Source organism: Saimiri boliviensis, chromosome 4, assembly GCF_048565385.1.
Source record: "Saimiri boliviensis isolate mSaiBol1 chromosome 4, mSaiBol1.pri, whole genome shotgun sequence".
NCBI classification, from domain to species: Eukaryota; Metazoa; Chordata; class Mammalia; order Primates; family Cebidae; genus Saimiri; species Saimiri boliviensis.
In genome coordinates, this window is record NC_133452.1 from 99,669,389 (window position 1) to 99,801,924 (window position 132,536).

At 48.7% G+C, this 132,536-nt stretch overlaps 2 protein-coding genes, 1 non-coding gene and 1 pseudogene across 17 annotated transcripts; 2 read left to right on the plus strand and 2 right to left on the minus strand.

Moving 5' to 3' along the window:
* The first annotated feature begins 373 nt into the window (after positions 1-373).
* PPARD (peroxisome proliferator activated receptor delta) lies at positions 374-85,613 on the plus strand. 6 transcript variants are annotated; one of them, XM_074397952.1, is made up of 10 exons: positions 374-506; positions 4,876-4,959; positions 12,827-12,940; positions 37,614-37,759; positions 69,597-69,827; positions 77,791-77,945; positions 79,203-79,341; positions 81,046-81,248; positions 81,427-81,877; positions 83,277-85,613. In XM_074397952.1, exons 5-10 carry the CDS (start codon positions 69,698-69,700, stop codon positions 83,522-83,524), a joined length of 1,326 nt encoding a protein of 441 aa, XP_074254053.1. In that variant the 5' UTR covers positions 374-506; positions 4,876-4,959; positions 12,827-12,940; positions 37,614-37,759; positions 69,597-69,697; the 3' UTR covers positions 83,525-85,613. The 6 variants fall into 6 exon arrangements, with proteins under 6 accessions (XP_074254053.1, XP_074254054.1, XP_074254052.1 ...); XM_074397953.1 differs by lacking the exon at positions 37,614-37,759 and adding an exon at positions 59,182-59,310; XM_074397951.1 differs by lacking the exon at positions 37,614-37,759.
* Positions 8,442-8,574, minus strand: LOC120363472 (small nucleolar RNA SNORA16B/SNORA16A family). The gene has a single exon (XR_005579017.1). It is a non-coding gene; the product is annotated as a small nucleolar RNA SNORA16B/SNORA16A family (small nucleolar RNA).
* On the minus strand, positions 9,761-10,083 carry LOC120363189 (small ribosomal subunit protein eS27-like; annotated as a pseudogene).
* A 32,734-nt stretch (positions 85,614-118,347) lies between the features above and the next one.
* On the plus strand, positions 118,348-130,980 carry FANCE (FA complementation group E). 10 transcript variants are annotated; one of them, XM_074397955.1, is made up of 10 exons: positions 118,348-118,849; positions 121,990-122,596; positions 123,498-123,542; positions 123,849-123,917; positions 124,234-124,380; positions 125,248-125,371; positions 125,597-125,675; positions 126,455-126,521; positions 126,851-126,987; positions 130,448-130,980. In XM_074397955.1, exons 1-10 carry the CDS (start codon positions 118,602-118,604, stop codon positions 130,485-130,487), a joined length of 1,563 nt encoding a protein of 520 aa, XP_074254056.1. In that variant the 5' UTR covers positions 118,348-118,601; the 3' UTR covers positions 130,488-130,980. The 10 variants fall into 10 exon arrangements, with proteins under 10 accessions (XP_074254056.1, XP_010332365.1, XP_003923233.1 ...); XM_010334063.3 differs by lacking the exon at positions 126,851-126,987 and adding an exon at positions 127,617-127,742; XM_003923184.4 differs by lacking the exon at positions 126,851-126,987 and adding an exon at positions 127,617-127,742 and having other exon boundaries at positions 124,237-124,380.
* Positions 130,981-132,536: the final 1,556 nt, after the last annotated feature.

Below are 132,536 nucleotides of genomic sequence, written 5' to 3' on the forward strand. Positions count from 1 at the left end.
AGCACTGGGTTAAGAGTCCCTCCAGACTTGTCACTGAAAGTCACGTACCGTTTCTAGGACTAAGTTTCTTCAATGAGAGATGAAGGGGTTGCACTAGATGACCTCGAAATTCCCTTCCAGCTTTAAATTCCCTCTTGTGACACTTGCTGGGCTTGTTTTACTGGCCCTGGCGCTCCCCGGCTCCCCCCTTACCTGCTGTGCCCGCACCCCGCACCAGAGGGCGCCGCAGGAGGGCCCGGGACAGCCTGCGGTGGGCGGAGAGGCAGAATCAGGGGAGCCTCCATAAGGCGCGGTGATTGGCCGTCGCCGGGCGGAAGGGGGCGTGGGGAGGGAAGGGCCGAGCTGCGCGGTGACGTCGCGCTGGCGGGGGCGGGGCCGGGCCGCAGAGCGTGTGACGCTGCGGCCGCCGCGAAGCTGGGGATTAATGGGAAAAGTTTTGGCAGGAGCGGGAGGATTCTGCGGAGCCTGCGAGGCGGCGGCAGCGGCGCCGTAGGCAGCCGGGACAGGTCAGTCCGAGTCGGGGGAAGCCGGCAGGCAAGCGGCGGAGGGAAGCGGCGGGCCCCAGCCGAGGCAGCCCTCAGGACTGGGGCGCAAGGCCCGGCGGCGGGGAGCGGGGAGCGGGGTGCGGGGTGCGGGGTGCGGGGTGCGGGGAGCGGCCGGGGTCGGGGAACAGCGTCGCGGCGGCTTCCAGATGCTCCGGCCCGGTCCGGTCAGCGGTCGTGCGTTGCAGTGCGGGCGCCCTGCCGCCCCTGCGCCCCCGCCCTAGGACCCCCATAGCTGCTTGAGTGAGTAGGAAACACTGGCCTCCCGTCCACTCGACTCTGTGCCCCCTCTTGGGCCTCGTGGCCACCGTCTCCTCCTCCTTATGAGAACCCCGTCAGGCCCGGGGGGCCTCTCGCACTTTCCTCCCCTGTCTCTGACCTCTTACTTCACCCCTTTCTGGTGTCCCCTAATCTATTGCCCTATCTAGGGTCTTCTCAGGGATCTTTTCCTCTGTACTCGTGTCTCCTGCCTTCATCCTCCCATCCTTGCTCTCCTTCCGCATCCCTGTCCCCTTCTTATTCTGTGTCCTAATCCCTCCTAGTATTATGGATCCCCATCCTCTTCCCCAGGGTGTTACTAGACTTTTTCCAACTCCGTGCCTGCAGTCCCTGCCCCCCTAAGCCTCTCTTACCTTGGCTCCCTGAGAGGGCCTGTTTTTACTCCTTTTTCCGATTTCTTTCGTATCAGCCCTGTCCCCTGCATTCCTGTCGTCCGCCTTCTTTTCCCTCCCTGTTTCTTTCCCCTGCTTCTGGGAGAAGCGTTAGCTTTCACTTGACTCCGCTTTCACTTGACCGGCGGTTGACATACCCATGGGGTGGGGTGGAGGTGTTCAGACCTTGATCGAATTAAGAGGCTGATTGACTAAAGGAAATAACAGATGTATCTGTGTGGGAGAATTTACTTGGGTGTTGCATCAGAGATGATGTCCAGTTTGTAGGCCATTCTTCTCATCTCAGCTTTAATACTTCCCCTTTATGGGCCTGTGGACTTCCAGGAACCCTTGGGAAGAGACGGCGCTGAGTTGGATGTGTGCCACGGGTAGCTGGAGGCTTTGTCCAGTTCTTCTCCCCTTCCAGGAATCAGGGTTTCGTGTCTTTCCACTCTGGATATATGGAATACATTTATACCATGATACCCCAGCCTCTCTCTGCCCTCACTCCTACCCTCCACCCTGTGCTCCATCCCAAAGGGCTAAGAGAATTCTTCATAGCTGTGCTCTAGAAAAATGTTTGTGGTCCTCAACCTTTTTCCTGTGTGCTGGCTCCAGAACTTTTTTTTTTCCTGTTTGAATTTTGAAATAGATTGCCGGCCTGATAGCCCTGGGGCTGGTGGACATCTGTCCCTTTTATTATTAGTGGCCTGAAACGGCGGCTGATTTTCTCTCATATCTCTTTAACAATCTTTGACCAACTGAATGTGCCTCTGATGTTGGTCACTGAACATGTTCTCTTGGAGTCTCTTCTCCCTCTTTTTTCTTTATTCTTTTCTGAATCTAGGGAATCCAAATTCTCCCTATTTTTTTTCCCCTGGGATGTTAATTTCCTGGGAAGCTTAATTTCCTCTGTATTCAAGAGGAAGGGCAACCCGAAAGTTCTGTTCCCTTTGCCCAGGCATAGTATGAGGTATCAGATTGAGAACTACCTGGGAAAGTTGTAGGACTGCAGTAGTTAGACCTTGTCGGGAACCTGACCAGGCACATCTGCTTCCAGTCACGTAGATCCTCTTCTCTGAGGCTTGAGAGCCCACCACCTTCCTGGTGCGTCTAGACGTTTAAACTTAACCAAGAAGAAAATTCTCTTCATATCCTTCAGTTTGAGCGCCTTTATTTGGCGTTGGTTCGCTAAAGAAATCTTTGAGAAATAATATATCCTTTGTTAAGTCTTCAAGAAATAACATATCCTTTGTTTGACTGGGTAACATACCCAATCTGATCTTGGAAGATTCTGAAAGTGTGACCCACTCTCACGTTTAGAAATGAAGGCTCGTCGTTTCACCTGGCTCCGGGTTTGTAGGACGTCTCTTTTGAGGATTGTGCTGTCTGTCTTTGAGCCCAGGTTGGACACAGGACTTGGCAAACTTCAGGAGCTGTGATGGAGAGCCACAGGAACCAGCCCGATCAGACTTTACCGTTTTGTAATCCTCTTGTACGCTGTTTTTTGTGAAAGCAATAGGATTGTGGATGGCCTGTCGTTGAGCCAGTCCTCTCTCCACTGACCCCAAGACCCCCTTTGCAGCACTTGCAAGGATTTGGGCAGGCTGGACCAGAGGGTTTCTTTGTTCCTGTGACTAGCGTCTCTCCAGGGTTTTAGTGGATCATTCTAAAGAGGTTGAGGTAAAGTGTTGGGGGCAGATTTTTAGTCCAGTCTCTGGCTCCCAAGAAGGACCCCTTCTTACTCTTTTGAGAAGTTCGTTACTCCTGTCTGCACTTACCCCTTAGTAGGGCTCTCTGCTGTGGTGGCAGGTGAGAGGTTTGAGAACAGGTCAAGGCCAGTCCTTGTGGAGCAGCTTGGGCACCAGCAGCCTAGCTGGAAAGCTTCTTGCAGTTTGTTTACTCTGTCCTTTTCTGAGAAGGTAGTCGTGATTGTCAATTACCAAATTCCTTCCCATTCAGTGATTTTTGCAGAGCCTGGGTCTGGATTGTTTTTCTTTATTTTCTGACACAACGTTTTGTTCTGTTGCCCAGGCTGGAGTGCAGTGGCACTATCATAGTGCACTGTAACCTCGAACTCCTGGCCTCAAGGGATCTTTTTACCTCAGCCTCCAGAGTAGCTGGGACTACAGGTGCATACCACCATACTCACTAAATTAAAAAATTTTTTTTTTTTTTTTTTTTGCAAAGACAGGCTCTCACAATGTCTGGAACTCCTAGCCTCCAGCAGTCCACCCCACCTTGGAGTCCCAGAGCACTGAGATGACACTGATTGCCAGTTTGGCTGCCTTTCTTCTTGCCTCTTTGCCACTGCCTTCTTGTATAACATATGCCTCAACACATTCAGGAAGAATTGCTCCTACTCAGTCTTTCAGCCCCACCTGTGGTCCCTTCAGCCGCTTCCCTTAGAGCCTGGTAAGAGGATAGCTAGCGTAGGGCACTGGCCTGGGAAGCCATTAGGCCTCTGCTTTGGGCCTACAGCTGTCCTGACTGTTGTGCTAGCTGTCTTCAGGGCCTGCGGGTTCTGGCACATCCTGGGATAGTGCAGTTTCTTTCTCTCAGGAGTTGGACCTGTCACGTCTAAGGGCTTCAGCTATATCCTGTCCCTGAGGCCCACCTCCCTCAGTGCCCGCTGCAGGCTGGGAAGCTGAACAGTGGCGCCTTCCTCCCGTGCCTCTGGAGGGCCTGGAAATTACAGGACCCAGCTCCACTGTAATTTCCAGCATTGCCCTCGCTGGAAACATCCTCTTCTTCCTCCCTACCCAGATCTCTGTGGACTTTGTCCTTTCTGCCAGGCCCTTGCCTATATGATGTCAGAAGCCCTGTGCCTGATGCCATTGTCTATGCCAGGCGTCCCCAAACTACGGCCCGCGGGCCGCATGCAGCCCTGATGCCATTTATCCGACCCCCCGCCGCACTTCAGGAAGGGGCACCTCTTTCATTGGTGGTCAGTGAGAGGAGCACAGTATGTGACTGCCCTCCAATGGTCTGAGGGACAGTGAACTGGCCCCCTGTGTAAAAAGTTTGGGGACACCTGGTCTATGCCAAGTGGTCCCAGATTACCTAATGGCTGCTTCTTGGAGACAGTTTGACGTCCCTGAGCATTTTTCTCTGCCTTTGGAGCCAGGGGAGGAGCTGCTTGCAACAGCTGAATTCCAGGGTGTCAGAGGAGAGCTTGGAGCTTGCCTTGAGCCTGGCAGGGAGAACATGGCCGCTTGTATCAGGTTTCAGACATGTGGGTCTTCTTCCTTGGCAGATGGCTCCTAGCCTTCATAACTCAGCAGGCTGTTGACTAGGATATGACTCCAGTTCAGTCTCCAGGGGCTTTGGTGAAGGAATCAACCATGACTCAGGACATCTTCGTTTATGAGCTGCTACCCATGGGGGTATTGGGCACCAGCTCCTTTCTTACCTTGCCTGCTCCTTCTGCCCAATCTGACAAAATCAGCAAAGCCAGTGTCTGCTTACTTGGGAGTGAGCAGACTCCTTCCAGGATTGGGGAAATATTTGCTGACTCAGGCTCAGAATCACATCTCAGGGTGGTATGTAAGGAACAGACAAGGAGCCAGATTACCTTGGGAGCACTCTTTGAGTTATGGTGTTTATAACTTATTAAAGTTGCTTTTAGGGCCCCGGCACCTCTCAACTAAAGCTGATTTTTTTTTTTAATTTCTGTCCTGCAGTGTCGTACAGTGTTTTGGGCATGCACATGATGTTCACACAGTGGCTTCTGCTCACCAACAGATGAAGACAGATGCACCAATGAGGTAATCCCATTTTCTTTACTCGGGGTCTCTGACCATTGACTAACATGTGGTCCAGATTTAAGATCCTGACCTTGTAGATGAAATAATTTCACTATGGCTAAGTCCCAGATTGCAGGTTCCTATCACAGCATCTGGTACCAGTTGCTTATGCATAGTCTAGGCGTTTATTAAGTAATTATCAAATGTCTATGGCTTACATAGTTTTTTCAGGAGCATGGAGATTCCCACCTTTGCGCCCATTAAAAGATAAACTCTACAGGGCAGGGATTTATTCTGTGTCTAGGAAAGTGCCTGGCACAGAGGAGATACTGAATAAATATTTGTTGAATGAATAAATGAACGGACTTTTTCTTTGTCTATATGTGTAAATAGGGTACCAGGCCACTAAGATAGTGTCCATCATTCTCTCTTATTTAGGGAACAAATACATATACATACATACATATATATGTGTGTGTAAGGATGGTTTAAATTAGATGTCTTTTTTTTTTTTTTTTGAGATGGAGTTTTGCTCTTGCCCAAGCTGGAGGGCAGTGGCGCAGTCTTGGCTCACTGCAACCTCTGCCTTCCAGTTTAAGTGATTCTCCTGCCTCGGCCTCCCTAGTAGCTGGGATTACAGGCATGCGCCACCACACCCGGCTAATTTTTGTGTTTTTAGTAGAGACGGGATTTCACCGTGTTAGCCAGACTGGTCTCAAACTCCTGATGTCAGGTAATCCATCTGTCTCTGACTCCCAGAGTGCTGGGATTATACTGTGAGCCACTGCGCCCGGCGGGAACAAATATTTTTGAGTGCCAATTATGTGCCAGGCACTTTGGGAAATGATAATAGTCAAAAACAGATCCAGTCTCTGCTCTACCTTATGGGTCTGTGGTTTGCTGGTATATATGAGAGCTGGCCATAGTACACAGAATTGTTTCTTCCATCTCTGCAGGAGTAGAGGGTTCTCACCAAGAGTCTGAACAATGCTCTGAGTTTCCCATTGCTGTTTCCATGTTCTCAGGATGCCTGGCAGATTTATAAACTCTCAGAAGTGGAGCTCCAGGGAATACAATGTTCATTGTCCTGTTTGGAACGCGGGGTTGTTGTGGGTCCCTGCTGAGGGCCAGGGGAAATGTGGGCCTCCTGTCTGATTTGTTTTAATCTCTGAAGTTCAGTGGTTCCAGTAGCTGTCTGTGGGCTTCACTTCCCCTTTTCTGCCTTTAACACCCTGCAGGTTTTCCTGTTGTCAAACAGGGTGGTGAGTCCCTGTGTCTCTCTGTCCATGTGGGTCAGGTTGTTTGTGGATCTTTCAGGAAGGTCCTGGGGTTGCGGGGGCGGGGGGACCCTCCTGCTCTCAAACCCGTACCAAGTGCTTTCCTCTGAAGGGAATGTGAGGGAGGAAGAAGGGAGACATTTCAGAGGCTTCTGAGGTTCCCCAAAAGGGAAGAGGTTGAATTACCCCCTAAGCAGGGAGAGCTACTGAGTTGAACTGATTTGCTTTGTCATTTGATTTAGCGGTAGCTAGGCCCAGTGGCAGCAATTGTATATGCATTTCTGGGGGTCATTTGTCCAGTCCATCCCTGAGCCTTGAGCTCCCAGGTGCAGGTAGGAGCATCTTATCTCCTCTCCCCTCTCTTTCCCTCCCCTTCCCTCTGCTTTTCTCTTTTTTCTGTTCTCTTCTTTTTTTTCTCTGTATTTTCTTTCTTTCTTTCTTTCTTGATGGGGCATTGCTATATTATCTAGGGCCAGGGGTGTGTCCACTCTTGCCATTTCTGGGCCACATTGGAAGGAGAATTATTATCTTGGGCTTCACATAAAATGCATTAACAATAGCTGATGAGCTAAAAATAAAAATCACAAAATAATCTCATGTTTTAAGAAAGTTTGCATATTTGTGTTGGGCTGCATTCAAAGCTGTCCTGGGCTGCATGTGTTCCATGGGTTGCGAGTTGGGTAAGCTTGGCCTAGGCAGTCCTTTCACCACAGTCTCCTAGACAGCTGGGACTACAGGTGAACACCACCATGCCTGGCTATTTTTTGATTTAATGGGTACCTAGTAGTACCCATTATATATTTATGAGGTACATGAGATGGTTTTGTTCTTTGTTGTTTTTGTTTGTTTTTGAGACACAGATTCACTCTGTCACCCAGGCTGGAGTGTAGTGGCATGATCTCAACTCACTGCCACCTCCGCCTCCTGGGTTCAAGCGATTGTCATGCCTTAGCCTCCGGAGTAGCTGGTATTACAGGTGTGTGCCACTATGCCTGGCTAATTTTTGTATTATTTAGAGATGGGGTTTCACCACGTTGCCCAGACTGGTCTCGAACTCCTGACATTAGGTGATCCATCCACCTTGGCCTCCCAAAGTGCTGGGATTACAGGCGTGAGCCACTGTGCCCAGTCGAGGTGTTTTGATATAGGCATGCAGTGTGAAATAAGCACATTCTAAAGAATGGTATCTTCATCCCCTCAAACGTTTATCCATTGAGTTGCAAACAATCCACTTACACTCTTTAAGTTATTTAAAAATATATAGTTGTTATTGACTGTAGTCACCCTGTTGTGCTATCAAATAATAGGTCTTATTCTTTCTGTATATTTTTTGTACCCGTTAACCATCTGCACCTCACCCTGCAGCTCCTCACTACCCTTCCCAGCCTTTGATAACCATCCTTCTACCCTCTATGTCCATGAGTTCTATTGTTTTGATTTTCATGTCCCACAAATAAGTGAGAACATGCAATGTTTGTCTTTCTGTTCCTGCCTTATTTCATTTAGCATAATGACCTTCAATTTCATCCATGTTGTTGCAGATGACTGGATCTCATCCTTTTTTATAGCTGAATAGTACTCCATTGTGTATATGTACTACATATTCATCTGTTGATGACACTTGGGTCATTTCCAAGTCTTAGCTATTGTAAACAGTGCTGCAACAAACATAGGAGTGCAGATATCTCTGCAGTGTACGGATTCCCTTTCTTTTGAGTATATACTCAGCAATGGGATTGCTGAATCATATGGTAGCTCAATTTTTAGTTATTTTGTGGAACCTCCAAACTGTTCTCAATAGTGGTTGTACTAATTTATATTCCCATCAAAAGTGTGCAAAGAGTTCCCTTTTCTCCACATTGTTACTAGAATTTATTGCCCGTCTTTTGCATATAAGCCATTTTAAATTTATTTATTTAGAGATAGCATCTTGCTCTGTCACCCAGGCTGGAGTGCAGTGGCATGATCTTGGCTCACTGCAACCTCTGCCTCCTGGGTTCAAGTGATTCTTGTGCCCCAGCCTCCCGAGTAGCTGGGATTATACGCATGTGCCCCCACACCCAGCTAATTTTTGTACTTTTAGTAGAGCTGGGGTTTCACCATGTTAGCCAGGCTGGCTTCAGACTCGTGATCTGCCTGCCTTGGCCTTCCAAAGTGCTGGGATTACAGGTATGAGCCACTGCACCCCGCCTGGCTTATTTATTTTATTTTTTTATCTTATAATGGAACTCTGTTTTCCCTAAATGTTGCAGATGAGTTACAACAAACAGAATGACAGACATCAAGGAAAACTATCACTCGGCTCCTTTTTCACCATGGCAGCTATGTGGAAGCTGCTGCAGCTTCGATAAGGGCCACTGATATAAGAAGCTATTTTTTTTTTTTTTAAGACAGAGTTTCGCTCTTGTTACCCAGGCTGGAGTGCAATGGCGTGATCTCGGCTCACCGCAACCTCCGCCTCCCGGGTTCAGGCAATTCTCCTGCCTCAGCCTCCTGAGTAGCTGGGATTACAGGCACGTGCCACCATGCCCAGCTAATTTTTTGTATTTTTGATAGAGACGGGGTTTCACCATGTTGACCAGGATGGTCTCGATCTCTTGACCTCGTGATCCATCCGCCTCGGCCTCCCATAGTGCTGGGATTACAGGCTTGAGCCACCGCGCCCGGCCCAAGAAGCTATTTTAACTGGGGTGAGATGATATCTCATTGTAATGTTTTTTTGTTTTTTTGAGATGGAGTCTTGCTTTGCTGCCCAGGCTGGAGTGCAGTGGCACGCTCTTGGCTCACTGCAACCTCTGCCTACCAGATTTAAGCAATTCTCCTGCCTCAGCCTCCCAAGTAGCTGGGACTACAGGTGCCCGCCACCATGCCTGGCTAATTTTTGCATTTTTAGTAGAGACGGAGTTTTCCCATGTTGGCCAGGCTGGTCTCAAACTCCTGACTTCAGGTGATCCACTTGCCTCAGCCTCCCAAAGTGCTGGGATTACAGGCGTGAGCTACCACGCCCAGCCTCATTAGTGATACTGAGCGCCTTTACATATGCCTGCTTGCCATTTGTATATGTGTTTTTTTTTTTTTTTTAGATGGAGTCTTGCCCTTGTCACGCAGGCTGAAGTGTAATGGCACAGTCTAGGCTCACTGCAACCTCTGCCTCCTGGATTCAAGTAATTCTCCTGCCTCAGTCTCCTGAGTAGTTGGGATTACAGGTGCCTGCCACCACGGCTGGCTAATTTTTGTATTTTTAGTAGAGGCAAGGTTTTGCCATGTTGGCCAGTCTGGTCTTGAACTCCTGACCTTGTGATCTGCCCACCTCAGCCTCCCAAAATGTTGGGATTACAGGCATGAGTCACCGCAACTGGCCTATATGTCTTTTTTTTTTTTTTTTTTTTGAGACAGAGCCTTGCTCTCTTACTCAGGCTGGAGTGCAGTGGCTCGATCTTCGCTCACTGCAACCTCCACCTCTCGGGTTCCAGCAGTTCTCCTGCCTCAGCCCTCCTGAGTAGCTGGGATTATAAGGGCACCCCACAACGCCCAGCTAATTTTTGTATTTTTTTTTTTTAATCCAAGATGTGTTTTTTGAGATGGTTTCCCACTCATCTTGATTCAGAGTGCTTTTAGTGCTGCTTCCTCCTGAAAGAACATCCTTCTGTAACCCTTGCTTTTCCTCCTGTAGGCTGGCAGAGGACAGTGGAGCAGCCAACACACAAGACTACCGTTTGTGCATGGCTAAAGACCATGGTGATTTTATAGCATCCTGGGCATTTCACCTCCATGGAGTAGGAATTGGGGCTCTGCACCAGGCGTTTCTTCTTGTGTTTCCTCTTCTCTTCTTCTGGAGAGGGATGAGGAGATCCTTTGCGAGAGGCATGTTCTCATGGGTAGGTTGTCCAATTTTTGTATTTTTCGTAGAGACGGGGTTTCACCGTGTTGGTCAGGCTGGTCTCGAACTCCTGACCTCGTGATCCACCCACCTCGGCCTCCCAAAGTGCTGAGATTACAGGCATGAGCTGCAGCGCCTGGCCCTGTATGTCGTCTTTTGAGAAATGTCTATTACAATCTTTTGCCCATTCTTTGATCAGATTATTAGATTTTTTTTCCTATAGAGTTGTTTGAACTCCTTATATATTCTTATTATTAATATCTTGTCAGATGGGTAGTTTGCAAATATTTTCTCCCATCCTGTGGGTTGTCCCTTCACTATACGTTGATTGTTTCCTTTGCTGTGCAGAAGCTGTTTAACATGATGTGATTGCATTTGGCTATTTTTGCTTTGGTTGCCTGTGTTTGTGGGGTATTGCTCAAGAAATTTTTGCCCAGACCATGTCCTGGAGATTTTCTCCTGTTTTCTTATAGTAGTTTCACAGTTTAAAGTGTGAGATTTAAGACTTCAGTTTATTTTGATTTGGTTTTTATATATAGCAAGAGATAAGGGTCTAGTTTCATTCTTCTGCATATGAATATCCGGTTTTCTGAGCACCATTTATTGAAAAGACTCTTTTCCTCAGTGTATGTTCTTGGCACCTTTGTCAAAAGTGAGTTCACTGTAGGTGTGTGGATTTGTTTCTGGGTTCTCTGTTCCATCGGTCTATGCATCTGTTTTTTGTTTTTTTGTTTTGAGATGGAGTTTCGCTCTTGTTGCCCAGGCTGGAGTGCAACGGCATGATCTTGGCTCACTGCAACCTCCACCTCCCGGGTTGAAGCAGTTCTCCTGCCTCAGCCTCTCAAGTAGCTGGGATTATAGGCACGTGCCACCATGCCCGGCTAATTTTTTTGTATTTTTAGTAGAGATAGAGTTTCATCATGTTGGTCAGGCTGGTCTCAAACTCCTGACCTCAGGTGATCCGCCCACCTCCACCTCCCAAAGTGCTGGGATTACAGGCATGAGCCACCACACCCAGCCTATGTGTCTTGTTTTCATGCCTGTATGATTCTCTTTTGGTTACTGTAGCTGTAGCTTTGTAGTATAATTTGAAGTCAAGTAATGTGATTCCTCCAGTTTTGTTCTTTTTGCTTAGGATAGCTTTAGCTATTGGTCTTTTGTGGTTCCATATAAATTTTAGGATTTTTTTTTCTATTTCTATGAAGAATTTCATTGGTATTTTGATAGAGACTGCATTGAATTTATAGATTGCTTTGGGTAGTATGGACATTTTAACAATATTGATTCTTCTAGTCCATGAACATGGAATATCTTTCTGTTTTTTGATGTCCTCTTTAATTTTTTTCATCAGTGTTTTATAGTTTTCATTACAGAGATCTTTCACTTCTGTGGTTGTTAATTTCTTTTCTTTTTTTTTTTTTTTTTTGAGATGGAGTTTCACTCTTGTTACCCAGGCTGGAGTGCAATGGCGCGATCTCGGCTCCCCGCAACCTCCGCCTCCTGGGTTCAAGCAATTCTCCTGCCTCAGCCTCCTGAGTAGCTGGGATTACAGGCACGCGCCACCATGCCCAGCTAATTTTTTTGTATTTTGAGTAGAGACGGAGTTTCACCACATTGACCAGGATGGTCTCGATCTCTTGACCTCGTGATCCACCCGCCTCGGCCTCCCAAAGTGCTGGGATTACAGGCTTGAGCCACCGCGCCCGGCCAATTTCTTTATTTTTTCTTTCTTTTTTTTTTTTTTTTTTGTTCTTTGCTGCATCTATACCAGATTAAGTTAATTTCTAGGTAATCAATTTTGTGTGACTATTGTAAATGGGGTTACTTTTTAAATTTCTCTTTCACATTGTTCACTGTTGGCATGTAAAAATGCTACTGATTTTATTATTGTTGTTGAGACAGAGATGTTAGATGGTGTCTGTTCTGTCTCCCAGGCTGGAGTACAGTGGAGCAATCATAGCTTGGTAACCTCTGCCTCCTGGGTTCAAGCGAGTCTCATGCCTCAGTCTCCCAGGAGCTGGCACTGCAAGTGTGCACCACCACGCCTGGCTAATATTTTTTTAGTTTTTAGTAGAGGAGTTTTGCCATGTTGGCCAGGCTGGTCTCGAACTCCTGGCCTCAAGCAGTCTGCCTGCTTCGGCCTCCCAAAGTGCTGGGGTTACAGGCATGAGGCACTACGCCCAGCCTTGCTACTAATGTTTGTATGTTGATTTTGTATCCTGCTACTTTACTGATTCTGTTTATCAATTCTAATAGTTTTCTTGTGGAGTCTTTATTCTTTTTTTAAGACGGAGTATCGCAATGTCACCCAGGCTGGAGTGCAGTGGCGCGATCTCTGCTCGCTGTAGCCTCCGCCTCTCAGGTTCAAGCGTTTGCCCTGCCTCAGCCTCCTGAGTAGCTGGGATTACAGGCGCCTGCCACCATGCCTGGCTAATTTTTTGTATTTTTAGTAGAGATGGGGTTTCACTATATTGGCCAGCCTGGTCTTGAACTCCTGACCTCCTGATCCACCCGCCTCAGCCTGCCAAAGTGCTGGGATTACAGGTGTGAGCCACCACACCCAGCCAGTTTTTTCCAAATATAATATATTATCTGCAAACAAGGATAATTTGACTTTTTCCTTTCCAATTTGGGTGCCCTTAGTATCTTTCTCTTAACTGATTCCTCTGTGATTCCTCTAGCTAGGACTTCCTGCGTGGCTCATTAAAATTTTTTTTTTTTTCTTTTTTAGAGATAAGACCTTGCTCTGTTCCCTAGGCTGGTCTCAAACTCCTGCCTCAAGTCATCTTTCTGCCTCAGCCTCCTGAGTAGCTGGAGAAGTTTTCTTCCTTAGTTTCTGGCAAAGGTGAGCTTGTAACTTTATCATATTTTTTAGTGTTAATCTCAAAAAACTATGGTTGTTGACATTTTAGTCTTTCTCACCTGAGGCACTTAACTTTATTTCAATTTATTTTATTTTGAGACAGAGTCTCACCCTTTTGCCCAGGCTGGAGTGCAGTGGCGCGATCTCAGCTCACTGCAACCTCCACCTCCCGGGTTCAAGCGATTCTCCTGCCTCAGCCTCCTGTGTAGCTGGGATTATAAGCATCTGCCTTGGCTAATTTTTTGTATTTTCAGTAGAGACAGGGTTTCACCATGTTAGCTAGGATGGTTTCAATCTCCTGACCTTGAGATCTGCCTGCCTCAGCCTCCCAAAGTTCTGGGATTACAGGCGTGAGCCACCGAGCCAGCCCTCCTGAGGCACTTCTATGGACCACATCTTGTGACAGGTGTTTCAGACATTCAGGTGGGATCCTTGGCTGCCCCCACCCCCAGGGGTGGAGAACCTAACTGAAAAAAGAAGAATATGCAGAAAAAATATTTTTTAAATGTTAGAGAACTGGTGAATACTAAGTACATGGTGCTGTACAAAGGCACACGTTTAGAGGAGCAAGTCATCACTGAAGGCTGGCTTTGTCCCTGAAAAAACTGGGTTTGAGGTTGGGCTTGGAAAGAAAGGTGGCTTAATTTGAAGTCAACTTTAGAATATTGTAAAACAGCATTCTCAAACTTTTTGGCCTCAAGATCCCTTTAGATTCTTAAAAATTATTGGAGACCCCAAGGGCTTATGTTTACCATGTTAGAAATTAAAACAGGCTGGGCATGGTGGCTCACACCTGTAATCCCAGCACTTTGGGAGGCCAAGGCTGGTGGATCACTTGAGTTCAGGAGCTTGAGATCAGCCTGGGCAATGTGGTGAGATCCACCTGTACAAAAAATACACAAATTTGCTGGATGTGGTGGCACGCAACTGTAATCGCAGCTACTCAGGAAACCGAAGTGGGAGGATTGCTGGAGCCTGGGAGGCAGAGGTTGCAGTGAGCCAAGATTGCACCACTGCACTTAGCCTGGGCAACAGAGTGAGACCCTGTCTCAAAAAGAAAAAAAAAAAGAAGAAATTAAAGCACAGGAATTTTTTAAAGTTACTAATTTGTTCTTTTCTGTTGAAATCAATGTCATAAGTAAAAAGGTTACTGATATTTAAGAATCATTTAATATAATCAATGCACTATATGCCATCATAAATGACTTTTTAATGAAAAATAACTATTTTTCAAAACAAAACAATCATTGAGGGGAGTGATGTTGTTTTACATTTTTTTTTTTTTTTTGAGACGGAGTTTCGCCCTTGTTACCCAGGCTGGAGTGCAATGGCGCGATCTCGGCTCACCGCAACCTCCGCCTCCTGGGCTCAGGCAATTCTCCTGCCTCAGCCTCCTGAGTAGCTGGGATTACAGGCACGTGCCACCATGCCCAGCTAATTTTTTGCACTTTTAGTAGAGACGAGGTTTCACCATGTTGACCAGGATGGTCTCGATCTCTCGACCTCGTGATCCACCCGCCTCGGCCTCCCAAAGTGCTGGGATTACAGGCTTGAGCCACCGCGCCCAGCTGTTTTACATTTTTGCCATTCTTTTTTTGTGTGCCTGGTTTAATAAAAGACAGCTGAATTCTTACATCTGCTTCTAGATTCAATCTCTTGTGATATGTTGTTTTGTTGGAAAGATATGACAAAAAATCTGGCCTCATAGATATGTGGTTGAGGAAGGGAGGAGTATTTTAATAGGCTTTGCAGATCATGTGGATATTCTTCTGTTCTTCTTTGATTACTATACTATACTATGCTATACTCAACAAAGGTTAGTTGCAATATGGAGTTTGAAACCTTACCAACAGACTTTTCATACTTTCTGCCATTAAAATTCATTGTTCTGTGTTGCACTTTGAATGGATCTTTTACTTTGAATTGGTTATTGGGAAATATTGTTTCACTGAGTTATGTAGATCTTCCAAATGTTGACATATTTTCTTTTACATTATCAAAAAACCATATTCATTAGTATCACCACTGATCTCATTTTAAAAAGTCTTTAAGTATTGGGAAGCTGTCAGGCTCACAGTGGCAAATTTTCTAAATTTGAGTTTTCTAAATTTGAGTTTTCTCTTGAAAGCTTGATTTTTACCATTGGTAGCATACTGTTGGTTCTTTTGTTTGCTTTTATTTGAGATAGGATCTCCCTCAGTCACCCAGGCTGGAGTACAGTGGTGCAATCATAGCTCACTTGCATCCTTCAACTTCTGGGCTCAAGCAGTCCTCCTTCCTCAGCCTCCAGAGTAGCTGGGACTACAGGTATGTGCCAGCATGCCCAGCTCTTTTTAAAATTTTTTGTAAAGATGGGGTCTTGCGATCTTGCTACATTGACCAGGCTGATCTTGAATTCCTGGCCTTAAGTGATCCATCTGCCTCAGCCTCCCAAAGGCTGGAATTACAGGCATGAGCTGCTACACCCAGCCTTCCCCCCCACCCGCCACCCCGAGACTTGGTCTCACTCTGCTGCCCAGGCTAGAGTGCAGTGGCAAATTCTTGGCTCACTGTAGCCTTGACTTCTGGGCTCAAGTGATCCTCCCACCTCAGCTTTCCAAGTAGCTAGGACTACATGCATGCACCATCATGCCCACCCCATTTTTTAACTTTTTGTAGAGATCAGATCTCCCTGTGTTGCCCAGGCTGGTCTCAAACTCCTGAGCTCAAGCCATTCTCCTGCCTTGTCTTCCCAAAGTGCTGGGATTAAAGGCATGAACCACTGTGCCTGGCCATCTCTTTTCTTTTTTTTTTTTGAGACAGTCTCACTCTGTTGCCCAGGCTGGAGTGCAATGGTGTGATCTCAGCTCACTGCAGCCTCCACCTCCCAGGTTCAAGCAGGTCTCCTGCCTCAGCCTCCTGAGTAGCTAGGACTATAGGTGTGTACCACCACACCCAGATAATTTTTGTATTTTTTAAATTAGAGATGAGGTTTCATCACATTGGCTAGGCTGATCTTGAACTCCTGACCTCAAGTGATCTGCTCACTTTGGCCTCCCAAAGTGCTGGGATTACAGATGTGAGCCACTGTGCCTGCCAACTAGTTTTTTTTGAAGTAACAATCTCACTTCATCCATTTTCAAGAAAACGTCTGTCAAATAGTAAAGTCTTAATAATTATCATTTGCCTGTTAATCCTTCTAGTAAAAATGGTGTTTCATGAAACAAGTGTCTAGTTTAGCTTGCAGCTCGTTCACACAGTGCTTTTCCTATTTATTTATTTTACTTTTAAAAATTTTTATTTTTTTTTAGATAATGTCTCGCACTGTCACCTGGGCTAGAGTGCAGTGGTACAATCTTGGCTTACTGCAACCTCCACCTCCCAGGTTCAAGCGATTCTCCTGCCTCAGCCTCCCAAGCAGCTGAGATTACAGGTGCCCACCACCATTCCTGACATTTTTTGTATTTTTAATAGAGATGGGGTTTCACTATGTTGGCCAGGCTGGTCTCGAACACCTGACCTTATGATCCAGCTGCCTCGGCCTCCCAAAGCTGGGATTATAGGTGTGAGCCACCACGCCCAGCTATTTACTTTTTTTTTTTTTTAAGAGACAGGGTCTCATTCTGTCACCCAGGCTGAAATGCAGTGGGGTGATCTCAGTGCACTGCAGGCTCAAACTCCTGGGCTCAAGGGATCCTCCTACTTCAGCCTCCCAAGTAGCAGGGACTACAGATGCACACCACCAGACTGGCTAATTTTTAAAATTTTTGTAGAGATGGGCCTTACTATGTTGAGGCTGGTCTCAAATTCCTGACCTCAAGTGATCTTGAGGAGAATCACTCAAGCCCAGGAGGTTGAGGCTGCAGTGAGCCATGTTTGCACCACTATACTCCAGCCTGGGTGACAGGGTAAGACCCTGTCTCTAAAAGAAAAAGAAAAAGAGAAAAAAAAAGTCCTGTCTTTCTTTTTTTCTTATATAATTTTATTTTAATTGGACAGCCCTCAGAATCATAGCAGATTCAGAGAGACTCCCCACAAAAGTTCTGTCTTTCACGCCTGACTTCTACTCAACCTCATCGTCACCTCAGCTACTCCCCTGAGAACATTACTAACTTCTCCACAGCTAATGGCAACTCAGCTTGGAAAGAGTTCTCTTCTAGGAGGATGCTGAAGGGAGGCGCTCCAAGCAGTGTGGGAAAACCGCTTCATGCTTAAGTTCACTTCCATATCATGATACTAAAAGATACCTAAGAGCTGATTTTTTTTTTTTTTTTTTTTTTTTTTTTTTTTTTTTTTGAGACGGAGTTTCGCTCTTGTTACCCAGGCTGGAGTGCAATGGCGCTATCTCGGCTCACCGCAACCTCCGCCTCCTGGGTTCAAGCAATTCTCCTGCCCCAGCCTCCTGAGTAGCTGGGATTACAGGCACGCACCACCATGCCCAGCTAATTTTTTGTATTTTTAGTAGAGACGGGGTTTCACCATGTTGACCAGGATGGTCTCGATCTCTCAACCTTGTGATCCACCCGCCTCGGCCTCCCAAAGTGCTGGGATTACAGGCTTGAGCCACCGCGCCCGGCCCCGAGACGGAGTCTTACTCTGTCTCCTGGGCTGGAGTGCAGTGGCGCGATCTTGGCTCACTGCAGCTTCTGCCTCCCGGGTTCAAGTGATTCTCCTGCTTCAGCCTCCTGAGTGGCTGGGTTAACAGGCATGTGCCACCACCATGCCCAGCTAGTTTTTGTATTTTTAGTCTCGAACTCCTGACCTCGTGACCCGCCCACCTTGGCCTCCCAAAGTGCTGGGATTATAGGCGTGAGCCACCTCGAAGAGTTCCTTGCCACCAGTCTAGTGGAAGTGCAAGCCAACTTTGCTCCCCAACTGGCAGCACTAGCCAAGCAGGCCACCCTGCACTCTCTCCTCACAAACACATTGTTCTAGAGTTTGTCAGAACCCAGCGCTCTACTCATGACCTCCTTTTCCAAACAAGCGAGGAAGGCATGCTCTTTGTTTCCCTTAATTGCCTGAAACATCTCCGTGTTGGTAGAGGCTGACTTTCTTTACCTCCTAGTTCCTGTTTCTCTAGTATAGGATTTCTGAGGCCTAGCACTGTAAACATATTGGGCTGGATAATCATCTCTTGTGTGGGCTGTTTGTACATTGTCGGATGTTGAGCAGCATCCCTGGCTTCTATACACCAAGTGCCAGTGACACTGTCCCCTCCCCTACTGTAAAACTCAAGAATGTCTGCAAACACTGCCAAATGTCCTCTAGGGGGCAAAATCACCCCTGGCTGAATCACTGCTCTATCATTTCTTCACTAAATCCTGCTGTTCAGCTGGGTCCACTGGTGAATCTCACATCAATAAACCTGGTAAGAGAAGTGTATTGTTCTTACATTAGAAGTTTACTCTCCTCAGTTACATATCTGGCCCTTCAGGGCTTTGGGGAGAAGTGATGGGAAATGGTTCACAATTAGCGGCATATTCCAACTAAGTAAGAAAACATTTGATGTCCACACAACAGAGGAGAGTGTCCACAGTGTATGGTTATCTTCTGGAGCTGTTTCTCTTCATGTTTCTCAGGGTATGCTTCTCCAAGTCATTTTTGGTCTGGATAGAAGCCACCTTCCCGTAGCATCTGGAGGTGCCATGTAGACCAGGTCACAGCATGCAGATTGCCATTGACCTGCCCATTCTTAGTGTTTGACCTGGTGCTCATGGCACTCTGACCACATCAGCTTTCCTCTCCAAGCCCAGATGGATTCAGAATCCTCCACCCCAAGCAGCACTCATGAGAAGGAGAACTTACCTGCCATCCTGATCTAGGTCTTCATGTGGTCCAGACCATTTCTTTGCAGCCCCATCTCCTGGGTGAAAGCCTTTAGGAAAGTTCGGAGATCCTGTTGGATTCCCCTCGACCCTCAGCACACACATCCTGGAATGTGCTCCTCAGCAGTCCGTTGGGGGCTTCAGGCTGGAGAAGAGAAAACTGCTTTTCCCTTTCAAGATAGTCCTCCAAGGACCAGAATGCTCAGTTCCATAAAATGAACTCTCCATTACCTACTTTTTTTTTTTTATTTTGAGACGTAGTCTCGTTCTGTCCCCCAGTCTGGAGTGTAGTGGCACGATCTCGGCTCACTGCAACCTCCGCCTCCCAGTTCAAGCGATTCTCCTGCCTCAGCCTCCTGAGTAGCTGGGATTACAGGTGTGTGCCACTTCACCTGGCTGATTTTTGTATTTTTAATAGACATGGGGTTTCACTGTGTTGGCCAGGCTGGTCTCTAACTCCTGGCCTCCAGTGATCTACTCGCCTTGGCTTCCCACAGTGCTAGGATTACAGGTGTGAGCCACTGTGCCCGGCCTGCTGCCTACTTAAATACCAAATAGTTACAGTGAAAGAAAGACCCTGGCCTGGGGATGCTACCAAGGCTCCCAATCTGACACTTCTTTTATGTGGACCAGGGATCTGAACTGTGTTTCTTCCAAACTTTTGGAGCTTGCTTCCTTGGTGGTAAACTAAATAGTGGCCCCCAAAATATACCTCTTTATAACTCCTGCAACATGTGAATCTTAGGTGACAAAATGGACTTTGCATATGTGATTAAGTTAAGGATCTTGAGATGAGGGGATTATCCTGAATTATCTGTGTGGACCCCTAAATGCAATCCCAAATGTCTTTATAAGGGGGAGCCAGAGAGAGAGATTGGACACAGGAGAAGGAGGCAATGTGACTACTTCAGCAAGATGCTACACTGCTGGCTTTGGAGGTGGAAGAGAAGGCCCAAAATGCAACTCTTTTCCCCTAGAACCTCTGGAGGAAATGTGACCTTGCCATCACATTCATTTTAGCCCAGTGAAACTAATTTTGGATTTCTGACCTCCAAAACAGTAAGAGAATAAATGTGTTTTGTTCTAAGTCACTAAGTTTGTGGTAATTTGTTACAGTGTAATAGGAAACTAATACAGTGCTCATCTGCCTCCAGCTACAGGTGGTGGCTTGGCTGATCCCTGTTCTTCTTTTAAGGCATCCCTCTCATGGCACAAGGAGAGCATAGGCCCAGCTTTTTTCTGAACCAAATATTTGAAACCATCTGCACTTTGGGGGAAACTGTTGAGGAGTTCTTGGCTGCAAGAGAGAAAGCCTCAGATGGTGTCCGATCCTTGCTTTGGAACTCTCCCAGCACCTTCAGTGATATCAGTAACAAAGAGTTCTTTCAGACCAGTGAGGATCTAGGATTATTAAAATGTGATTCTAATTCCATCTTCCCCTCTCCTACTCCATTTATTCAACAGATGTTTATTGGGTACCTCCTATGTGCTAGACACTGGGGATGAAGGGATAAATAAAGCAGATAAAAAATCTCCTGCTCTTACGGTAACTGAGGTGGGGGAAAGGGAAGGAGCCAGAGTTGACTCAACAGCATGTGAGATGGCTTCAGATGCACTGTAGAAAACTAAGCAGGAAGGGGGTAGTGGCAGTTTCACATAGACAGCCAGGGAAGGCCTCACCACGAAGGTGGCATTTTAGCAGAAGGAGGAGGGTGAGCCATTGTGGGAAGAATCCCGCAGGCAGAGGGAAAGCAAGTTCCAAGGCCCTGCGGTAGAACACAGCTGAGGTGTTCGAGGCATAGAGAGGGGCCAGCGTGGCTGGACAGAGCAAGAGAGGAGACTAGGAGATGAAGTCAGAGACGCGATTGGTGGCCCCGAAGCACCATCATATCTGTTACTGTGCTTGGCCCTTTGCCCTTTCCTTCTCCTCTCCTCCCCGTCACACCACCTCACGGGTTTTAGGCCCGTGTTCCTTGGTTCCTTTCCATGGGATATTTGTCACATCATACTTAGGGACTATCAGCAGGCAAACACAGTCATTGAAAAGTGTTAGGAGAGGGGAAAAGCAGTCTCCTCTTTCTGAATGAAGGAAGCAGTTCCACGTCAGTGTTGGCATGGCACTGTGTACTGGCAGTGCAGGCTGGCCACTCACCACACAGTTCTCGGTGGTTCTGGGACGCTCCCCTCCATGGCCTTCCTCAGCCCACGAGGAAGTCCAGGCTTCTGGGCCCCCTGTTTCTTTCCATTCCACCCCTCTTTTTTTTTTTTTGAGACGGAGTTTAGCTCTTGTTACCCAGGCTGGAGTGCAATGGTGCAATCTTGGCTCACTGCAACGTCTGCCTCCTGAATTCAAGCAATTCTCCTGCCTCAGCCTCCTGAGTAGCTGGGATTACAGGCACACGGCACCATGCCCAGCTAATATTTTGTATTTTTAGTAGAGACGGGGTTTCACCATGTTGACCAGGATGGTCTCGATCTCTTGATCTTGTGATCCACCCGCCTTGGCCTCCCAAAGTGCTGGGATTACAGGCTTGAGCCACCGCGCCCGGCCCCATTCCACCCCTCTTGATCTCTGCAGTGCGGCTCCCACAGCTGTCTTCTGTCCCCATCTGTGTCTAATCCCCTTTCCATGGCAGAGCCAGTAGATAACCCAGTAACACTCTGAGTAGACTATGGCTCCCACACATTGAATGCAACATGCCAGTCACTACATATATCACTTTGTTTTATGCACACAGCAACCCTAAGAGGTAGGAATTGTACCCTTTTTAGAGATGAGGATACTGAGGCTCAGACTGGTTAGAAAAATTGCCTGAAGTTGCACAGCTAATGAATGGGAGAGCTGAGATTTGAACCCAAGTGATTAAAGCCCATGTCTTTGATCGCTACATAGCAGGGCTTTCTAGGAAGGATGGCTGGCTGGATCTAAGTGTTCCAGTTTGGAAAGTACCTGCTTGACTGACCAGGCTGGTGTTGGCTTCAGAGAATAGCAGTCTCTTGTTGGTCACTGAGCAGAAGCAAAATTTTGGCAGGCCTTGGGGCCTCCTGCAGAGTCTTATTCCAGGTCAGTGGACAGAGGAGGCCCTGAGCATGGTTGTGCATACTGGCTCCCTGGATCTGCTCCAAGATAGTGAGCAGCCCCTAGAACCATAAGACACTGACCAGCCAAGCTGTGGGCCCGGCATGTAGGGTGGGAGGAACTCTTAGGAGAAAAAAACAGTCTCTGCTGTAAGTGATTAATCAGCAGCTTCAGTCTGGTGAAGTGAAAAGGGAAAGAGAATCTGGCCCAGATGTGCACATAGGGAGAGAAATAAGGGAGGGAAATTGCCTTTATTCAGGTTCTCCCTTAGGCCAGTCATTACCCCACGGATGAACTCCCCTTTTTCCACACCAGCCTGCAAGAAGTGGGTATTGCTATTCCTATTTTACAGACACAGTGTACGATCAGAGAGGTTAAACAGCTCGCCCAAGTCATACAGCCAACAAGTGGTGGAATTGGAATTTGAGCCCTGTTCTTCTCAGTTCAGTAGCTCTGCTGTTCTTGCTGATGTCATCTCAGCCTGGGCTCTCCAGATATGTGCAAGTAGTTATGCAAGTGTGCATCCACAGGCTTGTGAGCAGAGGCTGAAAAAAAATCAGGGCTCTTGGTACTTGCCTTCTCAACATGGGTGCTGCCCAAGCTAGCAGGACTCACTGTGTTCAAACCAGCAGTCGCATCATCTTTTTCTCCTTTCTTGCACCTTGCCATCCCTGATTTATTTTTAGAGAGCCTTTTCTATTTCTGTTCCCATTTCTTGGCTTGGATACAGGGGCTGCGGTGCAGGGATGGCATTGGAAATCAGAAGAGGCAGGCATAGAAGGCATCTCACTGGTGGCCTTGGCTGGTCTCTGGGAACTGTGCCTGTCTGTCTGCCCTGTTGGATCCTCCTCAGGCCAGATGTAGGCCCCAGGGATCTTAGAGCTCGGGTAGCTAGAGGCTGTGAGGGCAGCCGAGACAGAAACAGCCACACTTCTCATTTCTTTGGCTTCTCAGAGGGAAATGAGCTTCCTCCTGGAACAGAGCAGAGAGTAGCATGTGGCACTCTTTATAACTCTAGGTCACTGCCCGTTTTCTCAGGCTTACAAACTTCTAGGGAATATGGGGTAGTGCTTAAGAGCCAGACTCTGTGGGGCATGGGAGTGATAACTGTAGACCCTCCACCGCTGGGGATTAAATGAGCTCATACATGTAAAGGCACTCACTGAATGTTGATTGTTTTATTAGTGTCTAATTAGACTCTCGGCACGCAGCACCATAGGTGGATGCTAGTCATTATTGGTTGGACCAAAGAGAACTTCAAAGCAGCTGAGCATGGTGCCTCATACCTGTAATACCAGCACTTTGGGAGGCCAAGGTGGGAGGGTCATTTGAGGCCAGGCATTTGAGATCAGCCTGGGCAACATAGTGAGACCCTGTGTCTATTTACTTAAAAAATTAAAATAATATTTAAAAAAGGAAAAGAACTTCAGTGTTGTCTTTCTCTTTGCATCTGAACACTGGCTTGAGTAGGTATTAACCCGAGTCCAGTGATTATCTGTGGAGCCCCACAGGGTACTTCTGAGTGGCAGCAGCCTAGAGTGTGCTCCTGCCAACCCCTGCCTGGGCCCTGGAAAAGGCAGGGAGGTGCAGCGAGGACTCTTCTGGCCTGAGGATGTCTGTAACCCTCAGACCTTATGTTTAGTTTTACACCTGGCTGAGGTTCTGGCTTTTGGATATGAACTCTGGAGTGATAGGGGTCTGTGTCCCATGGGGACGTGTGGTTCTGGGTGTTGGGCATGAGATGATGGAGGAAGGGCTTGCTGCTTTCAAGCTGTTTATCTAACTAGTGACAAACAGTAGATGACACCCTTAGAAAACTGTGTTGGAAGCTTTGAAATTAATCAGATGCCAGCAATGGCTAATTGGGGAACTGTCTTTTTTTGGAATGTGGGACTGGCACTTGAGCATAAGTTTTTATGCAAGTGGTTTATAATTTAGTTAAAAACATTTTAGTTATATAAATAATGCTCATTTGTTACAGTTTATTAGAAAATACAAATAAGCACTGAGAAGAAAAAATATATAACCACACATAAGTGGCTGCTTTGATCCATGGGCTTTTTCTTTCTTTCTGGACCTGTGTTATTTTCAAATTGTGTATACCTAGTTACTGTAACATTTAGTTTTGTGACTTGCCTTTCCCATTTTTCAGGTGGATTCCTAGCGTTTGCTTGTCTTCCAGCCTTCCCTCGCGCTTGTGGGAAAGGCATTTGGCCTAGAGGGAGGCACTTGGAAAGAGCTGTCTGGTTGTTCCTTGATGTTATTGCCAGATGGGCAGAGGGTAGAGAGGTGCACGAAGTCTTACTCTGCCTCTCCCCATCTGTGTCTCTCCCTGTCCCTGTCCAGCGCCCCATCTGCTCTGCCTACTCACCACTTTTGCCTTTTTTTTCTTTCCGTACAAATCCAGAAAAGGATACCACCTCCAGTCTGAAGGTTTCCTTCTATGGCTTTTAGGGATGACTCTCTGAGGAGCTCAGAAAAAAAAGGTGCACAGAGAGTAGATGGGAAGGGTAATGCCAGGGCTGGGGGTGGGGGTCTTGGGAAGAGCAACTCAGAGGAGGGCCTGGGTCCCTGGCTCTGTCTTGAGTCAGTGCAGAGAAGCTTCGTAGGTGATGGGTTGGGGCAGGGCAGGCAGCAAATGGCTGCAAGGACTTCTCTCTGAAACAGGAACCAAGCTGGCCAGGAAGACGCCTAGAGAATAATGGTCCCAGATAGGGGCCAGACATAGGGGAGAAGAAAATGTGTCTCATTAGCACCTGCTCCTCCTCCCTGTCCCCACTCTTTCTATGATCTTTCCGGAGATTCTCTCTTTCTGCCTGATCTGCTTCCCTCACCTGACAGTGTCCAGGTACAGTAGTTTGACACATCTGGTTTATCTGGCTGTTGTGCTCTACTGACAACTGTGTGGCACCTTGCTGGGTAGTAGGCATACAGCATAGAGAAGGATGTTCCATGCATCAGGAGCTCAGATTCCGTTCCAGAAAAACATCTCAAAGCCAGAGAGAAAATTGAAGAAGAGGTATTTTGTGGAGAACAAGCTATGCCTCCCTGTCACTTCTTACAGAATAAAATGGGGTCTCTGGCAGTAGGCAAGGAGAACACCTCTCTGAGCTCTGAGGGTGAGTGGGAATTGGCTTCTCAGGGCTTTTCAGGTGAGCTACTTTGGCCTGCACACAGGTCGGGCCAGGAATTCATGCTTAAGAGCAGGCTGATTTCCATAAGCTTTGTGTTCCTGTGGGCTTGCCTGGATCATGCCTGTTCTCCTGTGATCCCAGGCCTGGTGAGACCCGCTAGCAGGGCAGGATAGCTTCCTGTACGTCCCCTCAAAGCCTGCACCACCCCCTCCCTTCACCACTCCAGAGCTATAATTAAGTTCCCATGTGAAACTGTATCCCTCAGCTGACACATGCTTGTAACCACAGCCCTGGCCATTGGACGGCTCATCTGGGGTGACTGATGGGGCTGGTGCCGGGGCCTCCAGATGCTCTCCAGTAGGTCTGAGTAGGTGGTGTGGACCCACCAGGAAAGGGTGGATCCAGTGAGGCAAGGACTAGGCCTTGCCCAAGAGTCAGAAAGTAGGAAGTTGTGGGGGAGATGAAGGGCGGGTGAGCGGCTAGAAAGTGCCAGGGGACACAAAGCTGAGGGAGACAGACAGGCAGCCTTTCATGGCTGGAGGGCATGGAGAGGGGGAAACTTTCAAATCACTGAGCCACAGACAGAATGTGAGCAGTTTATTTCATATTCCGTGTATTTTTATAGCATAAAATTAAGATATATTTCACATAACTAAATTCACTTTAAAGTATACATTTTGGTGGTTTTTATATATCATATTAACTGTGTTATACAGCCTTCACCACTAATTCCAGGGCACTTCTGTCACCTAAAAAACTCTGTACCTATCAGCAGTTGCTCCATCCCTTATCCATTCCCTGGCTACTAATCTACTTCCCTTCTCTTTTTTTTTATTTTTTATTTTCTATTTTTTATTTTTTATGTGTTCTTTTCTACATAGACCAATCTACTTCCCTTCTCTATGGCTTTCCCTATCCTAGACGTTTCAATATGAATGGAATCGTATCATATATACCCTTTTGTGTCCGCATCATTTCACTTAGCATGTTTTCGAGGTTCATCTATGTTGCAGCATGTAACAGTATTTTATTCCCTTCTGTGGCTGAGTATTCCATTGTGTATATATATTTTGTTTATTTATAAGTTGGTGGACATGAGGGTTGTTTCCATTTTTTGACTGCCATGAACATTCACGTACAAGCTCTTGTGGGACATATGCTTTAAGTTCTCATGGGAATATACTTAGTGAAATTGCTGGGTGATGTGGTAATTCTGTGTTTAACTTTTTTTTTTTTTTTTTGAGGCGGAGTCTTGCTCTGTTTCCCAGGCTGGAGTGCAGTGACACAATCTCAGCTCACTGCAACCTCTGCCTCCTGGATTCAAGTGATTCTCCTGCCTCAGCCTCCTAAGTAGCTGAGATTACAGGTTCCCACCACTATACCTGGCTAACTTTTGTATTTTTAATAGAGACAGGGTCTTACCATGTTGGCTGAGCTGGTCTTGAACTCCTGACCTCAAGTGATCCTCCTGCCTCTCAGCCTCCCAAAGTGCTAGAATTACAGGTGTGAGCCTCCATACCTGGCCTTGTTCCTAAATTCCTAATCTTAGGAGGAAAGCTTTCAGTCTTTCAGAGCTTTGTTTTTTTTGTTTAAAGACAAGGTCTCATTCTGTCATCTCAGCTGGAATGCAGTGGTATGATCCTAGCCCACTGCAGCCTTGAACTCCTGGGCCCAAGCAATCCTTACACCTCAGCCTTCCAAATAGCTAAGACTACAATCCTCCTGCCTCAGCCTCCCAAAGTGTTGAGGTTACAAATGTGAGCCATGGCACCCAGCCAATACTTTTTGAAAATCCAGAAGATATTCCCGCTTTCCCTCCTCAGGCTCTCAGCTATCCAGTTTCTTCCTCTTAGTGCCCTCTTAACCACTTTGGTTTGTGAGTATGCGCCTACACATTCTCTATTATTACATTCTTACTCTTCAGGCAGATGCCTGTCTGCTATACTCAGTGGTCTGCGCCTTGCTTCACTTATTATATATTGGCCATCTTTGCATACCAGACATGTAGAGCTTCCTCATTCTTTTTTTACAGTTGCCTCATCCATTGTATGGATGTGCCATTCTCTTTTCTTCTTCTTTTTAAGACAGATTCTTACTCTGTCACCCAGGCTGGAGTACAGTGGCATAATCTCAGCTCGCTACAACCTCCGCCTCCTGGGTTCAAGTGGTTTTCCTGCCTCAGCCTCCTGAATAGCACATGTGCACGCCACCACGCCTGGCTGATTTTTGTATTTTTGGTAGAGGCAGGGTTTCACTTTGTTGGCCAGGCTGGTCTTGAACTCCTGACCTCAAATGATTCCCCTATCTTGGCCTCCCAAAGTGCTGGGATTCCAGGCATGAGTCACCGTGCCCAGCTTGGATGTGCCATTCTCCTATTCATTGATGAATGTGCAGGTGGTTTCCAGTCTTTTTTGGCAATGAATAACCTTACCATTTTGCACAGAGATAAACAGATTGGTGCAGTGATGGAGACAGACACTGGGGAAATAGGGAAGGCTTCCTGAGGATACTTACGAAAGGCTCAGGGTGAGTGAGCACTGGTATCTGAATGGGCCTTGCAGGCCTGGCAGAATGTCAGCAGGCTGAGATGTTGTAGGAAGGGCAAATATGACTAAAGAAATGAACAACAGCTCAGGTGTGACTTGGGAAATGAAGAATATTAGTTATCTATTCCTGCATAACAAATTACCCCAAAATTTAGTGGCTTAAAACAATACTTACTATCTTGCAGTTTCTGTGGGTTAGGAGAGATTTACACAAGGATGTGAATACCAGAAGGCGAGGATTGCTGTCAGCCATTTTAGAAGGCTGACTCTAATAGCAAGTTGCAGTAAGGATAGGATTGGCCAAGGCAGCAGCTGGAGCCATGATTGTAGACAGTCTTACATGCTTAGCTGAGAGGTTCTCAGAGATTGATCTGAGAACAGTGGGAGCCATGAAAGGTCTTTGAGCAGGAGAATAATGTGATAGCTGCCATCCAGGACAATTAATCTGTTAGCATTTATACTACCGGGGTCAAAATGGAGAGAGATACATAGGCAGAGGCCTAGATTAGGAGATGGCTATAGTAGTGTAGGTGAGAATTTCCTGGCCTGTAGTACTAAATGCTTTTTTTTTTTTTTTTTTTTTTTTTTTTAAGACAGTCTCGCTCTGTCACCCAGGCTGGGGTGCAGTCACATGATCACGGCACGCTGCAACCTCCGCCTCCCAGGTTCAAGCAATTCTAGTGACTCAGCCTCCTGAGTGGCTGGGACTGCATTCATGCACCACCACGCTGGGCTAATTTTTGTATTTTTAGTAGAGATGGGGTTTTCCATGGTGGCCAGGCTGGTCTTGAACTCCTGGCCTCAAGTGATCCACCCACCTTGTCCTCCCAAAGTGTTGGGATTACGGGTGTGAGCCACTGTGCCTAGACTCTGTAGAAAATACTTTAGCTACATATTCTCTCTGTCTTTGAAATGACCACAGAAAGCAAGTATTACTGATTTATAATATGCATATAGTCTTGTGTATGGTCACACTTATGACTCGCATATGGTCATACAGGTATAGGTTGCAGAGCAGCACACAGGCCTTTCTGGCTTTGATGACTTTGCCTTTGGTGGCACTGGAAGTGGAAAGGTGGGTGTGACTTTGTCCATTCCCTGGATGCTAAAAGGAAATGGAGGAGTCTAAGAGGTTGACATTTTGAACCTGGATGGCTGGGACAAAGATGACACTGTGACAGGAAGAGAGGCCAGAGGAAACACTGGCGTGGTGGGAGAAGGTGAGTTACTCTGGAACATGGAGCATTTGTTGGCAGGGTCCTTCCCAATGATAGGGGGAGTGTAAATAGTTCCTGTACTTTGTATATGAAGATGTACCCTCAGCCCCAAAAGACACTAAGTGTAGAGAAAGGATATGGTGTTGTGGCGGTTTGAACATTGGGTTTGCGCAGATAGTGACAGTAACTGGCACTGGGTTGTGCCCTAGATTTTCCCAGCCCATTTACTTCCTTTGAGACTCACACAACCCAATTGAGGTTATCATCATTCCCTACGTGATTGATGAGGAAACCAAGGCTCAGAAAAATCGATTTACTCAAGGAGAAACAGTGTTTCAATTACTTACTGCTGTGTAACAAATCACCTGGGAAACTCAGTAGTTTAAAACAACCACTATTTATCCTTTCTCTTGATCGTGTAAGTTGGGCCCCGCAGCCTGGTTCTGCCCCACATGATGTTGGCCGAGTTTGCCCATTTGTCTGTGTTTAGCTGCACTGTAATGTCTAAGGGGGCTTCTCTCTGCATGGCTTCTAATCCTTCAAGAGTCTATCCTGGACTTCTTGCAGTCTGGCATCTGGGGGCCAAGACGGTGGAAGCCAGTCCTATTGAGGCCTGGGCTCACATCCCAGAACATCACCTCAGTCACATTCTGTTGGTCAAAGCTGTCACTGGGGCAGCCCGGATTCTAGGATGGGAACTAGACGCCTCTACTTCTGGATGGAAAGGGTGGCAAAACGTTTGTAGCCGTCTTTAAAACACAAGCAGTCTGTAGTGGATACCTGGATATGAACCCAGGTCTGTGAGACTTAGACTCAGGGTTCTTTCTGCCATCAGGGTTCTTTCTGCCACACCACGTTGCATCCCTTTCTGCTTCTGGCTCCTTGGGAGTTGCAAGGCTTGCTGGATCTTTCCTGCGATTGGAGAGGGCTAATTTTTCTTGCGGTATCTCAAAGTGGAAGTTGCACCAGTCATCCACCTTTTCATAGATTAGTATCCAAGATCACTGTGTCTTAGGGAACCTTTCAAAATAGGCTTGCTCTGGGGATTTGCTAGCTTCTCCCAGGCTTCAGCAGTGATAGCCAGACATGCATGGAATTTCCCTTTGGAGTTTCCCTTTCTGCACTTAGTGGCCTTTTGATCCATAGTGCTTGCTGGATGGGATTCCTGCTGCATTGTAGCCAGATGTGGAGGCTAGCTCTGTTTTGAGTTATCCCAGATAGTATCCAAGTCCAGTGAGTCCCATACTTGGCTCACCTGGCATATACACCGGGGAGTTTTGGGGAAAAGGTAGATTCCTGGGCCTTCCTCATGCCCATTGAATTAGAAGTCCCAGGGATGGGGTCCAGGAACCTGCATTTAAAGCTCCCCATTGATTTGGGGGTGCAGCTTGGTTGGGAAACCACTGACTTCCAGTTGCTGGCACTCTCCCTCAGCCCAATCAATTCAGAAAGAAGCCTTTGAAGTCACTGATTAGAGGAGGCCACATGGGTGAGAATGACTTGTCCAGAGGGCCTCATACTTCACAACCAGGAAGTGACTCCTGAAAGTGTCCGGGAAGTTTCTGTCTGAATCTGCTCAAATCTTTGATGTTGTTTTGCGTGATTGGTAGTAGCTGAGCTTTATGGTGGCTGCTGGGTTTTTTCTTCGAAAGTGTTTGCAGAGAGGACCAAGCTCTTCTCTTTGTGACTTTTTAGCAGTTTTGTTGAGATGTAAGTCATAAGCAGTCAGCAGATGCTCCCTAACCAGGAGCTACTTGGCCTGATTTATTTGAAATATGAAATTCCTTTGTTTGGCTCTCTGGTTGGTATCTTTGGTATGAAGAATATGACAACCCTAGAGATATCTAAATTAGCACAACAGTTGGACCTTTCTATTGGACGTACTTAAGGTACACTTGGAAAGGTAAATTTTAAAACCCTGGATGATTTGGTTTGCCAGTTAAATTAACTTCTACATTTTAGAATATTTGGAAAATAAAGATAAATATAAAGAAGGCCATAAAAATTACCTAGAACCTTCCTCTCAGAGAATTTCCATGGTTAATGTTTTGATGGCTGTTCATCCTCACCCCACCCCCATGACCCTTCACACCCCCTCTTTTTGAAAACCATATTGAAGTCATATTGAATGTGACTTTTTGGCAGTTTTGTTGAGATATGTCATAAAGTCCAACTGTCCAGTGTAAAATTTGGTGATTTTTAGTATTTTACAAAGTCGTGCAACCATCACCACAATCTAGTTTTGGAACATTTTCTTAGTCCCAAAAAGACATCTTTTTTGTGATGGAGTCTGGCTCTGTTGCCTAAGCTGGAGTGCAGTGGTGTGATCTCGGCTCACCACAATCTTCTCCTGCCTCAGCCTCCCCAGTAACTGGGACTACAGGCGTGTGCCACCACACCTGGCTAATTTTTTTTGTATTTAAAAAAAAAAATTTTTTTTTTAAGCCAGTCAAACTTAGCAGTGGGGGGTTGTATAACAACTTTAGTGACACTAATGTTAATAGGTTCTGATAACCCACTACCATCGGACCAGCCTTTTTTTTTTGTATTTTTAGTAGAGACAGGATTTTACTGTGTTAGCCAGGATGGTCTCGATCTTCTGCCCTCATGATCCCCCTACTTTGGCCTCCCAAAGTGCTGGGATTACAGGCATGGGCCACCGCACCCGGCCCCAAAAAGACATCTTGCAATCGTTAGCATGTACTCCCCCTTCGAAGCTGCCCCCCCCCCCCACACTCCAGCCCAAGACTTTCACTCATCTGGTTTACCTACAGATTTGCCTATTCTGGACATTTCATATAAATGGGATCATACAGTATGTGATCTTTTGTGATTGGCTTCTGTCATTGGACATAATCATGGTACTGTTTTGAAACCTGCTTTAAACATTTATATCACTAGCGATTTGAATACAGTTTTCAAGAATGTGCTTTTAATAGCAGAGCAATATTTGTTCTTATGAGAATATCTGATCTTATTTAATCAGTCCTGCCGACAGACATTTAGGTTATTTCTCGTCTTTTGCTATTATAGCCAATGTTCCCTGCACACAGAAATTATTTTGTTCATTTATTGGTTAATTGTCTGCATCGGTGACTACATCAAAAGCCCTTTGAGGGCAGTCACCTTTCTGTCTCCCCTACTACTTGGCATGGTTCCTGTCACTTGGTAGATATTCAGTTTTTAAAGTATGTGTGTGTGTGTGTGTGTGTGTGTGTATGTGTGTATGTGTGTGTGTGTGTGTGAGAGAGAGAGAGAGAGAAAGAGAGAGAGCCAGCGAGAGAGCGCACACACGTAAATTTTGAATGAATCAAAATGTAGTATTGATAAATGTTGCCATATTGCCAAATTATAGAAAGTTACACTGATTTACCCTCTCACTGCAGTATAAGAGTACCTGATTCCCTGTTCCTTTGAATCTGGGTTAATTTGTACAGAAAGCCCTGTGATCTTTTGAATGATGGTGCTCTCCAACCTGTCAACCAGTTAGTTTGGGAACTCATGTGTATCTCTGTCTGTGGGCCAGGAAGGGTCTGGCTGTTGGGAAAGATGGTGGTGTATGGGAGCTCTGGCTTCCCGGTCCTGACTGTGGCTCTGTGGTGTTGTATCCTTTCCTGTTGCCCTTAGAAAGTCTGCATCGTGTTCTCTGGCTACTTCCTCTGTTGTGTGTAGGCATGTTGGGGAGTGAGTGGAGTTGGGTGGGTAAAGTATGTGTAAGAAGATACTGGTTCTGGCTGCTGATTGGAGTGCCTTTTGAAGTCGTCAGGAGAAATGTCACTCTGGAAGTTCAGTGTCTTCAAAAATAGAAATGAAGAAATGCTTCCAGGAAATCTGATGCAACTGGCCGAGTCTGCCCCCTCTGAGGGTGGTGGGCACCCACATGGCTGGTAAACGCGTCATGAGTCACCTCACCCACTGGCCACAGTCCCTGCTTCTCTCCACACACTTCCTGTCTGGAAAAGCCTGCTACCCGCCCATGATGAAGAGTCACCCTAGAGAGCTTGCCAGGCATGTGGGGCAGGTCTTTCCAGGTCACAGCAGCCTCCTGCTCATGGGTTTCACAGCGGTTCTTCTCCCCAAAGATGAATTATGGCAACAGTTTTTTAGATAAATGTGAAATGTATGGTGGGGATTGAAAAAAAAAAAGAAAAAAAGAGCAGCTAGATGGTAAGGTGGCTTTTGTGTATAGCAGGAAGCTCACACGGACTCCATGGTGGGGCAGTTAAGGCCCCGGAATTTATCTTCTCTAACAGCTGGCTGTTCATTCTTTTCTTCTTCTCGTGGTTTTCCTTCGTATTTCCCTTGAGGCTTCCTCCAGGCCTTCCCCTGCTCACCCCACACCCTCTCAGAAGATGCTGCCTTACGTAAATTTGCGAAGCTCTCAAACGCTATAGGTGCCTTTACCTTCTTTTTTTTTTTGCATCTTAGAAATCACTTGTATGTTGTTCTCTCTCACATAATTGTTCTTTATTATTACTTCAGAGGTTGCCAAGTACCTACTGTATGCCTGGTAGCTTGTTAGACTCCGGGACAATGCAGAAGAAAGAGATTGGACCCTGCCCCTAGGAGGGTAAACATCTGTTCTCTCTTGGCCTCTGTTTCCCTTCTTCTCTGACTGCGCCTTTGCTGCCCTGGTTCCTCTTCCTCTTTCCACTGCCCGAGTGTGAACATTCTTCGGGCTTCTGCCCTCTCTTCTCTTCTCTTCCCTTCTCCCTCCACACGCTTGCCCCTTCCTGTGTCTGTGACCGTCTGCTCTTAGAGCTACCAAATACTAATACTGTCTGCTCTTAGAGCTGTTCTCCTGAACACCAGGTCCCCGTGTCCACCTGCCTGCTGGAGTATGCAGCCTTAAAGGCAGAGCCCACCTTTGTCTCTGCTCTTTGCCCATCCCCTTTCTATTAATAATCCATCATTCGCTCAGTTTCCGGGAGCCTTACTGACAGCTTTAAACCTCGTTCCTCTACCATGCACAGTTCATTCCTCCTGTTCTTTTGAGTGTTTCTCCCCATTGATTTTACTTCCTGTGGTGAGTTGGATGGTTGCCCCTCCAAAAGGTGCATCCAGGTCCTAAACCCTAGAACGTGTGGACATGACCACCTTGTTTAGAACAAGACTCACTGCAGAGATTTTTCCTGGTGCTGCAAGTCTACATGAACTGTGCTCACTGATTTCCTCTCTCTGCCTGGCCTGAAATAGTGACCTTATTTCCAGTCCACACAGTGATTACATATTTATTACTCTGTTTGAGCTCCCCAGATCCAAAGGCAAGGTTCACTGCCTGCCCTCTCCACTAACTCCTAGGTCAGGAGACATGCTAGGTTGTGTGCACAGCAGCTACAAGTGTGGTGGGTTTTTTTTTTGTTTGTTTTGTTTTTTTTTTTTTGAGACGGAGTTTCGCTCTTGTTACCCAGGCTGGAGTGCAATGGCACGATCTCGGCTCACCGCAGCCTCCGCTTCCTAGGTTCAGGCAATTCTCCTGCCTCAGCCTCCTGAGTAGCTGGGATGACAGGCACGCGCCACCATGCCCAGCTAATTTTTTTTTTTTTTTTGTATTTTTAGTAGAGACGGGGTTTCACCATGTTGACCAGGATGGTCTTGATCTCTTGACATTGTGATCCACCCGCCTTGGCCTCCCAAAGTGCTGGGATTACAGGCTTGAGCCACCGCGCCTGGCCTAATTCTGGAAAATTTTAGCCATTGCCTCTTTGGCTCTCTTATTTTCTCTACAGTGGCCTCTGGAATGCCTCTTAGACATATTGTTGGTCATCTACCACCAAAGTCTCTACATTTGTTCGTTCTTTGCTCTTTTATCTGTTTAACCGTCTAAGTTTTCTTATTGTGTAGTTTCTTTGGGACTGTCTTATTTCTGATTCTTGGGATACTACTTCTCTTTTTGTGTCTGATGCTCGTGCCTGTTGGTGGTTTATTTCCTTGTGTGGTTTGTAACTTTGGGTTGTGAATTCATCTCCAGGAGGGATTCTCTTTCCTGGATGACACTTGTGTCCTGAATTATGAAAGTATACCTCAGAGCAGCTTGTTTGCTTCTGCAGGGGCCATGAGTGTTTCAGTGGTTCTGGCTGAGTTTTTAGGTTCATTGCTTAGTGTGACACACCTTCACCATTCTAGTAGTGTAAATTCCATTTTATATCTATGGACAGGACTAGCTTAATGATTTAAGAAAGGGTGACCTCCCACCCATACCTGACCCACAAAGCCTTGGAGAAATGGTCAGCTTCTTGTTGCTTTCCCATATTGGGCAGCCCTTTGAGGTTCACTTCTTGATACTGGGGCTCAAAGCCACAGGCAGGCTTTAAACCACTTCATACGTGGTTGCGGAAGTCCACCGGCCACTGTGATGTCAGTTCCACTCACTGTTTATGTTTCATTTCTTCTCATTACTTCTTACACATAGGGCATTTCTCTTTCCAGTTTGGCTGCACGTCTAAGGACGTCATTTGTTTTATTTTTTCTGGTATTTCTCTGTGATGGTGGTGGAAAGGGGAAGCTCTTTCACATTAATTTAGTCCAGTATCCGTGTCATATGAAGCCTTCCGTGATCCAGCCCATTCTGCCTCTCCTGCATAAACTTAGTTCTTAACTTTTATACCTCAGCGAATTGAACTATTTGCATGCCATACACTGTAATGTTTAGAAGCACAGGTTTTAGGGTCCAGCTCTTTGGCTGGGAACCTATCCTTTCACAACGTATAATTTTGGACAAGTTACTTATCCCTTCCGTAACTCAGCTTTCTCATCTGTAAAATGGAGCCCTGATCCCTGTCGGTTCCTTCTGCGGTTGCTGCCTCCGGCAGTTGATGCTGCCAGGCCGCTAGGCAATTGCACTGCTTCTTCCTTCCCTAGAAGTGCCTGTCTCTCCTCCTCCCCTTGATCCCTCCCAGGAGAGCGACCTTTACTCCTTCAGGGCTTGGGGTCTCTGTTTCTAGTAATTATCACGCTGTGGGTTGCTGCTTATTTACCTATCTCTCTCTCTCTCTCTCTCTCTCTCTCTCTCTCTTTTTTTTTTTTTTTTTTTTTTTTTTTGAGATGAAGTCTCACTCTGTCGCCAGGCTGGAGTGTAGTGGTACGATCTCGGCTCACTGCAACCTCTGCCTCCATGGTTCAAGCGATTCTCCTGCCTCAGCCTCCCGAGTAGCTGGGACTAGAGGCGCCCGTCACTATGCCCAGCTAATTTTGTATTTTTAGTAGAAGCGGGGTTTCACCATGTTGGCCAGGATGGTCTCCATCTCTTGACTTTGTGATCCGCCTGCCTTGGCCTCCCAAAGTGCTGGGATTACAGGCGTGAGCCCCTGCGCCAGGCTACACAGCTCCTTTTTTTTTTTTTTTAAAGCTGATTTTGGCCCCCTTGAGAGCAGGGTCTTGTTTTTCTTGGTACTTGAAACTCCTCACATTCTACCTGACATTTGGTGGGCATTGAGTGTTGCTAGTTGAATTGAATTGCATTGAATTTCTCTGGCTGAGTAGAGGCTAGTGCTGGGAGTGGTTTGATATGCAGATGCAGGGAGTGACAGCAGGAAAGCTTGTTTCTTTGGCACATTTTGTGCCAAGTTGATGGAAATGTGAATCATTATGGCTGGGACACAAGGTAACAATTCTTAGTCTAGCTGAGGATGCCAGAAACTTAAAACAAAACAGTGGCCAGAAAAAGCCACTAAATCTTGCAAATTAAAGTGGTTTCCAGCCTTAAGAATGCATGCCCCACATTCCCTCCCCAAACTCAGCTTCTCTGAGTGCCAGGTGGAGGAATACAAACTAATTATATTCCTAGTGGGCCCTGAGAATCTTTAATTTTAGAATAAGGCTGCATTTCTGAAAGTCACAGTTGCCTTAGGAGTAGATGACTCTGTATGCCAGGGGCCTCCAAGGAGACCAGGATGTGAAAACGCAGTACATGGCATTTAGTGCTGTGTCACCCATCACTTCTGACCTCGTTAAGATTTCTACCCACTGAGACTTAACAACTAAAAAGGGTGGATTAGATCGGTCTGGGGCAGAGCTTAATGTCCTGTGTTATCCTCCTTGGCTTTGCCTGGGTTCTCTGAACTTTTGGGACTCTATCATAGGAATATTCTCAGAAGAAAAGGCAGTTGAACCTTTAAAGATCCCCAGATTGTCCATCAGGTAACAGTCTCATGAGAGTGATGAACAATGACAGCACCAACTCTCAGTTCCCTTGCTGGAATTTCAGGAGTCAGCTTGAACTCAGAGGTGGGCACAGGGTTAGGGCTGGAGTCGGCATCTTTGCCCAACACCTATGAACCCCATTAGTTCGTTCCTGACAGCTGTCGGTCTGTGGTCATGTATTAAGCAACTATGTGTTCAGTACTGTGCTGGGCGCTATTGCTGAAGATACTGAAATAGTAATGCCACAGTCCCTCTTCTCAGAGAGGAGAGCTTGCAGTCTAGTTGGAGAGAGTTCCTATCGCACAGAAAGCTGCAACCAACCGAGCCCGATAGTAATGTTGTCTGATGTCACTAGGTGCAAGTGTGTCCCTTTGACAGCTTGGTGCTTTTGCTCAAAAGGAGCTGTTCTCTTTCTGAGACTTGGACTATTGATTTGTTTTTTCTCAAATGACTTGCTAGCACTGTTACAGACTGGTCTGAATTAACTAGGACTACCTTTTATCTGTTGCTGAGGAATAGCCCCAAATGTGCTGTTTCGGTCTTTATGAACTTTTCCTTGCTTTCATTTCACCCAATAATGATAGATTAACTTTACAGTGTCATCTGCTGATCTCCAAGTTCTTCTAGGGGCCTGTCATCAGCCGTTGCTGCTTTTGAGGTATCAAGGTTTGTCCTGTGGACTCTCAGATAATTTCCTTACCTGTTCAGTGAATCTGACTTTCCATTTTTCTAGGAGAGAGTATCTCAAAGTGATTGCTGAATCAGAATGTCTGGGAGTGTGACTTGGAATCTATTACTGAAGATTAGAGGAAAATGTAGCAAATTATGATCTGAAGCAGTTATGGATGGATTTGTGGATGGAGATTCCAACTGATTCAGGTAGTCTTTAGTCTCAAGCAGTTGTGGAAGCTCCGTTAGTCAGGAGCAACTCAGCCTCCTTTCAGTTCCCTGTTCTGCCATTGTTAGGGTGTGGCTGCTGTCCTCATAGTCCAAAATAGTTGCCATGGCTCCACATCTCACACCACATTCCAGGCAGTGAGAGAAAAAGACAGAAGAATGATGTCTCACCTCTCTTCAGAGGAGACTTCAACAAAGCCTGCCTCTACCAGTTTCTGTGAATGAGGGAGTTATTTCATATCTCAGAGCCAGTTACCTCTTTTTTTTTTTTTTTTTTTTTTTTTTTGAGACAAGATCTTGGTTTGTTGCCCAGGCCAGAATGCAGTAGCAGCATGATCGTGGCTCACTGCAGCCTCAATCTTTCAGGCTCAAGCAGTCCTCCCCGCTCAGCCTCCCAAGTAGCTGGGACTACTACTTGAAGAAAATCTAGGCACATGCACCACACCTGGCTAATTTTTTAAAATTTTTTCGTAGAGATGGGGGTTCTTGTTATGTTGCCCAGGTTGGTCTTGAACTCCTGGGCTCAAATGATCCTCCTGCCTTGGCCTCCCGAAGTGCTGGAATTACAGGAGTGAGCCACTACACCTGCCCAGTTACCTCATTTGTAAAACAGGCTTGGTAATGCTTAGTGCAGGCGCGAGAGGATCAGGGAGCGCACATACAGCATGCTTGGTGCCCGATGCCCAGGCTGCAGCACATGTCCTCTAAATCACAGCAGCAATTCCTTCTGCAGCACACTGTTCTCTTTCTCCTCTCTCCACCAACTCCATCTTTCCAGGGTCTCTGCCCTGCCTGTCAGGCTCCCCTTTCCTTTGCTCTAGCCCTTTTCATCTGTTCCTCCCTGCATTCTCCCCTCATCTTCTCTTTTCCTTGAGCCTCATTTTCCTGTTCTCCTCTTGCCTCTATCCCTTTTTTTTTTTTTTTTCCTCCCTCAGATTTATTTGTACAAATAGCACAGGAGGACCCCAGCCCCATGCAGATGGCAGCCCCAGGGGTCGCACCAGTCCTTCTGTCCTCACGTTGGCAGACAGATATCTACTCTGAAGCCTTTGTAGGGCCCTGGGCACCTTTGGGAGCCTGAGCTGGAACTGAAGCTGGAGCTGCAGCCTGGGCCTTGGTTTGATCCTTGGCTTTGGCCTTGACCTTTGGCCGGCAGAGCCTGAGCCCCTTGTGCACGCTCCCCAAGCTTGGGGTGGGCAATGTAGGCAAGTCGATCGAGCTTGCGGCTGACACCCTTTAGGATCTTGGGCTTAACCTCCTTGGGCTTTACGAGGGCCCTGATGCCCTCGGCACGTGCACTCCTGGCCTTGGCACTGTTGGCCTGCATCTTCTTTACACCCTTCTTGTTGTGCTTCTTGGCAAAGCGCATGTTCCTCAGGAACTCGGGGTCCACCCCCTTAAGAGATTTGTATCGGCCGGGCGCGGTGGCTCACGCCTGTAATCCCAGCACTTTAGGAGGCCGAGGCGGGTGGATCACGAGGTCGAGAGATCGAGACCATCCTGGTCAACATGGTGAAACCCCGTCTCTACTAAAAATACAAAAAATTAGCTGGGCATGGTGGCACGTGCCTGTAATCCCAGCTACTCGGGAGGCTGAGGCAGGAGAATTGCCTGAACCCAGGAGGCGGAGGTTGTGGTGAGCCGAGATGGCACCATTGCACTCCAGCCTGGGTAATGAGCAAAACTCAGTCTTAAAAAAAAAAAAAAAGAGAGAGAGATTCGTATTTTTGTGATCGGGGTTTCTTGATACCATTTTTGTGCCATTTTCGGGACTGGTTGTGTATGGTGTGGTTCTTGGACTTGGTCGTGTCTGCACCTAAGCCGCGGTTCCCGAAGCACCTAGGACCAGAACTGTCCCTCATCTTCTTTTCAGTGTCTCCTCCTCCTTAAACTACCTCTTCCTTCTAGTGCTTCTGTCCTTCCCTCCTCCTGACCTCTGGTGAAAAATAGTTCTTTGTTATATAATAATGAATTATCGTTGCGTTTCAAAGACCAGAAGTGAGAGGTGGTGATTGGCCTTATGAACTGGAGGTCAGCAATGAGTCATTTAAGAAAGCTAAATTTAATTGGTTTATTCATGAATCAGGAATTCTGTTAAGCAGCTGGAACAGAAATAGCAGTGGCTTAAAACAGTAGAAATTTTTTTCTATTATGAAAAGAAATCTAGAGGGGACAGTCTAGGGCTGGTCTTTCTGCTCTGCCATCCTTAGTGCAGGGCTTCCAACCCCAAGGTTGTGTCATGGCCTGAGATGGCTGCAGGAGCCCCAGCCGTCAGGTCAGGTTCTAGGCAGAGAGCAGGAAGAAGAGAGGAAAGGCAAAAAAAAAAAAAAAACCAACAAACATGCTCCATCTTGAGCTTTCCTGCAAGTCCCGCCAAATAGCTTGAGCTTCTCCTCATTGGCCTCCCTTAGTTGCAAGGGAGGCTGAGACATCTTTTAGCTGGGCACATTGCCACCCTTCAGAATTGGAATTCTGTCAACTGAGAAAGAAGGGGAGAATGGATATTGTGTAAACAATTAGCAAGGTCTACCGCCATTCATTCAGCGTTAATTTAGCACCTACGGTCAACTAGTTACGAGGCACAGTCACGGTGTCCCATTTCAAAGGAAAGACATAGAGAAGTAAGCAAGTACAGTACAGAGGATGGGTGAGGAAGAGGGGGAGAGTGGAGAAAGGCACAGAGTGGGTGTCTCACACACCCTCCAGGGCACATTCTGGAGTTGGTCACGCAGACATTCTTGTCTGTGGTTGATTTCCTCTATGTCCCCTCTTCTGCTCTCTCCCTTTTGTCATTGTCGCCATTGTTGTTGTTGGGGTTTGTTTTTGCTCCTCCATCCTGATGTCAGCAGTAGTCCCTAGAACCTCAGCAAGCAGAAAGAGTTGGTGGCTTAGTGGGCAGCTCTGGGATGCGAGCCATGTGTGTGAAGAGCCAAGTCCCAGGCCCATAAGGCAATTAGAGGCCAGTGGCAGGAGAGCATTTGTTCCTGGACATGCCGTGGCACTGCCAGGAGACTTTACTCCAGGAACAGGGTCGTCATCAGGAGGCGTGTTCTGACTAGGCACCTGGCATCACCCCTGCTGCGCTTGCCATAAAATGAAATTTTGGAGCAGTAAAATTCTTCTCCAGTTCCTGTGAAATGGGTGTAATTGTTTCATCCACATTAATTTAACCAGAGGTCTTGGTATGCTATAGTGTTAATTATGTGTAAAAGTAGTTCTACTTAAACTATAAAATTTATGGACAAGTAGACATTGATATTCCTTCTTAGAACTCAAAAATCTAGGAATAATTTGGGAGACCTGCATTATCTTTCTTTTTGATCCCAAGAACATCTATTGCTGTTTCCTTTGGGAAATTAGAGAGGCAGTGGGAAGCCTGCCACAGAGATTTTTCTAAGCAGGCATATCCCAGTCCCTAAGGAGTTTGAAAGTTTCAGAGAAGACTAAAGGATTAAAAGACCATTCGTTCTGGCATACTGCAGTCCTTATGAGGTTGGACTGTGACCCTGGTCAAGTTACCCTCCTGTCCTCAGTTTCCTCATCTGTCAAATTTTGATCCCGTGGCCCCTCCCCAACAGGGCTGTGATGGAGATGAAGAGACACATGGGACTCATTCAGCATGTGTTATTATCATTATTATTATTAGTGCTGCTGGTAGTGCTAGTCCACTAGCCCACTGGGTCATGATTGTACCCATATGTTGTGGCCAGAGTGTAGAAAGCCTTGGATACCACATTAAGGAGTTGGATTTTGTGGGCAAGGATGTGACAGATTATGGCTGGGCTTAGAAACGTCACTGACAGGAGTGGAGAGGCAGATCTAGGTGAGGAGAGGCCAGGGCTTGAACCCGGCCAGTCAAGGAAAGAGGAGAATGGATAAGTGAGTGGTGAGGGAGGACCCAGTGGTGCTGGAGTTCAGCCTATGTGCCTGAGGGATGGTGTACCATTGACTTGGGTGGGAAGCACTAGACGTGGAGCAGTTGGAGTGGCATGAGGGGAAAGAAGCATATGGTGATCAGTTCAGCAAACAAACAGAGCACCTGCTGCCTGCCAGGCATTCTGCTGGGCACGGGAGTCAGGGACACCTGTGGCCCGGCATGAAGATAATTGATTGCGTTTTGAACACGTTATGAGGCCCCTGTGAGGCCTCCATGTGGTATTTAGGCAGTCAGCAGGAGAGAGGCCCAGGACAGTGGTGTGGGATACAGTCACAGTGTGTGAAATTGCCAGTGGATGGGTTGTGCAGTGGATGGATTGAGCAGGGAAGCCAGCCAAGAACAGAATGGGGAGGGGAGGGCATTGGGGGTAGGAAAGGAGGATCATATTTCAAGAGCAGGTGAAGGAAGAGCAAGCAGCAGTGCAGAGCCCCGAGAGAAGAGGGCTTCAGGGAAGTGCTTGACAGAACCATTGCAGCTGTGAGACGGAAGCAGGACCAGGGCAGCAGCAAAGGGCCTCTTAGATGGGAGGGCAAGAGGAGGTCATCCAGGACCTCTGAGAGAGCTGTTTCAAATGGGAGGAGAAAGCAGTGTTCTCCTGGTGGTGGTTCTAATGCTTTGTATTTGTAGTTCTTAGTCGTTGTCAAGGCCCTTCGCACTCTTTTGAGACAGTCTCGCTCTGTCACCAGGTGCCAGGCTGGAGGGCAGTGGTGCTATCTCCACGCACTGCAACCTCTGCTTTCCAGGTTCAAGCAATTCTGCTTCAGCCGCCTGAACTGGGACTAGAGGCATGCGCCACCACATGGAGATAATTTTTGTATTTTAGTGGAGATGAGGTTTCACCATGTTGGCCAGGATGGTCTCGATCTCCTGACCTTGTGATCCTCCCGCCTCAGCCTCTCAAAGTGCTGGGATTACAGGTGTGAGCCACCGTGCCTGGCTGGCACTTCACACTCTGCATCATGCACTCTCACCAGCCTCTGAGGCAGTGGGGGTGGCCCCATCATACAGCTGGGAAACTGAGGCAGAGCCTAGACAGCCTACCTGACCCATGCAGGGCAGGGAAGACTTGCTTCCTAAAGGAGAGTCTTCCTCAAGGGCAGAACAGACCTAGCCAGGTGAGGAAGGAGGCCAGCTGGAAGGGAATGGCCAAGACTTGGGGCACGTGTTGAGAGCAAAGTACCTTTGACCTGGGGGAGTGGTGGGAGAGCTAACTAGAGAGGGAAGCAAGCCTGGATCAAGATGACCTTGTACCAACAGGAGTTGGGACTTTTTCCAACAGTAGCAGGGAGTTTTAAAGATTTCTAACCAGAGGATTAGATATCATGTTTGTAATCTAGAAAGATCAGTCTTGCTACAGGCAGGGAAGTGGGCAAAGAGTGAAGCAAGGGACCCTTTTTAGAGACTCTTGCAATAATTCAGATGAGAAATGATGAGAGTGTCCAGGCTTGGTGGCTCATGCCTGTAATCCTAGCACTTTGGGAAGCCAAAATGGGAGGATTGCTTGAGGCCAGAAGTTTGAGACCAGCCTGGTCAACATAGCAAGATTACCATCTCTTAAAAAAAAAAGAGCGAGAGAGAGAGAGAGAGAGAGAGAGAGAGAGAGAGAACTGATGATAATGAATTAGGGAGATACTTAGGACTCAGATGGACAATACTTGGTTACCAAATATGGTGGCTCAGACCTGTAATCCCAAAACTTTGAGAGGCTGAGGCAGAAGGATTGCTTGAGACCAGCCTAGGCAACACAGTGAGACGCCACCTCTACAAATTTTTTTTTTTAGTGAGCCAGGTGTGGCGGTACACACCTGTAATCCCAGCTACTTGAGAGGCTGATATGGAAGGGTCACTTGAGCACAGGAGGTCGAGGCTGCAGTGAACTGTGATCATGCCACCGTACGCTGACCTGGGTGACAGAGCAAGACCCCATCTTAAAAACAAACAAATAAAAAAATACTTGGTTCATTTGGTACTTGGTTTATTTGGATCTTGGGGTATATTGAGGATGAAGTGATAACATCAGCGAGACTAACTTCAAGGTCAAGACTCCTGCCAAGAGTCCACCCAGCCATAAGACGGGAAAGTGACAATAGAATCTGCCTCACTGTTGGCCTGGCAATGGGAGTTTGTTGATTAACCCTGAAGATGAACTCCTCCAGGTGAAGATCAAGGCTTCAGAATGAGCTGCTCTATCGATGTGAGAAACAGAGACAGACCTGGCCTTGCAGAAAGATTGCTGCAGTCTTTCTCCTACCATCTCCAGCACAAAGTGGTTTCTGGTCCCAGGAAGCCCTGGCTTGGGCTGTGTGGGACCCTTAGTGCTGTGAAGACTAGCAGCACCCTGGAGGTCTTTGTTCCTTCTGCCCTTTCCTTAGATTGCATCTCCCCACCTTGGTTTATTTATCATGAGATGGGGGAAAGCCTCCTGACAAATATATAAAATTGATCCAGTCCTGGATCAGTTTGGGTCATACAAGAGAATGGTCAGTGTTGGCCCACAGAGGGCCCTGGGCCCTTTACTCACCTTTTGGCCATAGGCTCTGAGCTCCCAGGTTTTGGCTGCCAAGCAAAAGGTGGAGTTGCATCGGTTGTTGCTCTTCACCAGCGACCCAGGGGTTGCTCGGGGTGAGCTTACGGGCTGTTTTCTTCTCTCTGCTTTGACTTGTGCTGAATTCTGTCCCCAGGCCTGTTGCAGCATCTGCTTGGCTTCTGGGGCCAGAGCCTAGGTTTCAACGGGCTGCCCATGGTTTACCCTCAGGATGAATGCTAGGAAGTTGGGGAGCACTGTGGTGGTGGTACAAGTTCAGCCCCTCATTTTAGTTTATGTTAAAATGTTTACTAATGCAAAATAACACATAGATCAGAACGTTGTATGATAGAAAGGGACTGACCAGACTCAGGATCTCCTGCCCCAGCCCCAAGGGTGAAGATGAAGGTGAAGGTGATTGGTTTCCTGGGCATCCTTCCTTCTACAGTTTTTCCTTGCACACTCCCATGTGCATGTGCTTTTTATCCTCTTCTGCTCTTACCCATGGTAGTGGGAAGCACACTAAATCACTAAATTGCTTTGATACCTAGCTTTCTTTACTTAAGCATATCTTGGGAATCTTTCCACGTCAGCATATACAGATACATTGCATTCTGTTTTTTTTTAATTTTTTTAATTTTTTTTTTTTTTTTTGAGATGGAGTCTTGCTCTGTCTCCCAGGCTGGAGTGGAGTGACATGATTTCTGCTCACTGCAACCTCCGCCTCCCAGGTTCAAGCGACTTGCCTTCCTCAGTCTCCCGAGCAGCTGGAATTACAGGTACCCACTACCACGCCCGGCTCATTTTTGTACTTTTGGTAGAGACGGGATTTCACCGTGTTGGCCAGGCTAATATCAAACTCCTGACCTCAAATGATCCACCCACCTCGGCCTCCTAGAATGCTGAGATTACAGGCATGAGCCACTGTACCCAGCCATTCTTTTTTTTTTTTTTTTTTTTAAGCTTTTTTGTTATATATATGATATATGTTAAGTGGACTGTGGCTTACAAAATCTCTTCACAGCTGTTTTCCAGTGTGATCCTTCTAGCCATGTGAAGAAGTCAGACCAGAAGAAATTTTTTTGCAGCTCAGGATACTCTGCAAACAAGGAATAAATGAGAGGAGTTGGGGCTCATTTAATGTAGACTAAAACAGGATCTTTCCTTTGAGAGACTGAGACAGAATTGGGAGCAGGCTGTAGATGTGCACACATGTCTACCCAGAGAGAACATGCGAGGCATCATCTGCAGAGGAATGTGGTGGGCAGCACATGCCACGGGGGTGGGAATGGGAGAGCTTCCGGGAAGGGGATGGAACTTGAACCAAACCTTTTTTTAGAAAAGAGGGGAGGCCGGGTGCAGTGGCTCACACCTGTAATCCCGGCACTTTGGAAGGCCGAGGTGTGCACATCACTTGAGGTCAGGAGTTCAAGACCAGCCTGGGCAGCATAGCAAAACCCTGTCTCTATTAAAATTACAAAAATTAGCTGGGCCTGATGGCACACACTTGTAATCCCAGCTACTCAGGAGGCTGAGGTGGGATTGAATCTGGGATGCGGAGGTTGCAGGGAGCCAAGATCGCACCACTGCATTCCAGCCTGGGTGACTTCATCTCAAAAAAAATAAGACTCCATCTCAAAAAAAAAAAAAGGAAAGAGGAGAAGGTAGGAATGAGACAAAGGAGAAGGAGAGGAAGGCATTTCAGGCAGGAGAGTAGCATGGGCAGAAGATGTAAACACAGGGCAGGGGGTCGGTGTCCTTGGACATGCTTCCACCACCCTGGCCTAATCATTGACTTAGCAGACATCTAAATGCCTGCTCCGTGCCCAGCACTGTACAGGGCCACAAGGCAGCAGGAGCCTCTCTCCTGCACTCTGTGGGCTCTGACTCCAACCAGCAGAAACTGGATGCACAATAGCAGGCAAAACTAGTTGATGATGATAGAGTTCAGAAGAGTGGTTACAGCCTGGCACAGTGGCTCACACCTGTAATCCCAGCACTTGGGGAGGCTGAGGTGGGAGGACAGCTTGAGCCCAGGAGGCTGAGGCTCCAGTGAGCCGTGATTGGGCCACCACTGCATTCCAGCCTGGCCTGGGCAACAGAACAAGACTCTAGTGTCTCAAAAAAAAAAAAAAAAAAAAAATTGCAGAGTAGTTACTTATTGTGGGGATTGGCTGGGCAGGGTCACAAGGAACCTTCTGGGGTTCTGGAAATATTTGCTGTGTTGACCTGGCTGATTGTTTTATTTGGGTTTTGGTTTTGTTTGTTTGTTTGTTTGTTTGTTTTGAGATGGAGTGATCTCAGCTCACTGCAACCTCCATCTCACTGCTTTAAGCGATTCTCCTGCCTCAGCCTCCTGAGTAGCTGGGACTGCAGGTACCCGCTACCACACGCAGCTAACTTTTGTATTTTTAGTAGAGATGGGGTTTCACCATGTTGGCCAGGCTGGTCTTGAACTTGTGAACCCAGGTGACCTGCCCAGCTTGGCCTCCCAAAGTGCTGGGATTACAGTTATGAGCCACTGCACCCGGCTTGGTTGATGGTTTTATGGTGGTATATAAACGTAAGAATTCATGGAGCTTAAGATAAATGCAGACTGCATACTCTAATCATGAGTATGTTATGCACCATTTATAAAATCCAGCAGGCAAATAAATAGCACATCCCCAAAATGAAGAAGTAAAATGCAATAGCACGAAAATGTCCAAAGAGCTATGCCTGGGAAATGCAGGGACTCTAGGAGCACATTATAGGGAGGCTTATCTGAAGCAGTGATTTTTATTTTTATTTTTATTTTTTTTGAGATGAAGTCTCACTCTGTTGCCCAAGCTGGAGTGCAGTGGCACAATCTCTGCTCACAGCAACCTCCACCTCCCGGGTTCAAGTGATTCTCCTGCCTCAGCCTCCCGAGCAGCTGGGACTACAAGCACATGCCACCATGCCCAGCTAATTTTTGTATTTTTGGTAGAGACGGGGTTTCACTATGATGGCTAGGCTGGTCTTGAACTCCTGACCTCATGATCCACCCACCTCGGCCTCCCAAAGTGCTGAGATTGCAGGCATGAGCCACCGTGCCTGGCCTGAGGCAGTGATATTTAAGCGGAGATTTGAAGGATGAGATAGGTGAAGTTGGGTTAAGAAGAGGGTGAGGTGTCCCAGTTGGAAGGAATGTCCTATGCTGAGATCCAAAGGTAGAGCGAGCCTGGTGTACTGGAAATGTCAGGGTGCACAGAGCGTGGAGTTATAAAGGAGTGAGAGATGAGATTTCAGATCCTCACCCTCTCTCACTATGTCGTTTCTAAAGGCCCCTGGTGCCTTTCTTTGCCCCTGTCCACTCTTATAGTCATTTGAACCAGAGGACAGAATCCTGGGCTTCAGAATTAAGTCCACACACCTTAGTAACTAGGAATTTAAGGCTAGCCAGGTCCTGGCCCTTTATCTGTCTGTCAGAGAGTGGGGTGCCCCAGCCAAAGAAGACAGCTCACCATTCCTAGATGTACCCTGCATTCTTGGCTGCCTTACCTGACTCACCTTGGCCTTCCCTGGGAGTGTCTTTTCTAGTTTTTGGCCCAGCTAGAAGAAGGGCCATAACACCTACTCTAGAATCATCTCTGCTGCTCCCAGGTTGGAATATTTCTTCCTCCGCAGTGGCCACCTCTTATGTGGCCTCCGACACACAGTTTGTATACTGACCTCTTCAAGGGCAGGCTGTGTTTTACTCCTTTTGTCATCTCTCCCCATAGGGGTCTAGGTCAGTACTTTTGTACATGGTGCCTAAAACAGTTCCATAAATGATATTTTATTTGAATGAGGGCTCTCTGGCCAGAGCTAGGTGGAAGATTGCCATGCGGGGCAGGGGTCATAACAAAGGCTGACCATCAAGATGCTGGTGCTTCCAAATTCCCAACAGTTATCAACTTGCAGGATTGAGGAACAAGGAATAGAAATTCCCTGGAATTCCCAAAATCATAAGTTATAAATCGTAAGTTATTCTATGTCTTTCCTAACACTCTATGAGGTTTGTTTTGTTTTGTTTTTGTTTTGGGACGGAGTCTTGCTCTGTCACCCAGGCTGAAGTGCACTGGTGGGATCTCAGCCACCTCTGCCTCCCAGGTTCAAGCAATTCTCCTGCCTCAGCTTCCCAAGTACCTGGGATTATAGGTGTACGCCACTATGCCCAGCTGATTTTGGTATTTCTATTAGAGGCGGGGTTTCACCATGTTGTCCAGGCTGGTCTCAAACTCCTGACTTCAGGTAATCCACTTGCCTCGGCCTTCCAAAATGCTGGGATTACAGGCATGAGCCACTACACCTGGCCCACTTTATGAGGTGTTTTTTGTTTGGTTGGTTTTTTTTTTTTTTTTTTTAAGACAGAGACTTGCTTTGTGGCCCAGGCTAGAGTGCAATGGCGCAGTCTCAGCTCACTGCAACCTCTGCGTCCCAGGTTCAAGTGTTTCTCCTGCCTCAGCCTCCCAAGTAGCTAGGATTACAGGCACCCTCCACCAGGCCTGGCTAATTTTTGTATTTTTGGTGGAGACGGGGTTTCACCGTGTTGGCCAGGCTGGTCTGGAACTCCTGACCTCGTGATCTGTCCACCTGGACCTCCCAAAGTGCTGGGATTCCAGGCAAGAGCCACTGCGCCCAGTCCTTTAAGAGTTTTTAAATAAGGAGTGGTCATAATAATAAATGGAATTAGTTTTCTTTGATAAAATTTCAGAGGTGTTTCTGTTTAAAAAAAAAAGATATAACATTAGATGTGTGGTTTGGTGGTTTGGTTGGGCACAGTGACACACACCTGTAATCCCAGCACTTTGGGAGGCCAAGGCAAGAGGATGGCTTGAGCTCAGGAGTTTGAGACCACCCTGATAACAGAGAAAGATTTTGTCTACTACAAATCAGAAAAATTAGCCAGCATAGTGGCATGTGCCTGCAGTCCCAGTTACTCAAGGGGCTGAGGCAGGAGGATCCCTGGAGCCCAGGAGTTTCAGGCTGCAGTGAGCTTTGATAGCACCACCGCACTCCAGTCTGGGTGACAAAGCAAGACCCCCATCTCAAAAATTAAAATAATAAAAATAAAATAAATGCCTAGTTTATTATTATGGCCAAATATATTGTGATGATTGTATATATTTTGTTAGAATGTAAAAATGATCTCTACCTGATATAGACATTTGATAATAGAAAATGTGGAAGAGGCAGGGCGCAGTAGCTCACACGTGTAATCCCAGCACTTTGATTTGCCAATTTCAAGGTCAGGCGTTCCAGACCATCCAGCCTGATCAACATGGTGAAACCCCGTCTTTAGTAAAATTACAAAAATTAGCCAGGCGTGGTAGCACACGCCTGTGATCCCAGCTACTCGGGAGGTTGAGGCAGGAGAATCACTTGAACCTGGGAGGTGGAGGTTGCAGTAAGCCAAAATCATGCCATTGCACTCCAGCCTAGGCAACAAGAGCAAAACTTTCTCAAAAAAAAAAAAAAAAAAAAAAAAAGTTACTCTTAAAGGTTAAAACTAGAGAAAAGTTAATAATACAATGAAATTCTGTACTTCCTTCACCAAGATTCGCCAGTTGCTAATGGTTTGGTACATTTGTTTAATGTCATGTCATAGATTAGCCACATTCCATATTTGTTGGAACGTTTCCTTGTGATTAGACTTGGGTTTATGTTGTTGGCGGGAACCCACATAGATGATATGTGCTTCCTGTTGTGTACATCAGGAGGCACAGTGGTGCCAGTTGGCCCTAGTAAAGGTGATGCTAACTTGATTCACCTGGTTAAGTTGGCATCTGTGAAGGCTACTTTTGTATTAAAGCAGTGAACTTCTTCGGAAGGAACTTTTCACTGACTTCGGGAATTGCTGGCAGCCAGTTAGGAAAAGAGACCACTGTTTCTCTGTCAAAGGTAGCTGTAGTTAAGAAACATCCTAGTATAGTCAGACGAGCTCTGGAGGCTGGTATGCCAGCGCCTGGGACCAAGCTCTATAGCCATCTTTCCCTGTGACCATAGCCAAGTTATCTCTGAGCTGTGTGAGACTGTGCATATACGGAAATAGACACTCAGAGAAGGGAAGCAGTTTGCCCAAAGCTACTCAACTAATGCATGGCAGAGCTGGGATTAAAACCCATTTTTGCTTGGGTTAGCCCTGCCCTTGTCCTTATGCCAAGCTGCCTCCTTTGTGAGGTGGCTGGTCATTATTACTGTGGCACTGACTACTCAGAAGTAGTGCTCAGAACAAAGCAGAAGAGCACCAAGCCTTATAGGCCCTGACCAGTGAGAGGGAAGAGAGAGATGCCTTCCTTATCCATCTGGACTGCGCTTAGAATTCCTGGGCCAATTTGGGGATCCCAGGTATCAGCCCTAACATGGGCCAGTGCCAGTGCCAGGTACGTGTAGCCTGTACTTCCAGGTCTGGGCAGGCGGAGGCTGGAATGGTGCCAGCAGCTCACCTCTGTAACACAGCATGGAAGCATTTATTTCAAGGGTGGCTCAGAGAAGTGAAGCAGTTTGCCCAAAGCAAACTGGTTCCTCCCCTGCATGTGGCAGGCTGTCCTGCAAGCTGGGAGGCGGGCTGTTGCACGTTCCCCAGCCACCCTTGAAATAAATGCTTCCATGCTGTGTTACAGAGGTGAGCTGCTGGCACTGTTAGAGCCTCCGCCTGCCCAGACCGGGAAGTACAAGCTGCACATACCTGGCACTAGCCCATTTTCGGGTTGGTGCCTGGGATCCCCAGATTGGCACAGGCATTCTAAGGGCAGTCCAGACAGATGAAGGAAAGTATTGCCTCAGCCTGCCTGGGTTCCTGGGGGGAGAGAAGGAGACAGGAAGCATTAATGGGGGAAAGGTGTGCCAACCCTTGCCAAGCAGGTCATTGTGGGTGGGGAGACACCGCCTACTTGCTCGGGACGCCCTAGGATTTGGGTGGAGGTTCTTGAGGAGGCACGAGAAAGGAGGGCTGTGACAGCGATTCTGGAGCACCCTAGAATGGCTCTTAGTGGCCTTCTGCTCTGGTGACCCACCAGCAGCCCACCTGCCTGTCATCTTCCCAGTTAGCAGCCATCCCCAGAGCCAGTGACACCTGAGCACTTGGTAAGTAGAAAGACCCGGTGTCTGTTTTGGGAAAAACAGTGGCTCTGGCTGAAGCAGGAAATGGTACTCCTTGTCAAGGTTGTATTGTCCTGTTGCCGTAGAACTGAGACCCTGAGGATCAGCCCTCTTAATTTCCAGTTGCTTCTCCTTGCATTATTGATCCTCATAGGCCTCCAGGAAGGCAGCCAAATTTGGAGCCAGGACCAGTGGCTTGGTGAGGCACAGGCTGTGCTGTATGGGCCCTGGGGGGAGTTCTGGGGAGTTCTTATTCCCCTGGCTTATGGCCACCTTCAACCCTGCATCTTGGAGAGACCCCCAGGGCTCTGGCAGCCAAGTGGGCAGGAGCAGAGGGAGGGGCACCTTGGGAGGGAGAGCCCCAGAAGGGAACAGGGTTTATAGACAGACTCCCGATCACTGCTTGTAATGCTCGCTCAGTGAACAGTGGCAGTGCTTTACCTGATTCTTTCAAGAGAGCCCCTTCTCTCTCCTGCTGAATGAGGCTGAGATCCAGACTGGTTAGAAGCCTGACATGACCTGACATGTGAGACCTTACGTACTCTAAATGAATTCCCCAAGTGTCATCAATAAATCACGTTGGTTCTGGCATTTCCCTATCTTACCCTGCAAACCCCTCCTCCTAGACTGAGTTCTGAGGAGTGAGATTGCAGTTTTGACCCCTGTTCTTTCTGAGAGGGGGTTGTAAAGCAGGTATAAAATCCAGAAGCTGCTGTCAGAATTATGTGAGAACCTTTTCTGAATCTCTAGGGTGCTTTGATGCTTAAAAAGTCTTTCTGGGCTCCCTGAGATTTGAATCCTCTTGTTTTATCTGTCCTTTCACTCTGGTTCTTTTTTTCCTTTCTTGGGGACTTGATGCTTCTCAAATATTTGTTAAGTGGGCCCTTATATGAAACCTTAGAAAGCAACCAGCTAGGCATGCGCTTTGAAAGGAAAAGGAGGACTGAGAACAAGAGTAAACATTCCTCTGAGATTTGGCAGCAGGAGAGCTTTGCTCCTTTCCTGGTGTCAGTATGTGCCTGCAGCTCCCAGGCTGCCTTTACTCAAGGAAGATCCGTTTGCAAGACTCCTGACTCTTCTTCTCTGCTTTATTACAAAAGATGTTGATGCTTGTTTTAAAAACAATTTAGGCTGGGCTTGGTGGCTTATGCCTGTAATCCCAACACTTTGGAAGGCTGAGGTGGGTGGATCGCCTGAGGTCGGGAGTTCGAGACCAGCCTGACCAACTTGGAGAAACCCTGTCTCTACTAAAAATACAAAAAATTAGCCAGGGGTGGTGGCACATGCCTGTAATCCCAACTACTCTGGAGGCTGAGGCAGGAGAGTTGCTTGAACCCGGGAGGCAGAGGTTGCGGTGAGCTGAGATCACACCATTGCAGTCCAGACTGGGCAACAAGAGCGAAACTCCATCTCAAAAAAATAAAATAAAATAAAATAAACTACAAACATGAATGAAGGTATTTATCTCCCCACCAGTCTCCCTCATCCTCCCTTCCCTCCTGTTCTTAGACTGTTTTCTCTCCCAGTAGTATAGGTTGTGGGGCAAGTGTGTGTAGCTCTGCATTGGTGTCTTAAACAAAATGAGTGTGTCTTGAATGCACAGCTCAGCCACTCACTGTTTTCTTCGGCTGTGTGTCACGGCCATCCTGCCGTGGCACCACGTCTGTGCCAGCTGCTGCTCTTGGGCATCTGCAGAGGATTCCAAGACATGGATCTTGAGGTAGGCTTCTTCAGCTTTTTCTGCTTCATCTTATTCTCTACAGTCATTTGTATCATGCTTGTGAAACCTTTTTTTAAAAACTTGCTTACTAACACAGCACATGTTCATTTAAGAAAATGTAGAAAAATCAGATAAGCAGCCAGGCATGGTGGCTTACGCCTGTAATCTCAGCACTTTGGGAGGCTGAGGAGGGCAGAGCACCTGAGGTCAGGAGTTCGAGACCAAACTGGCCAACATGGCAAAACCCCATCTCTACTAAAAATACAAAAGTTAGCAGGCGTGCTGGTACGTACCTGTAGTCCCAGCTACCTGGGAGGCTGAGGTGAGAGAATATCTTGAACCCAGGAGGCGGTGGTTCCAGTGAGCCGAGATCATGCCACTGCACTCCAACCTGGATGACAGAGCAAGACCCTGTCCCAGAAAAAAAAAAAAATCAGATAAGCAATAAAAAAAAGAAATAGAAATGACCCCTAAGAGGTAACATTTTGGTATGTATAATACAAGTCTTTTACATTTGCTCTCTTATCTGAGCATTGCCACTGCCATTAAGGAAGGCACATGGTTATTAGTCCTGTCTCACAGATAGAAAGCCTGAGCCACAAAGAGGGTAGCAGGTTGCCCAGGGGTACACAGCATAGTAAAGACAGAGCTGGGGTGTACCTATCATATAATTCAACACTAATGCTCTCTCCACTGCAGCCCAGTCACTATCTTTGCACTCCCAGATAGAGAGGAGAGTGCCAGGCATTGGATTTCAGCTTTTTTCTGCTTCATCTTATTCTCTACAGTCATTTGTATCATGCTTGTAAAACCTTTTTTTAAATACTTGCTTACTAAAGTAAGCTGCCTTATCCAAAGGTTAATAGACAGATGGCTGCTTGAAGAAAGCCCCTGACTGACTTAGGAAAAGAAGTAGAAAACATGTTCTTCAGGTTTACAGATGATATAAGGAATTGTTTGCACTTTAGAGAACAGGATAGGCTTAGAAAACTGTCCAAGAGCTCTAATGACAGGTCAGGAACAACAGAATAACCTTTGGAAGGGGTGGATGTGAAGGGGCCCCCTTCTATTTCCATAAGCACAGAAAGGCCTGATTTCATGTTTGGGCAGTGGCGACTGGTCTGCCTGGGAATCCTAGTGGACCATAAGCAGAAGGACATGTCATTTTAGCACTTGGGCTTCATCTTACTTCCTGGGAGTGTTCTGAGCTACACATCAAGAGGACGTGATGAACTAAGGAAGAGGGTTTGGGAACCTGTCAATTGCCAAATGCGGTGACTGAGAGATTGCACCTAGAGAAGATGGGTTTGGGGAGGAAAATGTGCAGACCGAGACTTGGTGACCAGGGGCCAGGCAGGACAGGACCAGGAATGGCAGTTAGTTTAAGGGAGAGTCTAATCGGTCAGGATGCAGAACAGCTTTTTGGCATTAGAGTTCAGGAATGGCAGTGAGAGGCAGCACAGTGGAGTGGTGGAGAGCGCCTCCTCTCATGGCTTACTGGCTCCTGACTCCTGGCTCCTAGAGTCTTGAAGTTAGCTCACTCTTCCACGCTTCAATTTTCTCATCTATAAATGGGGATGATAATGGTACCTGCCTTGTAGTCCACTTGGAAAACCTAAAGGAGTGATCCATGATATCAGCTTAGAACATTGCCTGGCACATGGAGGTGCTATGCCCTGTTTGATTCACACAGAAGCTGGGTAGGCTCCACGTAAGAAGAGTTGTAGCAGGTCTTCTGCATGCGTTTGGTGTGGCCTACTTCCCCAGCCTTTGCCATTCCCTGCCCCCCTGTCTCGTTTCTTTCTCTATCTTCCTCTCCTGGGCCTAGGATCCTATATTTCCCCTACCTAGAACACCCTACCCCTCAATGTTTATTTTCTTCTTTGAAACTCTTAAGTATTTTATATCTTTTTCTTTAAATTTGTTTTTTTTTTTTTTTCACTAAAGAATGAGACAGGGTCTTGCTGTGTTGCCCAGGCTGGTCTAGAACTACTGGGCTCAAACAGTCTTCCATCTCAACCTCCCTGCCCAACCGCTGTACCCAGCAGTATTTTCTGTAATTAGCATAGTGTACTTTTCAGATTATCTTGGTGACCTAACTCTTCTTGACCTTGAACCTTCCCTGAGGCCTCCAGAGGCGATTTCCTCCTTCTTAGGACTCAGCTGTCCTTCACTCTTCCTTCCTTATGCACAGTCTATCCTATGACTGGTCTTATCTTTCTCCCTCAGTATAGGTGGTTTTAAAGGCACCCAGGGATTTGTCATCGTGGCCTCACCCCAACCCTGGGTCTGATCTAGGACTCTGAGTCAGGGAGACCTCCCTCCATTGAGTAATAATAGTAGCCTTGGGGTCTTCTCAGTGAGAAGATTGTAGAGTTTAAGGGAGGAAGAAGCACCAGTGCTGCCTCCTCATGGGAAAAATGAAGGCCACCCCCCTACCCCACCCCCCCCCACCCCCCGCCAACCACCACCACAGAACCACCAACCCCAAGGTCACTTGGCAGATTAGCAAAAGGACTAGCCAGGCCCCTCAGCCAGCTGCTTCTATATTCGCCCTCCACCACATTTCTACCAATTTATGCTCATCTGATGAGCTCCTCCTTTGAAGGGTCTGGAATGATCTGGAGGGGTCTGGAAAGCAGGGTCAGATGCCCCTGGAAAACTGAAGCCCAGGGGCAGTTATCTCTACAGGACTGCTTCAAGTTGCATGGTGAACAGACATCTTTTTTCCAATTGTGCCAGTTGTTCCTCTAATACTTGGTTATGTGAATCTAACAACAGACAAAAATCTCTGCCTCTTAGGGCTTATATTCTTTGGGAAGAGACAAGCACTAAACAAACGAGAAAATATGCATATACTCTGCCAGAGAGCAGTAAGACGGACGGAGAAAGTTGAAGCAGGGAAGGGAGATGGGAGTACCTGAGAGAGGACTGTGCTGGTTTGAAATAGGGAAGCCAGGGAGGGCCTCACTGGGAGGGCCGCCTTTGAGAAAAGACCTGAAGGAGGTGAAGCAGTGAGCTGTGGAGATGGGTAACTGGGGAAAGGACTTCAGCTAGGGAGAACAGCAGCTGCAAAGGCCCACCCAAGGCGGGATATGCCACCTGTGTTTAGACCAGAAGGAGGCCTTGTGCCTGGTGCTTAATGTACCAGAAGGAGTGGAGCAGGCAGGGGTGCCAGTTCCAGAAGACCTGCTGGCAGGTATCAAGATGGGCTTTTTCTCTGAGGTAGGAAGCTCCAGGAAGGATTTGATAGACCCAGATGGTGTTGTCTGGGACCAGGGTCATAGCAGCAGAGGTGGTGAGAAGTGATGAGATTCTATATATTTATTAAAGGCAAATGGGAGGCTGAGGTGGGTGGATCACAAGGTCAAGAAATCAAGTCCTGGCCAACATGGTGAAACCCCATCTCTACTAAAAAATACAAAAATTAGCCAGGTATGGTGGCACGCACCTGTGGTCCCAGCTACTTGGGAGGCTGAGGCGGAAGAGTCACTTGAACCCAGGAGGTAGAGGTTGCAGTGAGCCGAGATTGCACCACTGTACTCCAGCCTGGCAACAGAGCAAGACTCCATCTTAAAAAAAAAAAAAAAAGGCAAAGCCATCAAGATGCATTGACTCTAACTGGAAGGTTGGAGGTTTCATTAACTGAGATGAGAGAGACCATGCACGGAAGGTCCAGGGCTCAGTTTGGGATGTATTAGGCTTGTGCCACCATTGGACATCCATGTGGAGGTGTCAGAGAAGCTGGCCTAGAGAAATAAATTTGGGAATCATCATCATACAGAAGGCATTGGAAGGCACAAGCAGGCATAAGATCATAGAGGAAGCGTAGATGGAGAATGAAAGAGACCTTTAGAGATTAGGAAGAAAATTGCTAACAGGGACCAACGAAGGAGATTGATAAGGATAGCCAGTGATAACAGAGGAAAACCTGGGAGGGAGCCAAGTGAAGAGAAGGTGTGGAGGAGGAGGAATTGAGCAGTCATATCACATGCTGTCGTGAGTCAAGTAAAATGAAGATCATAAGTGTTTACTTTAAAAGTACAGTGACATTATCCGGGCGTGGTGGCTCACGCCTGTAATCCCAATACTTTGGGAGGCCAAGGTGGGCAAATCACTTGAGGTCATGAGTTGAAAATCAGCCTGTCCAACATGGTGAAACCCTGACTCTACCAAAAATAAAAAAATTAGCCAGGCATGGTGACACGTGTCTGTAGTCCCAGCTATGGGAGTCTGAGATGGGAGAATTGCTCTAATCTGGGAGGCAGAGGTTGCAATGAGCCAGGATCGAGCCATTGCACTCCAACCTGGGCAACAAAGTGAGACCCAGTCTCAAAAAAAAAAAAAAAAAAAAAAACGCCAGACATGGTGGCTCACACTTGTAATTCTAACACTTTGGGAAGCCAAGGTAAGAGGATCACTTGAGGTGAGGTGTTCAAGACTAGCCTGGGGCTAACATGGTGAAACCCAACTCTACTAAAAATACAAAAATTAGCTGGGTGTGGTGGCAGGTGCCTGTAATTCCAGCTACTTGGGAGGCTGAGGCAGAAGAATCAGCTGAACCCCGGACACAGAGGTTGCAGTGAGCTGAAATCGCACCACTACCACTATACCTAGCCTGGGTGACAGAGTGAGACTGTCAAAAAAAAAAAAAAAAGCCAGGCACAGTGGCTCATGCCTGTAATTCCAGCACTTTGAGATGCCAAGGAGGGAAGATCATTTGAGGAGTTCAGTTCAAGACCAGCCTGGCCAACATGATGAAAACCCATCTCTACTAAAAATACAAAAATTACCTGGGCATGGTGGCATGCATCTGTAGTCCCAGCTACTCTGGAGGCTGTGGTAGGAGGATTGCTTGAGCCTAGTAAGCAGAAGCTGCAGTGAACCAAGGTCACACCACTGCACTCCAGCCTAATGGCAGAGCAAGACTTGGTCTCAAAAAAAAAAAAAAAAAAGTACAATGACATTTTTTTTTTACACCCAAGTCACCTATACCCTCCCTATTCATACAGAGGAACGTTCTATTCTTTTTCTAGTTATTTTCATGGGAATCATGATCTTTATGTAAATGACATTGCAGTATGTTTTCCTGTGAGGGGAATTTTAGGGTCAAAGAACATGAATGTTTTTAGGTGAGACTCGAACTTGAGGTCCGTGGGTTCTCCTGACCAATCACAGCTTAGCCGTGGGATTTTTCTGTGTCTCCTCTCGGGAAGGTTCAGAAGTTACTCAGCCCTGCAGATCCCTATTCCTGCCTTCCTGCTGCAGTTGTATGTCGCATTTCTCCTGGGCTTTCATTGTCTCTCATGGGGCCTACTGGCCACCCACTCAGTGGCTACAGTTCTTACCACCAGCCTTGGTCCCCTCATCCAAAGCATTCGCAGGCCAGCAAGAGCCAGCCAGAGCTTCCCTCAGAGTGGGTGGTGTAGTGATAAATGAAATGGCCCTGCCTTCCCTCATCTCACTGGGTCGATTAAATGAGGTGTGATGTACCTGAAAGCACTTCAGGAACTTGAGTCTCATGCTCTACCAACTGAGCTAGCCAGGTGCTCTTAAAGGCTATCCTAGACTTCATTGTTTGAAAAGAAAACAGTAGCTGGGTGCCATGGCTCACGCCTGTAATCCCAGCACTTTGGAAGGCCAAGGTGGGCAGATCACTTGAGCCCAGGAGTTCGAGACCAGCCTGGGCAACATGGTGAAAACCCAGATACAATTTGTAAAACCTAGATAAAAGTTGTATTTTATCTACAAAAAATAAAAAGTTAGTCGGGTGTGGTGGTCAGCTACTCTGAGATGGGAGAATCACCTGAGCCCAGGAAATTGAGGCTGCCATGAGCTATGATTGTGCCACTGCACTCTAGCCTGGTGACAGGGAGATCTTGTCTCAAAAAAAAAAAAAAAAAAAAAAAAGGTGTAAGTGGTGGTGTCTGTGGTGTCCACACTCTGTAACCACAGAGCCTCTAGAGCAGGGCTGTTGACCTGTAGTTGGCATTCTGGTCACAAGAGCTCTGTGTCAGAGGTGTGAGGGGCTTGGGTGGAGTCGTCAAGCCGGGGAGTATGGCTGTTAGTGTCAATTGCCCTCATGCTAAGCAGTGACAAGTGCCACGTCTGCTCCCCAGATACCTGTGTGTGTCATAGTCGGGAATCACTGAGACGAGGACCTATGGGAGGCTGGAGCCCGGGAGGGCAGAGCAGGAATGAGCCTTGGAGATGATCTAATTCTGACATTTTACTCAGCGAGGACACAGGTGGGGCAGCCAGAGAGGTACTCAGCTATGAGTCAGGGCCCCATCCCTCAACTCCTCAGCCTGGGTCTTCCCGGGAACAGAACAGGCAGCTGCTTCCCAGACTTTGCAGGGCTCTGGGAGGTGGCCTTCCCCTTGCGCTGACTCCCTTGCCAGGTTTGCTGTAACCCTTGCTCCTCCAAGCCTGGCTGAAATTGCCTCCAGTCTGCCCTTTACAGCAGCCTGAAAGATCTTTGTAAAAATGGAGCCCTGTTCCTTCCCATCCTCTTCATAACCCTCATAGGCTCTCTGTGGCCCCTAGAATAAACACCCACATCCTCAGCTTACAAAAGTTAGTCGGGCATTTGCATCCTCAAGACCCTGAGTGACCTCACGGCCCTTCTCTCTACCCACAGACAGCCTGGGTTCTCCTTCCTTGGGCCTCTTCATATCTCTGTTTCTATCACCCTGGAATCCCACTCAGCCCGCCTGGGTCAAAGGCTGTGTAAGGTCCTCAGGAAAGCTTCTCTTGACCACCGCAACAGACTCATGTGCTCTGAGTGCTGTGCCGTGCTTGGCATTTGTCCTTCAGAGCCCTGGTTACTGCTGGCTAATGTAGCCTGGCACATGGTGGTAGGTACTTGACAAATATTTGTTGAACGAGTGAATGAAAGCAGCTGGCAGGGACCAGAAGAAGGGCAAAGGGGCAGGGACAATGTCCAACCATAGCCCCTGTGGTCTTTGCTCAGAAGGGCTCTGGACCGGTCCCTGCCTGCCGGCAGAACCACCCTACCTCGGAAGCCCTGTCCAAGCAGCGTGGGGGGCCTCAGGACCATTAAAGCTTCAGGAGGAAGGAGCTAGGTCTCTTCTGGGACCTGGGCAGGCCTTTCCTTTACCTCCTTGTCATCTCTCAGCATTTCATTTGGTTTTTAAAATGTCTCCCCCTTCCCTCAACCTTATGAAAGTATCCCACACTACTGTGAAGAAACTGGATATGTAGGAAAATATAATTAAGAAAATAAAAATCATCTACAGCTTCACCCCTCAGAGAAGAGTGCTGTTAACATTTCTGGCCACGTCTTTTCAGTTTTGTTTCTATGCATGTGTATGTGCTTTGACATTGCTGAGCTGCTCTTGTTTGTGAAAACCACAGATTTTTAGCATTTTCACAGTCTTCAGTGGCTACAGTTGGAGGCAGTCAGCACATTAGTGTTCCCAGTGGAGAGGTGATGCAGGGATCTGGGTGCCTCTCTCTCCCTACTATGGTTGGGTGGGCGGCCACACCCAAGGCCTCCTTCTATGGCAGCTTTCCTATCCCTGGTGAAGAGTACCCTCTTGTCTCTGATCTCTTCTCCAGGACATTCTCCAGCCCTGGAGGCTGGGTTGTTCCTAGGGGCGGCATCTTGGGGCATTGGGAAGAATTATAGCATGTGTGGGTGGCCTTTTCTCTTGTTCTGGCACTCTCTGAACAAGACCAGCCCCAGGCCACTCCTGGGGTTTGGCCTCAGGTGACTCTCTAGGGTGACTCTGGCCAGCTAGAACACCACACGGCCTTCTCCTGTGTCCTTAAGAGGGTGGAGTGACCTGAATTGGCAAATAGTAAGCAGAGAACACAGCAGAGTTGCTGCCCTAGAAAACCAGGGCACTAGGTCAGCACTTGGATTAATGATTGATAGGAAAGGTTGGGAGATAATCAGCCAAACCCATTCTCCCATGGCGTCCCTCACTTCTGTTCCCAAAAGCACCTGCCACGGAGATGGAGCAACCTCTGTCCTGCATCCAGAGGCTGCCCTTTACTACCCTGCAGTGTGGGAGGAAGGAAAAGATAAAGCAACTGGGTCACCCGCATGTGGGGCAAGAGGTGGAGGAAGGTTTAGGCCCTTCTCCCTGAAAAAAGAAGCATGTGCTCAGAGTAGGGAGCTCCCTGCCAGTTCTCTCCCCACAGTTGATGGTGAGGCAGGGTCTAAGAAGTTCTGTCTGTGGAGGTCCCTTGGGGTTCAGCAGGCTAGCACATTTCTAGAGCTGGAATATCACCGTACAATCCCTTAACACAAGCCACAGATGATGATAATCGTAGCAGCCGCCGTGGTCCTTATTTGTAGGACCCTTACTGTGTACCTCGAACTGTTAAGCAGTTACTGCATTGTTACTTACTCCACACAGCAGCTTCTCAGGTTAGGTGGTAGTATCCTAGTTTTAGTATCTTCCCCAAGTCATAGAGTAGAAGGGATGGCCAGGGTTTGAACCCAGGCCTCACTGAAGCTGACAGAATTAAGTTCTTTGGAGTATTGCATCTCGATGGCAGTAATATATGAAAACTGATACCGTGGCAAGTGCTGCAACTCAAAATAGTGTGGCTAAGGCTCATGTTTTTAGTATGTTTATTTATTCAGCAAGTGTATGTTGAGCACCTGCTAAATGCCAGGCACCGTGCCAGGTGCTGGGACCTACCTCAGTAAGATACAGGGCATTCTCTGGGAAACTGATAACATGGTGAGGCCAGAGCCGTTAGCAGACATGGCAGTTTGGTGTAGTGATTGCAGATCTGGAGGGCCTGGGCCAGGGTTGTGGTGAGAAGGAACAGAATAGAGCTAATCCAGGAGGGGTTCCCGGAAGAAGTACTGGCAGGTCTTGAAGGAGAGAAGGTCTTAGCTAGTGGAGTGGGCAGCATTCCCGGTAGATGACAGTCCAAGCCTCTATGCTCAGGGAGTGATGCCGGATCATGGGGCAAGTAGAGGGCAGGGCAAGCAGATAGGGCTGGAGAGGGAGGCAAGGACCAGAGCCTGTGGCTGTCTTCAGCACACAGGGGTCATTTTCTGGCAGTAATGTCCAGAAGGGCTTTGACCAAAGTGTTCTTGACAGAAACAGCTGAGGACTGGCAGTCAGATAGGATTCAGAGGTGATAGCTCCAGATTGAGGCTGAGGGGCCCCAGCAGGAGGGGGCCTGGTCCAGTCTTAACCAGCACCATATATGAAGCACACAGTAGAGTGGCTAAGACTTGAGCCAACCTACCTCGACTCAAATCCTGTTTCTCTAAATACTGTGCGACCTTGAGCCAATTACTTTCCCTCTCTGTGCCATAATTTCCACATTAGTTAAATGGGGATAATAGTACCTGCCTCATAGGGTTGTTGTAAGGATTATATTTGTCAACATACACAGAGCATAGTTGTAGTAAGTCCTTGGAGAAGGGAAGCTGATACCATTGTGATGGAGATGGTGACTCATCTTAGGCTCTGGTACAGGAAGAAGGCCCATCAGGCTGTACCGTGTGGCAGGTAGAGCCCATGGAGGCTCCCGGCACACTGACCGTCACCACTCATCCTCTGGATAGGGCAGAAATGTTCCCACACCATGCAGCCTGCCAGTGGACATCAGGGAGACTCCTGAGTCACCACGAGGAGTACAAGGCACTTGGAGGTTGCCCAGCTGACCAGGAGCACAGAGGGCTGCCCTGAAAGCGAGCCCCTCCCTACTCCTAGCAGAGAGGGGGAAGGGAAACACCTGAACTTGGTGGGAAGGACTGGACCCCAGGTGGCTTAGTTGCTCTGGCCCTAGACCAGGTCTCTCTCGAGCTCTGGGTCATTTGGGTTAAGCTCCTAACTACCACTGCCCATGAAATTCACCTGCCAGCGGGCAATGAATAAAGTCGTGCCCCTCCCTGCACCTAAGCTCTCCACAGCGCTGAGTTTCTTCTTGGGGCCAGACAGAAATTCTTTTATTTTTATTTTTTGAGATGGAGTCTTGTTCTATTGCCTGGGCTGGAGTGCAGTGACACGACTGTGGCTCACTGCAACCTCCATCTCCCAGGTTCAAGTGATTCTCTTGCCTTAGCCTCTTGAGTAGCTGGGATTACAAGTGCATGCTACCACACCCAGCTAATTTTGGTTTTTTTTTTTTTTTTTTTTTTTTTGAGGCGGAGTTTCGCTCTTGTTACCCAGGCTGGAGTGCAATGGCGCGATCTCGGCTCACCGCAACCTCCGCCTCCTGGGTTCAGGCAATTCTCCTGCCTCAGCCTCCTGAGTAGCTGGGATTACAGGCACGTGCCACCATGCCCAGCTAATTTTTTGTATTTTTAGTAGAGACGGGGTTTCACCATGTTGACCAGGATGGTCTCGATCTCCCGACCTCGTGATCCACCCGCCTCGGCCTCCCAAAGTGCTAGGATTACAGGCTTGAGCCACCGCGCCCGGCTGGGTTTTTTTTTTTTAGTAGAGATGGGGTTTCGCCATGATGGCCAGGCTAGTCTTGAACGCCTGACCTCAGGTGATCTACCCGCCTCAGCCTCCCAAAATGCAGGCATTACAGGCGTGAGCCCCCCGCCCTTCCCCTGAGCCCGGCCACAAGAAATTCTTTTCCTAGAGACTACGTTTTGGTGAGGGGCTACGTTGCTGCATTCGTGCCCCCTCATTCTGGCTGCAGGGCCCTTGTCTTGTCTGAGGGTCTCAAGCTCCACCCTCGTAAGTGGGGCAAAGCTGTGATATGATCAGAGGGCTTCTGGCTCTGGCACAGTGCTGGGGGGTGGAGAGTGGGGATAGCCAACACTGGGACCCAGGCCAAAAAAAAGCCAGGGTTTTTTGCCGGCATACAAATTAAACAGTGCCGGGCTGTGTTGTGGTTGTCATTGTTGTTTTGAGACAGTCTCCTCTGTCACCCAGGCTGGAGTGCAGTGGCACAATCTCAGCTCACTGCAACCTCTGCTTCCTGAGTTCAAGCGATTCTCATGCCTCAGCCACCCAAGTAACTGGGATTACAGGGGTTTGCCACCACGCCCGGTTAATTTTTGTATTTTTAGTAGAGATGGGTTTCACCATGTTGGCCAGACTGGTCTTGAACACCTAACCTCAAGTGATCCACCCACCTCGGCCTCCCGAAGTGCTGGGATTACAGGCGTGAGCCACTGTGCACAGACTTTCTTTGTTTTTGAGACAGGATCTCAGTCTGTCCTCAGGCTGGAGTGCAGTGGTACGATCTTGGCTCACTGAAACCTCTACCTCCCAGGTTCAAGTGATTCTCGTGCCTCAGCCTCCCGAGTAGCTGGGATTACAGACATACACCACCACATCTAGCTGATTTTTGTATTTTTAGTAGAGAAGGGGTTTCACCATGTTGCTCCAGTTGGTCTCAAACTCCTAGCCTCATGTGATCTGCCCTCCTCAGCCTCCCAAAGTGCTGGGATTAAGGTGTGAGACACGGTGCCCAGCCCAGGCTGTGCTATCTTTAGTGTCAGTGATAAAAGGAAGAGGAGAATAGGGTTCATTGCAGGAATAGTGGTGGGTGGGGTAGCAGCTACCTGAGAAAATCCAGACAGTGGGCCTAGGTCCAGTGGGTCAGGGGAGAGAGTGTAGGGGTCAGGTTTGTCCCTGGCCGGGCAAGCTAACAGTGTGTAGGGAACAGCCTTGGCTTAGGGTAGATGGCAGACCTCAGCTGTAGATGGAGCAGTGAGGCCATGTGAAAATGGCAGGCTTCTGGCAAAATGCAGGGATAGGCTGCAGCACCGTGGTTCAGTCTAAATAGGAGCAGCCCAAGGGATGTGTGTAGGTTTTAGAACAGCCAGACTACAGCTCCCCTCCCTCTTTTGCTGGTGTCCTTGAGAGGTCACAACCAGAAGAGACAATTCCAGGCTAGGAAGAGATGTCAGCATGGGAACAAGAGACTCTGGTCCCAAATCCAAAATTCTAGCCATATTCTAGAACTGCATCTGAACCTAAGAGGCAGCCACTTGCACCTCCTGAAACTGAAAATAGTTTTCCTGGTTCTGGTGGAAAAACCCACTCACAGCTCACATGTGGGAGTGGGAGCTGAGGCTCAGCCAAGTAACAGCGTGGTACACACAGCTGTTAGGGCCTGGCCGGGCTTGAGTCCCTCTGTGTCCAAAACTCTGCCGTTTTCTGCTTTGTCCTCCAGCGTGTTTTCTGAAACACCTTGTTGGGATCCTCAGGCCTGTCACTGTTGTCATCTGTAAGGGGGGGGGGTGCCTATACGGCCTTATGGGGGCTGTTGAGGCTTGAGTGAGAACCTGAAGCATAGTGGGAGCTCAGTGAGCCTCCCTCCCCTCCCTCCAGGATTTGGACCTGACAAATCCTGGAGGGAGCTCCGTCAGGTCCTCCCCAGGGTCACCAGAGCCTCAGAGGCTGTGTTGTCAATTATATATAACAGGCAGTATTGTAGCTTTTCCTCCTCTGTTACTGCCTGCTAAGGGGGAACCGCACATCTTCATGTCCCCCTCTTCCTGGCTTTCATCACCACAGCCTGCCATGTGCACTGACACCCCGCCACATGGGTCCAGAAACGGAGTGTGTTCTCATTGCCTCATCCCACTCACCCTGGGCTCCACTGCCACTGTGCCGTGGTTCTCAGGAGTCCCGCCGTCTGACCCTTGTCACTAGCACTGCTCATTCTCTTGGGACTCACCCCTTCTGAAGCCTCTCGTGGCCCCTTCTCACCCTCCCCTGCCTCCTCCGTCTCCAGGCTTTCAATCTTGTGGAGCATGAAGAATCAGTTTTTGGTACTTATTATTTGGATAATGGATTTTTTTAAAAAAGTTGGCTAATGCCACTGCAGTCACAAACTGCTCTTGGTGATTGCCAAGTCCTTTTTCCAGTATTGTGGCCAACCTCCACCCCAGAATCTCTCTTCTCTTTTTTTTTTTTTTTTTTTTTTTGAGACGGGGTTTCGCTCTTGTTACCTAGGCTGGAGTGCAATGGCACGATCTCGGCTCACTGCAACCTCCGCCCCCTGGGTTCAAGCAATTCTCCTGCCTCAGCCTCCCTAGTAGCTGGGACTACAGGCGTGCGCCACCATGCCCAGCTAATTTTTGTATTTTTAGTAGAGACGAGGTTTCACCATGTTGACCAGGATGGTCTCGATCTCTTGACCTCGTGATCCACCCGCCTCGGCCTCCCAAAGTGCTGGGATTACAGGCTTGAGCCACCGCGCCCGGCCCTCTCTTCTCTTTAGCTAGTGTCTCTGTGTCTCCTATTTTCAATTAGGATTGTGTTCAGTTGCATGCAACAGAAATCCGGTAATCAGTGCCTGGTAAAATGAGTTTGATATTTTTTACCTAACAAGCAGTCTGGAGGTCGCCATTGCAGCGCGAGTCCAGCGCGTGTTCAGTGGCCGGATGCTTTTAGACTTTCCCCACCTCCTATCCTGTCTTCTGCTGTTCCAAAGGCAGCTGCTACACCTCTAGGCATAGTATTCCTGTTCCAGACAGGAAGATGGGAAGGGCAGAAGTTTGTTTCTATTAGGAAATAATAGCTTTTTCAGAAGCTCCTCCTGGTAGATTTCTGTTCACATATTGCTGGTCAAAATTATGCCAGTGAACACCGTAGCTGCACGAGAGCTTGGGAAATTGAGTGTTTAGGTAGGCACATCGCTGATCCAGAGAAGACTGAGACTCATAAGGAGAATGGAGCTGGGGAGAGGTGGGAGTGGCTGTCCCAGCTGCCACTTGGAGAAAGCCACGGGGCCAGCAGGACAGCACCTGTGAACATTTCCTGTGCTCTGGGTCTGGTGCTTCCCAAGTTTAACATCCAGGGGCGAGTGGTCAGGGACTGATCCTTGAGGAACTGACGTATATTAAACAAACTCTCAGGTCCCTACAATGCAGTGTAAATGAGTAGAGTCTGCAGGGGAGAAACTGCCACTAGTGGAGGCGAGACGAGTGGGCAACCATTGCTTAGCTCTGGGGGTGGGTGCCAGAGGCATGCAGGTGCCCAGTGGCCAGGTCTGCCCCATTTTCAAGAGAAGCCAGAAAACCAAATTTTTTAAAGTTTTTTTTATTCTAACTCTATTTTGAAAAAAGTTTTGTGTTGCAGAAAAGTTGCAGAGGTTGTACAGAGTCCCCACCTATCCTTTACCCAGCTAAGATTAAATCTTACATTAAGGAACACTGATATAATCTATTAACCAAACTCAGTGTGCTGTTCAGACCTTACCAGTTATTCTGCTGCTGTCCTCTTTCTGCTGCAGGATCTGGTCCAGGATCCTACGTTCATTTAGTTGTATCTCTGTGGTCTGCTCCTGTCTGAGAGGCTTTCTCAGTCACAAAGCTAGAGGTTGACACGACCCTTTCCAAGTTTTCCCACGCTACTGTAATAATTCGGAAATTCTCCATCAGCATCTTGAGACATCTTTTGAAAAATAAAGGGACTTGGGCTGATTGAATGTTGATCGCTCCCTCTCATCTTCCACATTATTGTTTTAAGTTTTGCCTTCTCATTTTATTATAATTAAAATTATTTTTAAGCCAGGCACAGTGGCTCATGCCTGTAATTCCAACACCTTGATAGGCCAAGGTGGGCAGATTGCTTGAGCCCAGGACTTCAAAACCAGCCTGGGCAACATGAGGAAACCCCATCTCTACAAAAAATACATGAATGAGCTGGGTTTGGTGGTGCACACCTGTGGTCCCAGCTACTCAGGTGGCTGAGGTGGGCGAATCGCTTGAGCATAGGCGATAAAGGCTGCAGTGAGCCATGATTGTGCCACTGCACTTCAGCCTAGGCAACACAGTGAGACGCTCTCAAACAACAACAAAAACACCGGAAACAGTGAGCGGGTCTTTCTGTTGTTTTATCTTAGGTTCAGGCTACACATGCAGATTTGTTATGTGGGTGAACTTGTGTCACAGGATTTGTTGTATAGATTATTTCATCACCCAGGTACTAAGCCTAGTACCCAATAGTTCTTTTTTCTGCTCCTGTCCTCCTCCCAGCCTCCACCCTCAAGTAGGCCCCAAGGTTATTGTTAAGTCCAAGCAGGGGAAGGCCGGAGGGAAATGATTGGGTACCGTTAAGATGTTTTGAGAGGGAATGATTCACTACCAGTTGGAATGCTTTGCTGTGAAGAAGTGAGTGGTTCTCAATCTTGGCTGCACATTACAATCACCAGGAGAATTAAAAAATAAGAACCCCAGTGTCCAAGCTTCTCCCCAAACCAATCAAAGGAGAATCTCTGGGGATGTTACCAGACATCTGTCTTTTTTTTTTTTTTTTTGAGACGGAGTTTCGCTCTTGTTACCCAGGCTGGAGTGCAATGGCGCGATCTCGGCTCACCGCAACCTCCGCCTCCTGGGTTCAGGCAATTCTCCTGCCTCAGCCTCCTGAGTAGCTGGGATTACAGGCACACGCCACCATGCCCAGCTAATTTTTTGTATTTTTAGTAGAGACGGGGTTTCACCATGTTGACCAGGATGGTCTCGATCTCTGGACCTCGTGATCCACCCTCCTCGGCCTCCCAAAGTGCTGGGATTACAATGTCTTTTTAAATATTCCCCAGTGATTCCAGTGTCCAGCCAAGTTGGCAGGCCTAGAGCAGGAAGAGAGGGCAGAAGGAGTCTCAGATCACTCCAGCTGCTGGCTCAGACGAGTGGGTAGACAGGCAGGTGGGTCACTAAAGTAAGGATTACTAGAGAGGATCAATGGGTTTGGGGGAAATGATGGGTTCTGTTTGGATAAGTTAAGTTTGAGCTGTCGGTAAGATAACCAAGAGGTGAGGTCCTGCAGTTGCTTAACATCTTCCTAAAGCAGATCTTCTGATCCTTCCACAAGGTCTGGTGCAGACATTTCCCTGCTGGGAGACTCTCCACAGTACCTCTCTTATCATCTTTGACTGTGGCATTTGTGGACAATGTTTTACTTGCTAAGGTTTGGAACTGTCTCCTCCTGGGTGATGTGGCCACGGCGTCACCACCCAGTAAAGCGTCACTTTGGAAAGACTCCAGGATGGAGCACATCTTCCTTTGTCTGATGTATCTGCTGTTTAGGGTCTAGTTGCAGATCCGCTGTCAACATGATCCGAGAACAATAATGCTTTATGTCTTTTTTCCACACTCAACTGTTGAAAAGATGGGGCTCACTCCTTCAGGAACAGTCGCTCAGGACAGCCGTGATTCTTGGGCCTGAGTGTGGGTGGGGACATGGTGGAGGCTGGGAGGCGTGATGCATATCTGGATCTCCAGGTGGGCTGGAGAGTTAGGAAAAGCCCCTCGAGTCATTCCAGTGTGCTTCCTGGAGATTCAGAACAGGAGGCAGGGAAGGGTGGCACAGTGGTATGTCACCTCTCTGATTTATGAGGCCTGCTCCAAACCCCACAAACCTACCACAAGAGCCAGGTGGGAAGGGTGGGAGGGCAAGTGACTTGTGATACAAGGAGCAGAGACCATGGGATAGCACTACATGGACTGGGGAAGGAGCAGGAGCAGAACAACCCCTGACATGACAGCAGCCCCCCAAGTGTGCCCCACGCCCACCACCCTTTCCCTTGTCACTGCCTCCCCTGACCTCTTCCTGTCTTCTCTGCCCAGGCTGATGGGAACCACCCTGTAGAGGTCCATCTGCGTTCAGACCCAGACGATGCCAGAGCTATGACCGGGCCTGCAGGCGTGGCGCCGAGGGGAGATCAGCCATGGAGCAGCCACAGGAGGAAGCCCCTGAGGTCCGGGAAGAGGAGGAGAAAGAGGAAGTGGCAGAGGCAGAAGGAGCCCCAGAGCTCAATGGGGGACCACAGCATCCACTTCCTTCCAGCAGCTACACAGGTGAGGAGAGGACTGGCAGGGGACACAGGGGAGAGGAGGCACAGCCCAGTGCGGTGGGGATCCCGGCCCTCTGCCAACGCCATCATGTGGGGTGCAGAGTAGCAGAGTGCTGAAGGACTGGAGCCAGAAGCCTGGGTTCACGCCCAGTGCTGTGGGGATCTGCTCTGCCACTCACCAGCAGTGGGGCCTGGAGCAAGCTGCACCACTTCCTTCTGTAAAACAGGCCAGGGGATGGTAGGTGATGTGGATATGGGCTCTTGTGAGAATTAAATGAGTGGGCATTTGTAGCACATGTCATCATCATCGTTAGTATTCCCACCACTGTTACCACAAGGCATCTGGGACCAATCTCCAGTAACAGCACACTAGAACAATCAGCTGTACCTGGGATTGTTATGATCAGTCAACACACAGTTCAATTGGTCTGGCACTGATTACACACATCATCATTGAGCTGTGTCATAATTACATAACAACGCTAAGCAGTTAATATGAATAGCTCAATTAATACTACTTTTATGCAGCCAAACAGTTGTAGCTTCTCCTGTCTCATTTTATTTATTTATCTATTGGTTCCCCTTTACTTATCAGCAGTGTAGACAGTTTTCTCTGGTACCCTGTACTGTTCTGTTCTCTTCATCATCATCTTGTTATATTCACCTTCAAAAGCACCCAGAATTCATGCAGCCCCTGGCTTTCCCTGCTGCTGTTCCCCCTGCCTTTTATTTATTTATTTATTTTTATTTTTTTTAAGAGACTGGGTTTCACCATGTTGGTCAAGCTGGTCTCAAACTCCTAGCCTCAAGTGATCCACCCATCTCGGCCTCCCAAAGTGCTAGGATTACAGGCATGAGCCACCGCACCTGGCCCCCGCTGCTTTTTAGTTTTAGTTGTTTGGGTTTTTTTTTTTTTTGTTTTTTTTTTGAGACAAAGTCTCCTGTTGCCCAGACTAGAGTGCAGTGGTGCAATCTCAGCTCACTGCAACCTCTGCCGCCTGGGTTCAAGCAATTCTCCTGCCTCAGCCTCCTGAGTAGCTGGGACTATAGGCACATGCCCCCATAACCAGCTAATTTTTGTATTTTTTAGTAGAGATGGTGTTTCTCCATGTTGGCCAGGTTGTTCTCGAACCCCTGGGTTCAAATGATCTACCGGCTTCAGCCTCCCAAAGTGCTGAGATTACAGGCGTGAGCCACCGCACGTGGCGTGATCCCCCTGCTTCTTGCCTTCTCTCTTCACTTCTCTCCTTACCTGAGTGCTACAGGCTTGCACATCCAGCTCATCCTCGTACCTTCCCTCAGAGGGAACTCAGCGTCATAAGGATGTAGTGCCGGGAGTAGACACCCTGCACTTGCTGCTGCTTTCAGCTGCAGGAGATCCTAGCAGGTGGTGACTCAGGCAGAGGAGCAAGCCAACCCCACAGGGATGGGCTGTGGACCCTCCTTCGGCTTGCAGCAGTTGGTGTTCAAGCTAAGGCAGGGTGGAGGCTGTGGAGTTAGTGCAGGCTCTTGTTTGGATTTGCAGATAAGATGGGTCCGAATCCTTGAGCCACACCTCCTTGAACCTGCAAAACAAATCTCAGAATTTTGCAGGAGTTCTTCCTCTTCAGTGTAATAAGGTTGGGTGGAGGGAGTGTAGAGCCATCATTCAGTCCTTCTTATCCCACGCAGCATCACCTGGGAGTGACCAGAGTAGGCTTAATGGGATTCTAGGGCCAAAGTGAAGGTGTCCCCCCTTCCTCAGGTGGCCAACTTCCTGTCTATTGGCTGGTAACTGGGATGGCTTTGGAGACACAGCCGGTCTCAGAAGAGGGGAATGGCTAACCAGGAGTGATAATTCACTCAGTGCTAGTAGCACATACTGTTCTAAATCTGAGGAAGGTGGAGAGGGTTAGAAAGCAAAGAGAAGACAGTGGGGACTAAGAATGAGTGTGGGGTGTCGTGAGGATGCGAGGGATAACTGGAAGAGAAGAGGCAGCCCAGGGTTTGTGGCTACACTGCCCGCCATGGCCCACATCCCCACATCTGAGCCTAGGCAGATGGAAGTTCCCTGCGGAGCAGTGTTCTGTCCTGGAGTTTCCTACATCTCCTTTGTTGGGACCAGGGCTGTTTCCCAAATAGCATCACCGTTCCCATGCAGGCCAGGTGAGGTGCCTGGGAGCAGCGGCAGGATGAGAAAGGCAGGGCAGTGACCTCTCAGGCAGCTTTGTTGTGGGATTTAGGGCACAGTGGGGAAATGTCCAGAGCAATTTGCCTCAGCAGTCACACGGTACTATGTATGAGGTGGTGTTCAGTAGATTCTGTTTATCAATAAGTGGATGAAGTGGAGGTAGAAAAACTTCCTTGTTCAGTCATGGAAACAGAAGAGAGGGCTACTTAATATAATCACCATGTATTAAAGCTGTAGGGTATGAAAAGTTCCCAGACTTCTACAAGACATTTGGGCGTACCCAAGTTTGAAAAAAAAAATTCTACAAGACAAGCAAGCTAGGAGGAAAATCAAAACAGGTAACAATAGGACAAATACAAATGGCCTGAAAAGCCAACAGGTTTTTCAGTCTAACCAACTCAAAGAAAGCACCTTAAGTTGTGATGCTGTTTCACTTGTCAGATGGGTAGGGAGGACTTGGCTCTCCCACTGCCAGGGATGAAAGGGTAGTGTGTGCGCCAGCACTTTACTTAGTGTGCGTTTTTCTTTTCTTTTTTTTTTTTTTTTCAAGACAGAGTCTGGCTCTGTCACCCAGACTGGAGTGCAGTGGCACAATCTCAGCTCACCGCAACCTCTGCCTCCTGGGTTCAAGCAATTCTGTGGATTCAGCCTCCCAAGTAGCTGGGATTACTGGCGTGCACCGCCGTGCCCGGCTACTTTTTGTACCTTCAGTAGAGACGGGGTTTCACTGTGTTGGCCAGGCTAGTCACGAACTCCTGACCTCAGGTGATCCGCCCGCGCCAGCCTCCCAAAGTGTTGGGATTACAGGCATGAGCCACCGTGCCCGGCCAAGTGTGTGCTGCTTTTACCCTGCATTCTCACTTCTAGGAACGTGTCCTGTGTAAGTACTTGCTCAGCATGCACAGAGATTTCCACACCAGCTTATTTACTGTAGCACTGCTCATAAGAGCAAAAATAGGAACGTGCCCATCTGTGGGGAATCGGTTATGTAAACTGTGGCAGAGCCATATGCTGGAATACTCTGGTGTCATTGAAAAGGATAAGGCTGGTTTGTATATATTAATTAAGTTCCTGACAAGTTGGAGATCCCATTGTTTAAATCCTTATGTTTTATGGAAGGCACCAGAAGAGTCTATATCGAAGGACTCGGGGGCTAACCCTGAGGAGGATCATGGTTAAGGAGACTCTGTCATAAGATGCTGCACATCCTTCTCTATTTTTCTCAGCAAGCCTGCACTACTTTCATAATTTAAAAGGCAGCTGTACTTTTTTTAAGGTTAAAATTAACTGTTTAAAAGGAGGGTGATGATCTGGCAGGTGAGAGGCCCTGGAGACAGAGCCTCATCGTCTGTTGGGGGCAGAAGGGCTTTGAGATCACAGAGACCAGAGCAGGAATCCCGGGTCTGTCATTACGGGCTATAGGCCTCACGAGTGCCATCACTTCTCCAAGTCGCATTCTCTTCGCCTTTACAGGCTGTGTCCTACCCACCCTGAGGGCCGGCCAGGTGAGAGTCAGTGGGGGTATCTGACACATCGCAGGTCTCAGCACCTGCTGGTTCTCTGCCCCACCTCTATGAGTTATTACTTTGGTTTCAGGAGCCCCCTGAGGAACCCATAAGGACAGGGCATAGCTTTGAGCCCTGAAACAGCAGGAAGGCTCCACAGTCACCCCTGACCTCCTCAGCAGTTCAGCACTGACTGTGCAGATACTGAGCTCAGCACCTGCCAGGTACCTCCTCCTCACCCTTCCCCCAGCCAGACAAGACAGGCCTCCCCATCAACAAGGAAACTGAGGTAGCCAGAAACCCACTTGCCAGGGTCCCCTGGGTATGTATGTAGGAGTATGGACAGCTAGAGCCAGGGCTCACATCCCGTTCCCATTCTTATCACTCCTAATTCAGTGATATCCATCCCAATCACACTTGAGAAAGAAAGAGGAAGATAGAGTGTCCTTCCTCCTGGCCTCAGCACCTCCTCACTTGGCAAGCACTTGGTGGGCGTCAGGCTGGGCCAAGCACTGTGCCCAGGGATGGCCATACAGTGGTGGACAAGGCTGAGTGCCTATCCCAAGAAACCCACAGTTTAGGCAAACAGGTCAACGGAAGTAAAGAGGCTGCTCAGTAATCCAGCCCCAAATCCCTGCAGAATTCGGCCTGACTTCAGAAGCTGCTGGGTGCCTATTTGCCTGTGAGCTCTGCCAGCAAAGTAAACAGACCAGTCGGGCGCCTTCTGGCTGTCTTCACCGCCATGACAACAGCATTCTTCCAGCAGTGGAGACTAGATATGCAGGAGAGCTCTCAGCCACAAATGATGTGAATAAAGTCAACAGTGTCTATTTGCTGAACTTGTAATCAAAGATGGTGAAACTGATACTTTACTCTCTAGGTGAGAGGGCTAGTGTTTACACTGAATCCAAACATTTGGATAATGACATAGTACCTCCTCAGCAGTGACTGTCTTGTTGTTTATCATAGTAATGTTAATTGGTTAGTGGTCATGAACATATAGATATGCGTAGTAGTGGAATGCTGAGGTTAAGAGCTTAGCTGCATGGTTCTAGGTTATAATTCTTGCTCTGCCACTGTATTAGTGAGGGTTCTCCAGAGAAGTAGAACCTGTGTGTGTGTGTGTGTGTGTGTGTGTGTGTGTGTGTGTGTTTTGAAAAAGAGAGATGTGTTTTCAGGAATTGGCTCACACAGTTGTGGGGGTGGCCAAGTCCAGATTTTGCAAGGCAGGCAGGCTGGAGAGCTGGGGAAGCTGATGTGGCAGCCCAAGCCTGGAGGCAGAGTTTCCGCTTCCACCGTCGGGCCACGGTAGCCACTCAGTCTTTTTTTCTCAAGGCCTTCAGTTGTTGGATGAGGCCCACTTACATTATGGAGAGTAATCTGCTTTATTCAAAGTCTTCTGATTTAAATGTTAATTGCATCTTAAAAAATACCTTCTGGTTGGGGACGGTGGCTCATGCCAGTAATCTCAGCACTTTGGGCGGCAGAGGCAGGCAGATCACCTGAGGTTGGGAGTTTGAGACCAGCCTAACTAACGTGGAGAAACCCCGTCTCTACTAAAAATAAAAAATAAGCCAAGCAAGGTGTGGCGCATGCTTGTAATCCCAGCTACTCGGGTGGCTGAGGCAGGAGAATCACTTGAACCTGGGAGGCAGAGGTTGCGGTGAGCCTAGATCATTCCATTGCACTCCAGCCTGAGCAACAAGAGTGAAACTCCACCTTCTTAGCAACATTGTTTGGTCAAACAGCTGGGCACCATGGCCTAATCAAGTTGATACATAAAACCAACATAGCTGCTTTTAGCAAGTTACTTAATTAAGCTTCAGAGACTCTCGCCTATAAAGTGGGAGTAGAAGACCAGCTTGAAGGGTTCTTTTGAGGTTTTACATGAGATTAAATGGGTGTAAAGTGCCCAGTGGACTGCCATGACCCCCAACTATTTTTTTTTTTTAACCTTTTGTAGAGACAGGGTCTCACTGTGTTGCTCCTGGCCTCAAGTGATCCTACTACCTTGGCCTCTCAAAGTACTGGGATTATAGGTGTGAGCCACTACACCCAGCCATTACCTCTTCCTTACCTCAGCTATTTGAGGGCAGGGTCTAAGTCCTGCCCTACATACAGAAGGTGCTGATCATGTGTCTTTTGAGTGAACACAGAGGGTGGCCTTGTCACGTGCAATGCCAACAGCAATCAAATAACTAGACATCTGCTGACCTTCCACGGCCACAGGGAGGATGAGGAAGGCACCTCTAAGAGGTGTGAATAATCTGAGGGTATTGGCCACTGTGGACAAGACTCGGTGGTGGAAATGAGCTCTGAGACCCAAAGGGAACGTGAGTAGAGACATGCAGAATCTAGCAGAGGAAGCAGACGTGAAGGCCACAAAAAATTATAAGAAGTGTCACAACGTGAGCATATGCTCACAGACTGCACAGACTCAAGGAGGAAGTGCCAGAACCTCTCCCCGCCCGCCCCAGCGTGTGCACAGGCGTTCACAAAGGGTTTCTGTCACGTTATCTCCTTTTCTCCCAACAACCAGTGCTGTGAGTTTTATTGTTCCCGTCATAATGGCCCCAGGAGTGGCAGATCCTGCCCAGCCCCACCAGCCAGTTGGTGCTGTGCTCAGGACACACCAGCGGCCTGAGGACTGCCAGGCGAGCAGAGAACTGCCACGTGCCTGCTGTGTGCCCAGCACCCCACACAGCTCTCGGTGCCAGAGCACACTGGTGCCGTGGTGGACAAAGTTCCTGCCCTGTGGCCCTTGTATCTAATAGGTGGCTTCCAACAATGAACATACATAGGATGCCGGGCAGTGACCAAGGCTACTGAGAAGACCAAAGCGGCTTCAGCCTCCCAGAGCACAGCTTTTCCCTCGTAGGCCCGAGAGATGGAGGGAGCCTACTCTCCCTGTCTGGGCCAAGAGGAGTAGTTACATACCCTGGAGTAACTGAAGTTGGGAGCTAAGGTGCCAGGACAAGACAAGATTGACATAGGAACCAATGACTTGTATCACCCCTAAACCACCAGACAGGAGGGGAGCAGCCCACTGGGTCCCCTCTGCCACAGTTGGGTGCTTCTTGTGCTCCCTCTCTTGTGGCCAGGATAGAGGAAGGAGGCTTTCCTGCTGCTACTCCTAGGGCCCAAGGGGGAGCGGGGGAGTGGGGAGACGGTGTAGGAAGGATGGAGTGGGCTTTGGTTGGTAGCAGTGGAGAGTTACTTTCATGTTGGGGAAATCAAGGTTGCTTGGCCTGTGTCGTAGAGAGGTATTCCCGCAGGCCTGGAAAACATCAGCCTGGGTTCATCTCCGTGGCTTGGGTCCCCCTAATGTGCCCTCCTACTCAGTCTGACTCTCTGCTTTGGAGATGTGGCACCGGCTTTTCAGCATGTTGCTTAGTCATCAGAGAAGAGTGCAGCGGTTGGACGGTCATCACAGTAGAGGCTGGACAGTTGGGATGTGGGGCCAAGAAACCAGCTCTGGGCTAGGAGTCAGGAATCTGAGGCTTACTCAGTTCAGGTCCCCTTTCCAAGGCAAAGAGATCATTTCTGAGTGTCCATAGGGCACTGGAAAGAGACTCCTAGCAGTTCTTATGAAGTCATCTGAGAGCAGGTATATCCTGAAGTCATAGTCTTAGCCAACTGCTTTCCTCACTGACACACTCAACACCTGATAGTTCAAACATCTATATACATTTGATAGAAAAACTTTGAGAAATTCAATGTGTTGCTTAATCAATGTGACTGATATCTCAGCTATTCTACTCAAGCAAGAAGTTTCATGGGACTGAATTTGAACTTCTTGAGAGATTGTTTACAGCATCCCTGGAGTCTATGCCAGAATAGAACTTCCTGTGGGGGATAGCGGGGGGGCTGGCTCTGCAGAGGTCTACAGTCCTGCAGTTCCTGAAAAACACATTGCACACAGCTCCACCTGGGCCACACAGTGGCAACCTCTAAAGCAGGAGAGCTGCTTCCTAAGAGCTGTGTAAAGACTCTCTGTCTGTTTTCTCCCTCTTGCTTTCCTCTGGCCCAGCCCGGATGGCAATAGCTGCGTATACTGGACATCTTTGTATGTTAGGCTCTGGGGGAAATGCTGTGGAGACTTTTCGCCCATCCTCCCAGAGCAGCTGTCAGTACCCACCTATTCTAGGTGAAGAAACTGGCCCTCAGAAAGGTTGACTTCCTGAGGCCACACAGCTGTTAAGTGGCTGAGCCGAGGGCTGTGGGTCTGTTCCCACGCCCCGGCTTCCAGGCCTGGCAGTGTTTGGAGCTGCTCCTCCATGGTGTGTCCGCAGACCTCTCCCGGAGCTCCTCTCCACCCTCACTGCTGGACCAGCTGCAGATGGGCTGTGACGGGGCCTCGTGCGGCAGCCTCAACATGGAGTGTCGGGTGTGCGGGGACAAGGCCTCGGGCTTCCACTACGGCGTTCATGCATGTGAGGGATGCAAGGTACGGACTGGCGGGGCGGTGGCCGGCCACTGAGGCTCTGGTCACATGGTGAATTGACCTTCCACAAAGCTTTCCCTGCTTTTGGGTGGGGCCCTAACTATATCCACTGCAGAATTCTTGCCCAGGAGGCAGCCAGGCCCTCGGGCTCTAGGCCTCAGCTCTGGGCGCTGCAGGAGGGAAGGGGGTTCCCTTGTCAAGCCTGACCTGCCGGGCACCTGTGCCAACCCACCTCTGTGGGTGATTGTTTCCCCTGGAGACCAGGCAGGCAGGACAGAATGAGAGTCTTGGGCTGAGCCGTCGTCTTACCTGAGGTCTGGATTTCCTGTTTCTCAAGGCTCAAAAGGGGCTCTTTGAGAAAAAAGGACAGACACTTGTTTTTCCAGTGATCTTTGTGGGTCTTTCCTAACTTCACACCCATCAAAACTCAGATTATTTTATTAAAACCACCACCTCAAAAATATGCAGAACCAGATACATTTATGAAGAAATCAAGTTAGCCATGAGACAGTCTTATGTTACCAAACTAACAAAGCAGCTTTTTTTTTTTTTGAGATGGAATTTCACTGTGTCGCCCAGGCTGGAGTGCTGTGGTGCGATCTCAGCTCACGGCAACCTCTGCCTCCTGGGTTCAAGCAATTCTCTTGCCTCGGCCTCCGTAGTAGCTAGAATTACAGACACATGACACCATGCCCAGCTAATTTTTATATTTTTAGTAGAGATGGGGTTTCACCATACTGGCCATGCTGGTCTCAAACTCCTGACCTCAGGTCATCCGCCTGCCTCAGCCTCCCCAAGTGCTGGGATTACAGGCATGAGCCACTGTGCCTGTTCTCAACAAAGCAGCTTTACTTTAGAACTTCTTTAGGTATGTAAAACAGTTGCAGGATTCTTTTGGTGTTTTTTGGTTTTTTTTTGTTTGTTTTTATTTGAGACAGTTTCGCTCTTACCGCCCAGGCTGGAATGCAGTGGCCCGATCTCAGCTCACTGCAATCTCTACCTCCCGGGTTCAAGCGATTCTCCTGCCTCAGCCTCCCAAGTATCTGGGATTACAGGGGTGTGCCACCGCACCCGGCCTAAAATAGTTTTAATTAGAACTTTAGAATTACTTCTTTTCTTCTCCATGTCCCCTCAAAAAAAAATTTCCCCTCATTACTTCCAAATTTTAAGAGTATTCATACCTTACGCATAATCGGGCCCCTTGGCACAACCTCCCTCCCGCTCCTGGTGGCCTTTCCTCACCTGTGCTTGGTGCCTCAGGGCTTCTTCCGTCGGACGATCCGCATGAAGCTGGAGTACGAGAAGTGTGAGCGCAGCTGCAAGATCCAGAAGAAGAACCGCAACAAGTGCCAGTACTGTCGCTTCCAGAAATGCCTGGCACTGGGCATGTCCCACAACGGTGAGAGCCGACCGGGGCAACACAGGGCAGCTGGCTCTGGAGAGCCTGAAACCAGGGTCCAGGAAGCCCTCAGGGCAACCCAGAGGGGGCATCTGTAGAGCAGTGCCTGGCACACAGGAAGCACCATGGCTGTTGGCTGCTGGCTTGGCTGTGCTGATCTGGACCTTGGGTCTTAGAGCCGAAGGCCTGGTACTTCCCCCAGACTGTCAGCATCTACCATAGGTCCCAGGCCTCGGGTAGTCTCTTCCTCCCTGTACCTGAGGTTTGCCCATTCTGGCCCAGAAGGGAACTGAGAATTGATGCCAGTTTGAACAACTTGGGGAACACCAATCCCAGAACCTCAAGCATGTCTCAGGTGACCTGACACAGCGTGAAAGCTACTGCCAAGGCCAAGGATCCCCTCAGCTCTTTTTGGTTTTAGAAGGCAGGCAGTAACCAGTAAGTGACCACACTTGTCAGCTGCCAGGAACCAGGTAGAAGTTTCTTGGAGGTCAGCCACTCCCAGGAGACAGAGCCTTCTCTGCCCCATGCTCCAGGCCTCCTGCAGAGCCTTGTCTTCAGACTCCTAGGGTAGGATATGCAAAGCCCACCTGTCCCCTCAGCAGCCCTCTGGGTCAGACCCTCAGAGGACAGGGAAGAGCCTCTTGTGATCTCCATGGGCAGGTTAGCTGCTTGGCCAGTTTTAGCCAGGGATGCCCTAACTGCCTTGCATCTTAGAGGGTGGCAGGAACTCAGCCCTCCATCTGCGACTCTCTTGGGTGATGGGTTCTGGCAGGTCTGGGATTGACCCCTTTCCTAGGAAATCTCAGAACTGATTGAATCCCTCTCCTCACTCTAACTCTGAGAGAAGCTACATTCATATCCTACTCAATTACTAATGACAATTTTTGAGTGCTTACTATGTGAGGACTCTTATTTAATTGATCCAGCAACTCAGTAAGTTTTAAAAAGTATTAGCCTCATTTTTCTGATTAAAAAAGAAAAGTGGCCAGGTGCGATAGCTCACACCTATAATCCCATCACTTTGGGAGGCCAAGGCAGGAGATAGCTTGAGCCCAGGAGTTTAAGACCAGGCTGAGCAACATAGTGAGACCTCATCACTACAAAAAAAAAAAAAAAAAAAATTAGCCAGGCTTGGTGGCATGCACCCGTAGACCTAGCTACTCATGAGGCTGAGGCAGGAGAATTGCTTGAACCTGGGAGGCAGAGGTTGCAGTGAGCCGAGACTGCACCACTGCACTCCAGCCTGGGTGACAGAGCAAGACTGCATCTCAAAAAAAAAAAAAAAAGGCAAGGAGTCTGCCCCAAGTCACACAGCTAGTAAACTGCCAAGCTGGAACTCAAGCCCAGGCCTTTGTCACCAAAGTCTGTCTTCCTAATTTCCATACTCTGATGCCCCCTGCCTCAGCCAGAGTAGCTCCGTCACTCAGTAGGTTAGAGCCCTTGTATGCTGGGCACTGTGAACAAAACAGACAAAATCACTACTCTTGCAAAATTCACACACACACACACACACACACAAATCACTCTTGTGGAGCTTGCGATGTGGAAGGGCTACCTCCAACATCCCCACCTTGCTGACTCTAGAGCTTCTGGGGGCCTGGGCTCCAAAAGGGTTTGGCTCATGCACCTGTAAAGGGATGGGGAGGTCAGAGGTGCTGGGGCCCGCCTGGGCTCCTTGCTGACTGCTCCTTCCCTGTGCAGCTATCCGTTTTGGCCGGATGCCAGAGGCTGAGAAGAGGAAGCTGGTGGCGGGGCTGACGGCAAATGAGGGGAGCCAGTACAACCCACAGGTGGCCGACCTGAAGGCCTTCTCCCAGCACATCTACAATGCCTACCTGAAAAACTTCAACATGACCAAAAAGAAGGCCCGCAGCATCCTCACAGGCAAAGCCAGCCACACGCCGGTGAGTGTTGCTGCTCGGCCTGGCAGCATCTTCGGCTCTGGGCCCCGCTGCTGCCTGCCCGACTCCCAGGAGAGCCAGGCCTTCTCCCTCCCTCAGCTTCATGGTGCAGGCAGGGAATATGGGGAGCACAGGGTGGGGGTCCTCCGAGGCCTGGTCTCTAACGGGGCCTGGTTTTCAGCCCTTTGTGATCCACGACATCGAGACATTGTGGCAGGCGGAGAAGGGGCTGGTGTGGAAGCAGCTGGTGAACGGCCTGCCACCCTACAAGGAAATCAGCGTGCACGTCTTCTACCGCTGCCAGTGCACCACCGTGGAGACCGTGCGGGAGCTCACTGAGTTCGCCAAGAGCATCCCCAGCTTCAGCAGCCTCTTCCTCAACGACCAGGTGACCCTTCTCAAATACGGCGTGCACGAGGCCATCTTCGCCATGCTGGCCTCCATTGTCAACAAGGATGGGCTGCTGGTAGCCAACGGCAGTGGCTTTGTCACCCGTGAGTTCCTGCGCAGCCTCCGCAAGCCCTTCAGTGACATCATTGAGCCCAAGTTCGAATTTGCTGTCAAGTTCAACGCCCTGGAGCTTGACGACAGTGACCTGGCCCTGTTCATTGCGGCCATCATTCTGTGTGGAGGTGAGTGACAGTGGGCCAGGTGGGCTGGCCCGGCACACCCAGTCCCCCTGGGGGTTGGCCCTCACTGCAGGGCACTGTGCCTGAGCTCTGACAGTGTGGGGCAGTGTCGGTGTGATCTTGGCAGTGGAACATGCCAGGTACTAACCGAGCATGCAGGATCAGCTCCATCTCGTTACGTATGTACATGGAGGTGGTGATAGAAAAGAGACGAAGCCAGACGTGGTGGCTTACACCTGTAATCTCAGTACTTTGGAAGGCCAAGGCAGGCAGATCACTTGAGATCGGGAATTCAAAACCAGCTTGGCCAACATGGTGAAACTCCGTCTCTACTAAAAATACAAAAAATTAGCCAGATACGGTGGCGCGTGCCTGTAATCCCAGCTAGTTGGGAGTCTGAGGCAGGAGAATCGCTTGAACCTGAGAAGTGGAGGTTGCAGTGAGCCAAGATCACACCACTGCACTCCAGCCCGGGTGACAGAGCGAGACCCTATCTCAAAAAAAAGGAAAAGGACTAACAGGCAGTATGCTGTCATGTTAATGTTGAGGTGGAGAAATTGTCTGCATTTTTTTTTTTTTTTTTTTTTGAGATGGAGTTTTGCTCTTGTTACCCAGGCTGGAGTACAATGGCGCGGTCTCGGCTCACTGCAACCTCCGCCTCCTGGGTTCAGGCAATTCTCCTGCCTCAGCCTCCCGACTAGCTGGGATTACAGGCATGCACCACTATGCCCAGCTAATTTTTTTTTTTTTTTTTTTTTTTTTTTTTTTTTTTTTTAGTAGAGACGGGGTTTCACCATGTTTACCAGGATAGTCTCGATCTCTTGACCTCGTGATCCACCCGCCTCAGCCTCCCAAAGTGCTGGGATTACAGGCGTGAGCCACCGTGCCCGGACTTCTCTGCATTTTTTAAATTCCAACACAATAAGTACAATAATAACTATGCTAACGAACAGTGGCCTAGAGTTTACTTCATGCCAGGCACTGTTCTGGTTCCTTTTCCTTGAGTATAACTCACTTGATCCTCACAACAACCCCATGCAGGAAGAATGTTTTCTCCATTCTACACATGGAGAAATCGAAGCCCAGAGAGGCCCAGTGACCTGCCCACAGCCTCATCGATAGGCCGTGGCAGGATTTGAATTAAGCATTGAGTCTCTTAACCATGATATTGTGCTGCCTAATCGGGGAAAAAATAACATTGGCAAAAAAAACAAAAAAGAAGTGGATGAAGACCAGGGGCAGGAAGACTAGAACACCCAGTGGAGCATCGCTGGTGGGACAGGGCTTGGTCTGTCACAGCCAAGGAGGCCCACTGTCCCCTGGGCCAAGTCACCTCCTGGGGTGGGGGTAGGGGAGCTCCACTGCCTTTTTGAGCTCCCTGGTGTGTCCTATGTCCCCACAGACCGACCAGGCCTCATGAACGTGCCACAGGTGGAGGCCATCCAGGACACCATCCTGCGTGCCCTTGAATTCCACCTGCAGACCAACCACCCTGATGCCCAGTACCTGTTCCCCAAGCTGCTGCAGAAGATGGCTGACCTCCGGCAGCTGGTCACCGAGCACGCCCAGATGATGCAGCGGATCAAGAAGACCGAGACTGAGACCTCACTGCACCCCCTGCTGCAGGAAATCTACAAGGACATGTACTAAGTGTAGTGCCCAGGCCTCCCTGCAGGCTCCAGTGGGGCCAGCACTGGAGGGGCCCACCCACATGACTTTCCTGTTGACCAGTCCTTGCGCACCTGGCCTGGAGCAGTGGAGTCCCAGGCTCGCGCTCAGACACATTACACCCACGACCTCTGGCTCCCTGCGCCCTCTCCCCTACTTCCTCCGGCCAGCTTTCTTCCTGACTTTTTTCTCTCCCTCTTTCTCAGTTCCTCTTTCTTTTCTAATTTCTCTTGCTCTGTTTTTCCTTTCTGTAGGTTTCTCTCTTCCCTCCTCTCTTGCCCTCCCTTTCTCTATCCACCCCATGTCTGTCCTCCTTTCTTGTTCTGTGAGATGGTTTGTATTATTTCACCAGCAGCGTAGAACAGAGCCTCTGCTTTTGCACACCCTTTCCCCAGGAGCAGAGGGGAGTGGGGCCTGCCCTCTGCCTCATCACTGTACCTTCAGGCTTAGGGTCCTCACTTCTGTCTCCTGGCCTCTTCAGAGCAAAAGACTTTAGCCATCCAAAGAAACACTAAGCTCTCTGGGCCTGGGTTCCAGGGGAAGCTGAGCATGGCCTGGACTGACTGCAGCAGCCTGTAGTCATGGGGTCCCTGCTGTCAAGGACAGTGGGCAGGAGGCCCAGGCTGAGAGCCAGACGCCTCCCCAAGACTGTCATTGCCCCTCCGAGGCTGAGGCCACCCCTGAGCCAACTGACGCTCCTCCAGCAGCACATCCCCGCCCCACTGACACCCAGCGTCCTTCCATCTTCTTCACACTGGTTTGCCAGGCCAATGTTGCTGACGGCCCCTTGCACTGGCCGCTGGACGGCACTCTCCTAGCTTGGAAGTAGGCGGGGTTCCCTCCAGGCGGGCCCCCCGCCTTCACTGAAGAGGAGCAAGTCTCAAGGGAAGGAGTTGGGATTGGTGGTTGGAGGGAGCAGCACACCCAATTCTGCCCCAAGGACTCGGGGTCTGAGTCCTGGGGTCAGGTCAGGGAGAGCTTGGGGCAGGCCCTCTGCCAGCACCCCAACTGCCCCCTTGCCCAGTAGCAGCCACCCACATTGCGTTGGCACCCAGGGCCAGGGCCTGGCCTCACACCTGACTGCTCCTTTCTCTAACCAGCTCCACGGGAGCTCAGGCTCCACTCTCCCTGTAGCTGCCCCTCCAGCCACACCCATAAGCACTGAAATCACTTTACCTGCAGGCTCCACGGATCTTCCTTCCATCCCTGAGGCAGGTGAGAGCCCAGAGAGAGGGGCCTGCACGTGGGTAGGCAGGGCTGGGCCAGGTCTCCAGAGAGGCAGGGGTCCTGCAGGTCCTGCTGGGTCAGCCTAATACCTGCTCCTAGCAGGAGCTTCCCGGGATAAACTGAGCCTGTTCATTCTGATATCCATTTGTCCCAGCAGCTCTGCTGCCTTCCCCTTCCCCCGTACTCACCAAGCTGGCCACCTAGAAGTCTCCCTGCATAACCTCTGTGACCTCGGACCTTGTGGGACCAGTCCCACACTGCTGTCCCTGCCCGCCCCTGCTCCCAGGTTGAGGCACGCTCACTTCAGCAGGGCCAGAGCACAGCTGGGCCTGCCATGTCTGAGCAGGGCAGAGCCCCCCAGGCCTGCAGGGGTAAGGGGTTGGCTGGAGTCTGAGCACAGAGGTAGGAAAGCTGGGGTTCAAGAAGATTCCTGGGTCCTGCCTGGTCCTCTCTCCCAAGGGGCCATTCTGTTTGTGACTCTAGGTAGAAGTGCCCTGCTCCTGCCCCTACAGGCACCACGGCCTCTCTTCTGTGCCCCAGGATGACTCTGCTGGCAAGATTCTTCCCGCACCCTGACCACCCAGCTGACGGGGATTGGGGTGCTTCCTTTCAGGCCAAGGCTATGAAGGGATGGCTACTGGGACCCACCTCCCACTCCCTGCCACGTGCCGCGTCCCTGCCCCCACCCGGGTCTGGTGCTGCGGAAACAGCTCTTCTCAGTGTCTGAACAATCTCCAAATTTGAAATGTATATTTTTGCTAGGAGCCCCAGCTTCCTGTGTTTTTAATATAAATAGTGTACACAGACTGACAAAACTTTAAATAAATGGGACTTAAATATTTAAGAGCTGACTGGATGCTGACTCAGTTACTTGCGTGGTTTTCCTGGGGCTGACGGGTGCTCCACGCTGCTTCCACATCCAGCAGTGGAGGGCAAAGGAGGCTTTTGGTGCCCAGGCCTTTCCCCGTCTCCACCTCGCTTTGCTCACCACTTGTCAGCAGGAGTTTGGACGACTGTGCCATCTCCACCCTGCAGAGAGAATTTGGAGTGTGAGGGGACAAAGGATGTGTGGTATCCTGGCCTCACCAGGCGGAGCACTCAGGGTCTGGGGGATGGGAAGACCCCTGGAGGAGGCAGATGCAGGACCCAATAGATAAAGCCAGTTTATCACCACAAGAGATCACGCTCTCCTCTCCTTTGCTGCCACCCACTTCTCTCCTGTCTTTCCGGAGGTGCCCTCTCCCCACGGGTCCAGTTGAGCCCAGCCCCCAACAGCCATGGGTTTGCCTGCAGTGTGAGGCCAGGTCAGGACATGTAACAGAGTGTGTTTATCTAGTCATGAAAAAACTACAGCCGGGCGCGGTGGCTGAAGCCTGTAATCCCAGCACTTTGGGAGGCCGAGGCGGGTGGATCACGAGGTCGAGAGTTCGAGACCATCCTGGTCAACATGGTGAAACCCCGTCTTTACTAAAAATACAAAAAATTAGCTGGGCATAGTGGCGTGTGCCTGTAGTCCCAGCTACTCGGGAGGCTGAGGCAGGAGAATTGCCTGAACCCAGGAGGCGGAGGTTGCGGTGAGCCGAGATCGCGCCATTGCACTCCAGCCTGGGTAACAAGAGCGAAACGCTGTCTCAAAAAAAAAAAAAAAAAACTACAGCTAAATATTTCCAAATGGAGGGTGTACTAGGGGGAGTTGTTACAAAAGTGTTGGAAGTGCTCAAAGAACCATGGTGTGGGGGCGAGGGGGTGGGGAATAATAGAGGTCATCCAGAGATGAGTAACTGCAGGAAGCCATTCTCACCTCCAGGGCTGAGTGGGAAAATGATATCATTCAGGGGCCACCATTGCTAGAACACAGGCTGACACTGTAATGACCCAAGAGCCTGAAGTCACCAGCTGATTTGAGGGTAGAACCAGACTGCTGGAGCCTGAGTTCATGTACAGCATGTATGGGCCCCCAGAGTGCCCAAGGCCACCACCACTGCTGCCCCTGAACCTCACTGCTTGGGTGCTGTAGCCCCATAATTCATTTCTCTTGCTCTATTTCTTCCTTTCTCTAGCTCTCCTACCTCTGTGCTCTGAGCCTCCAGCCAGCCCCTTGCCCGTGCAGGCCTGGGGGCTCGGCTCTGCTCAGACATGGCACGCCCAGCTGTGCTCTGGCTCTGCTCTGAGGTGAGCACGCCTCATCCTGGGTGCAGGGGAGGACAGGGACCAGCCTGGTCTCAGCGGCTCCTGCCAGAAGTGTTACCAGAGTTTGGGGTTGGGGAAGCAAAGGATTCTTTCTTCTTCCTATCTTCCAGTCTGTTGCTTTTACCTCCCATTGCGGGGGGAAAAAATGCATGGTAGTCTAGGAAGTGCAGTCTGTAGACTTCCAGCCCTTGCAGTATAGAGGAGTACATGAGGAAAGGTGGGAACTGAACCAGTGTCTGCAGGCAAACGACTAGCACAGCGTACAGGCCCCAGCCCCGGCGAGAGGGATCCCACATGCTCACAGCTGAGAGGTGGTCATTACAGCACTTGCCTCCTGTTTTCTCTCTTTGCTGGTCATCTCGGCAGAGTCGTCTGAATTCTATCAGGTCCAATATGGTTCATCTCAGTCCAGAGAGCGACAGTCCCAGGGGAATAGGAGAGAAAGCGGAGAAGGAGGGAAAAAGGAGTGCTTGGAGCCGGACCACCTCTGAAATTGGTAGCCTTTTCCATGCTAGAATCTTCTGGTTTACTTTTCTCACCTCCCTATCCTTTCCCACACGATCAAGTCGGGGAAAAAAAATAGTCAAAGACAGTGTGTGTCTCAGTTGTTAAAGGCTAGTCCTCTTCCCAGCACTGAAGAGGTAAGAATCCAGGATACTAACCAGTTCTCGCTCAGTTCAGAGAGTTGAAGCTGTCTCGACCACTTTGCCTGGCTTCTGGTGCTGCGAAGAGCATCATATCACTCTGCCCCCTTTTGTTACTATCACTAATTGCTATTCCTTATGAAGCAGCTGTTCTGTGCCATGCATTATGCATACATCACCTCTAATCCTCACCACAACCCTACAAGGTAAACATTATCACCGATATGTAAACATTTTGCAAAGCAGGAAGTTCAGTGAGAGATTAAGGGGTGTGCCCGTGGTCACAGCTAGGAAAAGGCAGGGCCAGTATTCCATCCACAGCCTTAGGGTCTCTGCTTTTCACTCAGGATCAAAACTTTGGGGACAACAGTTGGTCACCTGGTCTCTTTTTAATAATGCTCAGGACAAATGAATCAAGCATTTAAACTAAAAAAGAAGAAAGCAAACTTAGGAGACTTAGAAGATTCTCTTGGCAAGATCGAGACCATCCTGGCCAACATGGTGAAGCCCCGTCTCTACTAAAAATACAAAAATTAGCTGGGTGTGGTGGCATGCGCCTGTAGTCCCAGCTACTCGGGAGGCTGAGGCAGGAGAATTGCTTGAACCTGGGAGGCGGAGGTTGCAGTGAGCCGAGATCGTGCCACTGCACTCCAGCCTGGTGTCTCCAAAAAAAAAAAGATTCTCTTGGCAATAATTCTATAAACCTAAAACTATTTTGAAATTAAAATTTTAGTGGAAAGATGGCCGGGCACAGTGGCTCATGCCTACAATCCCATAATCCCAGAACTTTAAGAGGCCAAGGTGGGCAGATCACCTGGGGTCAGCAGTTCAAGACCAGCCTGGCCAACATGGTGAAACCCAGTCTCCACTAAAAATACAAAAAAAAAAAAAAAAAAAAAATTAGCTGGGCGTGGTGGCACACGACTGTAATCTCAGCTACTCAGGAGGCTGAGGCAGAAGAATCACTTGAACCCAGGAGACGGAGGTTGCAGTAAGCTGAGATCACACCACTGCACTCCAGCCTGGGTGACAGAGACTCTGTCTCAAAAAAAAAAAAAAAAAAAAAAAAAGTTGATTGTAAAGAAAGAAACAGGGTCCTGAGCTGGTAGTATCCTTGGGAAGCCTGACAGAAGCAGATGCAAAACCGTTCTGGAGGACGGATACAGGCAGTAGGAAATTCCCAAAAAATCACAGATACAAAAAAAGCCTGCATGAAAATAAATACACATAACAACCAGTGAAATTAGAGCCCTGGCATCTCAAAAAAAATGTAACTATTGACTATTATATAGGAAATAACTGTTTGATATTACTAAAACTATAAAAGATATAAAAGGTTGGGTGCAGTGGCTCAGGCCTGTAATCCCAGCACTTTGGGAGGCCAACACGAGAGGATTGCTTGAGGCCAGGAGTTCAATACCAGCCTGGGCAACCTGACAAGGCCCCATCTGTACAAAAAAGAAGTTAGCTGGGTGATATGGTTTGGCTCATCTTGAATAGTAGCTCCCATAATTCCCACGTGTTGTGGGAGGGACCCAGTAGGAGATAATTGAATTATGGGAGTGGTTTTCCCCATACTGTTCTCATGGTAGTAAGTCTCATGAGATCTGATTTTTTTTTTTTTTTTTTTGAGACGGAGTATCGCTCGTTACCCAGGCTGGATGGAGTGCAATGGTGCGATCTCGGCTCACCGCAACCTCCACCTCCTGGGTTCAGGCAATTCTCCTGCCTCAGCCTCCCGAGAAGCTGGGACTACAGGCGTGCGCCACCATGCCCAGCTAATTTTTGTATTTTTAGTAGAGATGGGGTTTCACCATGTTGACCAGGATGGTCTCGATCTCTTGACCTCGTGATCCACCCGTCTCGGCCTCCCAAAGTGCTGGGATTATAGGCGTGAGCCACCGCACCTGGCTTTTTTTTTTTTTTTTTTTTGAGACGGAGTTTCTCTCTTGTTACCCAGGCTGGAGTGCAATGGCACGATCTCGGCTCACCGCAGCCTCCGCCTCCTGGGTTCAGGCAATTCTCCTGCCTCAGCCTCCTGAGTAGCTGGGATTACAGGCACGCGCCACCATGCCCAGCTAATTTTTTGTATTTTTAGTAGAGACGGGGTTTCACCATGTTGACCAGGATGGTCTCGATCTCTTGACCTCGTGATCCACCCGCCTCGGCCTCCCAAAGTGCTGGGATTACAGGCTTGAGCCACCGCGCCCGGCCTTTTTTTTTTTTTTTTTTTTTTTTTTAAGGCAGAGTCTTGCTCTGTTGCCCAGGCTAGAGTGCATTGAGACAATCTTGGCTCACTGAAACCTCTGCCTCCCAGGTTCAAGCAATTCTTCCTCAGCCTCCCAAGTAGCTGGAGATTACAGATGCCCACCACCATGCCCGACTATTTTTTTGTATGTTTAGTAGAGACAGGGTTTCACCATCTTGGCCAGGCTGGTCTTAAACTCCTGACCTCAGGTGATCCACCTGCCTCAGCCTCTCAAAGTGCTGGGATTACAGGCATGAGCCACCTCGCCTGGCCAAGATCTGATAGTTTTAAAAGGGGAAACCATCGATTCTTCTCTCTTGCCTACCACCATGAAAGATGTGCCTTCCACCATGATTGTGAGACCTCTCCAGCCATGCAGAACTGTGAGTCCATTTAACCTCTTTTACTTTATAAATTACCGAGTCCCAGGTACATCTTTCAGCAGTGCGAAAACAGACTAATACACTGGGCATGGTGATATGTGCCTGTAGTCCTAACTACTCAGGAGGCTGAGGCAGGAGAATCACTTGAGCCCAGGTGTTTGAGGTTGCACTGAGCTCTGATTGCATCACTGCACACTAGCCATGGTGACAGAGTGAGACCCTGTCTCAAAAAAATAAAATGGACATTTTTTAAAAATCAAAGCATAAGAATGGAATTAATTTGCTTTTTTTGTTTTTTGTTTGTTTTTTTTGTTGTTGTTTTGAGACAGAGTCTTGCTCTGTCACTCAGGCTGGAGTGCAGTGGCATGATCGTGGCTCACTGCAATCTCTGTCTCCTGGGTTCAAGTAATTCTCCTGCCTCAGCCTTCCAAGTAGCTGAGATTACAGGCAAGTGCCACCATGCTGGGATAATTTTTGTATTTTTAGTAGAGATGGAGTTTCACCATGTTGGTTGGGCTGGTCTTGAACTCCTGAGCTCAGGTAATCTGCCCACTTCAGCCTCTCAAAGTGCTGGGATACAGGCATGAGCCACTACACCTGGCCAATTTGCTTAAGAAAAAAAAAAATGTTTAAGAAATGCCTGGAGATTCTAGGAAAAAAGAAAAAAACCCTGAATGAATTAAGAATTAGACACAGCCAGAGAACATTTTTTTCACCTCAGGAAAGATCTGTAGAAATTTTTCAGAAAATAACATAGGGAAGTCAGGATATTGAAAATACAGAAAGAAGATCAATAAAAAATTCTCACGCATTGCAGAAGGGAAAAGTTGGTGCTATACAACTAATTTGAAAAACAATTTGGTAAAATCTAGTCAAGCTGAAGATGCATACACTCTGTTACCCTGCATGTTCCTATTAAAATGTGCCTGTGGATGCCATGGGGCACCAGCCAGATACCACCCCTCAGGACCCAGCTGCTGGGGGTATCGGTTGCTGAATTCACAGCTGAGTTCCTCTCAGTGAATTGCCCTTACCAAAGGAAGCTGCCTCACCCAAGGATATGTACACGCCCTACTCAGGGCAGCCTGTGTCCAATGTGGGAGTACAAAGGCCGAGCCTTCTTTTTTTTTTTTTTGAGACGGAGTTTCACTCTTGTTACCCGGGCTGGAGTGCAATGGCGCGATCTCGGCTCACCGCAACCTCTGCCTCCTGGGCTCAGGCAATTCTCCTGCCTCAGCCTCCTGAGTAGCTGGGACTACAGGCGTGCACCACCATGCCCAGCTAATTTTTGTATTTTTAGTAGAGATGGGGTTTCACCATTTTTAGTAGAGATGGGGATTACAGGCTTGAGCCACCGCGCCCGGCAAGGCCGAGCCTTCTTACTCGTTTTGGGACAACTGGAAGGATCGGCCCAGCTCCAGAGCTGAGGCTTCTCTTATAACTACATTGCAGCTGAACTTCAATGGTTAACTTAATTGGTTAACCCTCTAACCAATCCTGCTTCCTTCAGTTCCTTACAGGTGTTGTTCCAAAGAGCATTCCCCAGAAAGTAGTGTGCAAGTAAACTTCCAAATCTATTTCCAAGAGAAGCCATCCTGAGACAATATCCGAGAGTGAAACCCATCAAATCACACCAAGACTCATACAAACGTTTATAGGAACAATAGCAAAGATTTGGAAACAACAAAAATATTCATCAGGCTGGTGCGGTGGTTCACACCTGTAATCCCAGCACTTTGGGAGGCCAAGGCAGGAGGATCACTTGAGGCCAGGAGTTCAAGACCAGCCTGGGCAACATAAGTGAGATCCCATCTCTCCAAAAAGTTTTTAAAAGTTAGCCAGTTGGCCGGGCGCGGTGGCTCACGCCTATAATTCCAGCACTTTGGGAAACCGAGGCGGGTAGATCACAAGGTCAAGAGATCGAGACCATCCTGGCCAACAAGGTGAAACCCCATCTCTACTAAAAATACAAAAATTAGCTGGGCGTGGTGGCACACACCTGTAGTCCCAGCTACTCCGCAGGCTGAGGCAGGAGAATTGCTTGAACCCAGGAGGTGGAGGTTGTGGAGAACCGAGATTGCGCCATTGCACTCCAGCCTGGGTAACAAGAGCGAAACTCCGTCTCAAAAAAAAAAAAAAAAAAAAAAATTAGCCAGTTGGTGCATGCCTGTAGTCCCAGCTACTGGGGAGGCTGAGGAAGAAGGATGGCTTGAACCCAGAAGTTTGAAGCTGCAGTGAGCTAAGATGGCACCACTGCACTCCAGCCTGGGCATAGAGGGAGATACTGTCCCCCCAAAATGTAAAATATTTAAAACTTTTGCTACATACATATTAAAATTTTCTGCCTAAAAAAAAACAACATAAGGAAACAATGTTAAACCAACCATGTAAAAATGTCTGTGGCAAAACCATTGGGCCAATTTATTATATAAAGAACAGTTATAAATCAATAAATAAAAGGTCAACCCAATAGAAAAATGAGCAAAGGATATAAACATAAAGGGAAATGCCTCTTAATATGCAAAGATGCTCATAAAAAGAGAAATGTAAATTAAAACTACAATGAGATACTGCTTTGTGGTTTTTTGTTTGTTTGAGACAGGGTTTCGCTGTGTCACTCAGGCTGAGTGCGGGGTGCCATCGCGGCTCACTGCAGCTTTGACCTCTCAGGCTCAAGTGATCCTGCTGCCTCAGCCACCTGAGCAGCTGGGACTACAGACGTGCACCACCATGCCCAGCTTATTCTTGATTTTTTGTAGAGACAAGGTTTTTCTATGTGGCCCAGACTGATCTCAAACTCCTGGGCTGAAGCAATCCTCCTATCTTGACCTCCCAAAGTGCTGTGATTACAGGTGTAAGCTGTGGCACCCAGCTGAGATACTGTTGTTTTACTTACCAAATTGAATACTCAAAAGTTTGAGAACGTTGTGTTGGCAAGGGTGCGCAGAAAAAGGCACTCCATACTGTTGGTAGGATTGTAAACTGGCACAGCTTCCAGTGAAGGTCATATTGGTAAAACCTACAAAAATTTTAAAAATTTTTTGATTCAGCAAAAGTGAAATATCTAACAAAAATTCCCAGGATGATTGGTTTTCCAGTTTAGTGTTTCAACTTACTGATAGACATAGGAAGTTATAAAATTCAGTTCTAAAATCTCTCCTTTAACTTTTAGGTTAATTGCTCTTATTTGGTCTTTTTAAACTTTCCCGTCTGGTCTCCCACACAGGGCAGTGTAGTCTGGCAGGGAGAGAATGGGCTTTGGAGGCATAAGATGGAATTCAGGGGGTCAAACAGAACTGGAAGCGCTCTTAGAGGTCATGGTCCCCCTTCCGTAAGGTCCCCATCTCCTCAGACACATATTACGCAGCAGCGACTGAGGCCAATGCCTGGGAGGCACCTTGTCCAGGGCCACGTCAGGTCTCCTGGCTTCCCGCCCGTGGCTCCTTCCCTGCTGTAAACCCTCACTGAGCTGTGTGTCAGGCCCAGTGCCAAGCAGTCTTCATCTATGGCCTCATTTCATCTTCACAACAACTCTATCAGCTAATCTTCGCTGCAAACAACTTCAGACAACAGATTGTTTACCTGGAAAAGGGAGTTATAAAAGTGTAGTACCAGCTCACAGAACCTCCTGGCAGCCCAACTGCCAAGCCTGGAGGCTCCTTGGCCGGGAACAACGTTCCTGTGCCCCACTGGGCTGCTCAGCACCTCCATTGCAGGGAGAAGGGGAGAAAGCCCCCGACCAATACTCCATCAGGGTTCAACCCCCATGGCCAGGCTGCTGTCAGGACCAGGTGCTGGGGACAGACTCACTGAGACAGGGAGTCAGTTCATCACCCAGCTCAAGCTTGCCATGGGGGCAGGGGTATTCTGGGGAGGATGAATCTACTCCCCTCTGCCCTCTTCAGCCTGGTTCTTAGGGCCGGCGGATTCCCGGGAGAGCTGAGGAGCCCTGGCATCACTCAGGCCCCGGGGGGTTGCAGGAAAAGGCATGCAGCATCTATTTGAGGAACTTGATTGAGAACTTATGGGAAGATGTGCTTAGGGACAGTCTCTACCAAACAGGTGTTTCCACAGTCTTCCTGGGGGCAAGGACATAGGCTCAGGGTCACTCAGGGCTAGCCCCATGCCAGGTGAACCACCCTATTCTCAATATACCCAAAAAGAAGGCTCTGATGGGCTGACTTGCTCCCATCCAGTGTGGAGTGTCCTCACCACACACAGCTTGGATCAGCCCCCTCCTGGCTACCTCTTATTCTGGCCTTTGCTACTATTCCAATTTTTTGTGACTGGGTTAGCAAGCTGATTTCATTGGCAAATACAGGCCAGGCAACAGGGTCTTTTTGTGGCAAGATTTCAAGGCCTGGAGGCAGGACCCCAGAGCCTCCTGAATCTGTCCAGTACAGGCCAGTTTGGCTAAGCCTCCCTGTGCCCCCGTCCTGCTCACCCCATCTCCCAGCCTGCTCTCTGATCTCTCCATCCGACCTTAGCTCCACAGGTGGGCTCGTGCAGCTCTGGAGGTGTGAGGAGGCTCCCAAGTGGCCTCCTCAGTCATAAATACCTTCAGACAACACGTTGCTTCCCAAGCCCCAGGACTCCCAGCCTCCCTGGTCCTTCGTCCTGCGTCCTAGGTCTTGATGGCCGCCTCCCAATCCACCCTGCATTCCCAGATGGGGAAAGTCCTTAAAGCATTCCCCAATTCCCTCCAGTAATTACCTACATGTCGTGGACCGTCCGGACGGGTAGGCACGTCTGCCCGGGGGTCTCTCGACCTGCAAGAGGGTCCCAATACCTGGAAGAGGGAGTGCGCCTGAGAAAATAATAAAGACAGAGAGAGAGAAAGCGAGGCGTCTGGAGGGCTGATAGGCTGTGCCTAAACAGCAAATTTTATTTTTCAAAGGCCAGGAATAAATACACTTTCTTGGCTCTGGTTTACGTCATAGTAAGAGGAATGTAAATGTATGCCTCACATGGCCTATACAATAGAGAAGTCAAATACACAATCAGTGGTTGTAAAAAGTAACAGAATTTCCTGTGATCACAAAGCTTGTTTGCATCCAGACATTATTCCTCCTGGCTGCAGGTATCTCCGGTTTGATCTTGTTTTAGAACTGAGATGTGAAAAGGTTTTCTGGTTTTGCTCATCAGAATATCTTTTAACCGGATTCTCCTTTGTCTACTCCTAACTCAACTCAATTTCCCCATTCAGGAATCTCTGAGTCAGGAATCAAAGCCATCCCTTATGGTGGTTTTTGCTTTGCAAATATCGACAGTTAAACCATTATCTAGGGTACAAGGCAGTCTGGTAAGTAAGGTTTAAGGATTATTCTTAAAGTCATAAAAAGGTTAAAAGCAGGAACCGGTTGCTGGTAGGGGGTTACTCGGTCTAGCAGCAACGCATAGTTTTAGGCCCAAACGATATTGTGGTTGATATTAGAAACTGATCATTCATCTTTCTTCCTGTATTTCCGGATAGCTCGACTGCCTCCAGTAGGAAACTGTGTTTGGGATCAAACTCACCGTATAGTGAGACTCACGCCTTTTAGGGGTCTCACACGGGAGTGTTCCCCACACCTACACATCCTGGAGGGCCTTGATACCCACCCACAGCCCTGGAGCCTGGATTGGACACCCTGAGCCGCCAGCTCCCCAACCACATTGGCTAGGCCCTCCATCCCTCCCACCAGCAGGACTGGGGCCATGGGAAGGGGTGGGCCTGGCTGTAAATCGCCTCCTCCCTTTGGCCCTGCCCCCAGAGGGTGGGATAAAGGAGCACTGGGGCGGCCCCCATCAGGTTCTCACTAAGGGCTGCAGCTGGGATGGACCCTGCAGGGCCAGATGGCAGTGGCCGTGGTGGGGAGCTCAGCCGCCACTCCCAGAGGTCATGCAGGTAGGGTGCTGGGCCTCAGGGGAACACAGGGGAGGTGGGGAAAAATTCTTTGGAGTTTGGCCTGGCCTCTGGACGCCCAGCCTCTAAGAATTTGGGGTGCATCTGGGAAGAAGCGGCTTCCTTGCCTCCTGCCCCAAAGTTGGAAGGGTCTGGAGATCATCTCTCACCCTCTCAGAGTCTAGAGGAGGAGACTGAGACCAGAGAGGGGGGAAAGACGTACCAAGGCTGCCCAGCTGTATCAGAGCCGGCCCAGGGTGTGACCATGCAGGGCGGGAATTCCCCACTGTCCTTCCTTTTCCTATCCAACAAAGGTTTCTCTTGCCTAGAAACACCACACGGCTCCATGCGGTTCGGATTGGGCCTTCTGGTCACCTTTGTAGCCCTAGCGTGCAGCATGGTGCCAGGTATTCATAAAACGAAACATGCCGGGTTGAACGTTGCACCGCTAGAGAGTGATGCCTTTGGGTACACCAGTTTTGTAAAAGGGCGTGCAAGCTCTTTGGGTCTTTCATCAGACATTCGTACCTGAGCACAACTTCATTTTGCGAACAGCTGAAAGAGATCAGTTTTCCAAAGAAAACTGACTTTGGGTAAAGGAGAGGTCATGTGGGGCTTGGGTCTCACTGTGTCACGGTTTTCCCAGGCTAGAAAGGAAGCCATGTAGTAAGTGGGGGAAGTCGTGGGGGGAGGAGGATGTTTACTAAAGGAGGTGTGTTTGGTTTTTTTTTTTTTTTTGAGATGGAGTCTTGCTCTGTCGCCCAGGTAGTGGTACAGTATCGGCTCACTGCAGCCTTCTCCTCCCAGGTTCAAGGGATTCTCCAGCCTCAGCCGAGTGGCTGGGACTATGGGCATGCACCACCACACCCAGCTAATTTTTGTATTTTTAGTTGATACAAGGTTTCACCACCTTGGCCAGGCTGGTCTGGAATTCCCAACCTCAAGTGATCCGGCTGCCTTGGCCTCCTGATCGGCTGGGATTACAGGTGTGAGCCACCGCACCCAGCCCCTAAAGGAGATTTTCAATTGTTCCTTCCTGAGGGGGACAGGAGGGTGTCAGCCTAGGCTAAATTTGGGCTCTCAGGTTGTAAAAACCCTGGTCGAGGGCTCATTTGGCAGCTCCACCTGGCCCCTCCCTCTCCAATCATCTCCTTTTCCCAAACCCTCCCTTCACCTGCACACATCCAGTCCCTACTCCTGCGGCTCCTGGGTGAGCCCGCCCCCTCTTTGGCTTCCCCAGTCACTGAGCCAAGCCTGCATGACTTGTCACCTCTGGCTGCTCTATCCCTACCCCTTGGCCTGAGAACTTGGCCTGAGAGATTCTCCAAATCCAGCAGCCCTCACCCCTGACAGGTCAATCTTGGTTGATGAGAGAATTATTGGGCTGAGTGAGGACACCTGGGTTATTTATATAGGCTTCACTCTTGTTTGCAGTCTCACGCCAGTTACTTACCCACCTAAGGGGGTTTAAAAATGGGAAGCGTAGGGCTGAGGGCCCCACAGGGTCGTGGGGTGAGCCTTATGCTGTGCTGAGGTACAGGATTCAAGAAATAAAGAGACAGGACACAGAAGTACAAGGGAAAAACAGCTGGGCTCAGGGGGCCACCTCACCTAAGAGCGGAGTCAGGTAAGGCCCCGAATGTCCAGAAACATGAGTATTTATTGTGTATAGGTTAGGGGGTAGGGCAGTGAGTGAAATCATCTTTAAGGATAGTGATAGGGTTGTGAGCAATAAAACATAGGGTCCACCCCCATTAGGTCACCTAGGCCAGGAGGTGGACAGCGCGTGCAGCAAGGGGCCCATTCCCACGAAGGCAAGGGCCCTGTTCCCACGAAGGCAAGGGCCGTGTGCAGTAAGGGGTCCACCCTCATTAGGTCACCGAGGCTTGAAGTTAGGCCGTGCGCAGTGAACAGGGTGCAGTGTGCAATACTTCTATCTATGGGAAACTACTTCTAAGAAGATTTATGGGAGGATGCTTAAATCACATAGCAGTGACAGAGCTGTCAAGGTTACTGCCACCTTCTGGCAGCTTCCAATGGCTCCTATGGGAAGATGCTTTTCAAGCAGCACAGTAGCAAGAGCTGATAAAGTTCACAGTCACCAAGGTGGATGGCCGTTCTGAGGGCAGCCTTCCACAAGAGCTGGAGCAACGTCCTACAACTCCTTTATCAGGAGGAGCGGCTCTCGCCCCAAGCCTGCCATACAGCGGGTATCTTTACGATACTGAACGCTGCCGCCTGGGCCATGGATCCTTGTCCTGATATAACTGTTTTCCCTTAAATTATGCTCTGCACTGTGTCTGCTCTAGGCATTCCTCCGATTATAAGCTGCTTATTCCTTAATTGATGCTCTGTACTGTGTCCACTCTAGGCATTCCTCTGTATATGAACTAAGATATAATTATAGGTATATATGTAGGGAAATATTCTTTAGGCACTCATACTATCAACTATTATATGATTATATATAGAGGATTATACAAAGGGATTCTTCAAGCCCTATTTCTATAAACTAATATATGATTGTGTAAAGGATTATATAAAAGGAAATAGCTGAGTAGTAACACTGTAAAGTGAGATATTCCTCAGGCCCTATTTCTATAAACTAATATATGATTGTGTAAAGGATTATATAAAAGGAAATAGCTGAGTAGTAACACTGTAAAGTGAGATATTTCTCAAGCCCTAACTGTGCCAGGATTCTGCTTAGCTCTCATTCCTTGGTGCCTATATGGGGGGTTACCCATAGGAAGAACGACCCCTGACTTTTAAGGCTTATGTTGAGGATCAAATGAACTAATTTGACATTCCCCCAAACAAAATGTGTTTTATTGGTATGTTAAGAGGCGTTTGGCTGGAGGGCCTAATCAAGTAACAAAAAGGACAAATTTAAGCAATGCTGGATTAAATCAAATTAAACCAGTTCCTTTGCAGGACTTATCAGAGCCTTTAATATGTTTACATACAATGAACACTACGCAATATGCCCCTAAGAAAATACAGAAAGAGGCCAGGCATGGTGACTCACTCCTGTAATCTCAGCACTTTGGGGACCTGAGGTGGGGGGATCATTTGAGCTCAGGAGTTCAAGACCAGCCTGGGCACCACGGTGAGACTCTAGCTCTGCAAAACATAAAGATAAAAAAAGTAGCCAGGTGTGGTAGCGTGGGCCTGTAGTCCCAGCTACTTGGGAGGCTGAGGAGGGAGGACTGCTTGAGTCCCAAGAGGTCGAGGCTGCAGTGAGGCAAGATTGCGCCACTGCACTCCAGCCTGGGTGTTGGAGTGAGACCCTCTCTCAAAAACAAAACAAAGAACAGAACAGTACCTGGATTATAGAAGGTGCTTGCATTTGGCCTTGGATCTCTCAGGCCACCTGCTTGGCCCTCTTCCAAGTGTACTTTGCTTCCTAAAAAAAACCATATATATGTACACACACGCACACACACACACACACACACAGAGAGAGAGACAGAGAGAGAGACAGAGAGAGAGACAGAGACAGAGAGAGAGACAGAGAGAGAGAGAAGGAAAAGTTTTTCTCTTTTTTTATTTTTTTTTAGACAGAGTTTCCCTCTTGTTGCCCAGGCTGGAGTGCAATGGTGTGATCTCAGCTCACCACAACCTCTGCCTCCTGGGTTCAAGCGATTCTCCTGCTTCAGCCTCCCAAGTAGCAGGGACTACAGGCACATGCTGCCATGCCCAGCTAATTTTGTATTTTTAGTAGAGACGGGGTTTCTCCGTGTTGATTAGGCTGGTTTTGGACTCCCAACTTCAGGTGATCTGTCTGCCTCGGCCTCCCAAAGTGCTGAGATTACAGGCGTGAGCCACCTCTCCCAGCCTGAAGAGTTTTTCAATTTGATTTAATCATAAAGCCCCTACCCTCTGTTTCTGTGGCTCATCGAATGGGCAGAGTCCCTCTGGATGTGCTGGGAGAGCTCTCACCAGACTTTTTGGGCTAATGAAGGAGCTAGGGCAGTGGCCTTTGACAGTCTTTGAGGTCAGCCTCATTCGTGGCCTTTAGAAAAAGGCAAAGCTTTTGCAGCACATCCCTCATTGGCGGACAGTAGACATGAGGCCTGCAAGTCCCTTGCTCTGAGGGTTACTGGCTCCTTCCCTGTGAGATGAGAGGCTCCTCCTTTCAGGCTCACCCCTTTCACAGTGACTGTCACCTCCACCCACCCCTGAACCCCCACCCCCTAAGCCCTCCCTAACTTTGACTATCACCCACTAATCTAATCCCTACTGCAACCCAGCCTCCTCCTGTCTCTTTCCCCACATTCACCAGCCCAGGCATCTTCCAACATTCTTACTTGGAAACCTCCTAAAAGAAATTTGGAAAACTATATATCCCCTCAACACTCTAAGTTATCTGATGGTTTTCTTTCTTTTTTTTTTTTGAGACGGAGTTTCACTCTTGTTACCCAGGCTGGAGTGCAATGGCGCGATCTCAGCTCACCGCAACCTCCGCCTCCTGGGTTCAGGCAATTCTCCTGCCTCAGCCTACTGAGTAGCTGGGATTACAGGCACGCGCCACCATGCCCAGCTAATTTTTTTTTTTTTTTGAGACGGAGTTTCACTCCTGTTACCCAGGCTGGAGTGCAATGGCGCGATCTCGGCTCACCGCAACCTCCGCCTCCCGGGTTCAGGCAATTCTTCTGCCTCAGCCTCCTGAGTAGCTGGGATTACAGGCACGTGCCACCATGCCCAGCTAATTTTTTGTATTTTTAGTAGAGACGGGGTTTCACCATGTTGACCAGGATGGTCTCGATCTCTTGACCTCGTGATCCACCCGCCTCGGCCTCCCAAAGTGCTGGGATTACAGGGTTGAGCCACCACACCCGGCCTATCTGATGGTTTTCATCATAAACATAAATGCTTGCAAAAGTTATAATATTTTCTTTTTCTGAGACGGAGTTTCCCTCTGTCACCCAGACTGGAGTGAAGTGGTGTAATCTCGGCTCACTGCAACCTCCACCTCCCCGATTCAAGCAATTCTCCTGCCTCAGCCTCCCGAGTAGCTGAGATCACATGCATGCACCACCATGCCTGATTATTTTTTTTATTTTTAGTAGAGACAGGGTTTCACCATATTGGCCAGGCTGGTCTTGAACTCCTGACCTCAGGTGATCCACTTGCCTTAGCCTCCCAAAGTGCTGGGATTACAGGCGTGAGCCACCACACCCAGCCTATAACCTGATTTTTATTTTTTTATTTTTTAGATGGAGTCTCCCTCTGTTGCCAGGCTGGAGTGCAGTGGCACCATCTCAGCTCACTGCAACCTCTGCCTCCAGGTTCAAGCGATTTTCCTGTCTCAGCCTCCTGAATAGCTGGGATTACAGGCATGTACCACAATGTCCAGTCAATTTTGTATTTTTAGTGGAGATGGGGTTTCTCCATGTTGGCCAGGCTGGTCTCGAACTCCTGACCTCGTGATCCACCTACCTCGGCTTCCCAAAGTGCTGGGATTACAGACACAAGCCACCATGCCCAGCCCAGGCTACTTATTTTGTGTCCTATAAATGAGCTTACTGTGTGGATAACTCACCAGAAATGGCTGGACAGCAGGGTGGATTGAATACGTTTGTTACCCTTATTTTTTATTTTTTTATCTTTTATTTTGAGACAGGGTCTCACTTCGTCACTCAGGCTGGAACGCAGTGGCATGACCGTAGCTCACTGCAATCTCAAAGTTCTGGGCTCAAGCTATACTCTTGCCTCAGCCCTCTGAGTGGCAGGGACTACAGGAACATGCCACCACACCTAACTAGTTTTTCAGTTTTTTGTAGAGCCACTGTGCCTGGCCTATTTTTTTTTTTTTCCCCCTCAGGGTCTTGCTCTGTCACCCAGGCTGGAGTGCAGTGGTGTGCTCTTGGCTCACTGCAGCCTCTGCCTCCCAGGTTTAAGTGATTCTCCTGCCTCAGCCTTTTGAGTAGCTAGGACCACAAGTATGCGCCACCACACCCAGCTAATTTTTTTGTATTTTTAGTAGAGACAGGGTTTCATGTTGGCCAGGCTGGTCTCAAAGTCCTGACCTCAAGGAATCCACCTGCCTCAGCCTCCCAAAGTGCTGGGATTACAGGTGTGAGCCACCGTGCCTGTTGGCCTATTTTTAGTGATACATGAAAGCACTTGGAAATCTTGTTCACATAGTAAGTGGATGGGAATGAAAGATGCTTTGCTGTAGCAGTGACACTCAGTTCTTTGAATTTCCTCTGATAAATGCCAAAAATTACACACTGCTGTGTTATTACAAATTACTGTTTAATGCTTACACCCCTGGCTCTCAGCAGCTCTTGTAAAAATAACAATTATTATTTTATTGTAAGTATATGATGATGTAATGATATAATAATTGTACTAGTGATGGTTTTGTTTTTTGTTTTTTTTTTTTTTTTTTTGTTTTTTTTTTGAGAAGGAGTCCCTCTTTGTCGCCCAGGCTGGCATGCAGTGGTGTGGTCTTGGCTCACTGCCACCTTCGCCTCCCAGGTTCAAGCGATTCTCTTGCTTCAGCCTCCTGAGTACCTGGGATTACAGGCACATGCCACCATGCCCAGCTAGTTTTTGTATTTTTCGTAGAGACAGGCTTTCACCATGTGGGTCAGGCTGGTCTCAAACTCTGGACCTCATGATCTGTCCGCCTCAGCTTTCCCAAAGTGCTGGAATTACAGGTGTGAGCCACTGTGCCTGCCCACTAGTGATGATTATTACTAGCACCTCCTTAAAGGCCTTTCCTGACCTCTCACCCTGCCATCCACTCTATCACTATTGACTGTTTCCATCAGAAATGTGCTACGATCTCCATTAGTCTTGGTTATTTACGCCTGTGTTGTAGGGCCTGGACTGGGGAAGGCAAATGAGATAAGTTGCATAGGGTTGGATCCTGTCTTTATTCAAGAGTTTGATTTTTTTTCTTTTTCTTTTTGAGACAGGGTCTTGCTCTGTCACCCAGGCTGGAGTGCAGTGGCACCACCTCAGCTCACTGCAGCCTTAACCTTTTGGACTCAAGTGATCCCCCCCACCTCAGCTTCCTGAGTAGCTGGGACCACACATGTGCACCACCACGCCTGGCTAATATTTTGTATTTTTGGTATAGACAGGGTCTCGCCATGTTGGCCAGGCTGGTCTTGAACTCCTGAGCTTAAGCGATCCCAAGGTACTGGGATTACAAATGTGAGCCACTGTGCCTGCCCTGAAAGTTTTGTATTTTGTTCATGGATATTTCTGCATTAATTTTGATCTTTTAAAATACTGCTCTAGGCCGGGTGTGGTGGCTCATGCCTGTAATCCCAGCACTTTGGGAGGCCGATCAGGTGGATCACAAGGCCAGGAGTTTGAGACCAGCCTGACCGACATGGTGAAACCCTGTCTCGATAAAAATACAAAAGTTAGGCCGGGCGCGGTGGCTCAAGCCTGTAATCCCAGCACTTTGGGAGGCCAAGGCGGGTGGATCACAAGGTCAAGAGATCGAGACCATCTTGGTCAACATGGTGAAACCCCGTCTCTACTAAAAATACAAAAAAATTAGCTGGGCATAGTGGTGCGTGCCTGTAATCCCAGCTACTCAGGAGGCTGAGACAGGAGAATTGCCTGAACCCAGGAGGTGGAGGTTGCGGTGAGCCGAGATCGCGCCATTGCACTCCAGCCTGGGTAACAAGAGCGAAACTCCGTCTCAAAAAAAAAAAAAAAAAAAAAATACAAAAGTTAGCTGATCATGGTGGCTTGTGCCTATAATCCTAGCTACTCAGGAGGCATAGGCAGGAAAATCACTTGAACCAGGTAGGCGGAGGTTGCAGTGTGCCAAGATCGCACCACTGCACTCCAGCCTGGGCGACAAGAGTGAAACTCCATCTCAAAATAAATAAACAAAATAAAATAAAATATTGCTGTATAAAATACTATTATCCCACATGAAGTGCCCAGGGCAGGGACAGGGACAGAGGCTACATTCTAGTCCATTGAGAGCAGGCTGGCCCAGCCCAAGTGAGAGGAATAAAATACTGTTTCTTGTGCCAGAGTGAGAGAAATAAAATACTGTTTCTCGCGCCAGGGACAGTGGCTCACGCCTATAATCCCAGCACACCTGTAATCCCACCCACTCAGGTGGATGGATCACCTGAGATTGGGAGTTCGAGACCAGCCTGACCAACATGGAGAAACCCGGTCTCTACTAAAAATACAAAATTAGCCGGACGTGGTGGTGCATGTCTGTAGTTTCAGCTACTCAGGAGGCTGAGGCAAGAGAATCGCTTGAACCTGGGAGGCGGAGGTTGCAGTGAGCCAATATCGTGCCATTGCACTCCAGCCTGGGCAACAAGAGTGAAACTTCGTCTCAAAAAAAAAAAAAAAAAGAATTATTTCTCTTGGTTACTTAGTTCTTTTGGCAGCCCCTGGAATTTGGTGTCCAAGGCGAATGTGTCTCTCACTTGCCCTAGTCCTGGCTCTGGTTTCTTGGTTCTTGGCTGGAGTCATAGAGTTATCACGCAGGGGTTCCACACACTGTTATAAACGAAGGACCATGTGACTGACAATCTGGCATCCTCACCAACAAGAGCGGGCCCTGTCACCGTCTCTCCTTTCCTGTGCCTGCTTCTCTGCTAGCACCTAGCACTTGGACACCCTGGAGAAGAGGTGTGAGCCACACTATGGCAGAGCCTCGGCTTGGGCTGGGCCAGCCTGCTCTCATGGGACTAGAATGCAGCATGACAGCAGCTGAGTTCCTCTCTACCTTGTACCTGTTCCAGACCCCCGGCCTAGGCCTGGACACTGAGGAAATTCTTATTAAACAAATGCTTGCCCAGCTCATCCGTCCCTCACTCTTCTCTACCTCTCACCTTGATTCCCCAGAGGAGGAGGGGAAGTGATAAGAGAACTCTCGAGAACAGCTGTCATTTACCCGGGACTTGCTATGGGCCAGGGACTTTACAGACAGCATCTTGTCTAAGTTTGACATCATCCCATGAAGTGGATCTTACTATTATCCCCATTTAACAAATGAGAAATCTGAGGCATGGGAAAGTTAAGTGACTTGTCCAAGCTCACATAATGAAGTAGTGGTACCAGGCAGAACTGGCTATATAATCTGTGGGACCCAGTGCAAAATGAAAATGTGGGGCCTCTGTTAAAAAACTATTAATCGGCCGGGCGCGGTGGCTCAAGCCTGTAATCCCAGCACTTTGGGAGGCCGAGGTGGGTGGATCACAAGGTCGAGAGATCGAGACCATCCTGGTCAACATGGTGAAACCCCGTCTCTACTAAAAATACAAAAAGTTAGCTGGGCGTGGTGGTGCATGCCTGTAATCCCAGCTACTCAGGAGGCTGAGGCAGGAGAATTGCCTGAGCCCAGGAGGCGGAGGTTGCGGTGAGCCGAGATCGCGCCATTGCACTCCAGCCTGGGTAACAAGAGCGAAACTCCGTCTCAAAAAAAAAAAAAAAAAAAAAAACTATTAATCATTTCAAGACCAGGACAGAAGAGCATTAATGCAAGAGTAGGGCCCCTGCGTGATTGGATAGGTCAACACTGGTAAAGCCAGGCCTGGTGGTAGAATGTGAACCCAGAATTCTGACTCCAGAACTCACAATTCTATGTTTGGGGAGTGTAATGGTAATCACTGTGATCACCGAGCACCTGCTATGTGGATTGTGCAAAATCTTAAAAACCGTTGCAATAACTCAGCAGGGGGCTAGGCATTGTGATCCTTTTTTTTTTTTTTTTTTTTTTGAAATGGAGTTTCGCTCTTATTGTCCAGACTGGAGTGCAGTGGTGTGATCTTGGCTCACTGCAACCTCCACTTCCCAGGTTCAAGTGATTCTCCTGCCTCACTCTCCCAAGTAGCTGGGATTACAGGCATGTGCTGCCATGCCAGGCTAATTTTGGTGTTTTTAGTAGGGACGGAGTTTTGCTATGTTGGTCAGACTGGTCTCAAACTCCTGACCTCAGGTGATCCACCTGCCTCGGCCTCCCAAAGTACTGGGATTACAAGTGTGAGCCACCATGCCCAGCCTGTTACCCCACTTTTAAGAGTGAGGAAACAAAGCTTTAGAGAAAGTGAGTTATTCACCTAGTGTTCCCCAGGGTGGTCAAGATTTGAACACCAAATGAATTCCAGAGACTGTGTTCCTCTCCCTGTAGCAGATAGCCTCTGTCTATAAGGCTCACAAAGGCAGGAACTAAAACAGGGCTGGGCATGACTGAGACACTCTCTTAGGAACTTTGTTTTCCCGGCCCGTCACTGGGGGCTGAGGCATCGCTTTGCTCATGATGGAAAAGTGTCCCAGGTCTGCAAGTACTCTGAGGAAGGCTTCTGCTTCCATGGACATCGTGGAGATGGATGCAGGTAAGCCCCTCTTCTTCCCCTCCGGGGAGTGGTGTTAGGGTGTGAAGAGATCGTCCCTTGACAAATCATGTATCTTCCTAGAGCTGCTTCTCCCAAGTCAGCTCCAACTTCTAGGCTGAGCTAGCTCTGAGCCCTGGAGGGCTGTCCCTGTCATCTCATTCTCTTCTTCCCCACTACAGCTGTCAGTACCCAAAGCTCCCTGGCCCCCTGGAATGGGATCGCCGCCATTCGGAGCCACACGTCACGCTGCCAGACCGCCACCTAGGACTGGCCCGCAGAGGATCCGAGCCCACCTACTTGTCCTCTGTGGCTGTGGGCTGGGGCTGGGCCAGGGCCTGCTGGAGTGCAGAGCCTGGCCTGGAGGGGCTGGCCAGCAAGGATGAGGATGTTGGTGGCAGCTCCTGGAAGTCCCTGCCTTCATCATGTGAGTTATCGGGGGCACTGCAGGTGGGCACAAGTGGGAACTGAGACTAGGGTCCCTGCTCTGCCTCTGAGCAGGGTTTATGTTTTCATCCATTCTCCTTCCTCTTCAAGATTTCCAGCTGGAGGGAAAGTTTCCTCTAGTTCTGCTGTTCTCTGTGTTCTAAAAGCAGAATCCATGGTGCCTATGCAGTCAAAGCCCCTAGTTCCAAATGCAGGCCCTTCCGTCTAGTAGCTGTATGATCTTGGCCAAGTCACTTAACCTCTCTGGCCTCGGTTTCCTCATCTACAAAACAGTATTGATAATAGTACTTAATTCACAGGGTCATTTTGAGAGTAATATGCTTAGCACAATACTTGGTACAAAGGATGCACTAAATGTTAGTGGCTATTTATTTATTTGAGATAGGGTCTCCCTCTGTCACCCAGGCTGGAGTACAGTGGTGTGATCTCAGCTCACTGCAACCTCCGACTCCCGGGTTCAAGTGATTCTTCTGCCTCAGCCTCCTGAGTAGCTGGGATTACAGGCACATACCACCACAGGCCGGCTAATTTTTGTAGTTTTAGTAGAGACGGGGTGTTACCATATTGGTCAGGCTCGTATCAAACTCCTGATCTCAGGTGATCCACCCACCACGACCTCCCAAAGTGCTGGAATTACAGGTGTGAGCCACCAAGCCTAGCCTGGTTATTTTAAAAATTATTGCTCTAAATCAATGTTATTCAGAATATATAGAAATATAGTCACTTATGTAATTTTTATAACAGCTTTATTGAAATATAATTCACAAACCAAAAAATCACCAATTCGAAGTATACAATTCAGTGTGTTAATTCACAAAGTTATGCAAACATCACCACTATCTAATTTTAGAACATTTTTATCATCTCATTAGCAGTCAGTTTCATCTACCCCCTCCCAGCCCCTGGTAACCACTAATCCACATTCTGTCTCTGTGGTTTGCCTGTTCTGAATTTTTCACATGAACGAAATCTTACAATATGTGGCCTTTTGTGTCTGGCTGCTTTCACTGAGTCTGATGTTTTCTAGATTCATCCATGTTGTAGCATGTATCAGTACTTCATCCATTTTTATGGCCAAGTAATATTCCATTGTATAGATATACTGCATTGAGTTCATCCATTCATTTGTTGACGGACATTTGGGTTTTTGCTTCTTTTTTTTTTTTTTTTTTTTTTTTTTTTTGAGACGGAGTTTCGCTCTTGTTACCCAGGCTGGAGTGCAATGGCGCGATCTCGGCTCACCGCAACCTCCGCCTCCTGGGTTCAGCCAATTCTCCTGCCTCAGCCTCCCTAGTAGCTGGGACTACAGGCACGTGCCACCATGCCCAGCTAATTTTTGTAGTTTTAGTAGAGACGGGGTTTCACCATGTTGACCGGGATAGTCTCGATCTCTTGACCTCGTGATCCACCCGCCTCGGCCTCCCAAAGTGCTGGGATTACAGGCGTGAGCCACCGCGCCCGGCTGCTTCTTTTTTTTTAATCCATTCATTTCTTGATGGACATTTGAGTTTTTCCTTCTTTTTTTAATGTTTTTTCTTCTTCTTTTTTTAAATTATTTTTTTTATAAAGATGGGATCTTGCTATGCTGCCCACACTGTTTTTGAACTCCTGGGCTCAAGAGCACCTCCTGCCTCAGTCTCCCCAATTTTTTTCTGCTTTTCGGCTGTTGTGAACAATGCTCCTTTGAGCATTCATCTATGAGCTTTTGTGGACAAATATTTTCACTTCTCTTATGTATACATCTAGGAGCGGAATTGCTGGATTACGTGGCAATGCTTTAATATTTCAAGGAACTGCCAATTGTTTTCCAAAGTGGCTGCACTCTTTTACATTACATTTACATTTACATTTTTTTTTAGTTGCCACATTTAAAAAAGTTAAAAGTAGGCCGGGCGCGGTGGCTCAAGCCTGTAATCCCAGCACTTTGGGAGGCCGAGGCGGGTGGATCACGAGGTCGAAAAATCGAGACCATCCTGGTCAACATGGTGAAACCCCGTCTCTACTAAAAATACAAAAAACTAGCTGGGCGTGGTGGTGCATGCCTGTAATCCCAGCTACTTAGGAGGCTGAGGCAGGAGAATTGCCTGAGCCCAGGAGGCGGAGGTTGTGGTGAGCCGAGAACGCGCCATTGCACTCCAGCCTGGGTAACAAGAGCGAAACTCCGTCTCAAAAAAAAAAAAAAAAAAAAAAAAAAAAGTTAAAAGTAATGGGTGAAATTAATTTTAATAATATATTTAACCCAATACACCAATCATTGTGTCCAATATTACCAATGTTATCATTTTTTTCATTTCAACATGATATGTCAATATGTAAAGTTATGAATGAGTCAGGCTTGGTGGCTTATGCTTGTAATCTCAGCGGTTTTGGAAGCTGAGGTGGGTGGATCACTTGAGTCCAGGAGTTTAAGACCAGCCTGGGCAATGTGGCAAAACCCTATCTCTACAAAAAAAATACAAAAATTGGCCAGGCATGGTGGTGTGTGAGTGTAGTGCCAGTTACTCGGGAGGCTGAGGCAGGAGGATCATTTGAACCTGGGATGCGGAGGTTACAGTGAGCCAAGATGGTGCCACTGCACTCTAGCCTTGGCAACAGAATGAGACCCTGTCTCAAAAAAAAATTATTAATAAAATGTTTTAGAATCTTTCTTTTTTTTTTGAGACTAAATCTCGCTCTGTCACCAGGCTGGAGTGCGCTGGTGCAATCTTGGCTTGCTGCAACCTCTACCATCTGGGTTCAAGTAATTCTCCTGCCTCAGCTTCCTGAGTTGCTGAGACTACAGGCATGTGCAACCATGCCCAGCTAATTTTTGTATTTTTAGTAGAGACAGGGTTTCATCAAGTTGGCCGCAATGGTCTCAATCTGCTGACCTCATGATCTGCCTGCCTCGGCCTCCCAAGTTTTAAAACTTAATACAAAGATCAAGATGGCAGGCAAGGGCATGAGCTATTTTCATAGTTGTTGTGTATTTTTTACTTATTTTTTATTTTTAAATTTTAAATTTTAAATTTTTTCTTTTAAGACGGAGTTTCACTCTTTTTTTTTTTTTTTTGAGACGGAGTTTCACTCTTGTTACCCAGGCTGGAGTGCAATGGCGCGATCTCGGCTCACTGCAACCTCCGCCTCCTGGGTTCAGGCAATTCTCCTGCCTCAGCCTCCTGAGTAGCTGGGATTATAGGCACGCACCACCATGCCCAGCTAATTTTTTGTATTTTTAGTAGAGACGGGGTTTCACCATGTTGACCAGGTTGGTCTCGATCTCTCGACCTCGTGATCCACCCGCCTCGGCCTCCCAAAGTGCTGGGATTACAGGCTTGAGCCACCGCGCCCGGCCTGACGGAGTTTCACTCTTGTTGCCCACTCTGGAGTGCAACGGTGTGATCTTGGCTCACCATAACCTCTGCCTCCCGGGTTCAAGCAATTCTCCAGCCTCATCCTCCTGAATAGCTAGGATTACAGGCATGTGCTACCATGCTGAGCTAATTTGTTTTTTTTTTTTTAGACAGAGTCTTGCTCTGTTGCCAGACTGGAGTGCAGTGGCACAGTCTCAGCTCACTGCAACCTCCGCCTCCTGGGTTCAAGCAATTCTTCCGCCTCAGCCTTTTGAGTAGCTGGGACCAGAGGTGCATGCCACCATGCCTGGCTAATTTTTGTATTATTATTATTTTTTTTTTTGAGACGGAGTTTCGCCCTTGTTACCCAGGCTGGAGTGCAATGGCACGATCTCGGCTCACCGCAACCTCCGCCTCCTGGGCTCAGGCAATTCTCCTGCCTCAGCCTCCTGAGTAGCTGGGATTACAGGCACACGCCACCATGCCCAGCTAATTTTTTGCACTTTTAGTAGAGACGGGGTTTCACCATGTTGACCAGGATGGTCTCGATCTCTTGACCTCATGATCCACCCGCCTCGGCCTCCCAAAGTGCTGGGATTACAGGCTTGAGCCACCGTGCCCAGCAATTTTTGTATTTTTAGTAGAGACGGGGTTTTGCCATGTTGGCCAGAATGGTCTCGATCTCTTGACCTTGTGATCCGTCCACCTTGGCCTCCCAAAGTACTGGGATTACAGGCGTGAGCCACTGCGCCCTGCCTAATTTTGTATTTTTAGTAGAGATGGGGTTTTACCAGGTTGATCAGGCTGGTCTCAAACTCTCGACCTTAGGTGATCCGCCTGCCTCAGCCTCCCAAAGTGCTGAGATTACAAGCGTGAGCCACTGCACCTAGCCTATTTTTTATTTTTGATAGAGACAGAGTTTCACCATGTTGTCCAGACTGGTCTCCAACTCATGAGCTCAAGTGATCTACCCATCTTGACCTCCCAAAGTTCTGGAGCTACAGGCATGAGCCACCATGCCTAGCCCTGTTTTCTACTTATAGTATGTGTCAACTCAGACTTGCTCCATTTCAGTTGCTCAAGAGCAACATGTGGCTCGTGGTTACTGTATTGGACAGGGCAGTTCTAAATGGCTATATGAGAGGCTTGGGTTTTTTTTTTTTGTTTTTTTTTTGAGATGGAGTCTCACTTTGTTGACACACTGGAGTGCACTGGCGTGATCTGGGCTCACTGCAACCCCTGCCTCCCGGGTTTAAGCAATTCTCCTGCCTCAGCCTCCCGAGTAGCTGGGATTACAGGCACTTGCCACCACACCTGGGTAATTTTTGTATTTTTACTAGAGACAGGGTTTCACCATGTTGGCCAGGCTGCTCTCCAACTCCTGACCTCAGGTAATCCACCCACCTCTGCCTCCCAAAGTGCTGAGGTTATAGGTGTGAGCCACTGAGCCTGGCCTATATGAGAGGCTTCTAATTCTGAGTAGACTCTAAGCCACTTGGAGGCAGGACTTGGGTTACCACAGAGCCTTGCATGCAAGAAGCACTCAGTGGTTGCCACAGGAGTGAATGGATACAGTTTTCCCAACAGCTGCTGACGGGGATCATGGTCACTCCCAGGAGTCTCCACCGAAGTTCCGCCTTGTACAAGAGCTCACAGCGCCACTTCAGAGCCTGGACCTTGAGGTGCAGCAGATAGTGGGTGAGGGGTGATGACAGATGGCTTCCTAAGCCTCGAGGACACCCAGACCTGCTGGAGGAGAAGGGGCTGGGAGGGCTTGGTGGCCCTGGGGCTGAATGTAGGGCTGTGGGTAGAGTGTCTGACCCTGCCTGTGGCTGCCCTGGATGCAGGACAGTCAGAATGTGGTATGTGGCATCTGCATGGACAAAGTGTGGGACAAGCCAGAGGCCCAGCGAGTCTTCGGCATCCTGCCCAACTGTAGCCACGCCCACTGCCTGGGCTGCCTGCGCACCTGGCGGAAGAACCGGCAGGATTTCCCACTGGATGTCATCAAGTCAGTGTGGTGGAGGGGCCGGCTGGCAGGGAGAGAGGGAAACGCCCCAGGGAGGAGGCCGGGGCCTGTGACTATTCTCCCACCTTCCACCCCACCCTACCCCGCAGGGCCTGTCCCCAGTGCCGTGTCCATTCCAGCTACATCATCCCCCATAAGTTCTGGGTGAGCAAGGGGGCTCAGAAGGAGCAACTCATCAGGAACTTCAAGGCTCGGACCAGGTAAAGCTGCAGAAGGAACGAGACTCAGGGTTAGGGAAGAGGAGAAGATAGCCCCTGATTCATTCTGATTCAGCCATGGTTCCCAGCCAGTGAATCCCCCAAACCCTGAAGTTTAGAGTGACCAAGATGGCAGGCAAGGGCATGAACTATTTTCATGATTTTAGAAAGCCCAGTTAATAAGGCCAGGCATGGTGGCTCACACCTATAATCCCAGCACTTTGGGAGGCCAAGGCGGGTGGATCACCTGAGGTCAGGAATTTGAGACCAGCCTGGCCAACATGGTGAAACCCCATCTCTACTTAAAATGCAAAAATTAGCTGGGTGTGGTGACATGTACCTGTAATCCCAGCTACTTGGGAGGGAGACAGGAGAAGCACTTGAACCCTGGAGGTGGAGGTTGCAGTGAGCCGAGATCGAGCCATTGTACTCCAGCCAGGACAACAAGAGTAAAACTCTATAGCCCCCCTCCCCCCACCCCTACCCCCCACCCCGCCACCCCCCCCCCACCCCACCCCCACACAAAAGAAAGCCCAATTAGTAAACGGGAAGTGGCCAGGCTCAGTGGCTCATATCTGTTATCTCAGCACTTTGGGAGGCCAGGGTGGGCGGATCACCTGAGGTTTGGGAGTTTGAGACCAGCCTGACCAACATGGTGAAACCCCATCTCTACTAAAAATACAAAAATTAGCCAAGTATGGTGGCGGGTGCCTGTAATCCCAGCTACTTGGGAGGCTGAGGCAGGAGAATTGCTTGAACCTGGGAGGCAGAAGCTGCAATGAGCTGAGATCGTGCTACTGCACTCCAGCCTGGGTGACAGAGTGAGACTCCATCTCAAAAAATAAAAATAAAAATAAATGGAGAGCGGTTGAGATAGCAGAAGGAACACCAGGGCCAATTTTCTTTTCTACCTTGGCTCAGAATCAACTCAGAGCAGCTCTGGTTCTCTGCACCATGAGGAGCCCTGCTTGGCTTTTATCTCCAATTTGTCATAAGGGCAGGAAAATAAACTGATATGAATCCATGTTATTTGCTTAGCTGCTCTTCGAAAACATGAGGTGGCTGAGAGGGGCCTGAAAGGCCGCCTTTGGAGATGGAGAAATGTTGGATAGGTCTGAATCTCTTGGGGAGGGTAAGCACTTACCCAAAATCTGGAATTAGCTGCAATTCCGAGTTCCTAATTCAACCTTCCCACAGGGTTTACTACACTTGATCAACACAAAGTGTATTTGGGTAAAGGGAGGGATAAGGAAGAAGGTCTTGTCTTCACCCGGGAGATAGTCAGCCGTGTTCTAGAGACACCTGTGAACGTTAATATCTGCATTGACAAAATTACTGAAGGAAAAACTAACTCGAGTAAATCTTACAGAAGGGAAAGTATTTGAGCTACGCATGGGAAGAAGAACAGGGCTTCTCAGGAGGAGAGAAATGAGGATGCCCCAGGCAGAGAGAGGTAGAAGTGAGGAAATACTGTTGACCCTTAAACGTTGCAGAGATTAGGGGCACTGAGCCCCACGCAGTGGAAAATCCATGTATAACTTCTTTTTATTGTTGTTGAGATAGAGCCTCCTTCTGTCGCCCAGGCTGGATTGCAGTGGTGCAATCTAGGCTCACTGCAGCCTCAGCCTCCTGAACCCAAGCAATCCTCCCCGGTAGCTGGCACTGTAGGCGTGTACCACCATGCCTGGCTAATTTTTGTATTTTTTGTAGAGACATAGTTTTCCCATATTGCCCAGGCTGGTCTCGAACTGCTGAGGTCAAGCAATCCGTCCACGTCAGCCTCCCAAAGTGCTGAGATGACAGGCATGAGTCACCACACCTGGCCATGTACAACTTTTGACTCCCCCAAAACTTAACTACTAAAACGTACTGCTGACCAGAACCCTTTCAGACAACATAAAGTCAATACAGATTTTGTATGTTATATGTATTATGTAACATAATATGTATTCATACAATAAAGTGAGCTAGAGAAAAGAAATATTAAAATCATAAGAGAAAATACATTTACTATTCATTAAGCGGAAGTGGATTATCATAAAAGACTTCATTCTCCTTGTCTTTGAATTGAGTAGGAGGAGGAAGAGGAAGAGGAGGGAATTGGTTTTGCTGTGTCTAGGATTTTGGCTGCATATAAGCTGCCTCAGGCAGTTCAAGCCTGTGTGGTTCAACAGCAGCTGTAGTGGCACTGGGCCACCATTTGGAAGTTTCCCAAGGGGAACACTCAGGCCTGGATGTGATAGGAGTTGACGTAGATGGAGGTTTATTGTGTGACAGGCTTTGTACATCATAAACTGCATGAAGCAGGGACTCTTACTATCTTCATACTGTAGAAGAAGAAACCGAGGGGCTGGGCATGGTGGCTCAAGCCTGTAATGCCAGCACTTTGGGAGCCTAAGGGAGAGGAACTCTTGAGCCCAGGAGTTGAGACCAGCCTGGGCAATATGGTAAAACTCCATCTCTACAAAAAATATAAAAATTAGCCAGGCATGGTGGCTCATGCCTAGTCTTAGCTACTTGGGAGGCTGAGGGAAGGAGGATCACCTGAGCCCCAGAAGGTCAAGGCTGCAGGAGCTGTGACCATGCCACTGCACTCCAGCCTAGGTGACAGAGTAAGAACCTGTCTCAAAAAAAAAAAAAAAAAAAAAAAAGGCCAGATGCGGTGGCTTGTGTCTGTAATCCCAGCACTTTGGGAGGCCAAGGTGGGTGGATCACTTGAGATCAGGAGTTTGAGACCAGCCTGGCCAACATGGTGAAACCCGTCTCTACTACAAATATAAAAATTAGCCCAGTGTGGTGGTGTGCACCTGTAGTCCCAGCTTACTCGGTAGGCTGACACAGGAGAATTGCTTGAACCTGGGTAGCCACGGGCAGGATCAGCCACTCCACCCACACCCCCAGATTCAGCCTCAGGGGATGCGGAGGTTGCAGTGAGCTGAAATTATGTCACTGCACTCCAGCCTGGGTAACGGAACAAGACTGTATTAAACCAAACCAAACCAAACCAAACCAAACCAAAACAAAAAAACCCGAAAGGAGGTTCCCAGGGCCACTCTACTACTGGCCCAAAGGGAGACTGAGCATTACAGAAAGAAAGGTGCCCCTTAAGATACTTTACTGCCATCTGCTGGAAGATAGAATAAATGTAAAATCTACACTATGACGTTAGTGGTGTCCACTTAGATGTGGGGCTTTGGTGCTGTGTACAACCTGCCCAACCTTATGTGTCAGCCTTGAGTACCCCTGGTTCTTGGGGTAACAGGGCTTGAAGGCAATGGTCATCTTCTTCCCTCTCATAGTCAGATACGATGCCGGTTCTTCGTTCGAGGGAATGGCCGCTGCCCCTTCAAATCTGAGTGTATCTACCTGCACCAGCTCCCAGCTAAGGCCCTGACCTCCAGTTCTCCCTGGCCTAAGAGAGTGCAACTGGCCTCTGGGAGTGAGGTGGTAACTGCAGGGGTATGGGGCAGGGGAGGCTGCTGGTCATGGCTTCTAATAAATGTTTGCAATAAATATAAAACCTATGGATGTTGTCTATAATGCTAATATGGTGCCTACTTAGATGTGGCACACTTGTGCTGTGTACAGCTTGCCTGACCTTCTATGTGAGTCTTGAGTTCCTTGATTCCTGGGGCAACTGGTGTTGAAGTTGATGGGTTTTCACTGATTTTTCTCTCTATTCCCAGGTGCCAGGCCCAGCATCGTTCCTAAGGGGTGCTGAGCCACAGTACAATGCGTTCTTCACCAACAGTGCCCTGGCCGTGACCTTCTGGGGTTCAGAACCCCTGCAGGACCCCAACAGTTCTTGCCATGACCTTCTGTAACCAGGATCAACTTGAGGGAGATTGGGGTGAGGGAAAGGCGTTTCTAGGTGGTAGATCTTTCCCTTTTTGGGTTTGGTGGGGGGCAAAAATAGCAAGCCCTCCACCCCCATGAACTGCAGCAGTGACACAGCTGGGGACATGGGGAAGTTGCGGGGGAGGCTCCTAGCATGAGGAAGGTTCAAACCCTCTTGCCAGGGCCTTGGTTTTTAACTTTGCTCTTTTGTAGAATGACTCTGAAAGAAAACTAATAAAATGCACTAAGTTATCATTGCTGGTGTGTGAAGAGTGCTCTGCTCATGGCCCAGCCCCACTGCCAAGGGCAATAAGGCTGCCTCTGCATTCAATCTGTTGCAATATTACCTGTTACTTAGCTTCTGGAAAACTTCATGGTGCATTCATAAGAAAGTAAGGGTGGAAATGGCAAGTAACGTCTTCGTATTATGAAAATAGTAATAACCTCATGAAACTTGTGAAAGGGACTTGAGGACCCACCAGGGTTCTGAGCCATGTTTAGAACTTTTCCTCCCTGTTCCCTTTCAGATGGCTAGAATGCAGGCCGTAGTGGGTGGGAGCCACAGCCCCTCGGAGTGAAGCTGTAGGTGAGGATGCCCTGGGCACTGCAGGCTGTTTAGCATTCTTGGCCCTGCTGCTATTCATCAGGTCCCATCCCTCTAACAGCTTGTCATCAAAGACCAAGAACACCCCCTGTAAAGTCAGAGCTGCTTATCTGAAACAGAAGGTGTCTGGAAGAAACTTCTTTCTTGCTATTGTTGGTCTTTGCAAAGCAGCCATTGTCTAAGAAATATCACTAGTCATTCCTGACAGCTCCCTTGAGATCATTTTGGAAAAAAAAGTTTGGCTCAAATAGAGATCAGATCAAGCTCCAAATACTCCCATGGCTTTCCATACTATTTCAGAGTGAAAGCCCAAGTCCTCTCTGTGACCTCAGTGCTCACAAGATTTGACCTGGTTCCCTCTCTGATCTCAACTCCTATTACCCACCAGCAGGTACCCTCTGCTCTAACCATGCTTTCTCCCTGAGCCTTTGCACTTGCTGCCCCCCACCCCCCCACGCAGGGAGGACTGAATTGATCGTCTCACAGACTTCTATCTGGCTTGCCAACCTCATCTTCACATTTATCTTGCCTGACTACCTTATTTAAAAGCACCTCGTGCTATCTCCTGCTGGTGCTATATTCTTTTTAAACACTTATCACAAACATTGTTTAATGAGCTTTCCGTTTCTCACCAGTTGTGTGACAATGAGGGCCAGGATCTTTGTTTTGTTCCCAGTATCCCCAGTCCCTAGGTGCTCAGTAAACATTTCCTGAATGAATGGATGTGTGTGGCAGCAGAAGCTGAGACAGGAAATAAAAGCTGGCCCCCAAAGCAAGGTTTAGGAGGCACTGTGGGGCCTCTTCTCCCTTATTTCCTACCCTCTGCAGTGATCCCACCCTTGGCTGGAAGCCTGCCTCCTCCAGCGGACTTCCTTAAACAACCCTAGGAAGTGGAACCACACCTGTCCCCCATAAACAACCAGAGCAACGCTACTTCTTGGTCTTTGGAAGGAAGTTCAGAAGAAAGTCTTTGAACATATTGATGGTGTTAGGTTTTACTGCGACCTCATTCTCAGGGATGTTTGTGTATCAAATACTATTTCTGGAGAGGACTGAAACCCAAATGATGGCAGTTTTTGGCCTATGGAAGAGGTGAAGCTAACTGGGGTGGTAAATTGTGGTCAGATCCTATGGTGAAGTCCATGATCTACAAGCAACATGCCGTCAGCTTAAATACAGCGCGGGTCCTCCGGTACAACAGGACCCTGCCATCCACTCCGCTACTTTAGGGAGTGATGAGACAGGGAGAGGGTTGGGGCCGGCAGCGGCGGATCCGCCCCTCCATCAAGCCCTACCCAACCCCGTTCCAGGCTCTCTGGCCCGACTCGGCTTACAAACTAACCCCTTGTTTTGGCCACGCCCCTCCCGCGGCCACGTCCTATGAATTGGCCCCGCCCCTACTAGGGCTGGGGTCGTGCCTGGCCCCGCCCCTTCCCTAGCGCCAGCCTCCTGCTCAGGTTCCGCTGCTGGCCGCGCCTCTCTTCTTCCCTCTCAGACTACGCGCCATGCGTTGCAGCTCCGGGCGGCCACGGGCTCCTCCGCTCTTCCAGCGCTGAGGAGCGATTGTAGCGGGCGCTGGAGCTGGCCCGCCGCCGCTGCCGCGGCCGCTGCGTTGGGGACGGCGCTGGAGTCCTCCGTTCCCCTCAGCCTCAGAGCTGAGAGGCCCCAAACCAGAGTCGGGGGCGGCGCGGCACCCGTGCCCTGTCATGGCGACCCCGGACGCGGGGTTCCCTGGGGCTGAGGGCGCGGAGTCGGCGCCCTGGGCGCAGCTGGAGGCACCCGCCCGCCTCCTGCTGCAGGCGCTGCAGGCGGGGCCCGAGGGGGCGCGGCGCGGCCTGGGGGTGCTGCGGGCATTGAGCAGCCGCGGCGGGGAGCCCTTCGACTGGGGCCGCTTGCTCGAGGCCCTGTGCCAGGAGGAGCCGGTCGTGCAGGGGCCTGACGGCCGCCTGGAGCTGTAAGTCCTCGGCCTCGGCCTCTCAGCGGGCACGGGAGGCGGCGGCAGTCGGGGGACTGCGCAGAGAGGTGAAATGAGCCCCTCAGCACTCTGAGCAGGGGCGCCCTTCGCTGAGCACCTGCTGTGTGCGGGACACAGGATCGGGGCCTCGAGGCACACGCCTTCTTTTCGCCGTAAAGTACAGCAGTGATGAGAAGTGGAGGCAAATCGCTTTGATTACATACTTCCGTTTCTTTCTCTTTTTCTTTTCTTTTTTCTTTTTTCTTTTTTTTTTTTTGGCGGAGTTTCACCCCTTGTAACCCAGGCTGGTGTGCAATGGCACGATCTCAGCTCACCGCAACCTCCACCTCCCAGGTTCAAACGATTCTCCTGCCTCAGCCTCCCTAGCAGCTGGGACTACAGGCGTGCGCCACCACGCCCAGCTAATTTTTGTATTTTTAGTAGAGACGGGGTTTCACCATGTTGACCAGGATGGTTTCGATCTCTTGATCTCGTGATCCACCCGCCCTGGCCTTCCGCATACTTCCATTTCTAAAAAAATTGGACACGTACATCCAGTATAAGTGTACTCATGTATAAAGTATACACGTGTGATAAAATATGTACTTTTTTTTTTTTTTTTTGAGACGGAGTCTTTGCTCTGTCACCCAGGAGTGCAGTGGCGTGATCTCAGCTCAGTGCAACCTCCACCTCTCGGGTTCAAGTGATTCTCCTGCCTCAGCCTCCAGAGTAGCTGAGATTACAGGAGCATGCCACCACTCCCGACTAGTTTTTTTGTATTTTTAGTAGAGACGGGGTTTCACTGTGTTAGCCAGGATGGTTTTGATCTCCTGACCTCGTGATCCACCCACCTTGGCCTCCTAAAATGCTGGGATTACAGGCGTGAACCACTGTGCCTGGCTAGATGCTAAATATTTGTATGTTTAATTTCTTATGTTTTAGATAAATAGGGGGAAATGGAAGTTCTAATATTTTCTTCCTACACTCCACTTTGAATTTCTTTTCTTTTTTTTTTTTTTTTTTAAGACAGGGTTTCATCATGTTGGTCAGGCTGATCCTGACCTCAGGTGATCCGCCCGCCTTGGCCTCCAAAGTGCTTGGATTACAGGCATGAGCCACCACGCCCAGTCTTACACTTTGAATTTCTTTCAGGAGATGGGTCAGGAGAACTTCTCTGAATCCCCAAAATGGAAGCTATAGAAATGTTTGCCCAGCTATCTGGTTTATTCTGGATAGAGTAAGGAGAGGGCAGGGGCCTTAACCTGGGGCCCCTGGATAGAAGAGAATTTCAGTACAATTGATTTCCTTTGTAATCTAAGATATTTTATGGAATGCATTTAATACTCTTATTCTGATCACAGATCTGTGGCACTAAAAAAGGTTAAAATCTCCTGGAGTAGGATCTTCCCTACCTCTACCCCAAAATATACCGCCAAAAACACCCCGCCGCAAATTAATTATGTTTTATTTATTTATTTATTTTTTATTTTTTTGAGACAGAGTCTCACTCTCACCCAGGTTGAAGTGCAGTGGTGCGATAGCTCACTGCAGCCTCCTCTCAGGCTCAAGCAATTCTCCTGCCTCAGCCTCCCGAGTAGCTGGAACTACTACCACACCCGGCTGATTTTTTGTATTTTTAGTAGAGACGGGGTTTCACCGTGTTAGCCAGGATGGTCTCGATCTCCTGACTTCATGATCTGCCTACCTTGGCCTCCCAAAGTGCTGACATTACAGTTGTGAGCTACTGCACCCAGCCACATTAACCATCTTTTAAACTTCTGACTCATTTTCTCTCTCACATAGTGTTTGTATTCCACAAAGAAATAGTTGTCTTTTTTTTTCTCCTTCACCTCCCAAGTGCCTCTGTGTTGACCAACAGTCCTGCAAAGTTATGCATAAGGAGGAGTAGAGACCGTGGGTGGTGGGCTAGATGCAGCCATGACTTGCCATGCCAAGCTTCAGGTCATGTAGGATCTGGGTTTGTGCCTCAGCAGAATTAAAGATGGCTACATTGCATCCTGGGCTTTTGGAGCTCTGGGGAAGTAGTAGTGTTACATCTATTTGAAGAGAAGTTGGGTGCTTGCCAGGGAGGGCATTGGTTCTGCTTATACCCCTGGGGCTCCAAAACAAAAGATCCTTATCTCCTCTGTCTTCCCCTTTGGCATTGTGAATACTGTTTGGAATCTGTAAAGTGATTGCTTCTGTTTCAAGTTTCATCTCTGGAAAGCTTTCTCTGTCCACAGCACCTCTTGCTGATCTCTGCAACACTTATTCTCAGAGAGTTAATTCATTCAATAAATGGGCAAGTGCCTGCTCTGGGCTGGTATGATGAGTCCTAGGATACAGAAGAAGAAGGAAACACTACCTTCACCTTTTAGGAACTCATAGTTTGGTGAAAGGAACACAAGAGCTGGACAGATGAGTGACCTTGAGAGTTCCAGGGGATTGCCGAGGGCAGCCATAGGGCTGCAAGACTAAGCATTGCACAGCATCCTGGAGTATTATTTTTACCTAAAATTTGGGAAATAACTTTTTTCTTCTTTTGCGTAAAACAAGCATGAATCTGTTGTAGAGTAGGTTCCAACATGAATTTTGAGCTGAAACATGACAGAGGCCAAAGAATAGGGCCTGGCATATAATAGTCAATGAACACTTGTTGAACAGTTCTCATGTTGTCCCTGTCTCCATCCACTGACTTTTTTTTTTCTTCCTGTTTTGAGATGGAGTTTCACACTGTTGCCTAGGCTGGAGTGCAGTGATGTGATCTCAGCTCACTGCCACTTCTGCCTCCCAGGTTCAAGCCATTCTCCTGCCTCAGCCTCCCCAGTTGTTGGGACTACTGGCGCATGCCACCATGCCTGGCTAATTTTTATATTTTTTTTTAGTAGAGACGGAGTTTTACCATGTTGGCCAGGCTGGTCTCGAACTCCTAACCTTAAGTGATCCACCTACCTCAGCCTCCCAAAATGCTGTGATTACAGGCATGTGTCACCACACCCAGCCAACATCCCCTGACTCTTGCAGATACTGCCTGCCAGCCCCCGTTTGTCCACCACCATCTAGCCCCCACCTCTGCCCAGTCTGCCCTGTGCTCCCTTCAGTTAGACACTCTAACTGCTTGCTCTCCCTCTGCTACCCAGGAAACCACTGTTGCTGCGATTGCCCTGGATATGCCAGAGGAACCTGATGTCCCTACTAATGGCCGTGCAGCCATCACTGCCACAAAGTGGGCTCCTCTCTGTGCTGCAGATTGCCCAGCAGGACCTAGCCCCTGATCCCGATGTCTGGCTCCGTGCCCTGGGGGAATTGCTGCAAAGGGATTTGGGGGTGGGGACCTGCATAGAGGGAGCTTCTCTACTGTCCAAAAAATGCCAGACACAGCTCCAAGGTCTGTGTAGGGGGCTGGGCCAAGGGGGCAGAAGGTTGAAATCGTCCCAGGCTCCAGACCCTGAAGAAGAGAAGAGCAGAGACTTCGAGCAGCCTGGTAAACGCAGAAAGGAGTCAGAGGAAGAGCCTGCCAGTCCTGAGGGGAACAGGGCCCCCAAAAGGTTACGGTGTTGGGAAGAGGAAGAGGATCATGAGGAGGAGAGACCTGAACATAAGTCACTGGAATCCCTGGCAGACGGAGGAGGTGCATCTCCTATTAAGGACGAGCCTGTCATGGGAGCTAAGACTGGCAAGGACGGTTCAAGTCTGGAGGATGCTAAGGGTCTAGCTAAGAGTTTGGAGTTGCCCAAAGCTATCCAGGTACTATGGTAGGAAGACTGGATTTAGCATAATCTTTCCCGAGTGATGGGTTTATCTGTGGGGAAGGCTGGTTGGGACACTTTTCCCCAGTAGAGTTGACTATAGTTCCTGGAAGAAGAGGGAAGAGGGTAGGTTGAGGAAATGTAGCCTCCACTCCACAGACTCTTAAGGAGGGGTAGGGAAGGGAGTTACTGGAGATGGGAAACATGTGTCCTAATGATCTATAATATGGGGTTAAAGGGTGCCAGGCAAGGGAGAGGCTCTGGAGCCAGCCCTGCTACTTCATCGTACGGGGGTGGGAAGAATCATGACAGCATCCAGCCTGCCCCTCTCTCCTAGTCCAGGGCCTGGGTCTACCCCCATTTGAGTTGGATGTAGAAGACAATTCTAGACAGCTGGGTTTCACATGGGCCTTGTCTAATTTGGGTTCTTAGGTACTTTTCAAGATAGAGCCTTCATGTTCTTGACTTTTTTTTTCTTTTTTCCCTCAAGACAGGCTCTCTTTCTTGTTCCCTAAGCTGGCGTGAAAGGGCACGAACATAACTCACTGCAGTCTTGACCCTCTGGGGTCAAGTGATCCTCCTGCCTCAGCCTCCCAAGTAGCTGAGACTACAGGCATTCACCACCGTGCCTGGCAAATTTTTTAGTTTTATTTTTGTAGAGATGGGGTCTCAACTAGTTTTGCAGGCTAGTCTTGAACTCCTGGGCTCAAGTGATCCTCCCGCCTCAGCCTCCCGAAGTACTGATGTGAGCCACTGCACCTGACCTCTTGACTTTCTTGAATCATCTTTGCTGGCTACCTCCCACTGACCTGGGGCCTTTCAGTAGCAGGAGCCGAAACCAGGTTTGGGGTCATGCTGCAGGGGGAGGGACGTGGCAGTGACTGGGCTCTCCTCCACAGGACCAGCTTCCCAGGCTGCAGCAGCTGCTGAAGACCTTGGAGGAGGTGACTGGCCCTACCCTGCTCACCATAGCTCTTCTTCCACCTTCTACCCAGACCCCAACTAGGGGAAGGCCCAGTGCAGTGACATACAAGCTGGTTGGGGGAGGGAGGCTGGAGTAAAGGTCTGAGGATAGTCGCTGAAGGAGCTTTTCTTGAACCAAGCGTAGACTTACTATCTAACCCCAGGGAAGTTCCTCTCCTCTAGTAGTGGCTTCCAAGATCTCAGGTACTCCTGCCAACTGAAGGTGTGGCTTCAGTGACTTGTCACTGAGGACTCTGTGAGCCCTAACATGAGATTTGTCTCCCCAGAGGTTAGAGGGGTTGGAGGATGCCCCCCCAGTTGAGCTACAGCTTCTCCATGAATGTAGTCCCAGCCAGGTGAGTCCACATAGACTGCCTGGCCCTGAGGTTTCATCCTCTCTCCTCTACCTTTTTGTATTTAAGTTTATGTTTTCCTACCACATGTGGGAAACTCTGGGAGGGGATTTTGTTGTTTTCTCTTTCAGTGATAGGGGTCACCCCGTGTGATTTCTTCTAGCCCTTGGTTCCTTCCCCTGGGGCAGCTCTCCCAGCCTTTCCTTGCCCTGGTCTGTCTTTGTCCTGCTTTATCTGCTGCCCAGTTGTCTTGAGACAGCTAGCAGAGGCAGAGTGCACGTCCTGGTGTCCTCTCCTCTCCCATGTGCCGCTCTGTCAGCAGATAGACTTGCTGTGTGCCCAGCTGCAGCTCCCCCAGCTCTCAGATCTCGGTCTCCTGCAGCTCTGTACCTGGCTGCTGGCCCTTTCACCTGACCTCAGCCTCAGCAATGCTACTGTGCTGACCAGAAGCCTCTTTCTCGGACGGGTAGGTGCATTGGGAGGTACTTAGAGTGCCAAGGACAATGAGGAAGAGCATCTGGGCCCTCAAGGGTGGTACTTGAGAGAGGGGATTCCCAGCTTTGCAGACATCTGTGCTGTTTGCCTGGGGCAAGGAAAGGATGCCTGCTTAACTAGCAGGGTATGGACCCCTTCAGGCCATCTACCCACATGGCATCTAACTTTTTTTTTTTTTTGAGGCAGAGTCATTCTGTGGCCTTGGCTGGAATGCAGTGGCGCAATCTCCTGCCTCAGCCTCCTGAGTAGCTGGGATTACAGGTGCCCTCCACCATGCCTGGCTAATTTCTGTATTTTATTTATTTATTTAGAGACAGAGTCTCGCTCTGTCACCCAGGCTGGCATGCAGTGGTGCAGTCTTTGCTCACTGCGACCTCTGCCTATGGGGTTCAAGCGATTCTCCTGCCTCAGCCTCCTGAGTAGCTGGGACTACAGGTACCCACCACCACTGTGGCTAATTTTTGTATTTTTAATAGAGACTGGGTATTGCCATGTTGCCCAGGTTGGTCTCAAATTCCTGGCCTCAAGCAATCCAACTGCCTTAGTCTCCCAAAGTGCTGGGATTACAGATGTGAGCCATGGTGTCCAGCTGGCATCTAACTTCTCTTTGAGCACCAGAATCCTTCTAGAAGCCCATTAAGGAACTTTCAGGGATTTGGGAACTGAGCAAGAGAGTTACGTATCTTTCCCAATGGGTGGATCCATGTGAGTTCTAAATAAAAGAACCTGTTGTTTTTTTTTCCTTTGTAACATGTATCACCACCTGAAATGTGTGTTTGTTAAAAGCTGTTGAAAGGAAGAAGAAAAGAATTAATTTTTTCCTCCCTGTTGGCTCTAGATCCTCTCCTTGACTTCCTCAGCCTCCCGCCTACTTAAAACTGCCCTGACCTCCTTCTGTGCCAAATACACCTATCCTGTCTGCAGAGCTCTCCTTGACCCCGTGCTCCAGGCCCCAGGCACAGGTAATTCTGGAGCCAGCCCCAGGTACACTGGCTCTGCCTCAGTGTTCTCAGCATCCTTCACCCCAGAGTGGCCTTGGCAGGAGTTGGGTATTCATTGATTAAAGATGACTGTTGCTTCCCTGACAGTGTCCCTATAACAGGCTGGGCATTCTGTTACTGCTCCCCGACTTTCCCCTGCCTTCTGCCATTTCCCCCTAGACTTCCTCTCTGCTTTCCTCTACCCAGGTCCTGCTCAAACAGAGTTACTGTGTTGCCTTGTGAAGGCGGAGTCCCTAGAGCCAGACGCACGGGTTCTAATGCTGGGGTGAGTGTGGAGGCCTCTGTGTTGTCCCCACTGCACCTGTTCCCCCAGGCTAGAGTGACATCACATGTGTTGGGCCCCACAGGGCAGGCTCACCTTCTCTGAGAAGCCCCATATGTATCATCTCACTCCATTATCTTCCTCTTCTATGAGTCTCCTTTGCCTTTTGTTCTCAGGACGCACTTTCTAGTTATTTTTTAGGGGACCTTTGTATCTCACTACCAAATACTTTGTTGTCAGCTCCTCGGGCTCTTGGGATAATGACCTTCCTGGCAGTTGTATGAGCTCTGCAACAGTGGCTGCTGGGGCTAATGAGCTGGTGTTAGCATCAAGAGGGCTCTGACTTCCCTTTTTTTTTTTGACATGGAGTCTCACTCTGTCGCCCAGGCTGGAGTGCAATGGCACCATCTCGGCTCACTACAACCTCCGCCTCCTGGGTTCACACAATTCTCCTGTCTTGGCCTCCTGAGTAGCTGAGATTACAGGGGCCTGCTACCACACCTGGCTAATTTTTTGTATTTTTAGTAGAGACTGAGCAGGTTTCACCATTTTAGCTAGGCTGGTCTCGAACTCCTGACCTCAGGTGATCCACTGACTTGGCCTTCCAAAGTGCTGGGATTAGAGTTGTGAGCCACTGCACCCTGTCCCTGACTACCCCTTTGTTGGATGGGGATCTTTGTTGTCCTAGGGCCTTGCCCTGCTGTGGGGAGTTGGAGCAGCAAATTGATACTCAGGTTTGGGTGGGAGGCCAGGCATTTCTCACTAGGGCCTCTGGTTTGCAGACAGATCTTGGAGCTGCCCTGGAAGGAGGAAACTTTCTTGGTGTTGCAGTCACTCCTAGAGCGGCAGGTGAGCAGGATGCCCTGAGGAGGAATGGACAAAGAAGTGCTGCAGTCCTTGGAAGGATATGGAGTTCTTGGGTTTCTGAGTCCTTCAGTGATGGAGGGTCAAGCAGGACAGCTGCTCTACAGCAGCTGCCTGAGACAGTGGGAGAGCCCTGGGGCATGCAAAGCTAGTAGCAGAGAGCTGAGCATGTGGTCACTCCAGCTCCACCTCTTACTAGCTGGGGGGCCTTGGGTTGGGATTTGTGATGTGTGTGTAAATTTAATTATATTTTTGAATAGGTAATAGATTCTTATGTTCACAATTTTTTTTTTTTTTTTTTTTTTTTGACATAGAGTCTGGCTTTGTCATCCAGGCTGGAGTACAGTGGTACAATCTTGGCTCACTACAATTTCTGCTTCCTGGGTTCAAGCAATTCTTGTGCCTCAGCCACCCAAGTAACTGGGATTACAGGCATGTGCCACCATGCCAGGTAATTTTTGTATTTTTAGTAGAGACAGGGTTTTGCCATGACTTGAGGCCAGAACTCCTGGGGCCTAAGCCCCACCCAAGTAACTGGGATTACAGGTGTGTGTCACCATGCCAGTTAATTTTTGCATTTTTAGTAGAGACAAGAGTTTTACCATGACTTGAAGCCAGAACTTCTGGGCTCAAGTGATCTGCCCTTGTTGGCCTCCCAAAGTGCTGGGATTACAGGCATGAGCCATTGCGCCTAGCCTAAATTATTATTATGAAGAGCCAGGTGATTAAGGTGGCAGTGCCTCTTGGGCCCTCTGATTCCTTTCTATCTTTAACCACTGAGCCAGACAAGGGATCCTGGGCTTCCCCTTGATCCTAATCTGAGCCTTTGCAATGGTAGCCACCATTTTCTGAGACCTGTGTGTCTTATGTGCATTATCTCATTTAATCCTTTTCACAGTCTTCAATTGGATATTATGAGCCTCATTTTACAGATGTGGAAATGGAGGTTTAGGTTGGTTAAGTGACCTGCCCAGGGTCACCCAGCTAGGAAGTGGTAGAGTTGGGAATTGAATCCTTGACTGGCTGAATGAAGAACCCAGGCTTTTCTTATGATAATGCTCCATCTCCCAATATGTGCAGGTGGAAATGACCCCTGAGAAGTTCAGTGTCTTGATGGAAAAGCTCTGTAAAAGGGGGCTGGCAGCCACCACCTCCATGGCCTATGCCAAACTCATGTTGACAGTGATGACCAAGTACCAGGCTAATGTGAGTATTGATAGGGCCATGGGACTGATCCTGCTGGCAGGGCTTCCCTGGGCTTGCCACAAGGGTGTATGAATTTGTGTGTCAAGGATAAAACCCTGAGTGCTGGCTGGGCACAGTAGCTCACACCTGTAATTCCAGCACTTTGGGTAATCCCAGCGCTTTGGGAGGCCAAGGCAGGCGGATCATGCAGTCAGGAGTTTGAGACCAGCCTGGCCAACATATGGTGAAACCTCATCTCTAACAAAAATGCAAAAATTAGCCAGGCATGGTGGCGCACACCTGTAATCCTAGTTACTCAGGAGCCTGAGGCAGGAGAATTGCTTGAAGCCGGGAGGTGGAGGTTGCATTGAGATCGAGCTATTGCATTCCAGCCTGGGCAACAGAGTGAGACTCCATCGCAAAAAACAAACAAACAAACAAAAAACTCTGAGTGCTAGCCAGGGAAACCACAAGTTCAAGCCCAGGACTGGGGAATGAGACAGCTTAGGAGTTCATTCATCCAGCCAACACTTCTTTATGCCAGATGCTGTGTGGGGCACTAGGAAATCAACAGTGACCACAATGCAGTTCCTGCTCTTTAGTTGACCCCATCCCCTAACCCCAGGCTAGTGAGAGGGGAGAAATAAAATAAACATAACAGATATTAGAAGTACTATCTATCTGGTAGGAGCCAGGTGAGAGGTGTGCAAAGGGCATTTGGTGGCAAAGGAAGAGGAGCAAGTGAGCTTTGTTTTTGGTTGGGAATTGGGACAGGCTTTTTTTTTTTTTTTTTTTTTTGAGTTGGAGTCTCTCACTGCTGCCTGGGCTGGAGTGCAATGGCGCCATCTCAGCTCACTGTAACCTCTGCCTCCTGGGTTCAAGTGATTCTTCTGCCTCAGCCTCCTGAGTAGCTGGGATTACAGGCACCCGCCACCATGCCTGGCTAATTTTTTGTATTTTTAGGAGAGACAGGGTTTCACCATGTTGGGCAGGCTGGTCTTGAACTCCTGACTTCGTGATCTGCCCGCCTCGGCCTCCCAGAGTGTTGGGATTACAGGCATGGGCCACTGTGCCCAGCCTTCCTGACTCTTAAAGGATAATGGTAGTCAAGAGCCAGTGATGAGAGGAAGGGCATTTCAGGCAAAAGATACAGTGTGAGCAGTGAGTGTTTGAGGGGATCTGCAAGTAGTTCATTGTGTCTGGAGCCTAAAAATGTGAGAATGGATGGTGGTGGGGGATAAGATTAGAGAGCTCAAGTACTAAGAGCTAATATTTCCATAATCCCCACCATGTCTCAGTCATGGCTCTTTTTTAAATTAAATTTAATTTTTTAAAAAATGGAGACAGGGTCTTGCTGTGTTGACCAGCCTGGTCTCAAACCCCTAGGCTCAAGCGATCCTCCCATCTCGGCCTCTCAAAGTGCTGGGATTACAGCCTTGAGCCATGACACCCAGCCTCAGGCACAGTTCTAAGCCCTTCACATATATGAACTTGCTAGTTTATTCCATATGTTAGCTCTATGAGAGATATTCTTATTAATCTGTTTCATAGATGAGAAAATTGAGACTCACAAAGGTTAAAGTAATTTGCCCAAGGTCACGTTACCAGGACTAGTAGCATTTTATGGAGGGCCCTATAGGTCATGGTAAGGAGCTTTACTGGTTGATTGAGAGACGGAGTGTTGCTCTGTTGCCCAGGCTGGAGTGTGGTGGTCCAGTCTTGGCTCACTGCAACCTCTGCCTCCTGGGTTCATGTGATTCCCTTGCCTCAGCTTCCCAAGTAGCTGGGACTACAGGTGTGTGCCACCATGCCCAGCTAATTTTTATATATTTTAGTAGAGATGGGGTTTCACAATATGTTGGCCAGGCTGGTCTTGAACTCCTGATCTAATGTGATCCACCTGCCTCGGCCTCCCAAAGTCCTGGGATCACAGGTGTGAGACACAGCGCCTGCCCAGGAGCTTTATTTTTAATTTTATCTTGGACTTTATCTTGAAGGCCAGGTATTCTGGGCTGTTGCCTTTGTACCCTTATGTGGGAGGTGTTACAGGCCCATTTGATGATTTGATGTAGATCCTCCCAGAAAGATGGAAGTATGAACATGCCTCTGTTGCACAATTTCAGGGAGCTCCTGAATCCTCTGGAGCTCCGGGCAGAAGGACCTCCCATGTGAGGCATCAGGAGTCATCCAGGGACCTTCAACTTGGGAGTAACTTGGTCAGATCGATACTATTAAGAAGCATGTGGCTTCTGTGAGGAGTGGGATTAGAGGGTGAAGATGCAGGTCCTGAGACCTGTTAGGAGGTTGTAACAACAGGGCAGAAAGAGTTGACCAAAAGGAAGGTAGCTGCCACAGTAGTGTCTGTGAACCTCAGTTTTCTCATCTGTAAAATGGGAAGTTTTTGAGGATTCTATACAGCAATGCATATGTATGATGTATATGTATATTTGTATATGGACTGATGCATATAAAGTGCTGCCACATAGTAAACACACAATAATTATTAACTATTACTAACGTGGCCAGCTTAGTAAGTTGTGCAGCTGGTATTTGGCTCCAGGTCCACGTGGTTAACCATGATGAAATAATGGGATTAGATTGCTCTGGAGTCTCCTCCTTACATCCTCCTGGCTTCCTCTCTCTTTCCTCAGTAAAGCCCCTGGGGTAGTAGGGAGAGGGGAGGGATCAGCTGCTGGAATCCTGACATGATTTTTCCTTCTCCTCAGATCACTGAGACCCAGAGGCTGGGCCTGGCTATGGCCCTAGAACCTAACACGACCTTCCTGAGGAAGTCCCTTCAGACTGCCTTGAAACATTTGGGCCCCTGACCATCCACCAAGGGACCACCCTCTTGGAGCTCCATCAGCAGCTTCCTGAAGGGCATTTCTGCCTTTACCGCCTTGTCTTGAGCCCTAGCCTGAAGGTAAAGGCTGAGCCTGGCCATTCCATGTTCCAACTGCCTCCCTCTTCAGGCAGCAGAGGGACCATATTGGCTTCTCGGCCAGCGGGGAGGCTCCTGGGCTAAGGGAGCTCAACTATATTTTCTCTTTCTTTTGTTTTGTTTTGAGAGAAGATATTGCTCTGTCATCCAGGCTGGAGTGCAGTGGTGTGATCGATCATGGCTCACTGCAACCTCTGCCTCCCAGGCTTAATCCTCCCATCTCAGCCTCCCAAGTACCTGGGACTAAATGCATATGCACTGTGCTCAGCTAATTTTTTAAATTTTGTAGATAATAAACTTGTCAGGGCTGGTCTTCAATTCCTGAGCTTAAGTGATCTTCCCACCTTGGCCTCCCAAAGTGTTGAGATTACAGGCATGAGCCACCACACCAGGCCATAGCTATATTTTCAAAGGCTGCTGGCCCCAGACCCACTCCTCATCGATTCTCAGGCTGCAGGAACAGAAACTTTCTGATAGGGCTCAGTAGGGTTAAGCTGACCCAGAGTAGACATGAGATGCTCTAGGAGGTCTGGGTACCAGTGTGCTCAGATGAAGCTCTTGTGCTTGTGTATGTTACGACCTTCTGTGTTTTTGTTTCTGACTTGAATCATTTATCAATGGTATTGAATAAAAAGTAAGTTCAATAATTTTTTTTTTTTTTTTTTTGGGACAGATTCTCACTCTGTCACACAGGTTGGAGTGCAGTGGCGTGATCTTGGCTCACTGCAACCTCTGCTTCCCTGGTTCAAGCAATTCTCCTGCCTCAGCCTCCTGAGTAGCTAGGATTACAAGCGTACACCACCACACCCGGCTCATTTTTGTATTTTTAGTATAGACAGAGTTTCACTACATTGGCCAGACTGGTCTCGAACTCCTGACCTCAGTTGATCTGCCCGCCTCCTGAAGTGTCGGAATTACAGGCATGAGCCACAGCGAGCCAATGTCGTATTAGAATCAGTAGCTGCTTTCCCATGAATTCTGGGTATTGAACCCATCCCCACCCTTTCCACCTCCCTGCTCAATGGCAAGGAACAACTTTTTTCCTGGTGAGGGGAGAAGTGTAGAGTATCATTTATTCACCTTCTGTGGACCAAATGTGTAATACCACCCACCCCATCCTATTGGAGCTGCCTCCACTGGGCAGGAGGGTAGGTGCAAATGGGGTTTAAAGGTGGGAGTGATTTGGTCTGGAGTTGGGGAAGGATTTTGGGCAGAGGACATCTGAGGAGAGATCTGAAGGGCTATTGGAATTACTGTGGGCTGAGGATGGGACCCATTGGACAGAGGAAAGGGCAGAAAAGACACTTAGTGGGTGTGCAGTGCTCTGTGCCTGTTTCACATGTTTGTATTCCTGTAGCACCTGGCTAGGCGCCTTATTCACAGCAATCACACTTAAAACGTAGATGTTATTGAATTCACTTTCTTTTTTTTTTTTTGAGACGGAGTTTCGCTCTTGTTACCCAGGCTGGAGTGCAATGGCACGATCTTGGCTCACCGCAACCTCCGCCTCCTGGGTTCAGGCAATTCTCCTGCCTCAGCCTCCTGAGTAGCTGGGATTACAGGCACGCGCCACCACGCCCAGCTAGTTTTTTGTAGTTTTAGTAGAGACGGGGTTTCACCATGTTGACCAGGATGGTCTCGATCTCTCGACCTCGTGATCCACCCGCCTCGGCCTCCCAAAGTGCTGGGATTACAGGCTTGAGCCACCGCACCCGGCTGAATTCACTTTCAAGTGAAAGTTCACTTTAGGACCTTCCCAGCTCTTCTCTGCAGGCGTTGTGAGAGTCCAGAAACAGAACTTTCCTGACACTTCCTTACCACGAGAGTCCACTTAAAGAAAGGGCTGAGGAAGGGAGGCCTGGCCGAGGAACAAG

Coding starts and splice junctions, on each gene's coding strand:
- PPARD (XM_074397952.1), top strand. CDS start 69,698: ATGGAGCAGCCACAGGAGGAAGCCCCTGAGGTCCGGGAAGAGGAGGAG. Junction 69,828..77,790: donor TCCTTCCAGCAGCTACACAG/GTGAGGAGAGGA, acceptor GTGTGTCCGCAG/ACCTCTCCCGGAGCTCCTCT. Junction 81,878..83,276: donor GGCCATCATTCTGTGTGGAG/GTGAGTGACAGT, acceptor ATGTCCCCACAG/ACCGACCAGGCCTCATGAAC.
- FANCE (XM_010334063.3), top strand. CDS start 118,602: ATGGCGACCCCGGACGCGGGGTTCCCTGGGGCTGAGGGCGCGGAGTCG. Junction 123,543..123,848: donor TGCTGAAGACCTTGGAGGAG/GTGACTGGCCCT, acceptor TTGTCTCCCCAG/AGGTTAGAGGGGTTGGAGGA. Junction 124,381..125,247: donor GAAGCCTCTTTCTCGGACGG/GTAGGTGCATTG, acceptor TGTTGGCTCTAG/ATCCTCTCCTTGACTTCCTC.